General features: G+C 41.4%; 3 protein-coding genes and 1 long non-coding RNA gene across 14 annotated transcripts; all 4 read left to right on the top strand.

Annotated features, from left to right (window-relative positions):
* The first annotated feature begins 5,401 nt into the window (after window positions 1-5,401).
* LOC118941506 (uncharacterized) lies at window positions 5,402-7,289 on the top strand. The gene is made up of 3 exons (XR_005037808.2): window positions 5,402-5,578; window positions 5,709-5,789; window positions 5,883-7,289. It is a non-coding gene; the product is annotated as an uncharacterized LOC118941506 (long non-coding RNA).
* A 4,212-nt stretch (window positions 7,290-11,501) lies between these two features.
* Window positions 11,502-20,693, top strand: LOC110498223 (matrilin-3). 10 transcript variants are annotated; one of them, XM_021574859.3, is made up of 6 exons: window positions 11,502-11,995; window positions 14,901-15,470; window positions 16,722-16,847; window positions 17,264-17,350; window positions 19,759-19,872; window positions 20,083-20,693. In XM_021574859.3, the coding sequence occupies exons 1-6, from the start codon at window positions 11,812-11,814 to the stop codon at window positions 20,127-20,129; spliced, it is 1,128 nt and encodes a 375-aa protein (XP_021430534.3). In that variant the 5' UTR covers window positions 11,502-11,811; the 3' UTR covers window positions 20,130-20,693. The 10 variants fall into 10 exon arrangements, 6 of the variants coding, with proteins under 6 accessions (XP_021430534.3, XP_021430535.1, XP_021430532.3 ...); XM_021574857.3 differs by having other exon boundaries at window positions 11,519-12,070; XR_016489071.1 differs by having other exon boundaries at window positions 11,527-11,995; window positions 17,267-18,086; window positions 18,365-19,872.
* A 591-nt stretch (window positions 20,694-21,284) lies between these two features.
* Window positions 21,285-66,237, top strand: wdr35 (WD repeat domain 35). 2 transcript variants are annotated; one of them, XM_090211601.1, is made up of 28 exons: window positions 21,359-21,715; window positions 22,056-22,173; window positions 23,406-23,477; window positions 23,557-23,649; window positions 24,165-24,293; window positions 24,774-24,907; window positions 25,082-25,247; window positions 27,156-27,295; window positions 27,653-27,778; window positions 32,054-32,239; window positions 33,217-33,252; window positions 34,896-34,956; window positions 35,848-35,992; window positions 39,198-39,267; window positions 39,453-39,506; window positions 39,619-39,728; window positions 39,989-40,208; window positions 40,592-40,672; window positions 40,960-41,096; window positions 45,564-45,767; window positions 46,024-46,170; window positions 46,835-46,967; window positions 47,603-47,713; window positions 48,839-49,003; window positions 51,833-51,973; window positions 52,656-52,812; window positions 59,445-59,685; window positions 63,841-66,237. In XM_090211601.1, exons 1-28 carry the CDS (start codon window positions 21,692-21,694, stop codon window positions 63,989-63,991), a joined length of 3,552 nt encoding a protein of 1,183 aa, XP_090067727.1. In that variant the 5' UTR covers window positions 21,359-21,691; the 3' UTR covers window positions 63,992-66,237. The 2 variants fall into 2 exon arrangements, with proteins under 2 accessions (XP_021430515.3, XP_090067727.1); XM_021574840.3 differs by lacking the exon at window positions 33,217-33,252 and having other exon boundaries at window positions 21,285-21,715.
* A 6,070-nt stretch (window positions 66,238-72,307) lies between these two features.
* On the top strand, window positions 72,308-78,132 carry LOC110498220 (delayed-rectifier potassium channel regulatory subunit KCNS3). The gene has a single exon (XM_090209664.1). It carries the CDS (start codon window positions 74,165-74,167, stop codon window positions 75,662-75,664), a length of 1,500 nt encoding a protein of 499 aa, XP_090065790.1. The 5' UTR covers window positions 72,308-74,164; the 3' UTR covers window positions 75,665-78,132.
* The last annotated feature ends 29,292 nt before the right edge of the window (window positions 78,133-107,424 follow it).

Here is a 107,424-nt window from a genome sequence, read left to right as displayed (position 1 = left end):
ATGCTCTCAATGTTGTAGCTGTAGAACCTTTTGAGAATATCAGGACCCATGCCAATTAGTTTTAGTTTCCTGAGGGGGAATAGGATTTGTCGTGCCCTCTTCACGACTGTCTTGGTGTGTTTGGATCATTCTAGTTTGTTGGTGATGTGGACACCAAGGAATTTGACGCTCTCAACCTTCTCCACTACAGCCACGTCGATGAGAATGGGGGCTTACTCGGTCCTCCTTTTCCTGTAGTCCACAATCATCTCCTTAGTCTTGGTTACGTTGAGGGATAGGTTGTTATTCTGGAACCACCCGGCCAGGTCTCTGACCTCCTCCCTATAGGCTGTCTCATCGTTGTCGGTGATCAGGCCACTGTTGTGTCATCTGCAAACTAAGTCATGGTGTTGGAGTCGTGCCTGGCCATGAGGTCCTGGGTGAACAGGGAGTACAGGAGGGGACTGAGCACGCACCCCTGGGTTGCTCCAGTGTTGAGGATCAGTATGGCAGATGTGTTGCTACCTACCCTCCCCACCTGTGGGGCGGCCCGTCAGAAAGTCCAGGATACAGTTGCAGAGGGAGGTGTTTAGTCCCATGTTTCTTAGCTTAGTGATGAGCTTTGAGGGTACTATGGTGTTGACCGCTGAGCTGTAGTCAATGAATAGCATTCTCACATAAGTGTTCCTTTTGTCCAGGTGGGAAAGGGCAGTGTGGAGTGCAATAGAGATTGCATCATCTGTTGATCTGTTTGTGCGATATGAAAATTGTAGTGGGTCTAGGGTTTCTGGGATAATGGTGTTGATGTGAGTCATTACCAGCCTTTCAAAGCACTTCATGTCTACGGACGTGAGTGCTACGGGTCTGTAGTCATTTAGGCAGGTTGTCTTTGTGTTCTTGAGCACAGGGACTATGGTGGTCTGCTTGAAACATGTTGGTATTACAGACTCAATCAGGGACATGTTGAAAATGTCAGTGAAGACACCTGCCAGTTGGTCAGTACATTCCCAGAGCACACGGCCTGGTAATCCGTCTGGCCCCGCAGCCTTGTGTATGTTGACCTGTTTAAAGGTCTTACTCACGTCGGCTATGGAGAGCGTGATCACACAGTCGTCCGGAACAGCTGATGCTCTCATGATGCATGCCTCAGTGTTGCTTGCCTCGAAGCGAGCATAGAAGTGATTTAGCTCGTCTTGTAGGCTTGTGTCACTGGGCAGCTCGGCTGTGCTTCCCTTTGTAGTCTGTAATAGTTTGCAAGCACTGCCACATAAGACGAGCATCGGAGCCGGTGTAGTATGATTCAATCTTAGCCCTGTATTGACGCTTTGCCTGTTTGATGGTTCGTAGCAGGGCATATCAGGATTTTGTGTAAGCTTCCGGTTAGAGTCCCGCACCTTGACAGCGGCAGCTCTGCCCTTTAGCTCAGTGCGGATGTTGCCTGTAATCCATGGCTTCTGGTTGGGGTATGTAAGTAGAGTCACTGTGGGGACGACGTCCTCAATACACTTATTGATAAAGCCAGTGACTGATGTGGTGTACTCCTCAATCTCATCAGAAGAATCCCGGAACATGTTCCAGTCTGTGATAACAAAACAGTCCTGTCGTTTAGCATCTGCTTCATCTGACCACTTGTTTTTATAGACCGAGTCACTGGTGCTTCCTGCTTTAATTATTGCTTGTAAGCAAGAATCAGGAGGATAGAGTTGTGGTCGGATTTACTAAATGGATGGCGAGGGAGAGCTTTGTACGCGTCTCTGTGTGTGGAGTACAGGTGATCTAGAATTTTTTTTCTCTCTGGTTGCACATTTAACATGTTGATGGAAATTTGGTAGAAGTGATTTAAGTTTCCCTGCATTTAACCAAATTCCAGTGGCTTCAAGAGTTTGTTAATAACAGATTTGTACTAATAATATATACTGAACAAAAATATAAACGCAACATGCGACAATTTCAAAGATTTGACTGAGTTACAGTTTGCATAAGGAAATCAGTCAATTTACATAAGTATGCCCTAATCTATGGATTTCACATGACTGGGAATACAGATATGCAGCTGTTGGTCACAGGTACCTTAAAAAAAAGTAGTGGGGCGTGGAACAGAAGACCAGTCAGTATCTGGTGTGACCATCATTTGCTCCATGCAGCACACATTTGCTTGATATTGGCAGGAACTGGAACAGGTTGTCGTACACGTCAATCAAGAGCATCCCAAACATGTTCAATGGCTGACATGTCTTGTGAGTATGCAGGCAATGGAAGAACTGCCACATTTTCAGCTTTCAGGAATTGTTTACAAATCCTTGTGACATGGGGCCGTGCATTATCATCAGTGGCGACCTGTAATTCAGGGCAGGTGGGGCTCTGTTTTGAGCACCAGAGTTTTTGCAAAAATGTTTTTTTTTTATTGTTTTTGTTTTTTTGGGCTTGCCTGTTTTGCATGTTATTTTGTCATTAATACTTGTCACATATTAGTTTGCAAACAGGGTAAAAAAAAAAGATTTATATAATTGAGTTAATAAAGCTACATACAAACATGGTCTCTATTTTGTTTTCCTGAGAAAGGCAGCTCCAAAATGCAGATGTTTCAGCCTAGCTCAGTGCTTTCTGTGGTGGTGGAGCAAGCCAGCAGAAAATACAAAGCATTGCACCGTGATTGGCTCAGTGTTCTGTCACTTATGGGGACACCACGTCACCTCCAAGTCTAAGGATAGAGATAGAAAATTCTAGCCTCTGGGTGCTGCCATAGAGTTACAGTATAAGTGCCCATCCAAGAAGGCTCAAGGTCATTCGCCACAGATAAAATGATGTCAAATCATGTTTTATGTACAGTAGCTTTGATTGGACTGATCATGTCATCATCTTACTTTCAAAATCTAGCAGTCATCAATAATCCTTGTCATATGAAGAGAAAGAATGAAGAGAAAATATTGAAAAAACGATAAACATTACACAACAAGTTGGAAATCGCAAATTCAACAATGAGTTGTTTGGAAGGATCAGTGACAGTAGCTAACTGCAAGCATTGCAATGTAATCACTAGCCTGCTATTCAGTCGAGTGGCTGTGTGGTCCCAAATCTGGGATTAATAACCTCTTAAGGATCTAACCCTTTTTTTCAATTTTCGCCTAAAATGACATACCCAAACCTAACTGCCTGTAGCTCAGGACCTGAAGCAAGGATATGCATAATCTTGATACCATTTGAAAGGAAACACTTTGAATATAATTTTCTATATCATATTTGAAATGCAAGAGAAAGACCACACAGTATTCTTGCAGTTCAGGCGCAATGTAGATTCTGGCCACTAGATGGCAGCAGTGTATGTGCATCATTTTAGACTAATCCAATGAACCATTGCATCACTGTTCAAAATGTCTGCCCAAATGTGCCTAATTGGTTTATTGATACATTTTCAAGTACATAACTGTGCATGCTCCTCAAACAGTAGCATGGTCTTATTTCACTGTAATAGCAGGGGTGTAAAGTACTTAAGTACTTTTAAGTAAAAATACTTGAAAGTACTACTTAAGTCATTCCTAAAGAAAATGATGTACTTTTTACTCCATACACTTTCCCTGGCACCCAAAAGTACTTGTTATATTTTGAATGCTTAGCAGGACAGTAAAATGGACTGATTCAAACACTTATCAAGAGAACATCTCTGGTCATCCCTACTGCCTCTGATCTGGCGAACTCACTAAACAAATGCTGCATTTGTAAAGTATGTCTGAGTGTTGGCGAAAGCCCCTGGCAATGCTTAAAAAATATATATGAAAATGGTGCCATCTGCTTTATTTAATATAAGGAATCTGAAATTATTTATACTTCTACTTTTGACACTTACGTGTATTTAAAACCAAATACTTTTAGACTTTTATTCAAGTAGAATTTTACTGCGGGACTTTTACTTGAGTCATTTTCTATTAAGGTTTTTTACTTTTACTCAAGTATGACAATTGGGTACTTTTTCAACCACTGTGTAATAGCTACTGTAAATTGGACAGTGCAGTTAGTTTAACAAGAATCAGCTTTCGGCCCATATAAGACATGTCTATGTCCTGGGAAAGGTTCTTGTTACTTACAATGTCATGCTAATCATATATCTCCCATGGGAGAGGACATCGATCCCGTAGAGGTTTTAAGGGGTTATTTTCCAAGTTTTGAATAATAAACTTTCAACATTGGCCATGCTGTCAATGAAGCATGAGTTGTGCCGCACTCAAAATACTATTAACTCAGAACTACGAAAACGTGACTTCAGTGAGTTCAAGACAACTGTGAAGTCGGGATAAAAACGAGCTCCAACTGGAAAAATACATTCAACTCGGTCATTCAACAGTCATTCAACTCGGAATTCCAAGTTGGGAACTCGGGCCTCCTCCTAGAGCTCCAAACTGATGATCAATGACCTTATTATTCAACCATGTTTTTTTCCGAGTTCCCAGTTGTCTTGAAAGCACCATCAATCCAGAGAATGCCAGACTTTGATGACAAAGTTTGATGACAAAATTTCCCCACCTTCCTGTTCAAGTGAGCACAGCACAATAAGGTGAGTCCAAAAATGTCTTGGAGGCTGCTGCATAAATGATGTAATATGCCAGGGAGATATGTATACTGTTGCTAAGAAAGTAATACTAAGTGTATGCTGTGAAGTAAGCTGTTAGTAGCCCATGTGGCTCACCCTAATCATTGTGTCCCCTTTCCTCTCCTAACTTAGCCTACTGTTCTGACTTACTGGTGCATATGTAGCCTATAGCCTGTTTTAGAGAAATGTCATCATTGAATATTGTAAGAGCTTTTATGGTCTGCTTTTAAGCCCCCTTTATTTATCCTACAGTTCTGACTTGGTGTACAGTGTTGAACAAGATAAAGTAAAACTTGACTTTACTCCTCTGTTTGGTCTGAAAAACCAGGAGGTGTGAGTACATTTGTTTCAGAGTCTTGCCATCTCTCCACCCTCTGCTTCAACCAACAGTCTCTCTGGACCAGTGGCCGTAATCCAACTGAAGACTGGTATGTGGCACATGATGTAGAGTCTCCTTGATGACTTAATATGTGTGATGATTCTGCTGGACAGGTTCTCATCACTGATTCTATTCTTGAAGTACTCCTCTATCTGTGGGTCGTTGAAACATCGTACCTCTGTCACCTGGTCCAAATACTCAGAAGGGATCGGATTGGCTGCTGCAGGTCGGGAAGTTGTCCAGAGTGGAGCAGTTTCCCCTTGATGAGGTTTGTCAGCAACATGTCCACTGAGGTTGACTGTTTGACATCACAGCAGCTATCATTTTTCTTGAGGTCTAGGGGCAGTCAGCACTCATCCAGACCATCAAGGACAGGCATACCGTTGTACTTGTCAAAGTTGGAGATACCAGAATGCTTCACATACACAAAACAGTTTTCCACAACTTGAATCAAACAGTGTTTTTTTTCTCTATCATCATGTTCAGCTCCCGAACAGGAAGTGGAAATATGAAGTGGATATCCTGATTAGCTCTTCCTTCGGCCCAGTCCAGAATGAACTTCTGCGCAGAGACTGTTTTACCAATGCCAGCGACTCCCTTTGTCAGCACAGTTCTGATAGGCTTGTCTTGTCCAGGTAAAAGCTTGAAGGTGTCATTGCATTTGATTGGCGTCTCTTGCGTAGTTTGGTTTTTGCATGCCATCTCAATCTGTCTCACCTCATGTTCACGACTGACCCCTCCACTTCCACCCTCTGTGATGTACAGCTCTGTAAAGATCTTATTGCGAAGACTTGGGTTTCCTAGGACAGCTATTCCTTCAAACACACACCAAAACTTCTTCTTCAGGTTGGATTTGAGTTTATGTTGTCAAGAAGCACATCTAAAGACAAAACCGTTTATAAAACATTAATAAACAGACTTCTGTTTCATGTTCCTCAGGAAGTGAAGTGTGATCTTCAGAGCCCCCTCTCTGGCCCTGCTCTCCTGCTTCTCATCTTCAGCATCCTCTCTCTGACTCTCTAAGCATTCTGGGAGATCTGGACTCAGAATCCTCTTGAAACTCTTCAGTTCTTTCTTCACTAAAGTGATGACAGTCTATTCAAGTGACTGAGAAAGAGATGTTAAGATAAGTGTTTTATTTTTATTTTTTTTACATTTACGTGTAATTCATTCTGCACAAGCAACTGAAACCAACCAATACAAAAAAAAAGTTAATTAAAATTATATTTGGCCTTCTTTTCAGCAGTTTTTACATTTAGGTAAACCCATTGGGAATTCAGACAAAAAAATTAAGTTCAATTCTATTTTTATGTATGACATCTCACCATGAATGTTTTATTGTACCTTTATTTAACTAGGCAAGTCAGAACAAATTCTTATGTTCAATGATGACCTAGGAACAGTGGGTTAACTGCCTTGTTCAGGGGCTGAATGACAGATTTTTACCTTGTCAGCTCCAGGATTCGATCTTGCAACCTCTCAGTTACTAGTCCAACGCTCTAACCACTAGGCTGCCTGCCGCCCCATGAGGAATATCGAGTCCAGGTCTGTTGTATGACTTTGGGAAGACTGACCACTGGAAATATCTGCTTCCGATCTCTCCTGTTGATCTCTGTAAGAAAAAGAAGTTGACTACAACTGATCAACCAGCTTCACCCCAAAACAATGACACAATACTTCTTATCCCTGTTTAGTAGAGAAGTCTCCCTCTCTGAGGTTTACTGGTTTTCCCATAGACTGTTCACTCTTCATCAACAGACAGCTGGGTACAGGGGAGTCTGGGCTCTTGTGTCTGTGCATCAAAGCTGGGACCGAGTGACTGAAAAACAGCTTCTATCTCAAGGCGATCAGACTGTTAAAACAGCCATCACTAACATTGAGTGGCTGCTGCCAACATACTGACTCAAATCTCTAGCCACTTTAATAATACAAAAATTGATGTAATAAATGTATCACTAGTCACTTTAAACAATGCCACTTTATATAATGTTTACATACCCTACATTACTCACCTCACGTGTATATACTGTACTCTATAGCATCTACTGCATCTTGCCTATGCCGCTCATCCATATATTTATATATTCATATTCTTATTCATTCCTTTGTTATTGTGAAATTGTTAGATATTACTGCATGGTCGGAACTAGAAGCACACGCATTTCACTACACTCGCATTAACATCTGCTAACCATATGCATCCAATAAAATGTGATTTGATTTGTTCTTGTTGTTCTGTATATGTCATTCTGTATTATGTTTTGTGTTCTGTGTGGACCCCAGGTAGAGTATCTGCTGCTTGTGCAACAGCTACTGGGGATAATAAAATACCAAGTCGCTCTTTCAGTTTTAATTCTGAGTGTTGTTTTTCTTTGACAGTGATTTTTATTTTCAATAAGACCAAGTTCTTACCATGCAACATCAGTTACTATATATATATATTATTTAACTAGGCAAGTCAGAACAAATTCTTGTTTACAATGACAGCCTACTGGGGAACAGTGGGTTAACTGCCTTGTTGTCATGGTTTTCTTCCTGGGAAGGAGAGGTGGACCAAAACGCAACGTGGTTATAGTTCATGTTTTTTTAATATGAAAACTAAACATGAACAGAATACAAAATAATAAACCTGAAAACCGAAACAGTCCTAACTGGTGCATAAAACACAAAGACAGGAAACAACCACCCACAAAACCCAACACAAAACAGGCTACCTAAATATGGTTCCCAATCAGAGACAATGACTAACACCTGCCTCCGATTGAGAACCATATCAGGCCCAAACACAGAAACAGACAAACTAGACATCCAACATAGAATGCCCACTCAGATCACACCCTGACCAAACAAAACATTAGAAACATACAAAGCAAACTATGGTCAGGGTGTGACACTTGTTCACGGCCAGAACAAAATATTTTTAACTTGTCACCTCAGGGATTTGATCCAGCAACCTTTTGGTTACTGGCCCAAAGCTCTAACCACTAGGCTGCTGCTTGAAATTATACATGTCAATACCACAGGCGGTCTGCTGGTAACTTAATTGGGGAGGACGGGCTCGTAGCAACATTACTAGGAGCCGTCCATCCCTCAGCAGCCTTCTGTGGTTATTATTCATGTCAATACCAAAAGACCCGGACCCTTCAGGTCTTACCCTTGCTAGTAGAGGAGTCTCCAACACTGAAGTTTATTGGTTTCCCCAAAGACTGTTCACTCTTCATGGATTCACAGCTGGGTACAGGGGAGTCTGGTCTCTCCTGATGGATTTTTGCCAAAACACCTTCGATCACTGATTTGTTCCCGATTGAGAAAAATTGGCTGAGCACTTTAAGTGGATACATTTCAGCACAGGAAATTGCCTAATAATACAATAGAAATCTCTCACCCCACAGCTTCAATGTGTAGGTCGTTCTCATTTTAGAGGCAGTAGTCCCCTCCTCTCTCTCCCCAAAGACACTCATTTTAGAGGCAGTGGTCCCCTCCTCTCTCTCCCCAATGACACTCATTTTAGAGGCAGTTGTCCCCTCCTCTCTCTCCCCAAAGACACTCATTTTTTTTGCCAACCTTTCTAAAAATTAAGTTCTTAAAAAGGATAATCCGAGTTATTTTCAGGGAGTAGCCATTCCATAAGGGAAATATGCAAATACATGCTGAAACAGGCCAATAGAATCTGGCTTCCTTGTGCTTGGCTCTGCCCACCTTCTTCCTAGTTTGGCTCACTGTGTGAGAGTCGAGGTGCAGGAACCAGTTGGTCCACATTGTGTCACCACTGATACACTTCCTCCCTGTATGAACGAACACAAATCAGACCTGCAGCGCTCAAATGCGACCACTTGGGCAGCCCGGTCTCATAGAGTTGACGTAACATAGTAAATGTAAATATGGGACATTCAAATCAGTACGATATGTTATGTTTGGTTTGGTTACATAAGACAGATGGTTACTTAAGGCAAAAATGAAAGAAGAGTGGTTGGCTGGGGTGGATTGGTAGGTGTATAATGCTAATGTCTAGCAACTCAAAGACTGAGTTTGAATCTCATCACAGACAAGTTTAGCATTTGAGCTAATTAGCAACCCAAAAGTTGTGAGTTCGAATCTCATAATGGACAACTTTTGCATTTTAGCTAACTACTTAGCATGTTAGCTGAACTCGAACTCTTTTAGCTAACCCTAATCTTAACCTTTCTGATCTCCCCATCCCGGATCCGGGTTCGTGAATACAGACTCAAGCTCATTACCATAACGCAACGTTAACTATTCATGAAAATCGCAAATGAAATGAAATAAATATGCTAGCTCTCAAGCTTAGCCTTTTGTTAACAACACTGTCATCTCAGATTTTCAAAATATGCTTCTCAACCATTGCAAAACAAGCATTTGTGTAACAGTATTGATGGCTAACGTAGCATTTAGCATTAGCATTCAGCTGGCAACATTTACACAAAAAAACAGAAAAGCATTCAAAAAAATCATTTACCTTTGAAGAACTTCAGATGTTTTCAATGAGGAGACTCTCAGATAGCAAATGTTCAGTTTTTCCTGAAAGATTATTTGTTTAGGACAAATCGCTCCGTTTTCTGCGTCACGTTTAGCTATGAAAAAACCCCTGTATCCAGGATTGTGTAAATCTATCAGCAAGCTCATTAGCATAACACAACGTTAACTATTTATGAAAATCGCAAATGAAATGAAATAAATATGCCATCTCTCAAGCTTAGCCTTTTGTAAACAACACTGTCATCTCAGATTTTCAAAATATGCTTCTCAACCATAGGAAAACAATCATTTGTGTAAAAGTAGCTAGCTAGAGTTAGCATTTCGCGTTAGCATTTAGCGTTAGCATTAGCGTTAGCATCCAGCACGCAACATTAACAAAAACATAAAAGCCTTCAAATAAAATCATTTACCTTTGAAGAACTTCTGATGTTTTCAATGAGGATACTCTCAGTTAGATAGCAGATGCTCAGTTTTTCCAAAAAGATTCCTTGTGTATTAGAAATAGCTCCGTTTTATACATCACATTTGGCTACCAAAAAAAATCCATAAATTCAGTCCTCAAAACGCAAACTTTTTTCCAAATTAACTCCATAATATCGACTGAAAACATGGCAAACGTTGTTTAGAATCAATCCTCAAGGTGTTTTTCACATATCTCTTCATTGATACATCGTTCTTGGACACATGCTTTCTCTCCTGAATCCCAGGAGAAAATGACCGCACCTGAAGATTACGCACAAATTTAGACAAAGGACACCGGGCGGACCTCTGGAAAATGTAGTCTCTTATGGCCAATCTTCCAATGATATGCCTACAAATACGTCACAATGCTGCTAAGACCTTGGGCGAACGACAGAAAGTGTAGGCTCATTCCTTGCGCAATCACAGCCATATAAGGAGAGAATGGAAAACAGAGCTTCAGAAATTCTGCTAATTCCTGGGTGATGCATCATCTTGGTTTCGTCTGTAGAATGAGTTCTGGGGCACTTACAGACAAAATCTTTGCAGATTCTGAAACTTCAGAGTGTTTTCTTTCCAAAACTGTCAAGAATATGCATAGTCGAGCATCTTTTCGTGACAAAATATCGCGCTTAAAACGGGAACGTTTTTTATCCAAAAATGAAATAGCGCCCCTAGAGCTCTAAGAGGTTAACCCTAACCCTAACCTTAGCCAGCCAGCTAACATAAGCCACCTAGCTAGAATTCGGAACATATTGTACATTTTTCAAATTCTTAACATGTAAGATGAATCATAATTATTAACATAACATAAGAAATAGGTGATTGAAAACAACAAATGAATACATACCATATGAAACATAACATACAAAATAAATTAGCTCGCTCAGATTTACGTAAAGAATAATACGAAATTCTCAGACACCAGGTTGCAGCCAGCTAGTCAGCCAGCTGATGACGCTATGGCAGTGCAAGAAAGAAAGCGCAACACAATTCAATAATAAATCAAGAGCAGCCTTGTAACTTTGCCCTCCCTAAGATCCTCATCCCTGCCCACCTCTACCGTCTTGCTTTCTGCTAAAATAATACTATGCATTATGGGAAATATTATTTGAATTTGGTTCAGGATTTTCCATAAACAAAGTAAAATTATACAGTTGTTTTAATATGAGTACAAGCATTTCAGAGGTACAGTTTTGGCCAGAATACATTTGTTATGTTCAACTAATGATTTTAGTCTTTATTTTATTTAACCAATTTAACCAAATTCCAATGGCTTCTGTTTTTGTGAACAAGTTTGTTCATGATTTACACTATTCATATTCATTAACAATCGAACAATGTCAGCAAATACATTTATAGTGTTTTAAAAATAAAACGTTTTTATTTTTTTATTGTAACGGCAAAGTATTTCAGTTTTTAATTACAACTGTCGGTTTTAATAACCTGTAATAAAGCTGAAAGACCAATATACTAAAACGAATATTATTATACATCAATTGTAGCTATACTAGATGTGTTTTAGTTTTATTTGTTATAATAAAAATAATTTATGCATATCAAATTGAGAATAAAACTGATCTCACGAATACGCTTGTATTTGATTGTATGTGACGCTCGGGGTCGCAGTTTGCATGAACAATGGGAAACAAAATTGCATCCTCTCCAAACCCATCGCATCGTTTGCCTAGCCTAGTGTGCGTAAAGCAGGTCACACACCTGCCCCGAACCAACACCGAACTGCGATCCTTTCTTCCCACGTCTAATTTTCGATTGGACAACTTTCTCCCACGTGTGTTGGCCGGAGATGCTTAAATATGCCCCCAGAGAGCAAATTATTGTACTCGTGGTTTAGTATTATGAATTGCTTCTTGATACGGACCTATTAAAAGAACCAACTGCCTGCCACAGGATGACATCGTTAATCGGAGGACTCGTCTGTTGTATTTCCTTCCTTGCCCTGGAAGTCCAAGCAACATACCGACTTCATGGAGGATACCATCCTCGGCAGCATCAGGCAGACAGCCCTATCGTGCCACGGCAAACGTTTCAGCAGGGCTTCCAACAGCAACAACCATTTCAGAGTGTTCAGCAAGGTCAGCAACAACCATTTCAGAGTGTTCAGCAACCAGCTCAGTTGTCTCAGAATCAAAGAACTATTGATTTGGGAGGTTGGTTCATTTTCATGCATTGTCTATTATTCTGTAGAGAGGCTTATGCTTTCTGTCTATAGTGCGCAGACAGCGGGAGCCGATATTTGGAATAGTCAGCGCAGACTGCTGTTTATATTAAACTATATTTGAGATTATAGTATATTTAAATTAATAGTTTGCAATTGACGTCCATGTATGATGTGCATTAAAGTTTCGAATGTAGTCTAATCTCCCGTATTGGCCAGTCGTCTGGAATTACAGAATAAAGGATTCTCTAAATGATTTGATACTGTACATATACATTCTTACCTTGACAGACAATAACATACATGTAGAAATGCATTAGTAGGAACATGTTACCAAATAGCACATCAAAGGAAGGACTGTCAAAGGAAGGACTGTCAATGTGTAGGCTTGTCAATGTGTAGGCTAATTTACTCAGTCCTTTGAGCTAAATTAAACCTTCCGGCCATTATATTTCAAAGTTAAATGTTCAGAACCCATCAACGTTACATTGTGAGAAATGGAAAACAAGATACTGTATGATGTCGATTACTACTGTAGAAGTTGTATTTTTAATGTTTATTTTTCATCAGCTTTTTTGCATCTGTACTCAATTGCTTGCAGACAGGATCGATTCTTAAGGTTAGCAGCCAGCCTCTTACTGATGCTTAAGGCTATAAGCGTTGTTTTTGTACTTCACGTCATCACCATGTAAGCCATAGGCGCTGGACCAAAAACAATAACCATTGCTCTACTGCATCTTCCTCCCTCGTGGTGGCCCAAAGCACATGGCAATAATCACTAGTACTAGCAGCCACACAGGAAATGGCCACCAGTCATGTACCTCCAGCTCACTGCACCACCCCTTCGACCTGCACCCCCACCCCTCCCTTCTGTGGGTGCTTTTACACCATTATTTTCCCAATCTCTTATCTTGTTCAATGATTGAGCACGTGCTGTGGTAAAAGTCACTATTGTTTTTTTTATGTCCTCTGTAGGTGAATCTTGAGAGAAATAGGATAAACATGTGCTTACTATACTACATTTGATGAATTGACTTTCAAGTTCAAATGTAACCTTCATTTAGCTAGGTAAGTCAGTTAAGAACAAATTCTTATTTACAATGACAGCCTACCCGGGGAACAGTAGAACAACAGATTTGTGTTTTTTTACTTTGTCAGCTCAGGGATTCAAACCTGCAACCTTTCGGTTACTGGCCCAATGCTCTAACCGCTAGGCTATCTGCCGTCCCAAGTTACCATGTTTACTTCCCTGAGAAAAGGTCAGAAACAAAGCTTTGTTTCATCTCGTATCCATTCCTAATCCACTTTACTTCAGATTCAGATTCAGATTCCTTTATTACTTCAGATTCCTTTATTACATCAGATTCCTTTATTACATCAGATTCCTTTATTACTTCAGATTCCTTTGTTACTTCAGATTCCTTCATTACTTCAGATTCTCTCATTACTTCAGATTCCTTTATTACTTCAGATTCCTTTATTACATCAGATTCCTTTATTACATCAGATTCCTTTATTACATCAGATTCCTTTATTACTTCAGATTCCTTCGTTACTTCAGATTCCTTCATTACTTCAGATTCTCTCATTACTTCAGATTCCTTTATTACTTCAGATTCCTTTATTACATCAGATTCCTTTATTACATCAGATTCCTTTATTACTTCAGATTCCTTCGTTACTTCAGATTCCTTTATTACATCAGATTCCTTTATTACATCAGATTCCTTTATTACATCAGATTCCTTTATTACTTCAGATTCCTTCGTTACTTCAGATTCCTTCATTACTTCAGATTCTCTCATTACTTCAGATTCCTTTATTACTTCAGATTCCTTTATTACATCAGATTCCTTTATTACATCAGATTCCTTTATTACATCAGATTCCTTTATTACTTCAGATTCCTTCGTTACTTCAGATTCCTTCATTACTTCAGATTCTCTCATTACTTCAGATTCATTTATTACTTCAGATTCCTTTATTACATCAGATTCCTTTATTACATCAGATTCCTTCATTACTTCAGATTCCTTTAGACTTGTATTTCTACTGCTTTGTTTTGTAGCATATCGTTGCTGTGTGTAAAGAAGCGTGCACGATCGCCCGCTTAAAAACTAACGTTCCCGTCCAATCTTTTTTTTAAATAGTAACACATGTTAAGGTGACTTGCTAAAACCTTAAGCAACTCCAGGCCTGAATGTGAAACCTGAATGTGTTTGATATATACTGAATGTACAAAACATAGGGAACACCTGCTCTTTCCATATCATAGACTGACCAGGTGAATCCAGGTGAAAGCTATAAATCCTTATTGATGTCACTTGTTAAACCCACTTCAACCAGTGTAGATGAAGACTTGAGACAATTGAGACATGGATTGTGTATGTGTGCCATTCAGAGGGTGAATGGGCAAGACAAAATATTTAAGTGCCTTTGAACAGGGTATGGTAGTATGTGCCAGGTGCACCAGTTTGAGTGTGTCAAGAACTGCAACGCTGCTGGGTTTTTCCATGCTCAAAAGTTTCCAGTGTGTATCAAGAATGGTCCACCACCCAAAGGACATCCAGCAAACTTGACACAACTGTGTCAACATAGCATCCCTGTGGAACACTTTCAACACCTTGTAGAGTCCATACCCCGATGAATTGAGCCTGTTTTGAGGGTGGTGCAACTCGATATTAGGAAGTTGTGCCTAATGTTTTGTACACTCAGTGTATATGACAGAGGACCTCTGGCTAGCAGTTCCCAGTTAAAGTGTGTAGAGCAAACTATTTCACCCTCTGTGGTAAAAACCTATGTCACATTCTTTTCCCTCGCAGAAACCCACTGCAAAAGCCGCCCCCTAGATCTGGTGTTCATCATCGACAGCTCCCGTAGCGTACGCCCCCAAGAATTTGAGAAGGTCAAAATATTCTTGGCTGACATGGTCGACACCCTTGAGATTGGCGCAGACGCCACACGGGTGGCCGTTGTGAACTACGCTAGCACAGTGAAGATTGAGTTCCTGCTCAAGACGCACTTCGACAAGCCGGGCCTGAAAGCAGCGTTGGCGCGCATCGAATCCTTAGCGGCTGGCACCATGACTGGGCTAGCCATCAAGACGGCCATGGAGGAGACCTTCACCGAGGGATCGGGCGCCCGGCTAACCAACAAGAACATCGCCAAGGTGGCCATCATCGTGACGGACGGGCGGCCCCAGGACACGGTGGAGGAGGTTGCCGCGGCGGCAAGGGCGGCAGGCATCGAGATCTACGCAGTCGGGGTGGACAGGGCGGACATGAAGTCCCTGCGTCTCATGGCCAGTCTGCCATTGGACGAACACGTGTTCTACGTGGAGACCTACGGCGTTATCGAGAAGCTCACGTCCAAGTTCAGGGAAACGCTGTGTGGTAAGAGAATGAGGCTAGTGCTAAGGGTTAAGTGAGAGATAAGACATGTTTGCAAGTCCTCCTATAATAGTGGTGCACAATTGAATAAGAGCCTCAGTCCTTCTGGTTTCAGTTTCTTTCAGTCCTTGACACCTACTAATGTTACTGACCACTCAGGAAACATACCTGGTTTCCCAGTTCTAAACTAGTTGTTGGATTCCCAGGTCTAAACTAGTTGTTGGATTCCCAGGTCTAAGCTAGTTGTTGGATTCCCAGGTCTAAACTAGTTGTTGGATTCCCAGGTCTAAACTAGTTGTTGGATTCCCAGGTCTAAACTAGTTGTTGGATTCCCAGGTCTAAACTAGTTGTAGGATTCCCAGTTCTAAACTAGTTGTAGGATTCCCAGTTCTAAACTAGTTGTTGGATTCCCAGGTCTAAACTAGTTTTTGGATTCTCAGGTCTAAACTAGTTGTTGGATTCCCAGTTCTAAACTAGTTGTTGGATTCCCAGGTCTAAACTAGTTGTTGGATTCCCAGTTCTAAACTAGTTGTTGGATTCCCAGGTCTAAACTAGTTTTTGGATTCTCAGGTCTAAACTAGTTGTTGGATTCCCAGTTCTAAACTAGTTGTTGGATTCCCAGGTCTAAACTAGTTGTTGGATTCCCAGGTCTAAACTAGTTGTTGGATTCCCAGGTCTAAACTAGTTGTTGGATTCCCAGTTCTAAACTAGTTGTTGGATTCCCAGGTCTAAACTAGTTGTTGGATTCCCAGGTCTAAACTAGTTGTTGGATTCCCAGGTCTAAACTAGTTGTTGGATTCCCAGGTCTAAACTAGTTGTTGGATTCCCAGGTCTAAACTAGTTGTTGGATTCCCAGGTCTAAACTAGTTGTAGGATTCCCAGTTCTAAACTAGTTGTTGGATTCCCAGGTCTAAACTAGTTGTTGGATTCCCAGGTCTAAACTAGTTGTTGGATTCCCAGGTCTAAACTAGTTGTTGGATTCCCAGGTCTAAACTAGTTGTTGTTTAAAAATCAAGAATGGAAACCAGCAGATGCGGCTCTCGAGGACTGGTGTTGTGCACCTGTACCCAAAAAACATTGACTAATATTTAATGTGAAACAGTGATTAAAAAAAGATTCCATATGATAACCCTCAATTGACCAATTAGAAAGTAATTCATAATTTACCTGAATTTATTCTAACCTGATTAATCCTGTTCAAGGTGACGATGTTGTCAGACTAAACCAATCAGCTGTGAGGATGTTTGTTTACAGGTGTGGACGCCTGTGCCCTGGGACACGACTGCGACCACATATGTGTCAACAACAACAACAACAACTCGTACGCCTGCAAGTGTCGGGAAGGCTATACACTGAATGCAGACAAGAAAACATGCTCACGTAAGGACCACAAGCCTCTATCGGGAATGTGGATAGCACTTTGTTCGATAGGTACCTACATAAGGACTTCATAACACATTCATAACCCATGAATAACCCATATATAAGCAAGCATTTCCCAACAACCACAGGTTGATTTTTGTGATACTTATACTGCAGATTTCAACGATTGTTGACATAAGTATTTATGAAATGCTCATGTACTGCTTGTGAAGGTGCTATGTTATGTATGAGTTATGAATGTATTGTGAAGTCCTTATGTAGGTAGCCTTCAAAATAAAGTGTTACCGGAAAGTTTTTGTGTGTAGGGGACATATTTTACTGTATTTATTGTGTAATACAGAAATGGGAGGATAACAAAGGGGCAAAGGTCAATATTAATGTGAAAGATTTTGTCTTATGTTTACACTTGGCAGCAGGTTCTTTGCAAAACCAAAACCAAAACCAAAACCAGAACCAGAACCAAAACCAAAACCAAAACCAAAATGGATCAGGTTCCAACGGTTGGTGCACCTTTATTTCAGAATTCATAGGCTAAGTGCTGCTGTTATGGTATGCATGCCCAGTGCTTGAAGTGGACTGAAATAGATGCCACAGTCATTCTGGCTGCTGGTACTGTTATATTTATTATTCTACAAGAGGTGCAGAAACTCATGATGTGGAACATTTAAGGTGCCCCCCGGGAACTCAGTCCCTGTGTGTTCCTGCCAAAGTCAAGCACTGTGCATGCCACTATCCAATGCGTTTACGCCATCTTCGCTAGCTAACATTGCTTTGTCCCCTCTTCACCTTATACGGCCAATAGATGGTGAGTTTGTTGTGATGCGTCGGCTTGGCTTATTCAGCATTAAAACCCACAGAGCTGCAGAGTAGCCCATGGCTGCAGAGCTAAAGCTCTCGACCTGCCTTGGTTATCGACGGTTCCAAGAGCGTCCGCTTGGACAACTTTGAGCTGGTGAAGAGTCTGCGCTGGCACTGTCCAGGTTGGCCTGATCCGGGTACACCAGCTGAGTCCGGACCTAGTTCACCTTAAACCACCACCAAGGCTTTGAAGAAGGCAGTGAGAGGTGTTCAGTACATGGGTTCCATGACCGTGCTGGCCCTGCTCCACCTGCTGGAGCAGGAGCTTCACACAGGGAGAAGGCACCAGGCCAAAGTGCCCCGGGGTGGACATCGTGCTGATGGATGGACAGTTGCAAAAGGACATCTCGGAGCATGCCAGGAACCTTAAAGAGCAAGGTGAGAGACCTTTTTCTTAAACAGTATAATGTAACACCATTTTATTGAGTTGAACATATCTGAAGTGGTAAGATGACAACTCCAAACTCTAAAATGACTCACTTTTTTTTTTTTTTTCATCCAGTAAAAGTTCATTATATGAATGCATGTTTCCTCCTACCGTAGCTGTGTAATACTTAAACATCCAATCCCATGTATATCATGCACCCTATCGCAGTTTTGAGTTTGTCAAAAGAGTGACCTTTGCCCTGTCCTGTCTTCCTTCTCTCTTTCCTCAGGTGTGGAGATGTACGCGGTGGGTAAAACGGAGGAGAACGAGCTCCTGGAGATAGCCTCTGAGCCCCACAGACAGCATTACGTTCACTCGGCTGACTTTAGCACCGTGGAGCAAGTTCTGCCACTGTAAGGAAGAAGGAAATGTATGAGCGAAGGTGCAGCTGCTAGGGAAACAACAGCTAGATCCAGGAGAAGGACCCAAAGGAGCCTGGTCGACTGACTTGTGTTTGGCCTCATACGTTTGTTGGACTGATGCCTGGGTATTTCAAATTGCATGCAGTCACCTGTGGTTTGTTTCACATCTACGGGAGACCTTGAAAATCAAAGTATACATGATGGGTTTGTGTTATGATGAACAAGTCCTTGAGTGAAGGGCTTGTCTACTGCCTTGGTTAAAGCTTGAATGAATGGCTGGCCTACTGCCTTGGTTAAAGCTTGAATGAATGGCTGGCCTACTGCCTTGGTTAAAGCTTGAATGAATGGCTGGCCTACTGCCTTGGTTAAAGCTTGAATGAATGGCTGGCCTACTGCCTTGGTTAAAGCTTGAATGAATGGCTGGCCTACTGCCTTGGTTAAAGCTTGAATGAATGGCTGGCCTACTGCCTTGGTTAAAGCTTGAATGAATGGCTGGCCTACTGCCTTGGTTAAAGCTTGAATGAATGGCTGGCCTACTGCCTTGGTTAAAGCTTGAATGAATGGCTGGCCTACTGCCTTGGTTAAAGCTTGAATGAATGGCTGGCCTACTGCCTTGGTTGAAGCTTTGAAGTGATTGTTAACCTTTTGCAAAACCCAATTGATTTACCATTGACTTCCCCTCAATGATCTAAAAAAACTTCACCTGATCTTTGACTAACTACTTGACATCACTTGACTGTATGCATTGTCTGTATTGGAAGTTTTGACTTTACATGAAGTCCACTAGTTGTAACACTTTACATTAGGTTGCTCACAGTAGCAGGGAATTGTAATATTTGATTGCATTGTGCAATGTGTAACTACACAATTTGTTTCCTTGTATCCACAATGGAAGATGATTTTAATAGATCCCTAAGTGTGGAAGAAGTGACACTTTATGGGGGGCTGCTGAGGGGAGGACGGCTCATAATAATGGCTGGAATGGAGTGAATGGAATGGCATCAAACCCATGGAAACTATGTGTTTGCTGTATTTGATACAATTCCACCTATACCGCTCCGGCCATTACCACGAGCCCATCCTACTCAACCAACCTGTGCGTAATACTGAGTAGCCTATCCTATTTAGACGACCCAAATAATACAGGAAAAGCTAACAGATAAGTTGTTTATTGGTAACAGCAGTAACTTAACGTCTAGGTTTTTTTCATAAAAAAAATATATAGCATTTATTCATTATTGCCATTGATGTCTTTTTTCAGAGGACGCGAATGAGATGAGTGGGAATGAGCTGAGTGAAGACGCCTGTATGTGTGAGGCTCAGATTGCGTTCCAGATGAAGATGCAGTCCACCATAAAGCAGCTGACCAACAAACATATCCTTTTAAACTCACCAGTCCTTTTTATAATGGGTAAGGGTGGTATTTACATAGGGCTTTACACAAGATCTCAAAGCCACTACCACCAGCTAACAATGTTGTATGGCCATGTGTATACTGGTCTACTTTAAACTGTTACACTTTCCCTATTACACTTCAGTATATGCATTGAAGAAGACAAGTCATTTCCTTGACTGTTATTTCCACTTGATGACCTATCGAGGAAAGTGACCCGGTTTGGAGGCAGGCGTTGATTCTAAAGAAGAGGACGCTGCCAAGAGACCATTCAGAGCTCACCCAGTTAACCTCAATCTAAAGTGGCTGTATAGTTTCCCTCTTTTATCGACAACAGTCCATTTTGGAGTCATCGTACTGTATAACCTCCTTCAATATATGTGGGTTTTTTTTAGCTCTAAAACAATGTATTTAAACAATAATGTTCAATTTGCTCACAACAGATGTCCCCATTTCATTTTTAAAGTTAGGAACAAAGACCAAAGTTGACTTTTTTTTTTTGCACAATATTTGTCTCCCCATGGTGGCACCTTTCCAGTTTAACAACATACCATCTTCCACCACATCAGCTATAATAAAGAGGAAGCAATAGAGGCTCCGTCACTGACCAGTGATTTGTTTTCTTATTGTGGTGCAGGATAAATGTGGTGCAGGATAAATGTGGTGCAGGATAAATGAAAGACACACGAAATGTCATTTCTGTCAATATATGGTGTTCTATTGTTCTATTTTCTAGTGTTCTATTTTGGATATTTGTACAAATGTACACATTAAATACATATTTTGAACAAATCTCATATTAACATTGTTTCTGTCTGTATTTTTTTGTCATAAAGATAAAAGTGCTACATGCATGTGCTGTATATATACGTCAAGCACAATATAAAAAAAACATAAGAAATACATTTGCTGGCTGTCTCCAAGTCCACCAGCTACTAAACAATTTGTATGGAGAATAATTAACCCCCCTAAAAAAAGGAGAGACTGAAAAGTGATTGTCAAGTTTATATATGCCATTTCGCAGACACTTTTATCCAAAGCAACTTTAGGTCATGCTTGCATACTTACATCCAAAGTGAATACAGTTGTAACTACATTTTCATGTATGGGTGGTCGTGTGAGTCAAACCCTCAACCCTGGTGTCAAGCACCATGACCTACCAACTGAGAGCCATACATGACCAAGGAATTTTACAGACTAGCTGGATGATTAAAAAGGATGCACATAATGTTGCCAAACATTTCCCAGACTGAGCCATACTGTAGATATTCGAATACATGGCTCTGGCATTTCCCGTTTCAGAAGTGTTAACATACACAAATGGGAACAGTGCATGGAGATAATAAACTTGGAATAAAGAGACAAACATGCCGAAGGGAGTGCAACGAACAAGGACTACAACACAACACAGATATAAATAATGATGGACTACAATTACCACAATGTTGAGAGCGGAAGCCCCGATAAAGAGCTTTCCGGTGTGTGGTTACCAGGGATACCGATGAAAGCTACGTCGATGTTCTGCAACGAAAGCTGGCTTGTGAATTTAGTTTATGAAGGAAACCCATAGTTATGAGATGCAATATATTCTCACCTATGAATCTATTTTACGCTGAGTTTGCTAGCTATATTCTACAATAGTTTGTTTGTCAACGGTGACTGAATCTCCAGCTAGCTAACGTTACTTCCATAAGTTAGCTAGCAAGTTGCTATCGTTTGCGCTCTAACATTGCTAGCTGGCTAATGTTAGCTTTAGCAAGCATATTCTAGTGAACGTGTGTTGGGTCACTTGGCAGCAACGATGTTTATTTATCTCAGTAAGAAGGTAGGCATCCATTTCGGTGACTTTTAGCTGTCAGATAGTTTTGTTGATACGCGTGAAGCTTCCATACGTCTCTCACTTGTTGTTGCCTATCAAGATTAGAAACGCATCAACATGCCATTATGATTAATATTCTATTCATCACCATCATGCACATAGTCTCTTGCATGCTTGAGCCAGCCATTTACTGCTAGCTAGCTAGTTATGAGACCTGCAAACTAACGCTAGTCATAAAACTTATGCCTGTTGGCATAAGCAATACAATCAATGTCCCTTTGCCTACAACAGTAACAACCAGTTATAATCAATTTGATCTAAATGCACAATCCTCTTCCCCTCTCAGATTGCCATCCCCAACAACATACGGCTGAAGTGTGTGTCATGGAACAAAGACCAAGGCTTTATAGCCTGTGGAGGGGATGAGGGTCTTCTCAAAGTCCTGAAGCTGGAGACACAGACAGGTGAATTGGCTTTCCAACACAAGTTACCTCTCTATAAATTGAGATTGGCTGAGAGTACCATCTGAGCTATGTTATGCAATGTTTACAAACCCATTTGATTCAGATTCATTTGAGTTATTTAGCAGACACTTTTATCCAGAGTGACTTACAGGAGCAATTAGGTTTAGTGGCTCAATGCTCTCAACCGTGATGCTACCTGCCTCCCAGATTCCAAATGTTTGTGAAACAGAGCTAGAGTAGCTAATTGTGTGTGAAAAACAATTTAAAACCGAAATGAGCTTGGCAACAGTAGACATACTCTGCCAGCAGTATTATGTCAATTAGAAAGTAGGATGGTGAGTTTCTATCTGAGCTTCACCTGTGTTACCTAAAGGGCTCAGACTTTTCTGTTTCCATTGGCACGAATGTCTCATGGGACCATGGCCCCGGCGGACTTGCTCTGACTTGGGGCTAAGGCCTGGCCACCGGTACTTTTCAGCTGGCATTTACAGAACAATGGCTAACTGTGGACTTTTAACGCCTTGCAACTGTCTTTGTGATGCAGAGGTTGTTGATTCTACTCACCCCAAGTCTTTAGTGTCACACTCCCGATGGAAACACAATTACACTAGAGCCTACATTAACATAAAACACTGGTGTGGGGTAAGTCTTAGGTGGAAGTGCAGCATAATGGTGTTAGGAACTAATTTGCTCGGGCTTCTCTGTATTAGGCTACTTTAGAGCTAAGGTATGATTCAAGCAGCTTGTGATGTTGACAGGCTTATTGAACTCACTATAGGCTAGATAATCAAATCAAATGTTATTGGTCACATACACGTGTTTAGCAGATGTTATTGCGGGTGTAGCGAAATGCTTGTGCTTCTACTTCCGACAGTGCAGTAATATCTAACAATTTCACGACAGATACCTAATGCACACAAATCTAAGTAAAGGAATGGAATTAAGAATATATAAATATATGAATTGGATATGTAAATATATGGACGAGATTGGCTTGGTTTAGGCTTGAGCATTTCAAATCATGCAAAAATGTGCACCTTTTGTATCCAGAGAAGAAGAAACACTTAAGGAATAATTACTTAGTGTTAGGAATTACTGTACTAGTATCCTATAAAGGAATTAGGAGTGTCCTATATATGTAATTAGCCTAAACAATAGTGTTGTAATTGTACAAACACACACAAAAAAAAACATGACCTCTTGTTCTCATTGGTGCTGTGAACTTTCAACAGACGATGCCAAACTCAAAGGACTTGCAGCACCCAGCAATTTGTCAATGAATCAGACACTTGAAGGCCACAGTGGTAAGTAAAGCGCTATGTATGCCTCTTTCTGGGAGCCAGTGGGACCTCTGAACTCTGTTTGTTGTTTGGTATGACACAGGTGCAGTCCAGGTTGTGACGTGGAATGAGCAGTACCAGAAGCTCACCACGAGTGACCAGAATGGTCTCATTATTGTGTGGATGCTCTACAAAGGTAGGCTACACTGTATAGTCACATTTACTGATAATAATGCATGGGGGGGGGGTTGGTAAAACACAAGATCCATCAGGATGCCTGTGGTCAGAAAGACTGTAGGCGTGTTACACTTGAAGGATATGTCAAGTCAGAGAAACACTTCAGCCATCTTGAAGCCATCTCAGTGTTGTCCATTTCTGTTGACTATTATGACATAATGATATGGTGTGGGACTATGTGATGATTATAATGATTGTGGGACTATGTGATGATTATAATGATTGTGGGACTATGTGATGATTATAATGATATGGTGTGGGACTATGTGATGATTATAATGATTGTGTGACTATGTGATGATTATAATGATATGGTGTGTGACTATGTGATGATTATAATGATTGTGGGACTATGTGATGATTATAATGATTGTGGGACTATGTGATGATTATAATGATTGTGGGACTATGTGATGATTATAATGATATGGTGTGGGACTATGTGATGATTATAATGATATGGTGTGTGAATAGGCTGCTGGTACGAGGAGATGATTAACAACAGGAACAAGTCCGTGGTGAGGAGCATGAGTTGGAATGCAGACGGCCAGAAGATTTGTATTGTTTACGAGGACGGGGCAGTCATTGTTGGATCTGTAGATGGTAAGTGCTCCTCTCTTTAACACGTCTGTCTGGACAGTTTGGTTCGTTTTCCCAAACAGAGATTAAGCCTAGTCTTGGGCTAAGAAACACTTGACCTAAGAATTGTTTTTCTAATTCATGCACTGGGCCCATCGGGTTATTTCAGTTTTAACAGTCAGAACAAGTTGTCATTGGATTGCCGTTGCTTTCTCACACCCATTGTATTTTTTTTTTTTTTTTAATTTTACCTTTATTTAACTAGGCAAGTCAGTTAAGAACAAATTCTTATTTTCAATGACGGCCTAGTAACAGACGGCCTAACTGCCTGTTCAGGGGCAGAACGACAGATTTGTACCTTGTCAGCTTGGGGGTTTGAACTTGCAACCTTCCGGTTACTAGTCCAATGCTCTAACCACTAGGCCACCCTGCCGTATAATGGTAATGAGAAAAGCATCATGTGGCACGTGGTTGTTTTATAATGGATCTGTTTTGTCTTTTTAGGTAACCGAATCTGGGGGAAAGAGCTCAAGGGAATTCAGCTCGCTCACGTGGCCTGGTCGCCAGATAGCAAGATCCTCCTTTTTGGGATGGCCAATGGGGAAATCCACATCTACGACAATCAGGGAAACTTCATTGTAAGTCTGGTAGCCTTTGAAAAAGATAGCAACACCCCAAAAGTAACGATGGATAGTTTTGTACACTTAGTAAAGGTGCGCGTTTCAATTGTTCTAGAGTGTTTAATGCAACCCCACTTCTGAAGAGTGGATAACATAGTTCTAGGAGACTTAGAGATACTCATTATGTTGCAGATGAAGATGACGGTCAGCTGTCTGCACAATGTGACTGGAGCCATCAGTATCGCAGGGATCCACTGGTACGCAGGATCAGAGGGCTACGTGGAGCCAGACTGCCCCTGCCTGGCCATCTGCTTCGATAACGGACGGTGTCAGGTCATGCGATACGAGAGTGATGAAAGTGAGTGAATTGGTCAATAACTTTTGTGAAACAGCACAGTTAAAAATATATGGCAAATAGAAATCAAACTGGATGGACATCAGAAAAAGATGGGTGAGGTTGAGGGTAGAGGAAGGACAAAATAGAACTATTGTAAAATAGATTGTGTTCATAAAATGTATATAGTATGTATAAGCTGGAAGTAGAAACCTGTGTGTTGTTGTTCATTAGTTTGTTCCAATGGGTAGAAGGGTGGTTAAGGTAGTGGAAAATAATTAGGGAAAATATAATAAATAAGTTTTAAAAAATATATATGTATGTGTGTATGTACAGTTGAAGTCGGAAGTTTACATACACTTAGGTTGGAGTCATTAAAACTTGTTTTTCAACCACTCCACAAATTTCTTGTTAACAAACTATAGTGTTGGCAAGTCGGTTATGGCATCTACTTTGTGCATGACACAAGTCATTTTTCCAACAATTGTTTCAATTCTAATTCACTGTATCACAATTCCAGTGGCTCAGAAGTTTACATACACTAAGTTGACTGTGCCTTTAAACAGCTTATAAAATGATGTCATGGCTTTAGAAGCTTCTGATAGGCTAATTGACATCATTTGAGTCAATTGGAGGTGTACCTGTGGATGTATTTCAAGGCCTACCTTCAAACTCCGTGCCTCTTTGCTTGACATCATGGGGAAATCAGCCAAGACCTAAAAAAAAATTGTAGACCTCCACAAGTCTGGTTCATCACTGGGAGCGATTTCCAAACGCCTGAAGGTACCATGTTCATCTGTACAAACAATACTACACAAGTATAAACACCATGGGACCACACAGCCATCATACCGCTCAGGAAGGAGACGCGTTCTGTCTCCTAAAGATGAACGTACTTTGCTGCGACAATTGCAAATCAATCCCAGAACAACAGCAAACGACCCTGTGAAGATGCTGGAGAAAACAGGTTCAAAAGGATCTTGGTACAAAAGTATCTATATCCAAAAATATAACTATTTGGCCATAATGACCATCGTTATGTTTGGAGGACAAAGGGGGAGGCTTGCAAGCTGAAGAACACCATCCCAACCGTGAAGCACGGGGGTGGCAGCATCATGTTGTGGGGGTGCTTTGCTGCAGGAGGGACTGGTGCACTTCACAAAATAGATGGCACCATGAGAAAGGAAAAGTATGTGGCTATATTGAAGCAACATCTCAAGACTTCAGTCTTGACTTCAAGTTAAAACTTGGTCGCAAATGGGTCTTCCAAATGAACAATGACCCCAAGCATACTTCCAAAGTTGTGGCAAAATGGCGTAAGGACAAGTCAAGGTATTGGAGTGGCCATCACAAAGACCTGACCTCAATCCTATAGAAAATGTGTGGGCAGAACTGAAAATGTGGAGGGGGTGGAATGGGGAGTTAGAAAGGGAAATGGGGAGGGGGTGGAATGGGGAGTTAGAAAGGGGAATGGGGAGTTAGAAAGGTGTGAGGGGAATATTGAGGGGGTGGAATGGGGATGAGGGGGTGGAATGGGGAGTTTGAAAGGGGTGAGGGGAATATTGAGGGGGTGGAATGCGGAGTTAGAAAGGGGTGAGGGGAATGGGAAGGGGGTGGAATGGGGAGCGAGCGGAATGCGGCGGGAGAAAATTGAGCTTTGTAGAGATTGCAGAATCCTTGACAGTTAAATGTCGGCTGTAATGACATATTGTCAAATTATGCCAGAACCTCAAGGTCTAAACTGTAAAAGAGATATTTACATGTTTTCATTTTAACATCATTCCAATCAGTTTTGCCTGCTGGGTGGAAACCCCTGGCTAAGTTGGTTACATTTGAGTAAGTTTGGGGTAATATCGTGATAATGACAATGAAGGTCCTTGCTCCACCACCAATTCCCCTTCCTTGTAAACCCTTTCTCCTGACCATCTCCAGGCCCAGTGTTCATAGACACACTGATGAATGTGGCCAGTATCCAGTGGAACCAGTGTGGCAGCGTGCTGGCTGTGGCAGGCTCCCTGAGGGGCATGGAGAAGGAGGTCAACGTGGTGCAGTTCTACACCCCATTCGGAGAGGTGAGAGAGCCAGGACATCCCAGACGCCAACCTCTCTCATAGCATAGCTTTCAGATGTTCCCTGGCAATGTGGAAAGTTGCAGGCAAACATGACTTGTTTTTAGTTTAAGTCAACCGGCTTTCTGAGTTAGACTGAATGATACCAACCCGAAATAAATTAAGTTTGTGTAAATAAAAAGTTATTTAATAAGTTGTATGAATACAAAGTTGTGGCAGATCGGCATTGATGTCAAAAGGATTCTATGTGACTCCAGTTGCGTAGATCTCCAGTTAGGATTCGGCCCCTACAGAGTACACAATATTGTCATTAGGCTATATGGCATTTGACCAAAGCAATTTTTACTCCCTTTTGCATAGCATTTGCGAACATTGAAGGTACCTGGCAAGCAGATGACAGAGGTTGCTTGGGAAGGGGGAGGACTGAGGATTGGACTGGCTGTTGACTCCTACATTTACTTTGCCAACATAAGGCCCGATTACAAGGTAAAACAATCATCCGGGGAATAATCGGCTCTGCTTGAAGGGGTAACAGGGTTTCTTGTACTTTGGTTAAATTCTCTGTGTTTTAAAAACTGTTAACACAAGCCGTTAGTAAATGGAGATTAATATGAAATGAAAATGATTTTAGTGTGAGAGGTAGGCCCGTTTAGGGTCTCATAAAATCGGCGATGCGGAGAATGCAGACGGAATCACAGAATACAGACGTTAAAACAGAATTCAACAGTTTAAACAGTTTGATGCTTTGAACACATAGTGTGGCTGTTTTAAAACATTTATTAAACTTATTGCAACATTTTTATTTAAGTTTCTCATAATACATGAACAGAATGCATCAGTGATTTAGTATTTGATACCATTGAGGAAGCAACGTCATGCCATGAGAATGCTATCTAACGACAATGTCTTCTGGTAGATGGAAAGGCTTTCCTGAAAACCTTCTCAATTAAATGTTAACTACAACAACAACAAAAAAGCCTTCATGTCAGAATCATATCATGATTATATGCATCAATCCGGTAGGCATTTACAGGAACACCTCTAGCCAAACACAACAGTCGACAACACAGAATGATAGAGAAACGCCCTTACACCACACAGACGGAAATGGGAAATATTGTATTAGGTTTAGCTTTTTAAGCCAATAGTTGCTAACCAGGGGTGGGATAACGTCAATGTTGTGTTGATTAGATAGTAGCTGAGAGCTTGCGGAGTCTTGATACTTTTGAGATGTATTTATGACAGTTTGCGGTAGAACAAGTAAAAATTGCATGCACTTTCAGAATTGTTTGGGGGAGCGACTCATAGGTGGTCTGCGAGCTACTGGTAGCTATCGACCTGTTAGAGACCCCTGAGTTAAAGATACTAACAAAATGAACACTAGCAGAGATGACACAGCTCTGTTGTAACCAGTACTTACTGTACCTACTGTAGTATTCTTTAAAAAATGCTTTTATTCTGTCCAGTAGCAGTGCATGGGTACAATCACCAAGCCATATTGCAACCTGTGATGTGATAATTGTGTTGTTTGCTCTGTAACCCGTTCGTTAATACGCCACCGTGATATACAACAAGGCAGAATAAATTCAACCACACATTTGTTTCATCACAAAACCGGAGAGTCCGGTGAAGTCCACAAAGCAACTATAGCATTTAACGAATGGTTGCATGACCTGCAGCATGGGCAAGCAAGTTAATCCGTTAAACAACTGATTTACAACCCCGGAGAGTTATTGCAAGTCAGCACATAAACAACAGGAGCACTACCTCCAGCACCGTTTCAACTTCAAACATTATTACATTTTTTTAATCCTTTATTTAACTAGGCAAGTCAGTTAAGAACAAATTCTTATTTTCAATGACGGCCTACCGGGGAACAGTGGATTAACTGCCTTGTTCAGGGGCAGAACGACAGATTTTTACCTTGTCTGCTCAGTTACCTTTCGGTTACTGGCCCAATGCTATAACCACTAGGCTACCTGCTGCCCCAGGTTAAAGAGTGACTGCCTTTAAAAAGCAACAAATCACTTTGAAAATGGGCTATGTGGCATCGATATGAGTCAGGAAAAAGGTATTCTAGTTGACAAAATTGACTACAAAGTGTAAATCGGATAATTTAGGTCATAAAGTCAGTCTCGTCTAAACTCATCTGACTCTGTCGTAACAGTAGTACACGCTTTAACTTTTTGTTGTGATAGGATTCTAGATAAAATGCCTACTAGCCTAGCTTCCTCTCATGGGAAACAATGAACCAGCTAAGTTAGCTAGCTAGTTAACGTGGGTCTACTAGGCTACATATTGAACTTCAATCGTCTCAGGCCGGTTGCACAATATATTCATTTATAGTTAGATCAGAATCACCTTTATACTCATTGGCCTGTATGGAGAATTAAGTCCAAATCGCCATCTCCGTACATGGCTTGGGAAAGGGACGATTTAGCTAGCTAGCTACTGCAGGACATCAACACAAGCACACCAGAAGCAATTACGTTTTGCTTTTCATGTGATTTGGTTGGTGTAGTGGTTAAATTGTCCAATACAATTGTCCCAATACAATTTCCATTCTGATCCTTTAGCCACAATGGAGAGTGGTGAAATGTTCGTCTTGACGCAGACATATCCAATGTCCAGAGTTTGATTCAAGTTGAAAATAATAATACATCTATTTGTTGTTCTTCTGGATACAAAACATTTATAGAATTCTACCAAAACATATTCTGATCATTAAACTAAAGAAACAAACAGCATGGTAAACATGGTGTTGTATGGTCAAAAGACTGTGCTGCCATTCCAGTCACTCCCAGTAGGCCATGGAGCAGGTAACTGTATAGAGGGGGAACACAGACTTGACAGGGGATCAATGGCAAACACACAAACAACAGGAATGCATCATGAATTGGAAACATGCAAATATACAATATGATCTATTTGGCTCCTACAGTTGGTGTGACTCCAAATCCAAAATGGCCTCCCTCGGTGGTGTTTTGCAGCACCAGGACTAACCACAGTTGAGCTAATTGGCTAATTGTTTATTTATTTCAATGTTAAGGGAGGTCAAATGCTTTCTGGCATCAATCAAATGTGACGATGGCAACATGTCATGCTCTTTTTGTCCAGATAGCATCAGATTCATGGTCTACACATACTGAGACAGAGAGGTGCTGTTTTTCACTGTCCAGACAGCATCAGATACATGGTCTACACATACTGAGACAGAGAGGTCCTGTTTCACTGTCCAGACAGCATCAGATTCATGGTCTACACATACTGAGACAGAGAGGTGCTGTTTCACTGTCCAGACAGCATCAGATACATGGTCTACACATACTGAGACAGAGAGGTGCTGTTTCACTGTCCAGACAGCATCAGATACATGGTCTACACATACTGAGACAGAGAGGTGCTGTTTCACTGTCCAGACAGATACATGGTCTACACATACTGAGACAGAGGGGTACTGTTTCACTGTCCAGACAGCATCAGATACATGGTCTACACATACTGAGACAGAGAGGTGCTGTTTCTCTGTCCAGACAGCATCAGATTCATGGTCTACACATACTGAGACAGAGAGGTGCTGTTTCACCGTCCAGACAGCATCAGATACATGGTCTACACATACTGAGACAGAGGGGTGCTGTTTCACTGTCCAGACAGCATCAGATACATGGTCTACACATACAGAAGACAGAGAGGTGCTGTTTCACTGTCCCAGCATCAGATACATGGTCTACACGTACTGAGACAGAGAGGTGCTGTTTCACTGTCCAGACAGCATCAGATACATGGTCTACACATACTGAGACAGAGAGGTGCTGTTTCCCTGTCCAGACAGCATCAGATACATGGTCTACACATACTGAGACAGAGAGGTGCTGTTTCACTGTCCAGACAGCATCAGATACATGGTCTACACACACAGAAGACAGAGAGGTGCAGTTTCACTGTCCAGACAGCATCAGATACATGGTCTACACATACAGAAGACAGAGAGGTGCTGTTTCACTGTCCAGACAGCATCAGATACATGGACTACACATACTGAGACAGAGAGGTGCTGTTTCACTGTCCAGACATCATCAAATACATGGTCTACACGTACTGAGACAGAGAGGTGCTGTTTCACTGTCCAGTAAGCATCAGATACATGGTCTACACATACTGAGACAGAGAGGTGCTGTTTCACTGTCCAGACAGCATCAGATACATGGTCTACACACACAGAAGACAGAGAGGTGCAGTTTCACTGTCCAGACAGCATCAGATACATGGTCTACACATACAGAAGACAGAGAGGTGCTGTTTCACTGTCCAGACAGCATCAGATACATGGTCTACACATACTGAGACAGAGAGGTGCTGTTTCACTGTCCAGACAGCATCAGATACATGGTCTACACATACTGAGACAGAGAGGTGCTGTTTCACTGTCCAGACATCATCAAATACATGGTCTACACATACTGAGACAGAGAGGTGCTGTTTCACTGTCCAGACAGCATCAGATACATGGTCTACACATACTGAGACAGAGGGGTGCTTTTTCCCTCTCTTGTATGAATTCTATGGTGAGATACTGTAGATTCAGCAAAGTAATGAAAACACAGAAAGACGAAAGATCATTTAAAAAAAAATATATATATATTTTTTTATTGGTCAAGTTTTTGGGGAAAGCCTGGCTTCCATTGGCATTCATGAATACACACCACTGATTTACTCTCCATCTCATCTCTCTCTGTCTCTGTTTCTCTGTCTCAACAGTGGGGCTACTGCTCCAACACAGTGGTGTATGCCTATACCAAGCCTGACCGGCTGGAGTACTGTGTGGTGTTCTGGGACACCAAGAACAACGAGAAGTTTGTCAAGTACGTCAAGAGCCTCATGTCCATCACCACGTCCGGAGACTTCTGCATCCTGGCCACCAAGGCAGATGACACACACCCACAGGTACACCCACAGGTACACACACTGTCTGGTACACACACACTGATACAGGTACACACACTGGTACACACACCGTCTGGTACACACACACTGGTACAGGTACACACACAGAAGTACATACACTGGTACACACACTAGTACTGGTACACACGCACACACCCAGGTACACACACTTGAACACACACTGTCTGGTACACACACTAGTACTAGTACACACACACAACCAGGTACACCCACAGGTACACACACTGGAACACACACTGGTACTGGTACACACACACATCCACAGGTACACACACTGTCTGACACACACACACACACACACACACACAGGTACACACACACTGGTACATACACAGGTACACACTGGTACAGGGCTCCCGAGTGGCACAGTGGTCTAAGGCACTGCATCTCAGTGCCAGAGGTGTCACTACAGACACCCTGGTTCGAATCCAGGCTGTATCACAACCGGGCCGTGATTGGGAGTCCCATAAGGCGGCGCACAATTGGCCCAGCGTCGTCTGGGTTTGGCCGGAGTAGACCGTCATTGTAAATAAGATTTTTTTTTCTTAATTGACTTGCCTTGTTAAAATAAAAGTTACACATATACATCTACACACACCGACACAGGCAGAAGGACTGGCAGCCTCGCCGGGTCGCTAGGCACTAACTTACAACTATGTTGAATGGAATCAAGACGACATTTACAAAGGGATGAGTTGTTGATATAGGAGAGGCCTAATACTGGACTTGAATGACCCGTCATAATGAACTTGGCTTGATCACACATCCACATTATTATGTTCAAAGCATTCAACCGTTGAACAGTTCCAAGTAAAGTGTTACTCAAATCTGACAAGCAGTAAGAGAAAGTAGAACTTGGAAGTACTGTCAGAAACAACTTGTAGCTTGATCAGTCTCATGTCAGTATCTCTCTGCGTGTCATGCCTTCTCTTGTTTTCAAATTCATTGCCACAAAGGAGGATGCTGACGTAGAGTCGGGAAATAATGCCATGGTAATGTACACCCTCTAAATATGACCCTGTATGTCAATGTCCACCCTCTAAATATAACCCTGTGTGGTAATGTACACCCTCTAAATATGACCCTGTATGTCAATGTCCACCCTCTAAATATAACCCTGTGTGGTAATGTAAATCCCTCTAAATATAACCCTGTGTGGTAATGTAAATCCCTCTAAATATAACCCTGTGTGGTAATGTAAATCTCTCTAAATATAACCCTGTGTGGTAATGTAAATCCCTCTAAATATGACCCTGTGTGGTAATGTAAATCCCTCTAAATATGACCCTGTGTGGTAATGTAAATCCCTCTAAATATGACCCTGTGTGGTAATGTAAATCCCTCTAAATATGACCCGGCGTGGTAATGTAAAACCCTCTAAATATGACCCTGTATGGTAAAATACACCCTCTAAATATAACCCTGTGTGGTAATGTAAATCCCTCTAAATATGACCCGGTGTGGTAATGTAAATCCCTCTAAATATAACCCTGTGTGGTAATGTACACCCTCTAAATATAACCCTGGATCGTAATGTAAATCCCTCTAAATATAACCCTGGATGGTAATGTAAATCCCTCTAAATATAACCATGGATGGTAATGTAAATCCCTCTAAATATAACCCTGGTAATGTACACCCTCTAAATATTACCCTGTGTGGTAATGTAAATCCCTCTAAATATGACCCTGTGTGGTAATGTAAATCCCTCTAAATATGACCCTGTGTGGTAATGTAAATCCCTCTAAATATAACCCTGGATGGTAATGTAAATCCCTCTAAATATAACCCTGGTAATGTACACCCTCTAAATATGACCCTGTGTGGTAATGTAAATCCATCTAAATATAACCCTGTGTGGTAATGTAAATCCCTCTAAATATAACCCTGTGTGGTAATGTAAATCCTTCTAAATATAACCCTGTGTGGTAATGTAAATCCCTCTAAATATAACCCTGTGTGGTAATGTAAATCCCTCTAAATATAACCCTGTGTGGTAATGTAAATCCTTCTAAATATAACCCTGTGTGGTAATGTAAATCCCTCTAAATATAACCCTGTGTGGTAATGTAAATCCTTCTAAATATAACCCTGTGTGGTAATGTAAATCCTTCTAAATATAACCCTGTGTGGTAATGTAAATCCCTCTAAATATAACCCTGTGTGGTAATGTAAATCCTTCTAAATATAACCCTGTGTGGTAATGTAAATCCCTCTAAATATAACCCTGTGTGGTAATGTAAATCCTTCTAAATATAACCCTGTGTGGTAATGTAAATCCCTCTAAATATAACCCTGTGTGGTAATGTAAATCCTTCTAAATATAACCCTGTGTGGTAATGTAAATCCCTCTAAATATAACCCTGTGTGGTAATGTAAATCCCTGTAAATATAACCCTGTGTGGTAATGTAAATCCCTCTAAATATGACCCTGTGTGGTAATGTAAATCCCTCTAAATATGACCCTGTGTGGTAATGTAAATCCCTCTAAATATGACCCTGTGTGGTAATGTAAATCCCTCTAAATATGACCCTGTATGGTAAAATACACCCTCTGAATTTGACCATATATGATGAAGGTGATTGAGTTTTGTATGACTGTTGAAGAAATGAATGACTTTGTCTTGTTTTCCAGTATGTGCTGGTTCTCTGTAACTCCATTGGGACCCCACTGGATTCAAAATACATTGACATTGGTGAGTGATTTTTTTTTTAGAAAGATAAGAGAATATTATGTTTAAAGCAGGTTTTAATAAACTGGAACAGTGTGTTGCTTCACAATGTATCAACGATAGTTTAGTTCAATTTCCCTGATAACACTTCAAAAGTGTAGATGTCAAGAAGTGCACGTCAGTGGAGAGACACCTTGCCGTTTTGGACAATGTGAATACTTTAAACACTTTGGCAGGTTTTGTACCAGATTCCTCTGGAATGAGAAAGCCCGGCACTTCCTACCGCTGATCTGTCACCCAGTTTCAAAGAGCTGCCGTCTCGTCTGGGGTTCTACCCGCCAACAATCCTTCCCTTTCATGGGCTTGTTCATGACATACACTCTGAAGATTCCCCCCCATCTATAGGTCTCCTACACATTCTGTAATATTCCTTCTGCCCACGTTGCAAGCCAAGTCTGTGCTACTGGCCAAACGTTTACCCAAGACCATAGCGGAGGCAGTTCAAAGTCTGTCACCTGAGAGGGCTGGGAGAGCCTCAAAGATATCCAAGTGTCAGAGCATGCTGAATCAACAGTAAAGAATGTATACTTCCTCTTTGTGGTTAATCTTCCTCACTGTGACCCGAGGAGACCTCTTCGTGGGCCTGGAGCATTGCATTGAAAGAATGTGCCTGTCACTATTTTTGTTTCTGGAAATTATAATGTTTATTTATATAAATTGTTTATTTAGTCAGAATATTATTTTAGCTGTGAAGTTTTTCACTGATTTTATGAATGATATAATTACATTTTTGATTTCTGTTGCTACGTTTAGCTCCGGTGTGTCCCACTGAACACGACCCTTGGTTACAGATTTTGATTGAATTTAGGATCCTTAGTTTACTGAAATAACCTTGGACCATGTCACCTCGGACAGATCCTCTGTTCGTGACCATGACTAAGACCCATGTGATCGCTGCGTCCAAGGAGGCTTTCTACACCTGGCAGTACCGTGTGGCCAAGAAGCTAACTGCCATGGAGATCAACCAGGTGTCCAGGACCAGGAAGGAAGGTAGGGAGAGGTGAGTGCTGCCGGTACCGGGCCTGTTCAGAGGATAGAATAGGGAATCATGTCAACTCTATTCATTCCGTTTCTATCCATAAAGTTCAGGTGGCAAGGTTCAGACACCTTGCACAAGAGAAACAAACCAGATTAAGATCTTCTGTCATTTATGAGAAAATATCCAGAATGAAACCAAATAAACTGAACGGAACCACCCCTCGACATGACGTTATTCTGAACTGTTGATTTGGTCTGTGGCACTAATATCATGAAACAAGTGAGTTTTGCAGATTTTTAAGGGGGTCAGAAGATGTTTAAGATTAAAACCAATCAATAAAATGTATTTATAAAGCCCTTCTTACATCAGCTGATTTCACAAAATGCTATTACAGAAACCCAGCCTAAAACCCCAAACAGCATGCAATGCAGGTGTAGAAAACCAAAATTGGACTTCTGCTTAATCCCAACCCCTCTAAAAAAGACACATACAGTGACTTGTGAACATATTCACCCCCCTTGGCATTTTTCCTATTTTGTTGCTTTACAACCTGGAATTAAAATAGATTTTTTTAGGGGTTTGTATCATTTGATTTACACAACATGATTTACACAATAAGCTTGGCACATCTAGCCACTGGGATTTTTGCGCATTCTTCAAGGCAAAACTGCTCCAGCTCCTTCAAGTTGAATGGGTTCCGCTGGTGTACAACAATCTTTATGTTATACCACAGATTCTCAACTGGATTGAGGTCTGGGCTTTGACTAGGCCGATCAAAACATTTAAATGTTTCCCCTTAAACAACTCGAATGATGCTTTAGTAGTGTGCTAGGGGCATTGTCCTGCTGGAAGGTGAACCGTCCCAGTCTCAAATCTCTGAAAGACTGAAACAGGTTTCCCTCAAGATTTTCCATGTATTTAGTGCCATCCATCATTCCTTCAATCCTGACCAGGCTTTTTTTTTGAATTTATTTAAACAAGTAATTTTTTCCATTTCACTTCATCACTTTGGACTATTTTGTGGATGTCCATTGCATGAAATCCAAATAAAAATCTATTTAAATTACAGGTTGTAATGCAACAAAATAGGAAAAACACAAAAGGGGGATGAAGTTGGAGTGGAGGACTGCGCACTCATGAAGAACTTGTTGTGGAGGTTAACTGCCTTTGCATGGCAGGCAATGGCATCTTGGATTGCAAGCTCACTTCCCGACAGATTTTTCTGGTCAGACCCGGGATTTGAACTGGTAACCCTCCGGTTGCTGGCTGGCCTCTAACCGCTAGGCTACCTGCCACCCTAGTCTCTGGCTTGTTTGATCCTGTGCAAGGTGTTGACATTGAAATGAAAAATGTCCATTCATCTGCCTGAACCAGTAGACAGACAGTAGACGGCGGGTTGACCAGTGAGTCAGTGATACTGACCTCAGACAGACAGGCAAGAGTAGGGCCTACTGTCCTGCCAGGGATGTTCCTGTCTGCATGCCAACACATCAGCTTGAAGGAAAGTCTAATATGCTCTCGCTCTCGCTCTCGCTCTGTCTGTCTGTCTGTCTGTCTGTCTGTCTGTCTCTGTCTGTCTCTGTCTGTCTCTGTCTGTCTGTCTGTCTGTCTGTCTGTCTGTCTGTCTGTCTGTCTGTCTGTCTGTCTGTCTCTGTCTGTCTGTCTCTGTCTGTCTCTGTCTGTCTCTGTCTGTCTGTCTCTGTCTGTCTCTGTCTGTCTCTGTCTGTCTCTGTCTGTCTCTGTCTGTCTGTCTGTCTGTCTGTCTGTCTGTCTGTCTGTCTGTCTGTCTGTCTGTCTGTCTGTCTGTCTGATTGATTGATTCAAGGGGCTTTATTGGCATGGGAAACATATGTTAACATTGCCAAAGCAAGTGAAGTAGATAATATGCAAAAGTGAAATAAACAATAAAAATGAACGGTGAACATTACACTCACAGAAGTTACAAAATAATAAAGACATTTCAAATGTCATATTATATATATATATATACAGTGTTGTAACAATGTACAAATGGTTAAAGCACAAAAGGGACAATAAATAAACATATTTGTTGTATTTACAATGGTGTGTGTTCTTCACTGGTTGCACCTTTTCTTGTGGCAACAGGTCACAAATCTTGCTGCTGTGATGGCACACTGTGGTATTTCACCCAGTAGATATGGGAGTTTATCAAAATTGGGTTAGTTTTCAAGTTCTTTGTGGATCTGTGTAATTTGAAGTAAACATGCGTCTCTGATATAGTCATACATTTGGCAGGAGGTTAGGAAGTGCAGCTCAGTTTCCACCTCAGGTCTGCCTACGGCGGCCTTTCTCAATAGCAAGGCTATGCTCTCTGAGTCTGTACATAGTCAAAACTTTCCTTAAGTTTGGGTCAGTCACAGTGGTCGGGTATTCTGCCACTGTGTACTCTCTGTTTAGGGCCAAATAGGATTCTAGTTTGCTCTGTTTTTTTTGTTAATTACTTGACACATTGGAAATAATTATCTTTTTGTTTTCTCATGATTTGGTTTGGTCTAATTGTGTTGCTGTCCTGGGGCTCTGTGGGGTCTTTTTGTGTTTGTGAACAGAGCCCCAGGACCAGCTTGCTTAGGTGACTCTTCTCCAGGTTCATCTCTGTAGGTGATGGCTTTGTTATGGAAGGTTTGGGAAACGCTTCTTTTTAGGTGGTTGTGGAATTTGGCTGACTTTTTTCTGGATTTTGATAATTAGCGGGTATCGGCCTAATTCTGCTCTACATGCATTATTTGGGGTTTTACGTTGTACACAGAGGATATTTTTGCATGCAGAGTCTCAATTTGGTGTTTGTCCCATTTTGTGAATTCTTGGTTGGTGAGCGCACCCCAGACCTTACAACCATAAAGGGCAATGGGTTCTATAACTGATTCAAGTATTTTTAGCCAGATCATAATTGGCATGTTCAATTTTATGTTACTTTTGATGGCATCAAAGGCCCTTCTTGCCTCTCAGATTGTTCACAGCTATGTGGACCATCATGCCAAATTGAGTCGAAGGCTTTTTTGAAATCAACCAAGCATGAGAAGACTTTGCCTTTGTTTTGGTTTGTTTGTTTGTTAATTAGGGTGTGCAGGGTGAATACGTGGTCTGTCGTACGATAATTTGTTAAAAAGCCAATTTGACATTTGTTCAGTACATTGTTTTCACTGAGGAAATGTATTTGTCTGCTGTTAATGTTAATACAGGGTATTTTCTCGGTCTCTCTCTGTAGGGTTTATCATATTGATGATAGTCCATCTGGGACCACTGAGGGCCCCCTGGACTTTGCCAAGGCCTTCACTGTGAGTTGCATTTTTAGAAGCACACAAACACCCACTTTGTTAACACAAGCTGAATATATCACCCTCGGTTACAATGCCTGTTAAAACTCCCAAGATAGAGCTATCAAAAAATACATTCAATAAAGTTGCATGGAAATTGTTAATTCTTAACCTATTGCCTCATATATTTTCCTTTTCTGTTTTAGGCAACACGAGACCCCATTTGTTGCATCACAGCAACAGACAAGACACTGATTGTGGTAGGTATTTCTCTCAGGATTTTAATTGAGTATTAAGTTCTATCAATGATCAGAAAAGTTCAGTTTGGAAATGTTTTTTTTTTTTACCGTGTTTGTCTGTTTGTGATCAAAGGGCCGTGAGTCTGGTACCATCCACAAATACAGCCTCCCTAACGTTGCTCTGGTGCAGAAATACTCCTTGAACTACCGGGCCTACCAGCTCTCACTCAACTGTACCTCCAGGTCAGGACTGTTGGCTGGTTACTGTAATATGACACCATACGTGGTGTTTCAGTAGTAGATCTTGATAAGAGATTATAACAATGAAGCTTATTGCTTGCAGTACAGAAGTACAACCGACATAGCATTGCTATGAACCATCTGAACAATTATTGCCTGGTTCAAAAGCTGTTTGGTGAACTTCATGCAAGAAACAAAGTGACGTTATTTGTTAAAAATTATTGTAAAATCTTGTATTGATAAAAACCCATGTTTTTCTTTAGCCGCCTGGCGATTATTGATATTTCGGGAGTGCTGACGTTTTTGGACCTGGAGGTGCGTTCGTCTTCGGATGATGGCTCTGGAAGCCAGGCGGGGACAGGCGACCCCTCCAAGTTTGAGCGTAAGGACGTTTGGGACATGCTGTGGGCCAATGACAACCCTGATCTGTTTGCCATGATGGAAAAGACCAGGATGTACGTGTTCAGGAACCTGGACCCAGAGGTGTGTCCCTCTGACATACAGTACCAGACAAAAGTTTGGACACACCTACTCATTCCAGGGTTTTTCTTTATTGTTGCTATTTTCTACATTTGTAGAAGACATCAAAACTATGAAATAACTCATATGGAATCATGTAGTAACCAAAAAAGTGTTAAACAAATCAAAATATATTTTACATTTGATATTCGTCAAAATAGCCACCCTTGAAAGCTTTGCACACTCTTGGCATTCTCTCAACCTGCTTCACCTGGAATGCTTTTCCAACAGTCTTGAAGGAGTTCCCACATAGGCTGAGCACTTGTTGGCTGCTTTTCCTTCACTCTGCTGTGTTTTGTTTTGTTGACATACAATTTCTCATGATTTTAATATTCCATATTAATCAGGAACCCATTCAAACGTCTGGATACATTTGCAACTTTGAAGACCTGGAAATCAAATCGGTCCTGCTAGATGAAATCATGAAGGTAACCTTCTTTTCTTCATATGCAAAAGTCACACTTTCCGTAATACCGGTAATATGACAGCAAATAAAGTTAGGCAGTTAGCTGTACGGGAACAGATGTTTACTATTGCTATTGGAATACATACAGGCTCCCAGCAGAACACAAATGAATGTGCACAACAACAGCAAAGACGTGTCTATTTCTGTTAGTTATGTAAAGTATACTTTGCTAAATGAAGTCGGATGCCAAAAGGTCCGGAATATCCATGATGCAATGGGAATGTGGAGTGATCTTAGATTTCCTCTTAGGATCCGGAGAGGCCGAACAAGGATTACCTCATCAACTTTGAGATCCGTTCCCTCCGCGACAGCCGCGCGCTGATCGAGAAAGTGGGCATAGAGGACGCCTCCCAGTTCATCGAAGACAACCCTCACCCCAGACTCTGGTAAATACATGGACAGTCATCTTGTTCCCGGCCCCCTTTGGGGAAAAAGCATGCGGATGAGGTTACATAGACAGTAACCCTGCATGTCATGGAGTCACTTAAAGGGACAGTTCATTCCAAAATGATAGTTTCAGAACACCTCATAAGTTGTCTTCGGTTGAGATATGTCCAGGTCCCTGGCCATCTGATGTGTGCATCCAGCTATATGCTGACCTTGCCATCTGATGTGTAGATCCAGCTATATGCTGGCCTTGCCATCTGATGTGTAGATCCAGCTATATGCCTCAAAAATAAACACAATATCCAGTTTTTGTTTGTGTTTAATTTGGTTTTGAGGCATGCAGCTGGATCTACACGATTGATGGCTTGTGATTCTTCTTGACATTAGACTACTTTTAAAGTCTGAACATGACTTATCATTTGATATTGGAGTGAACAGTCTCTTTAAGGCCTTTCAATAATCTATTCTGTCAGTCAGTCCTCCATTCTTACCCAGTTTGAATGGACTCTTGTATTGACATCAATGTCTACCCTGAGCCTTTGCAGCCTTTCCAGTAGGCGCTCACACCCAGCAAGCATCAGTTTGCTCAGAAAACGTGCCACACAGACGTTTGGGTCGGGGGTCAAAATATATTTGTAGGACCTATGTGACGTCAGAAAGTGGGAACTCAATGCTTTTTACAAGTGTATGGTCTGTTTAATGATGTTCTCCTCAAAGAACAAACAGAGGAGAAACTGTGGCATGTGTAACATGTGGAATGTCTTGCAACACAGAGATTTACAGAAGGAGATTTGGCCTATTCTTAAAATATCAGTCCTAGTCACATTTTCAGTTTAGTTGTATGCTCGTATTTGAAGAACATAATTTAAGGTGAGCCTGGGCTTTCCATCCCTGATACAGGTTGAAAGCATCACTGTCCTTTTTTTTTATTTATCAAAGGCTAATATTCATCTGGTTATGTGGGAGAATCCCCACGCTGGCGCGACGGAGTATGGTTGATTTATCTCGCTGTTTTGGTAGCACTCGGCTAAAGGATTCTGGTTGAACGAGGACTTCGGCTCCCCATGTCATTTTTCACACCGACTCGAGGAATTTTGGAACTTTTGGGGAAGAAATGTCCCTTTCCTCCCCTTGGTGCTGAAACCAACCTGTCAGGGGTGAGAAGTCCATTCGATTGACTGAAAAAGGTGTAGTGGTAGAGACCTGATGTGCCACAGATATTTTGACATGCCTGTATTGCCCGCAAATGTTCCATTTCTAAAGTGCTCCGTGTACAAGATGCATGCCAACGGTAACGAGTCATTTTCAGGATCAGGAGTTCAGGTGGAGCAAAAGTTGTAAGAACAACCTTCGTCACTCACTCACTCACGCGCACACACACACACACACACCATCCCATCACCCCCAGTCTGATTCAGGATACTCCATCCCAACACTCCAGTCTGATTCAGGATACTCCATCCCAACACTCCAGTTTGATTCAGGATACTCCATCCCAACACTCCAGTTTGATTCAGGATACTCCATCCCAACACTCCAGTCTGATTCAGGATACTCCATCCCAACACTCCAGTTTGATTCAGGATACTCCATCCCAACACTCCAGTTTGATTCAGGATACTCCATCCCAACACTCCAGTTTGATTCAGGATACTCCATCCCAACACTCCAGTTTGATTCAGGATACTCCATCCCAACACTCCAGTTTGATTCAGGATACTCCATCCCAACACTCCAGTCTGATTCAGGATACTCCATCCCAACACTCCAGTTTGATTCAGAGCACTCCACCCCAACACTCCAGTCTGATTCAGGATACTCCATCCCAACACTCCAGTTTGATTCAGGATACTCCATCCCAACACTCCAGTTTGATTCAGAGCACTCCACCCCAACACTCCAGTCTGATTCAAAACACTCCACCTCAACACCCCCAGTCTGATTCAGAACACTCCACCCCAACACCCCCAGTCGGATTCAGACCACTCCACCCCAACTCTCCCCAGTCTGATTCAGGATACTACATCCCAACACTCCAGTTTGATTCAGAGCACTCCATCCTCTGCCATCTCCTAATTGGTTATACCCACGTGGGTGATTGAAAGACTAAATGTTTTGCCGGTTGTCGTGGTACAAGTGTAGATGCCAATCACCATATAAGTTCAAAGATGAAGAAGCCTGGAAGGAGGAGAGATGACTATAAACGATTCGGTTGGCCGTTTTATGTGTGGATTAATTGTTGGAGTAGAAGACCTTGAGCATTTCAGGTAAAATAACAACTCTATGTTTATATCCCAGTACAAATTAGCTAGCAACAGCAGCTAGCTAAATAGGACAAATTAGCTAGCAAGTGCAAGCTAACTAGCTAAATTGCCATACATGTTGAATGATTTTCGACCTGTCCCCAAATTAATGTCATTGGTTCAGAGTTTGTTTTGATATTTTAACCTGCGTGTCGTGACCGCGTTTGGTGTAGGGGACAAAATCAATGTATGCACGATGGCGCACACGCGTAGCCGGTTTGTGTTCCGACAGCTGCGCCACTCTGGAGTCTTATTTGGACATACAACTGAAGTCGGAAGTTTACATACACTTAGGATGGAGTCATTAAAACTAGTTTTTCAACCACTCCACACATTTCTTGTAACAAACTAGTTTTGGCAAGTCAGTTAGGACATCTACTTTGTGCATGACACAAGTCATTTTTCCAACACTTGTTTACAAACAGATTATTTCACTTATAATTCACTATATCACATTTCCAGTGGGTCAGAATTTTACATACACTAAGTTGACTGTGCCTTTAAACAGTTTGGAAAATTCCAGAAAATTATGTCATGGCTTTAGAAGCTTCTGATAGGCTAATTGACATCATTTGAGTCAATTGAAGGTGTACCTGTGGATCTATTTCAAGGCCAACCTTCAAACGCTGTGCCTCTTTGCTTGACATCATGAGAAAATCAAAAGAAATCAGCCAAGACCTCAGAAAAATTGTAGACCTCCACAAGTCTGGTTCATCCTTGGGAGCAATTTCCAAACGCCTGAAGGTACCACGTTCATCTGTACAAACAATAGTACGCAAGTACCATGGGACCATGCAGCCGTCATACCGCTCAGGAAGGAGACGCGTTCTGTCTCCTAGAGATGAACGTACTGTGGTGCGAAAAGTGCAAATCAATCCCAGAACAACAGCAAAGGACCATGTGAAGATGCAGGTACACACGTATCTATATCCACAGTAAAACAAGTCCTATATCAACATAACCTGAAAGGCCGCTCGGCAAGGAAGAAGCCACTGCTCCAAAATGCCATAAAAAAGCCAGACTACGGGTTTGCAACTGCACATGGGGACAAATATTGTACTTTTTGGAGAAATGTCCTCTGGTCTGTTGAAACAAAAATATAACTGTTTGGCCATAATTACCATTGTTATGTTTGGAGGAAAAAGTGGGAGGCCATCCCAACCGTGAAGCACGGGGGTGGCAGCATCATGTTGTGGGTGTGATTTGCTGCAGGAGGGACAGGTGCACTTCACAAAATAGAGGGCATCATGAGAAAGGAAAAGTACATGGATATATTGAAGCAACATCTCAAGACATCAGTCAGGAAGTTAATGCTTGGTCGCAAATGGATTTTCCCATACTTCCAAAGTTGTGGCAAAATGGCTTAAGGACAACAAAGTCAAGGTATTGGAGTGGCCATCACAAAGCCCTGACCTCCATCCTATAGAACATTTGTGGGCAGAACTGAAAAAGCGTGTGCGAGCAAGGAGGCCTACAAACCTGACTCAGTTACACCAGCTCTGTCAGGAGGAATTGGCCAAAATTCACCCAACCTATTGTGGAAAGCTTGTGGAAGGCTACCCAAAACGTTTGACCCAAGTTAAACAATATAAAGGCAACGCTACCAAATACTAATTGAGTTTGTGTACACTTCTGACCCACTGGGAATGTGATGAAATAAATAAAAGCTTAAATTAAATTATTCTCTCTACTATTATTCTGACATTTTACATTCTAAAAATAAAGTAGTGATCCTAACTGACCTAAGACAGGGAATATTTACTAGGATTAAATGTCAGGAAATGTGAAAAACAGAGTTTAAATGTATTTGGCTAAGGTGTATGTAAACTTCCGACTTCAACTGTGTGACAACACTAAAGTGTGGACCTTTTTCAAATGTTTGTTTTTTCAGGAGGGGTTTTGTTGGTATACCACAGGTTATGATTGTATTGCATTTGCATGTAGGGTTGCAAAATTACAGTAATCGTGGTTGGAAGATTCCCAGAATCAGGAGCGAATTCGGATTCCTTCAACCACGATTTCTGGTAAACCTGGGGATTTTGGGTAAGTTACTGAATTTTACAACCCTAATCACATATAGTGAGCCTGTGTAAATGTTCTGAACCTTCTCAAGAGACATTTCACAACATTATAGTCTTCGCCATGCTATTGATCTGCTCCCAGGCGCCTATTGGCCGAGGCGGCCCTCCAGAAGCTGGACCTGAAGACGGCTGAGCAGGCTTTTGTCCGCTGTAAGGACTACCAGGGCATCGAGTTCGTCAAGAGCCTGGGCAACCTGCAGAGCGAAGCCATGAAACAGGCCGAGGTGGCGGCCTACTTCGGCAGGTTCGAGGAGGCCGAGAGAATGTACCTGGACATGGATCGCAGGTAAGGTGTTGGATGTCATGTAGGATGTTGTGCTTTACCTGTATGGCTTATGCTAAGTATTGAAGATAACAAAAAACAAGGGTATCCTTTATTGTTTAGTATGTTTTAGAATGTTAAAGCAATGTTCACTTGTTGATTAAAGTTGGTAAAATGGTGTTGAAGTTTTTCACTGTTGACTTAACTTCCATGATGTGATGCTGTCCTAATATGGATGCTGTACCTTACAGCTAACGACAGATAACATCTCTCTCTTTAGGGACCTGGCTATCAGCCTGAGGAATAAGCTGGGGGACTGGTTCCGCGTCCTTCAGCTCCTAAAGACTGGATCAGGTGACTGTGATGATGCCCTGCTGGAGCAGGCGTACAATGCCATCGGGGACTACTTTGCAGACCGACAGAAGTGGTACGGGCCTTTCACTATTTATATTTCAAGATGGTGAATGGTATTTTACCCCTTTTTCTCCCCCAATTTCATGATATCCAATTGCGATCTTGTCTCATCGCTGCAATTCCCCAACGGGCTTGGGAGACACGAAGGTTGGGTCATGCATCCTCCGAAACATGACCCGCCAAATTGTGTTTCTTAACACCCGCTCGCTTAACCTGGAAGCCATCTGTTGGGTGAAATACTGTTCAACTGATGACCTAAGTCAGCCTGCAGGCGCCCGACCCCGCCACAAGCATTCACTAGAACACGATGAGCCAAGTAAAGCCCCCCCGTCAAACCCTCCCCTATCCCGGATGTCGCTGAGCCAATTGTGCGCCGCCCTATGGGACTCCCGGGTCACGGCCGGTTGTGACACAGCCTGGGATCCAACCCGGGTCTGTAGTGACGCTTCAAGCACTGCGCTGCAGTGCCTCAGAACGCTGCGCCACTCGGGAGGCCATCCTTGCACGTGTAATTCTAGACAACAGAACAGAGTCCAGTGGTCTGCCAGGATCCTTTCCCTCAGCATTTTGTTTCTTATGTTGACATTTAAAATTTTGACACTTGTGGTTTCATAATATCGTGTGAGTGTACTAGTATTGTAGTCTGCAAATGCTTTGTTGCCAATGTTCCTCTCCAGGGTTAATGCGGTCCAATACTACCTTCAGGGGCGCAACCAGGAGAGGCTGGCAGAGTGTTACTACATGCTGGAGGATTACGATGGACTGGAACGACTGGCTAGTTCTCTACCGGAGAACCACAAACTGCTACCGGTGAGGGCTGTAGAAAAGAGAGGACATGAGATAAGTGTCCAGTAGTGCTTTTATACCTACGTTACAGTTAAAAAGCGAGTGCAGGGGCCACTTCTTGTCCTCAGTATTCAATGAGGTCTGGAGGGCCGCACTGAAAATTGGTGCTATTTCGTCGCCATCAAAATGTGCAAAAACATAGTCCTCTATCCATTGGTTAATTGTTTTGGGAATGTTTGAAGTTTCTCTGATTTGTTAATGAGCTGGATAGAGTGAAGAGACTGTAAATGTCTGTCTGCCACCCCTCAGCTAGTGTTTTGTGTTGGTTCTCCACTTTCTCTGACTCACCTCTCGGGTCTGTCTGGCTTCCATCAGCATGTCAATAAATACAGTGTGTTTAGTAGGTTTCTACCACGGTTGGGTTCAATTTGGTTTTCGTTTTTAACCCAATCAATTCAGGAAGTGATACCTGAAATTCAAGAACAATGGGCAATTTTCAATTGATGAGTAGAATTTCACTTCCTGACTAAATGGACTCAAATCCATAAATATCTCCTTAACTTTAAAGGCTTCAATTGTAATTTCCCCCATTCTGCCATTTCCACGTGGACAAAGAAAACCTTTTCCCCTCATCTGTCTTTTATGTTTGCACGTCGTAGGACATCGGCCAGATGTTTGTCACCGTAGGCATGTGTGAGCAGACGGTGAACGCCTACCTGAAGTGCAACCAGCCCAAGGCTGCTGTCGACGCCTGCGTTCATCTAAATCAGGTGAGAGACGGACAAACGAGACGGTCAGAGACCTCAAGAGGGGTTGTGGTTCTGAGCTTAGGACAGTTTATCTATTCAGTGCTGATTCCAAATTGGAAAGTGTAAACTGGCAGTCCCCGCTGTCCTCCACCAACTAGGTTTTGACATCACTACACCAGATGATATCACTGCACCAGTGGCAGACCACAGTAGGACTTTCTGTTCTGAGGATTGCACTGTCAATTCTGTTGTCATTGCACTGTGAATGGTTTTTACTACTGAAGTGTGTTTTTTCAGATGTCTTCGGCATGAGCACGACAGACATGAGCAACACTATTTTCTTTAATGTGCCACGTTTCTTTTGAGTCATCGTACTACTTTGCTGATTTTGAGTGTAACTGAAGCTTGGCATCATAACAGAATTGCTTGATGTAAATGTGACCAGGAGAGAAGTGTTAGGATATGTGATAGATCATTTAGCTCAAGGGCAGTTTATTAAAAGCATGTTATTTTGGACACAGTTTTCCTGATACACATGCTTTAATCATGATGCTTTTCTCCCCATTTCCTGTTGTGTTGAAAACCACGTATGGCCAGGACCTCCAGCATTAGGCTCACACCAATAGCTTTTAAATTATCTTTCAACTGGTTCTTTTTTCCAAAGCCCAAACATATTGTTTTTTCAATCTAATTTCTACATATTAGAAAATATACAGTACCAGTCAAAAGTTTGGACACACCTACTCATTCCAGGGTTTGTCTTTATTTTTAGTATTTTCTACATTTGTAGAATAATAGTGAAGACATCAAAACTATGAAATAACACATATGGAATCATGTACTAACCAAAACATGTGTTAAACAAATCAAAATATATTTTATATTTGAGATTCTTCAAAGTAGCCACCCTTTGCCTTGATGACAGCTTTGTACACTCTTGGCAGGCGTGTCCAAACTTTTGACTGGTATTGTATATTAAACAATTATTTATTCACAAAACATACCAACCTATCACAATCACCCAACAACAAAACACTACTTTCCACACCACATGTAAACACAAAGACACAACATTGTTCTGACTCACACTTATACATTCATATCAGGTGCATTTATTAGTTCATAACTGTTTCTGCTTTTTCACAGTGGAACAAAGCTGTGGAACTGGCCAAAAACCACAACATGAAAGAGATCAACTCTCTTCTGGCCAAGTATGCCTCTCACCTGCTGGAGAAGAACAAGCCTTTGGAGGCCGTGGAGTTGTACCGTAAAGCCCATCATTTCCTAGAAGCAGCTAAACTCATGTTCAAGGTACTGCCAACGATTATGCCTTAACACCATGCAAAGTCACATTCTTGTTTTGAAGTGGCTTCTGGCGTTAAGAAGGCAAATGTTGGAATGTAATTGGTAGGGCACACATGAAGGGACATGATCAACCAATAGAAAATCTGCAACACTTCCAATGATGAATACCATACTTCACCACTACAGTAAATACCATACTTCACCACTACAGTAAATACCATACTTCACCACTACAGTAAATACCACACTTCCCCACTACAGTAAATACCATACTTCCCCACTACAGTAAATACCACACTTCCCCACTACAGTAAATACCACACTTCCCTACTACAGTAAACACCCTACTTCACCACTTCAGTAAATACCACACTTCCCAGCTACAGTAAATACCACACTTCACCACTTCAGTAAATACCACACTTCCCCACTACAGTAAATACCACACTTCACCACTTCAGTAAATACCACACTTCCCCACTACAGTAAATACCACACTTCACCACTTCAGTAAATACCACACTTCCCCACTACAGTAAATACCACACTTCACCACTTCAGTAAATACCACACTTCCCCACTACAGTAAATACCATACTTCCCCACTTCAGTAAATACCACACTTCACCACTTCAGTAAATACCACACTTCCCCGCTACAGTAAATACCACACTTCCCCACTACAGTAAATACCACACTTCACCACTACAGTAAATACCACACTTCACCACTTCAGTAAATACCACACTTCACCACTTCAGTAAATACCACACTTCCACTACAGTAAATACCACACTTCCCCACTACAGTAAATACCACAGTTCCCCACTACAGTAAATACCCACACTTCCCCACTACAGTAAATACCATACTTCACCACTACAGTAAATACCACACTTCCCCACTACAGTAAATACCCACACTTCCCCACTACAGTAAATACCATACTTCACCACTACAGTAAATACCACACTTCCCCACTACAGTAAATACCACACTTCCCCACTACAGTAATTACCACACTTCCCCACTACAGTAGATACCACACTTCCCCACTACAGTAAATACCACACTTCCCCACTACAGTAAATACCACACTTCCCCACTAGAGTAAATACCCACACTTCCCCACTACAGTAAATACCACACTTCACCACTTCAGTAAATACCACACTTCACCACTTCAGTAAATACCACACTTCCCCACTACAGTAAATACCACACTTCCCCACTTCAGTAAATACCACACTTCACCACTTCAGTAAATACCACACTTCCCCGCTACAGTAAATACCACACTTCCCCGCTACAGTAAATACCACACTTCACCACTTCAGTAAATACCACACTTCCACTACAGTAAATACCACACTTCCCCACTTCAGTAAATACCACACTTCCCCACTACAGTAAATACCACACTTCCCCACTAGAGTAAATACCCACACTTCCCCACTACAGTAAATACCACACTTCCCCACTACAGTAAATACCACACTTCCCCACTAGAGTAAATACCCACACTTCCCCACGACAGTAAATACCACACTTCACCACTTCAGTAAATACCACACTTCACCACTTCAGTAAATACCACACTTCACCACTTCAGTAAATACCACACTTCCACTACAGTAAATACCACACTTCCCCACTTCAGTAAATACCACACTTCCCCACTACAGTAAATACCACACTTCCCCACTAGAGTAAATACCCACACTTCCCCACTACAGTAAATACCACACTTCCCCACTACAGTAAATACCACACTTCCCCACTAGAGTAAATACCCACACTTCCCCACGACAGTAAATACCACACTTCACCACTTCAGTAAATACCACACTTCACCACTTCAGTAAATACCACACTTCCCCACTACAGTAAATACCACACTTCCCCACTTCAGTAAATACCACACTTCACCACTTCAGTAAATACCACACTTCCCCGCTACAGTAAATACCACACTTCCCCGCTACAGTAAATACCACACTTCACCACTAAAGTAAATACCACACTTCACCACTTCAGTAAATACCACACTTCACCACTTCAGTAAATACCACACTTCCACTACAGTAAATACCACACTTCCCCACTACAGTAAATACCACACTTCCCCACTACAGTAAATACCACACTTCCCCACTACAGTAAATACCATACTTCACCACTACAGTAAATACCACACTTCCCCACTACAGTAAATACCACACTTCCCCACTACAGTTAATACCACACTTCCCCACTTCAGTAAATACCACACTTCCCCACTACAGTAAATACCACACTTCCCCACTACAGTAAATACCACACTTCCCCACTAGAGTAAATACCCACACTTCCCCACTACAGTAAATACCACACTTCCCCACTACAGTAAATACCACACTTCCCCACTACAGTAAATACCACACTTCCCCACTACAGTAAATACCCCACTTCCCCACTTCAGTAAATACCACACTTCCCCAATACAGTAAATACCACACTTCACCGCTTCAGTAAATACCCACACTTCCCCACTACAGTAAATACCACTCTTCCCCAGTACAGTAAATACCACACTTCACCGCTTCAGTAAATACCCACACTTCACCACTACAGTAAATACCACACTTCCCCAGTACAGTAAATACCACACTTCCCCACTACAGTAAAATCTAATACTTATCTTCCAATTCAGTCCTTAGCTAATAACCTTCAGAGGTATTTAACTATGTTGTGCTTCGGAACAGATTAGACAAAGACCCCTGGCTGAGCTCTTATTATTCTCCTGTACACTGGTGTCAAGAGACCCATCTGTCATCTGCTGTGTTAACTTGTCAGATAGCGGATGAGGAGGCTAAGAGGAGGACCCGGCCATTGAGGGTGAAGAAGCTGTATGTGCTGGCAGCCCTGCTAGTGGAGAACTACCACAGCCAAGTGAAGACCTCCCAGCAGAACAAGGCCAAAGGGAAGACGTCAGAGGTACACAACCCACACAGTCATTAAGACATACAATCCTTTAGGTCCTATGTGTCATTGTGGTTTGTTGGCTGCTATCAAATCAAATGTTATTTGTCACGCGCTTTGTAAATAACAGGTGTAGACTAACAGTGAAAGGCTTTCTTACGGTTGCTTTTCCAATAATGCAAAGTAAAAAATAAAATAAAAATGCTATTTAATGCTAACAGTAATGTCATTTACAATTTGTTGGAGTTGTTGGCTACAAGGGTCTGATTTATATAGTGTTTACACCAGTGCAAAGGGAGCTCTTGTTATTTTCCAAAAGTGAATACAGATTAAGCATATCAATAGTTTGGTGTTTAATTCCCCTCTGATAACAGATGTACAGATACTATAGCTTGGTCTTTAATTCCCCTCTGATAACAGATGTACTGATACTATAGCCTGGTGTTTAATTCCCCTCTGATAACAGATGTACTGATACTATAGCTTGGTCTTTAATTCCCCTCTGATAACAGATGTACAGATACTATGGCTTGGTCTTTAATTCCCCTCTGATAACAGATGTACTGATACTATAGCCTGGTGTTTAATTCCCCTCTGATAACAGATGTACTGATACTATAGCTTGGTCTTTAATTCCCCTCTGATAACAGATGTACAACAGTGTTCATTCATCAGTCACTCCCTTCTCTTCCGTCAGGCTACATCTGCTCTAGCTGGCCTGCTGGAGGAGGACGCCACCTCCTCAGACAACCGCATGGTGGACAGCGCCTGGCGTGGGGCCGAGGCCTACCACTTCTTCCTGCTGGCTCAGAGGCAGCTGTACGAAGGCTACATGGTGAAAGCCATGAAGACAGGTACCCCTCTCTCTATGTGTTACATTTTATATCCTTCTTTCTTCTCTCTGCTGTTCCTGACAACCTTCTCGCTTCACCAGGTATGAATAGACACGGGAAAAATAACAAAGACAGCCCTCTCTTTTAACAAGTGTCTATTAAAGGGTATGTAGGCCTATGCCTTCTCCGAGGTATGACTGTGCCTTTTAACCCTTTCTCATTCATCCTTGAGGGGGTGTTTTTTTTTTACTAGCCCTCTCTTCATACATTCAAACTGTTAAATCACTCTGTAGCTCAGTTGGTAGAGCGTGGTGCTTGCAACGCCAGGATAAGTGGGTTCGATTCCCGCGACCACCCGGACGTAAAATGCTCTGGATAAAAAGCGTCTGTTAAATGGCACATCATATTTCTTATTAGATTGTTTATCTCCCCTCTTTCTGAAGGCACACAAAATTAGCAAACTAAATCTCAATGGAGACCATGACAAAAGCCTATACCGGAGTAAACGTCTGTTTTTATTAAGACCACCTTGATATGCTTCTTTTTTTTAGGAGCTTGGTTTAACTGAACAGGTTCCTGTATTCCCTACCAATAGGTGCACTTCTTTGCAAGGCTTTGGAAAACCTCCCTGGTCTTTATTTAATTTAATTAGGCAAGTACGTAACAGTTCTTAACTGCCATCTCTTGGAGGAGGGAACGCAACTGTTATATCTCAACTCACCGTGGAGTGAAAAAGTATGTGATCGTAGGTGCGGGGAAGGACGACAGAGGCAGAGAAAAATACAGTTTACAGGGAATTTATTATTCTTTCACACGGTAAAGTGGGGAAAAGGGTCTGGATGGAACCAAAGAAAGTTAAAGAGTCCCCTCTCCTACCTTACCTGCCTTCCTACTTCTAACCTAACCTTTAGCACCACCTGGTGCACTAACCAAAATACAGGGGGTGGTCCGCCCAGGTCTTACCTAGTGTGCATAGACAGATTAAATACTACTGGTTATGTATGCCCGTAGGCCTCTCGCCTAAACACTCCCAAGGTGCATTCCCCCCCCCCCCCCTGGGAACAAATTACCAATAATTTACGTGAACAATTTAAATGAACCAAAAACACTAAATCCTATTGGCATACACATACCTCGGAAGGAGCGGCTACAAAATAATAGCCACAAAACTTTTACTGACCGCCACGGGGAAGGAATGCTGGCTTTTATCCAGCTGAAGAAGGAGTTGGTTATTGCAAAGACCGCTGTATCCCCTGACGAGAGGGAGGGTTCAGAGCTCCAATCAGCAATGGGGCTGACCAATCAGGTACTTCAGGAATCCAGGAAACCATTTCCTGAAATACACACACATACAACGTAACAACTTATCAAGAACACACACATAGAACGTAACAAGAACAAATTCTTATTTACAATGACGGCCTAACAAAAGGCCTCCTGCGGGGACGCGGGCTGTGATTAAAAATACAGTGCCTTGCGAAAGTATTCGGCCCCCTTGAACTTTGCGACCTTTTGCCACATTTCAGAATTCAAACATAAAGATATAAAACTGTATTTTTTTGTGAAGAATCAACAACAAGTGGGACACAATCATGAAGTGGAATGACATATATTGGATATTTCAAACTTTTTTAACAAATCAAAAACTGAAAAATTGGGCGTGCAAAATTATTCAGCCCCTTTACTTTCAGTGCAGCAAACTCTCTCCAGAAGTTCAGTGAGGATCTCTGAATGATCCAATGTTGACCTAAATGACTAATGATGATAATTACACACAGGTGGATTGTATTTAAGTCTCCGTATAAATGCACTTGCACTGTGATAGTCTCAGAGGTCCGTTAAAAGCGCAGAGAGCATCATGAAGAACAAGGAACACACCAGGCAGGTCCGAGATACTGTTGTGAAGAAGTTTAAAGCCGGATTTGGATACAAAAAGATTTCCCAAGCTTTAAACATCCCAAGGAGCACTGTGCAAGCGATAATATTGAAATGGAAGGAGTATCAGACCACTGCAAATCGACCAAGACCTGGCCGTCCTTCTAAACTTTCAGCTCATACAAGGAGAAGACTGATCAGAAATGCAGCCAAGAGGCCCATGATCACTCTGGATGAACTGCAGAGATTTACAGCTGAGGTGGGAGACTCTGTCCATAGGACAACAATCAGTCGTATATTGCACAAATCTGGCCTTTATGGAAGAGTGGCAAGAAGAAAGCCATTTCTTAAAGATATCCATAAAAAGTGTTGTTTAAAGTTTGCCACAAGCCACCTGGGAGACACACCAAACATGTGGAAGAAGGTGCTCTGGTCAGATGAAACCAAAATTGAACTTTTTGGCAACAATTCAAAATGTTATGTTTGGCGTAAAAGCAACACCCTGAACACACCATCCCCACTGTCAAACATGGTGGTGGCAGCATCATGGTTTGGGCCTGCTTTTCTTCAGCAGGGACAGGGAAGATGGTTAAAATTGATGGGAAGATGGATGGAGCCAAATACAGGACCATTCTGGAAGAAAACCTGATGGAGTCTGCAAAAGACCTGAGACTGGGACGGAGATTTGTCTTCCAACAAGACAATGATCCAAAACATAAAGCAAAATCTACAATGGAATGGTTCAAAAATAAACATATCCAGGTGTTAGAATGGCCAAGTCAAAGTCCAGACCTGAATCCAATCGAGAATCTGTGGAAAGAACTGAAAACTGCTGTTCACAAATGCTCTCCATCCAACCACACTGAGCTCGAGCTGTTTTGCAAGGAGGAATGGGAAAAAATGTCAGTCTCTCGATGTGCAAAACTGATAGAGACATACCCCAAGCGACTTACAGCTGAAATCGCAGCAAAAGGTGGCGCTACAAAGTATTAACTTAAGGGGGCTGAATAATTTTGCACGCCCAATTTTTCAGTTTTTGATTTGTTAAAAAAGTTTGAAATATCCAATAAATGTCGTTCCACTTCATGATTGTGTCCCACTTGTTGTTGATTCTTCACAAAAAAATACAGTTTTATATCAATCAAATTTCAATCAATCAAATGTATTTATATAGCCCTTCGTACATCAGCTGATATCTCAAAGTGCTGTACAGAAACCCAGCCTAAAACCCCAAACAGCAAGCAATGCAGGTGTAGAAGCACGGTGGCTAGGAAAAACTCCCTAGAAAGGCCAAAACCTAGGAAGAAACCTAGAGAGGAACCAGGCTATGTGGGGTGGCCAGTCCTCTTCTGGCTGTGCCGGGTGGAGATTATAACAAAACATGGTCAAGATGTTCAAATGTTCATAAATGACCAGCATGGTCGAATAATAATAAGGCAGAATAGTTGAAACTGGAGCAGCAGCACAGTCAGGTGGACTGGGGACAGCAAGGAGTCATCATGTCAGGTATTCCTGGGGCATGGTCCTAGGGCTCAGGTCCTCCGAGAGAGAGAAAGAAAGAGAGAATTAGAGAGAGCATATGTGGGATGGCCAGTCCTCTTCTGGCTGTGCCGGGTGGAGATTATAACAGAACATGGCCAAGATGTTCAAATGTTCATAAATGATCAGCATGGTCGAATAATAATAAGGCAGAACAGTTGAAACTGGAGCAGCAGCTCCAGTCTTTATGTTTGAAGCCTGAAATGTGGCAAAAGGTCGCAAAGTTCAAGGGGGCCGAATACTTTCGCAAGGCACTGTATATAAGTATAGGACAAAACACACATCACGACAAGAGAGACAACACTACTTAAAGAGAGACCTAAGACAACAACATAGCAAGGCAGCAACACATGACAACACAACATGGTAGCAACACAACATGGCAGCAGCACAAAACATGGTACAAACATTATTGGGCACAGACAACAGCACAAAGGGCAAGAAGGTAGAGACAACAATACATCACGCAAAGCAGCCACAACTGTCAGGAAGAGTGTGCATGATTGGAGTCTTTGAATGAAGAGATTGAGATTAAATCTGTGTTTGAAATTCACCGCTCGTCTGAGGGACCTTACAGGTAATTAATTGTATGTGAGGTTACAGAGATGAGGTAGTCATTCAAAAATCATATGCAACTCATTATGTGACTTAAGCACATTTTTACTCCTGAATGTATTTAGGCTTGCCATAACAAAAGGGGTTGAAAACTTATTGACTCAAGACAGTTCAGATTTTTATTTGTAATTAATTAGTAAAAACTTTTTTTTTTAATTGTTCCACTTTGACATGACAGTGACACAAAATCTAAATTTAATTAATTTTAAATTCAGGCTGTAACACATGAACATTTGGATAAAGTCAAAGGATGTGAATACTTTCTGAAGGAAATGTATTCAGGTTGTGATTAGCTTGGTTTAGCTGAACAGCTATCTGTATTCAGGTTGTGATTAGCTTGGTTTAGCTAAACAGCTATCTGTATTCAGGTTGTGATTAACTTGGTTTAGCTAAACAGCTATCTGTATTCAGGTTGTGATTAGCTTGGTTTAGCTAAACAGCTATCTGTATTCAGGGTGTGATTAGCTTGGTTTAGCTAAACAGCTATCTGTATTCAGGGTGTGATTAGCTTGGTTTAGCTGAACAGCTATCTATATTCAGGGTGTGATTAGCTTGGTTTAGCTGAACAGCTATCTGTATTCGGGGTGTGATTAGCTTGGTTTAGCTGAACAGGTATCTGTATTCGGGGTGTGATTAGCTTGGTGTAGCTGAACAGCTATCTGTATTCGGGGTGTGATTAGCTTGGTTTAGCTGAACAGCTATCTGTATTCGGGGTGTGATTAGCTTGGTTTAGCTGAACAGGTATATGTATTCAGGGTGTGATTAGCTTGGTGTAGCTGAACAGCTATCTGTATTCGGGGTGTGATTAGCTTGGTTTAGCTGAACAGCTATCTGTATTCAGGGTGTGATTAGCTTGGTTTAGCTGAACAGCTATCTGTATTCTAAAGGTGTTTGCGGAATGTGGTTTCTTGGAAAATAGTTGTGTAGGTTACCTATTCATGTATAAATTACTTGTACAATGTTTTACCAGCACTGACCTTAACCCTTGTGTTGTCTTAAGGGTCAAACATGACCCGCCACTATGTTTAACAGCAGAGAAATCCCCCTAAATTATATTTTTTCAACAAAAAATTGTTGTCTTTTCCTAGAGTGACCCCAACATTAGAAAAAGTGAAACATCGCCTTGTTCATATTTCCATGAAAGCTGTACACCACCAGGGTACAAAGATTATTTTTTGACCCGGTAGTTATAAAGAAATGGACTGAGGTGGCACAATGTCACGCGTGACAATTTCTTCGCCTCTTTTGAACTCAGCCAGCAGCTCCTGAAGAGGAAGATCGCCATGGTTGGCACAGTTCGAAAGAACAAGCCTGAGCTCCCCCCTGCACTCCTCGCAACAAGGGGGAGTGAAGCCTTCTCATCAAAGTTTGCCTTCACCCCCACCACTACTCTAGTTTCTTACCTCCCAAAGAGGAACAAGAATGTGGTCCTCCTGAGCACACTGCACAAAACGTCTGAGATCGTTGATTGTGAGGACAGGAAGCCAGCCATCATCCTGGACTACAACCACAAGAAAGAAGGCGTGGATAACCTGGACAAGGTGATTGGAACTTACAGCTGCAGGAGGATGACTGCCCGCTGGCCCCTGGTCATCTTCCATAACATCATTGATGTGTCCTCATACAATGCCTTCATGATATGGAACAAGATCAACCCTACCTGGATGCCTGATAAGCAGAACAAGAGGAGGGTGTTCCTGGAACAGCTGGGAAAGGCACTTGTAACACATTCAATGAAGGGAGCGCCTCCCCTGTACAGCAGCCTCTGCAGCGCTTGTGAAAGCTGTTCGGGGGGCTGAATCTTGTCCTGATCCACCTGAGGCTGCAGCTGGGGCAGGCAAGAGGAGGAGATGCCAATTATTCCCCCCAAAGGACTGTAAAACCAATACTATGTGCTGCACATGTGACAAATGTATCTGCAAAGTCCAGGCACACACACTTGCATATTGTTCTACATGTGCTAATTAGAGTGGATTGATTTATGTTCTTCACGTTTTTGTTTTGTATCTATATATCTTATTTTATTCTTATTTATTGTTGTTGTTTATACACCTTGTGGGTGAGGGCAATGGGGTTTTTTTTAAATGGGAGAAGACTAGTATTTTGTAGTTGACTTCCTCATTGTGCAGTACATAAGAATATATCACTATGTTGCCAAAAAAGTAAGACTGTTATTGTTTCCCTTCAATAAAATTAATTAAAAACTACTTTCTGCACATTTCTGCTACTTTCTTAAGCTATACAAGTGCTATATCTTAGTTTAAAATATGTTTACACCTATGCAGTACCTTTAGCAGTAATAATAATAATAATAATAATAAACCTCTACTTTAGTAAAGAAAACAATTATTTCAGGTGTGTTGTAATAAAAACAACTAGTGTCCACTGATTAAATGCAGTTTTTCTGCATTGTGAAGAGGGGAACCCTCAGATATTCACACAGTTTTGTGATGAATGACAGGTTGTTTCTTCATGCAAAATAGATTAGCGGTTTAAAATTCAATTAAGCTGCTTTATTTTAGGGGTTTAGTGAAGGCGGGTAAAAAATGTTTACCCTTAGGACAAGGGGAGTATACACAAGGTGTTAAAATGAACTGTAAATACTCAACTAATCTCCCCTCCAGCTCTCCACCTACGGGACTACGAGGACATCATCCCAGTGGTTGAGATCTACTCCCTGCTGGCCATCTGCTCGTCAGCCAACCGGGCTTTCAGTACGTGTTCCAGAGCTTTCATCAAGCTGGAGTCCCTGGAGAGCCTGAGCCCTGAGCAGAGACAGCTCTACGAAGACCTGGCTCTGGAGATCTTCACCAAACACAGCCCCAAGAACAACCACATGTCTGGACTGGACAACGCTCCTGAGGGGTGAGGGCCATGACCACTGCATTACAGGCCTGGGTTCAAATAGGATATATATTTAACTTCTTATGGATCAAATCCCTTTAGCGGGATCGATTTGACAACATGAAATCACATGAAATCACACATGCAATACACCAAATTAAAGCTACACTTGTTGTTATTCCAGCCACAGTGTCAGATTTCTAAAAGGCTTTACGGCGAAAAACCCTGCTATTATCTGAGGACAGCACCCCATCAAACAAACACAGACAATCATAATTAAACCCGCCAGCCGCGACACAAAACTCAGAAATAAAGATATAATTCACGCCTTACCTTTGACGAGCTTCTTCTGTTGGCACTCCAATATGTCCCATAAACATAACAAATGGTCCTTTTGTTTGATTAATTCCATCGTTATATATCCGTGCTTCTACACCTGCATTGCTTGCTGTTTGGGGTTTTAGGCTGGGTTTCTGTACAGCACTTTGAGATATCAGCTGATGTACGAAGGGCTATATAAATACATTTGATTTGATTTGATATCCAAAATGTCAATTTATTTGGCGCGTTTGATCCAGAAAAACACTGGTTCCAACTCACACTACATGACTACAAAATATCTCATAAGTTACCTGTAATCCTTGTCCAAACATTCCAAACAACTTTTGTAATACAACTTTAGGTATTTTGTAACGTAAATAATCAATACAATTTAAGATGGGATAAACAGCGTTCCATACCGGACGAAAACAAAGAGGTCGTGCGCACCAAATCATTAGAGTGCACCTGGGGTGACACAGGAAAATAACAGGGCTACTTCTTCATTTCTCTAAAGAAAAATAGCGCCCCCAAGCCATAATTAATGAATATTTTAGCTGTGCTTGATTGAGCTTGCCTGCCGGCTTGCTTAATGGGTGAGAGCTAAACCCTGTCCATCTTGAACCCTGGTCTGGACTGCTAAACCCTGTCCTTCTTGAACCCAGGTCTGGACTGCTAAACCCTGTCCATCTTGTACCCTGGTCTGGACTGCTAAACCCTGTCCATTTTGAACCCCGGTCTGGACTGCTAAACCCTGTCCATCTTGAACCCTGGTCTGGACTGCTAAACCCTGTCCATCTTGAACATAGATCTGGACTGCTAAACCCTGTCCATCTTGTACCCTGGTCTGGACTGCTAAACCCTGTCCTTCTTGTACCCTGGTCTGGACTGCTGAACCCTGGCCTGGACTGCTAAACCCTGTCCTTCTTGTACCCTGGTCTGGATTGCTAAACCTTGTCCTTGAACCCAGGTCTGGACTGCTAAACCCTGTCCATCTTGTACCCTGGTCTGGACTGCTAAACCCTGTCCGTCTTGTACCCTGGTCTGGACTGCGAAACCTTGTCCGTCTTGTACCCTGGTCTGGATTGCTAAACCTTGTCCATCCTGTACCCTGGCCTGGACTGCTAAACCCTGTCCTTCTTGTACCCTGGTCTGGATTGCTAAACCTTGTCCATCTTGTACCCTGGTCTGGACTGCTAAACCCTGTCCATCTTGTACCCTGGTCTGGACTGCTAAACCCTGTCCATCTTGAACATAGATCTGGACTGCTAAACCCTGTCCATCTTGTACCCTGGTCTGGACTGCTAAACCCTGTCCTTCTTGTACCCTGGTCTGGACTGCTGAACCCTGGCCTGGACTGCTAAACCCTGTCCTTCTTGTACCCTGGTCTGGATTGCTAAACCTTGTCCTTGAACCCAGGTCTGGACTGCTAAACCCTGTCCATCTTGTACCCTGGTCTGGACTGCTAAACCCTGTCCGTCTTGTACCCTGGTCTGGACTGCGAAACCTTGTCCGTCTTGTACCCTGGTCTGGATTGCTAAACCTTGTCCATCCTGTACCCTGGCCTGGACTGCTAAACCCTGTCCTTCTTGTACCCTGGTCTGGATTGCTAAACCTTGTCCATCTTGTACCCTGGTCTGGACTGCTAAACCCTGTCCATCTTGTACCCTGGTCTGGACTGCTAAACCCTGTCCATCTTGAACATAGATCTGGACTGCTAAACCCTGTCCATCTTGTACCCTGGTCTGGACTGCTAAACCCTGTCCTTCTTGTACCCTGGTCTGGACTGCTGAACCCTGGCCTGGACTGCTAAACCCTGTCCTTCTTGTACCCTGGTCTGGATTGCTAAACCTTGTCCTTGAACCCAGGTCTGGACTGCTAAACCCTGTCCATCTTGTACCCTGGTCTGGACTGCTAAACCCTGTCCGTCTTGTACCCTGGTCTGGACTGCGAAACCTTGTCCGTCTTGTACCCTGGTCTGGATTGCTAAACCTTGTCCATCCTGTACCCTGGCCTGGACTGCTAAACCCTGTCCTTCTTGTACCCTGGTCTGGATTGCTAAACCTTGTCCATCTTGTACCCTGGTCTGGACTGCTAAACCCTGTCCATCTTGTACCCTGGTCTGGACTGCTAAACCCTGTCCGTCTTGTACCCTGGTCTGGGCTGCGAAACCCTGTCCATCTTGTACCCTGGTCTGGACTGTGGTACCCTGGTCTGGACTGCTAAACCCTGTCCATCTTGTACCCTGGTCTGGACTGCTGAACCCTAGTCTGGACTGCTAAACCCTGTCCATTTTGTACCCTGGTCTGAACTGCTAAACTCTGTCCATCTTGTACCCTGGTCTGGACTGCTGAACCCTAGTCTGGACTGCTAAACCCTGTCCATCTTGTACCCTGGTCTGGACTGCTAAACTCTGTCCATCTTGTACCCTGGTCTGGACTGCTGTACCCTGTCCATTTTGTACCGTGGTCTGGACTGCTAAACCCTGTCCATCTTGTACCCTGGTCTGGACTGCTAAAACCTGTCCATTTTGTACCCTCGTCTGGACTGCTAAACCCTGTCCATTTTGTACCCTGGTCTGGACTGCTAAACTCTGTCCATCTTGTACCCTGGTCTGGACTGCTAAACTCTGTCCATCTTGTACCCTGGTCTGGACTGCTGAACCCTAGTCTGGACTGCTAAACCCTGTCCATTTTGTACCCTGGTCTGGACTGCTAAACTCTGTCCATCTTGTACCCTGGTCTGGACTGCTGTACCCTGTCCATTTTGTACCCTGGTCTGGACTGCTAAACCCTGTCCATCTTGTACCCTGGTCTGGACTGCTAAACTCTGTCCATCTTGTACCCTGGTCTGGACTGCTAAACTCTGTCCATCTTGTACCCTGGTCTGGACTGCTGAACCCTAGTCTGGACTGCTAAACCCTGTCCATTTTGTACCCTGGTCTGGACTGCTAAACTCTGTCCATCTTGTACCCTGGTCTGGACTGCTGTACCCTGTCCATTTTGTACCCTGGTCTGGACTGCTAAACCCTGTCCATCTTGTACCCTGGTCTGGACTGCTAAACTCTGTCCATCTTGTACCCTGGTCTGGACTGCTGTACCCTGGTCTGGACTGCTGTACCCTGTCCATCTTGTACCCTGGTCTGGACTGCTAAACTCTGTCCATCTTGTACCCTGGTCTGGACTGCTGTACCCTGGTCTGGACTGCTGTACCCTGTCCATCTTGTACCCTGGTCTGGACTGCTAAACTCTATCCATCTTGTACCCTGGTCTGGACTGCTAAACCCTCCTCCTTGAACATAGAGCTGGACTGTTGTACCTCTGATAGCTACAGTTACACTCTCTTTTTCTCTCTCTCTCTCTTTCCTTTTCTCTCTTTCTCTCTTTTGCTTTCTCTCCTTTCTCTCTCTCTCTCTCTCTGCTGATCATCGGGGATTACTAATATACATTGTGGTCATTTCCCCTTCTTGGAGAAAGCCCTGCGCGGGTTCCAACCGTGTCTTGTGTAATTGCTCTGTCCAAGTAATATAACAGGCTGTCTCATTGTAGTACTTACTTAGTTAAATGGTAATTACCTGATCATTCTACACTTGGGTTTATTTTGAGCTTCAGTGACACAAGCATCCCTGGGTAACAATTGGTACTATGTAGATACTGATTGAGTTGAATCCTTTCAGGTAAGTACCAGATAGTATTTATTGTTGCCACATAGTGTCTTAGTTAGTACTATATACATACCAGGAAGGTACCAGCTTTAACCGGTCAAACAGGGTATTAGCAAAATGTACACTGTTCCACATGACAGGCCTGTAGTTAGTAAAGCTTAATCTTCTCCAACCATCATTCTGCTCTCTTCCAGGGCTGAGGGGAAGCTGCCCACCTGCATCGTGACCGGCTGGACCATCTCAGAGTACCAGTTCTGGATGTGCAGCGTGTGTAAGCACTGTGCACTGGAAAACGAGATTGGCAGCCACAACTTCTGCCCTCTGTGCCACAGCTCGTTGGCATAAAGTCCAAGATCTTTAAGTCAATCAGTACTGCAAACTTTTACGTTTCCAAGGATAAGCCCCAAGAACAGGGCAGCTACGGCGCATACATTGGCTCACACTACACTCAGGCTAAATAAATACGGTGCCTTCAGAATTAATTTATAGCCCTTGATTTATTCCACATTTTGTTGTTACAGCCTGAATTCAAAATGGATTTAAAAAAATTCTCACCCATCTACACACAATACCCCATAATGACGAAGTGAAAACTGTTTTTTTAGAAATGTTTGCTAATTTATTGAAAATGAAAAACAGAAATATCTAATTTTACATAAGTATTTACACCCCTGAGTCAATACTTTGTAGAAGCACCTTTGGCAGTGATTACAGCTGTGAGTCTTTCTTGGTACGTCTCTAACAGCTTTCCACATCGGTACTGTGCAACATCTGGCCATTTTTAAAATGTTTATTCTTCAAGCTCTGTCAAATTGGTTGTTGATCATTGCTAGACAACCATTTTCAGGTCTTGCCGTAGATTTTCAAGTAGATTTGAAGTCAAAACTGTACCCCGGCCACTCAGGAGCATTCAGTGTCTTCTTGGTGAGCAACTCTCGTGTAAATTTGGCCTTGTGTTTTAGGTTATCGTCCTGCTGAAAGATTCATTAATTTCCCAGTGTCTGGTGGAAAGCAGACTGAACCAGGTTTTCATCTAGGATTTTGCCTGTGCTTAGCTCCATTTCTTTTTTTTATCCTGAAAAACTCCCCAGTCCTTATCGATGACAAGCATACCCATAACATGATGCAGCCAGCACTATGCTTGAAAATATGGAGAGTGGAACTCAGTAATGTGTTGTATTGGATTTGTCCCGAACATAACACTTTGTATTCAGTACAAAAAGTTAATTGCTTTGACACATTTTTTGCAGTATTACTGTAGTGCCTTGTTGCAAACAGGATGCATGTTTTGGAATATTTGAATTTCTTCTTTTCACTCGATCAATTAGGTTAGTATTGTGGAGTAACTACAATGTTTTTGATCCATCCTTTTCTCCTATCACAGTCAATAAACTAACTGTTTTAAAGTCTCCATTGAACTTATGGTGAAATCCTTGAGCAGTTTCCTAGCTGTCCGTCAACTGTGTCTTTGTAGTGACTGGGTGTATTGATACACCATCCAAAGTGTAATTATTAACTTCACCATGGTGAAAGGGATATTCAATGTCTGCTTTTTGATTTTAAACCATCTACCAATAGGTGCCCTTCTTTGCGAGGCATTGGAAAACATCCCTTGGTCTCTAGTCTTTGTGGTTTGAAATTCCCTGCTCGACTGAGGGATCTTACAAATAATTGTATGCGTGGGGTACAGAGATGAGGTAGTCATTCAAAAGTCATGTTAAACACTATTATTGCACCCAGAGTAAGTCCATGCATCTTATTATGTGAATTTTAAGCAAAGTTTTCCTCCTGAAATGATTTAGGCTTGCCATAACAAGGGGGTGAATACGTATTGACTCGAGACAGCTGTTCATTTTTTTTATTGATTTGTAAAAATGTCGAAAACATAATTCTGCTTTGACATGATGGGGTATTTTGTGTAGGCCAGTTACCAAAAAAATCTTAGTTTAATCCATTTAAAATTCAATCTGTTACACAACTAAACGTGGGAAAGTCAAGGGGTGTGAATACTTCCTGAAGGCACTGTAATTCCGTCCTTATTGCAGTGTATTGGAGATCTGTGAATCTGACAGATCCATGTCAGCCAGTCCAGTAGTCAGTACTTCATTTGTTTTGCATAACAAATGTATTGATTATGGATTGGCATGGGGTGTCAACATGATGGAGCTCTGTCTATTAGATGAAATACTTCAAATAGTAGCCTGATACAGAACTCAAAATGTTATTATATTCATCCATTTATTTAAACTTGTTTTCCATTTATCTAGCACTAAGGTTTCCAGGGTGTTTTTTATGTTCATGTGGTTTGCTACATTTGTTTGTTGACAGTACATATCACACATCTATTTTTTTTATTACTCTTATTAAGCAGTGATGTTCTCTTCATTTTAAAGATTTTAAAGACTAAAATGTTTTTGTGACATGTCGACGCATACACATTTTGTGCAACTGGTTTCATAAAACTGTTACTCTTAATTTTTACTGAACAAAATATTGAAAAGGGACCAATTTTAGTATATTGTCTTTACATAATTACATGGAATGTCATTTTTATATTGATAAAAATGTATATTAAATGAAATAACATATGAGTCTCTTTGTTGCATGTTTTATTTGTTCCACTTTTATTTGTTAATTGGAAAGAGGTTTATACTGGACTTACCAGGAGACTTTGAAATCCACCTTTACCTGCTGGTAGAGCACTTATGCTAATCAGAGAGATTGTCTTAATGTCAATGATATTAACCACCAATGTTGAAGGAATTTCATCTCCCGGAATGAGCTTGGTCTCAGTTTGCCAAACTTTCTTATAAACTCTGTCTAGGGTGGCAGGTAGCCTAGTGGTTACAGCATTGGACCAGTAACCAAAAGGTTGCTGGATCGAATCCCCGAGCTGACAAGGTAAAAAAATCTGTTGTTCTTCCCATGAACAAAGCAGTGAACAAAGCAGTTGTCATTGTAAATAAGAATTTGTTCTTAACTGACTTAAATAGACATTTGGTCATGTAATTAATGTCAACAAGCACGCAATGGAAAATGATTGTTTCATACAGGTACTCCCTCCCTGTTTTCTTTTGTTTGTTGCCTTGGAAACACAGCCAACTTCAAATCGGGTTGATCAAGGTCAGGCTGGCAACAGGAGTGGGATGTTTTGCTTGTGTACAGTCTATTTCTGCCATCTATGATCCACAATTGGTATCGCACAGAGAGCAATAGATAACATCATTTTTTAAGCAGGAGAAAGGGGGATATCTAGTCAGTTGTCCAACTGAATGTAATTCAACTGAAATGTGTCTTCTGCATTTAACCCAACCCCTCTGAATCAGAGAGGTGCGGGGGGCTGCCTTAATCGACATCCACGTCTTCGGTGCTCGGGGAACAGCCTATATTTGAAGTGCATATCCACTAATGTAGAAGACTAGGTCAAATCATTTTAATTGTTGAGTCTATTTTCCTCCAGGTCTCAAAAAGCAGAAATCAGTCACGAGAGTATTTCTGGAGAGATATGTGCTTTTTCTTTATCCTACTGGGTGAGGAAAACATGAAATGCATAAAATATGGTTGATTGGTATTTGATTGTGTGGGTAAATTTGATTTATTATTTACATGGGTAAAAATATGACCAGGGTTATTCAATTCCACAGAACAGAGACCACACAAAAAGCTAGAATCAAAAATGATTGCCCCATGCAGCACAAGAAGATCTGGAATATCAAGGAAGTTAAACATAACATTATGACACAGACAATAATACTTTTAAAAGTGAAAAACATACATTTATACATACAGTACCAGTCATTGCGGATCAGATCGGCACAACGGTCAGGAGGAATTTTGGATCATTCCTCTTTACAAACTGTTTCAGTTCAGCAATATTCTTGTGATGTCTGGTGTGAACCGCTTTCTTGAGGTCAAGCCACAGCATCTCAATTGCGTTGAGGTCAGGACTCTGACTGGGCCACTCCAGAAGGCGTATTTTCTTCTGTTGAAGCTATTCTGTTGTTGATTTACTTCGGTGTTATGGGTCGTTGTCCTGATGCATCACCCAACTTCTGTTGAGCTTCAATTGGCGGACAGATAGTCTTAAATTCCCCTGCAAAATGTCTTGATAAACTTGGGAATTCATTTGTCCAGCTCCAAACTACGATGTTCCCTCCACCATATTTTACAGTTGGGATGAGGTTTTGATGTTGGTGTGCTGTGCCTTTTTTTCTCCACATGCAGAGTTGTGTGTTCCTTCCAAACAACTCAACTTTAGTTTCATCTGTTCACGGAATATTTTGCCAGTAGCGCTGTGGAACATCCAGATGCTCTTTTGCGAACTTCAGAAGTGCAGCAATGTTATTTTTTTGGACAGCAGTGGCTTCTTCCGTGGTCTCCTCCCATGAACACCATTCATGTTTAGTGCTTTACGTATCGTAGACTCATCAACAGAGATGTTAGCATGTTCCAGAGATTTCTGTAAGTCTTTAGCTGACACTAGGATTCTTAACCTCATTGAGCATTCTGCGCTGTGCTCTTGCAGTCATATTGCAGGACGGCCACTCCTAGGGAGAGTAGCAACAGTGCTGAAGTTTCTCCATTTATAGACAATTTGTCTTACCGTGGACTGATGAACATCAAGGCTTTTAGAGATACTTTTGTAACCCTTTCCAGCTTTATACAAGTCAACAATTCTTAATCTTAGGTCTTCTGAGATCTTTTTTGGTCGGGGCATGGTTCACATCAGGCAATGCTTCTTGTGAATAGCAAACTCAAATTTTGTGAGTTTTTTTTATAGGGCATGGCAGCTCTAACCAACATCTCCAATCGCATCTCAATGATTGTACTCTAGGTTAGAAGTCATTAGCTTAGGGTTTCACATACTTTTTCCAACCTACACTGTGAATGTTTAAATGATGTATTCAATATAGACAAGAAAAATACAATAATTTGTGTGTTATTAGTTTAAGCACACTGTGTTTGTCTGTTGTTGTGACTTAGATGTAGATCAGATCTAACTTTATGACCAATTTATGCAGAAATCCAGATAATTCCAAAGGATTCACATACTTTTTCTTGCCACTGTTAATAGGATTCAAGTCAGCACAGCATCCCCACACTGTCACCTCCTCCTCCAAGCTTCACGGTGGGAACCACACATGCGGAGATCATCCGTCCACCTACTCTGCGTCTCACAAAGACACAGTAGTTGGAAACAAAAATCTCAAATTTGGACTCATTAGACCAAAAGGACAGATTTCCACCGAAGTAATGATGGCCTGTCATTTCTCTCTGCTTATATGAGCTGTTCTTGTCAGAGTATGGACTTGGTCTTTTACCAAATAGTGCTATCTTCTGAATACCAACCATACCTTGTCACAACACAACTGATTGGCTCAATCGCATTAAGGAAAAAAAAATCCACAAATTAACTTTTAACAAGGCAAACCTGTTAATTGAAATGCATTCCAGGTGACTACCTCATGAAGCTGGTTGAGAGAATGCTGTCATCAGGGCAAAGGGTGGCTACTTTGAAGAAACTCAAATCTAAAATATAATTTGATTTGTTTAACACTTTTTGGTTACTACATGATTCCTTGCGTGTTATTTCATAGTTGTAATGTCTTCACTATTATTCTACAATGTAGAAAATAGTACAAATAAAGAAAAACCCTTGATTCAGTAGGTGTGTCCAAACTTTTGGTGCTGTACGTTAGGCTGACCTGCTTAAGTTTCAAATTTATTTTTGGAGGTATGTTTTCACAATAGAATTTATTTTCTGTAGTTTTTCAACAGTATTTGGATGAATTGTTTTCATTAACCTCTTGCTCAGCCTTAAAATAAAATGTCCAGTGTTTTTCTTTATGAAATATGACCTGTAATAATTACAATAAGTTAAATAGTTTTGTAATTAAGTATTTTAAAAAGCTGCTTTTCTGTGTTTGAATGGTGTGGGCGTATATCAGCCAATTAATGTATTCAACTAAATAGCTGATTGTCCAGCTCAGCCAATGATACAACGTTATGTCAAATGATATGAGGACATACTGTAGCTAGCATTTTTTTTAAAGTCTGAGATACAAATTTGAAGTGTGTTTTGTCTTCAATTTATGCTTTGGCAATAAATACGAGTATAGGATGTCAACATCATTATTTGGGTGGGAATCAACAGAATATGAACTTTTAAACGTGAGATCTTCACTGGACAATTACTTTAAATGCTTCTTTTGCATGCTGAGAAAATGGACACCGTCTCTCCTTATAAACAATCCTGTTATTGTGTGGTATGGTTGTAGTGTTGTGGTATTATTATTACAGTCGATGGGGAGATGATGCACCTGTTAAAACAACCATCGCTTGTGGATAACAGAGTCTTTTTGTTGACTGTAGAAGGCTCTGGTAGATACCATTGCATGTCCCATGTTAAACCTATAGATGGCGATAGAGGCTAATTTTATGGAAGCTGCCTTCTCTAGAGGACAATACACTAACCGCTCTTGCACTGCCCTCCACTCCTACTCTCTGTATTATCAAGGACCAAGGTCATAAAATGTTTTCAACAGACCAGATGATGATGTTAGCAAATAGGAAAATAACAAACCTGCTGCCTGCCACATGCTTTGGTAAACAGCTGAGGGACAGCGCAAGAAAAAATGTAACCGCTCAAATTTATAGACATAGTTTTGAAAGCAAAGGCTGGCCATCCATGAGATCAAACCTATAGTTTCAACCATGTTTTGAAGCTATACAGTGTTTGTTTACACCCCAACCGTTGTCATGGTTTTTGTTGCAGAGCTGTGGAGCATCTCGCAGCATGATAAAAACGCGTCGTGCAGCAGCACATATCTGTCGAACATGCGATGATGTCCCTGGGGAGAAATTGTTCATTTGTTTGCAGTAATTTATTTGCTATTGTAATATCATCAAATGGATGTGGCTGTTTCACCATTAAGAACTCTAGCTTTAATTAACCTCTACAGGATCGGTGCCCCCCTCCCCCCCACCGGGACGGTTGAGCTAATGTAGGCTAATGTGATTAGCATGAGGTTGTAAGAAACAAAAAGAAAATCCCTGGACAGAAAGCTTAAATTCTTGTTAATCTAACTGCACTGTCCAATTTACATTAGCTATTACAGTGAAAGGTTACCATGCTATTTTTTTGGAGGCGAGTGCACAATTATGAACTTGAAAATGTATGAATAAACCAATTAGGCACATTCGGGCAGTCTTGATAGAACATTTGAACAGATATGCAAATGGTTCATTGGATCAGTCAAACTTTGCACATATACAGCTGCCATCTAGTGGCCAAAGCCTAAATTGAGCCAGGGCTGGAATAATACATTATGGCCTTTCTCTTGCATTTCAAAGATGGTACAAAAAAATAATACAAAATGTTTTTCCTTTTATTATCTCTTTATCAGATCTGATGTGTTATTTTCTCCTACATTTTCTCCTTTTGTGGGGAAAAATGCGTTCTGATTGGCTGGGCCTGACTTCCCTGTGGGTGAGCCTATGTCCTCCAAGGCCCACCCATGTATGAGCCCCTGAAAATTCACATTTTCACAAACTTCAATGTGTTTCCTTTCAAATTGTATCAAGAGTATACATATCCTTTTTTTTAATATATATATATATCTTTTTTGATTGTTTTTATTTCACCATTATTTAACCAGGTAGGCCAGTTGAGAACAAGTTCTCATTTACAACTGCGACCTGGCCAAGATAAAGCCAAGCAGTGCGACACAAACAACAACATAGTTACACATGGAATAAACAAACATACAGTCAATAATACAATAGAAAAAAAGAAAGTCTATATACAGTGTGTGCAAATGGCGTGAGGTGGTAAGGCAATAAATAGGCCATAGTAGCGAAATAATTACAATTAAATGAGCAGATGATGATGTGCAAGTAGAGATACTGGTGTGCAAAAGAGCTTCAGGCTTCAGGTCCTGAGCTACAGGCAGTTAGATTTGGGTATGTTGTTTTAGGCACATTTTTTTTTTTTATGGATGGATCCATAAGAGGTTATAAGGCCCATGAGATAGTTTCTACCCACAGGCAGTGTGGATACTAGCTGACTGAAAGTCTGATGATGCATAGGCCTGCTTCACTTTGATACTTTATTGATCAGCTTGTCCAATCTGTTCTTTACACATGACACACGAACTGGAAACTTGATTCAACCAAAGATACAATTTCTATTGGTTTACTTTTCCCAGTTGACAGTTATCCCCAGTCTTGCCACGGTTAGTGCTGGCTTTGCTGTCAGTAGATTGTGGAACGCCCCCAGATGAGTCTATAATAGGCGATTCACTCATAAACAGAATATATTTATATCTTAATGTTATGATAGAAACATAGGTAGGCTCATGTCATGAGAAATATGTGGAAAATAGGAGGGACTAGTAAGGGAATAGCATTTAATATTATACAGCATAATATTGTCCTACACTATGGTATTGGTCATGTTTTTGGGGTGAATAAGTAGTCGAACATATAAGTAGCCTAAACATGAAAGATTTGTCAATGTCAACTAATAATAAGCCCTCGTGCAAAACGCTTTGTTTATCTTGTTTTTGGAGTTGTAAATTCAGCATTTCTTGCACGTTACGAGTTTCAAATTGAATTTAAACTGAATATCCTTGAAATGTGAGATCTCACTTCGATTTCTACACAGTTTATTTGCCGCGTGCGTCGGCTCATGGGACGCAGCGCGCACGCCACTAGAAAATGGACCAGTGAGTGACGCATTGATCCTGCCCTTGGCCACTGAATCACTTAGCTTCTCTTCTAAACGCCCGGAGCATCCCGGCTGAAACAGTGTGATGAGACATGAAAGGAACAGGAGCGCGAGTTGAAGTGCCTTTCAGCAAAATAAGTTTGCCAAAATGTATATATTGCCTCTGGAATAATGCCATTTAATATAAAGACAGGTAGGCTATGTGACTCTTGAGTTTTTGTTGTTTGTGGGGAGTCTATCATTAACTTTCTTAGATAGTGAACTGTGCTCTTGGTTTTATTATAGTTTGTATTGTGTCGTATTAACTTCAGATGCAATTCTTCTGAATATTTCGATTTAGGTACGTTCTTGGTCTGAACTGCTTGTTATACTTTTCTCTCTGCAAGGTAATATGGGTCTGTTATATATTTTTTAAAGATAAAATTAATAAATGAAGAAACTGAAAGAATGTATCTCTTATACTTTTTAAATCTGATTTTTTTTAAAATGTTGGATAACGTGCGTTTATGAAGCACATTGCTTGTAGCATGAATATGGGATATTTGTTTTAAATTATTTTGTTGTTGCACGACATCTCAATTTGGGTTTAAATTAACCCAACACTGTGGAACGTATATCAAGGTATCATTATCATATAAAGAAAACACTGTAATGTATGCACAATGATAAGGCACAGTACTATACTGAACAAAAGTATAAACGCAACATACAACAATTTCAATGGTTTTACTGAGTTACAGTTCATATAAGGAAATAAGTCACTTTAATTAAATTCATTAAGCCCTAATATATGGATTTCATGACTGGGCAGGGGCGCATACGTGGGTGGGCCTTGGAGGACATAGGCTCACCCACAGGGGTGTCAGGCCCAGCCAATCAGAATACACTTTCCCCCACAGAGAGAAATACTCCTCAGTTTTATCAGCTTTGGTCTCAGATGATCCCGCAGGTGAAGAAGCTGGATATGGGGGTCCTGGGATGGCATGGTTACACGTGGTCTGCGATTGTGAGGCCAGTTGGACGTACTGCCAAATTTTTTAAAACAACTTTGGAGGTGGCTTATGGTAGAGAAATTAACATTAAATTCTCTGGCAACAGCTCTGGTGGACATGTTTTTTGTCAGCATGCCAATTGCATGATCCCTCAAATCTTGAGACATCTGTGGCATTGTGTTGTGTGACAAAACTGCACATTTTAGAGTGGCCTTTTATTGTCCCTAGCACAAGGTGCACCTGTGTAATGATCATGCTGTTTAATCAGTTTCTTGATATGCCACACCTGTCAGGTGGATGAGTTCTATTGGCATAGGAGAAAGGCTCACTAACAGGGATGTAAATACATTTGTACACAACATTTGAGAGAAAAATTCTGAGATCATTAATTTCAGCTCATGAAACATGGGACCAACACTTTACATCATGTGTTTATATTTTTGTTCAGTGTATAATTTTTTATAAGACACTATTATTTATGATACAGTACATCAATAGTGTACTATTTGTTTGGTGAGTTTCAGAACCAAACTCTATTGTGTAACAAGAATTAATTCACACAATGTATGAAATGACGGGGCCTTCTTCTAAAAGTGTGCAAATAATGTTTTCTTCTTGATCTCACGGTTTGAAACAGAGATAGTATAGTAATGCTGTGATTCGTGTCGGTTAGTGACGTCTACATCCTGTTTCCTTGTGTAGGTGATGGATCCTCAGCTGGGAAGTGACCTGAGCCAGCATTGAGCAGTGACCTCCTCTCCCTTCTTGTAAAGGCACCACCCATGCCACAGTTCCACCATGCAGTACGGCCAGATCCTTCACAGGTGTGGCCCGGACGATAGCTTCCTCAACCTGAACGTGGGTGGTTTTAAGCAGCGCGTGGAGCGCAGCATCCTGCAGCGCTTCCCCAGGACCCGCCTGGGACGCCTGCTGTACTGCGTCTCTGAGGAGGCCATCCTGGAGCTCTGCGACGACTTCAGCCCCACCGACAGGGAATACTACTTTGACCGCAACCCGTGCTTCTTCCGCAATGTCCTCAACTTCTACCACACGGGCAAGATCCACCTGATGGAGGAGCTGTGCGTCTTCTCCTTCAGCCAGGAGATTGAGTACTGGGGCATCAAGGAGCTCCACCTGGACTCCTGCTGCAGCAACAAGTTTCAGGAGCAGAGACAGTTTGCAGAGGACAAGGACTGGGACCGGAGGAGCGGTGAGCAGCAGCAGTTTGGGAGCATTGATTCGTCCATGGAGGAGCTCTCAACTATGGACAAGGACCTGGAGAAGTTCGAGGGTACCTGGTGCTCGGAGGTCCGCAAGAACATCTGGCTGCATCTGGAGGACCCAGGCTACTCATGTTTGGCCAAGGGGATCGCCGTGGCTTCGCTGGCTGTGGTGCTAACCTCCATCGTGGCCATGTGCGTCCACAGCATGCCCGAGTTCCACCAGGTAGACCTCAACGACAAGGAGATTGAAGACCCGGTGCTGGCCATTTTCGAGGCTGTGTGCGTCATCTGCTTCTCTGTGGAGTTCCTGGTGCGGCTGGCAGTGGCGCCGTGCGCCCGTAATTTCATGAGCAACGCTCTCAACATCATTGACTTTGTTTCCATCGTTCCCTTCTACGCCACGCTGGCCTTTGAGACAGTGGACGAGGAGAACGAGGAACTGGAGAACGTGGGCAAGGTGGTTCAGATCCTGCGACTGATGCGAATCTTCCGCATCCTCAAGCTGGCGCGTCACTCGGTGGGACTACGCTCACTGGGTGCCACGCTAAGGCACAGCTACCACGAGGTGGGCCTCCTGATTCTCTTTCTCTCTGTGGGTATCTCCATTTTCTCGGCGCTCATCTACTTTGTGGAGAAGGAGTCAGAAGAGTCGGACATAACGACCATCCCTGTAGGCTGGTGGTGGGCCACTATTAGCATGACGACAGTGGGCTACGGCGACACCTGCCCGGTGACGGTTGTAGGGAAGCTGGTGGCCACCATATGCATCGTCTGTGGGATACTAGTGGTGGCACTGCCCATCACCATTATCTTCAACAAATTCTCCATGTACTACCAGAGGCAAAAGGCCATGGATGCCAATCAGAGCAATAACGAGACCGACCAATGCAATAATAACGATATTAAAATCCCCGACCCCAGTCTAACATACTTTAACGTCGGCAACCAGTACACCTTAAAGATGAACTCATTCATCACCAATATCTCTGTCAGGAGCAGCGTCGGCAGTGATGAGGACACGGACGCATCGAGCATCCAGGGTGGAGAGACGACTTGTATCCTGAGGGACACCTGAGAGCTTAATTTACTTGACTTAAACCTTTTTTACTCATTGAGGAGCATACTGTAGGTCATCCATAAATGATCTTATTATTTTTTTGTTCATTCCATGAGTAGTTCCATCTCTGCATTACAGATCTTCTCCAGGTGTTCCTTAGTCTCCCACGATTTCCTTTGCCTTGTGGGTTCCATGTCGGGGACTGGAACAGTGGATGCTGTCTTTCTTACAGTGTGGCCACAGTTGAGAGCAGAGAGGTGAAATAGGGCCACCCTGTTTTCACCCGAGGCTTCTTAAAATACGCTGGACATGGCAATAAGCACTTTATGGTTCTCAGGGTGAAAGTGAGCTGTATCTCTCCACGCTCTCCTCCTTAGAGACTATGATCCATTAGGCCTAAGAATTGTCCTGTTTTTCATCCATGACTTGAGAACATATTTTGAAGTTGAGCCGTTTCTGTTAACATGTTTTTTTTAATCAATGTTTTTTTTTTCTCCGTCCAATCATATGGAACGAAACAGACATTGTTTGAAACAACCCACTGGGCACACCACGTCATTTCAACATGGATAATTAGGTCATATTTGGTTGAGACGTTGATCAATGAGATTACAAGCTATATTCACCCACTCAAAAAGACAGACAAAAAATGTGTTGCATTTCCAATGTGTGTTAGCACTATGCTTTTAACCATCTAAATTCACAACCAATGTCTGGTTTTTCATTTATTTTTCACCCAAATGTTTTATCTCTGCGCTTTCAACCATTTAAAAGCACAGCAAAGTTAAAATGAGAAGACAATGTCAGATATTTTGTTTATTTCTACATCAGATTAATGTGTTATCACTGTGCTTCGTCTAATAGCAGAACCAAACAACCTGGATTGCAGTTGAGATTACAATAAAAGTACATAGTGCAAGTGATCAATGGCATTTGAGATTCTGACAGATTATTACAGCAATGTGAAGATCTCCACTGACCTGCGACGACCTTTGCATGCTGTCTTGAACATGCACACTTTATATGATTACATAAGAAGACGTTTATAGTTACAGTAACCTCAAAATGTGGCCATGGATGTGTTACTCATTTTAAAGATGAATGTTACATTAGTTTGTAAAAAAAGCCTTAATTTGAGGCTATTTGCTGTTTTACAAAAGTAATATTAAATTGTGTTTGGTTGAGAACGCAAACAAATATCAACATTTGAAGGACATGTATCTCAAATCAAATCCAATGTTATTTGTCACATGCGCCAAATACAACAGGTGAAATGCCTTTCACCTTCTAGTGAAATGCTTACTTACAAGTCCTTAACCAACAATGCAATTTTAAGAAAAATAAGTGTTAAGTAAAAAATAATCCACTGCTGATGGCTCTATTTGAGCTACTGGTTTAGTCTGGCTTTAATTCCAGGTTGTTAGTCTGGCTTTAATTCCAGTTTGTTAGTCTGGCTTTAATTCCAGGTTGTTAGTCTGGCTTTAATTCCAGTTTGTTAGTCTGGCTATCATTCCAGTTTGTTAGTCTGGCTTTCATTCCAGTTTGTTAGTCTGGCTTTCATTCCAGTTTGTTAGTCTGGCTTTAATTCCAGTTTGTTAGTCTGGCTTTCATTGCAGTTTGTTAGTCTGGCTTTCATTCCAGTTTGTTAGTCTGGCTTTCATTCCAGTTTGTTAGTCTGGCTTTCATTCCAGTTTGTTAGTCTGGCTTTCATTCCAGTTTGTTAGTCTGGCTTTCATTCCAGTTTGTTAGTCTGGCTTTCATTCCAGTTTGTTAGTCTGGCTTTCATTCCAGTTTGTTAGTCTGGCTTTAATTCCAGTTTGTTAGTCTGACTTTAATTCCAGTTTGTTAGTCTGGCTTTCATTACAGTTTGTTAGTCTGGCTTTCATTCCAGTTTGTTAGTCTGGCTTTCATTACAGTTTGTTAGTCTGGCTTTCATTCCAGTTTGTTAGTCTGGCTTTCATTCCAGTTTGTTAGTCTGGGTTTAATTCCAGTTTGTCTACAAATGAATAATGGATATGTTGGATTCTTGTCTCCATCTCAACCAAAAATCCGAGTTAAAGAATAGGACTAAATCAAATCAAACTTTAAATGCAACTTTGATTTGATTTAATCCTATTCTTTAACTTAGAGTTTTGGTTGAGATGGAGAAGTGAATGCGACATATCAATTATTAAATTTGAGAAAAACTAGAATTAAAGCCAGACTAAGTCAGTGGTACAGATGGAACCATCCAAGCAGAAGATAAATATCCTTGACAACCAAACACAATCCAATATCACTAAATATCATTACACTTGAAATCAACCAGAGCTTGAAACTCTAAACCTATTGTATTGTCTATTTTTTAGTTACATTTTCTGTTGAATTGAAACAATTGCTGTTGATGATTTTGCAAATGCTATACAGTATAGGCCTAACTAGCGTAATTTATGATATGAGTATGCTCAGATTAAATTAAATTTACCCCTTGGAATGACTTTAAAAAATGACTTTTTAAGTAGAGATCTCTCAACAATCATTCTCATGATAGCACATTGGTAATAATCAGTGACAAATATCATGGCTGGGCTCAGTTTAATACCCTGGATGGGAGACCAAAGGCTAGCTGTAGATACAGTAGATCTCCAGTAGGAGGTGCTGCACAACCTGATAGTTGATATAACGTTGAAGATCTTGTATATTTTTAGGTTTGAGGTTTGACTATGTTGAAATTTGAATACCTTCAAAACAAAAGTTAATGACAAAAATATAAATGCAACATACAACAATTTCCAAGATTTTGCTCAATTAAAAGGTCATAAAAGGAAAACAGTCAATTGAAATAAAACACTAGGCCATAATCTATGGATTTCACATGACTGGGCAGGGGCGCAGCCATGGGTGGGCCTTGGAGGGCGTAGGCCCACCCACTTGGGAGCAAGGCCCACCCACTGGGGAGCCAGGCCCAGCCAATCAGAATGAGTTTTTCCCCACAAAAGGGCCTCATTACAGACAGAAATACTCCGAAGCTTTTTGTGCATATGGAACATTTCTGGTATCTTTTATTTCAGCTCATGAAACATGGGACCAACACATTACATGTTTATATTTTTGTTCAGTGTATTTTCCACGTAGATTCCACGTCACAATACATTGACAAATTATGTTGAAACAACGCTGATTCAACCAGGAAGAAAGTGACTGAAACAAAAGTAAAAATGTTGAAAAATCTGGCTAAATGTACTTCATGGCATGCTACTGCATTTCTGTTCTATGCTAATATTTGAAAGAGACGATTGTACGTGTGCTTTAAGGATAAAGTCAGCATAGGGAGATTGCTGTAATAAAGTATGAGCTATAATCAAGTAATATAAAGTATGACCTTTGAAATTGTACAGCTGTGGCTCGTCTTTAAGACACCATTGCATCAATCCAGAGTCCTCTACTGTGGCATGCTACATACAGAGCATTCGGAAAGTATTCAGACCCCTTGACTTTTTCCCAAATTTTCTTACATTACAGCCTTATTCTAAAATGGATTAAATAATTTTTTCCCCCTCATCAATCTACACACAATACCCCATAATGACAAAGCAAATACAATAAAAAAACAACCGAAATATCACATTTACATAAGTATTCAGACCTTTTACTCAATACTTTGTTGAAACACTTTTGGCAGCAATTACAGCATTGAGTCTTCTTGGCTATGATGCTACAAGCTTGGCACACCTGTATTTGTGGAGTTTCTCCCATTCTTCTCTGCAGATCTTCTCAAGCTCTGTCAGGTTGGATGGGGAGCGTGGCTGCACAGCTATTTTCAGGTCTCTCCAGAGATGTTCAGTCGGGTTCAAGTCCGGGTTCTGGCTGGGCCACTCAAGGACGCTTCAGAGACTTGTCCCAAACCCACTCCTGCGTTGTCTTGGCTGTGTGCTTAGGATCATTGTCCTTTTGGAAGGTGAACCTTAGCCCCAGTCTGAGGCCCTGTCATCAAGGAACTCTCTGTACTTTGCTCCGTTCATCTTTCCCTGGATCCTGACTTGATGCTGCCACCACCATGCTTCACCGTAGGGATGGTGCCAGGTTTCCTCCAGACGTGACGCTTGCCATTCAGGCCAAAGAGTTCAATATTGGTTTCATCAGACCAGAGAATCTTATTTCTCATGGTCTGTAGAGTCTTTAGGGGCCGTTTGGCAAATTCCAAGTGGGCTGTCATGTACCTTTTACTGAGAAGTGGTTTCTAACTGGCTACTCTACCATAAAGGCCTGATTGGTGGAGTGCTGCAGAGATGGTTGTCTTTCTCCCCCGATTGCTCAGTTTGGCTGGGCGGCCAGGTCTGGGAAGAGTCTTTGTGGTTCCAAACTTCTTCCATTTAAGAATAATGGAGGCCTCTATGTTCTTGGGAACCTTCAATGCGTCATACATTTTTTGATGCCCTTCCCCAGATCCGTGCCTCAACACAATCCAGTCTCGTGGCTTTAGGGACAATTCCTTGGACCTCATGGCTTGGTTTTTGCTCTGACATGCACTATCACATGTTGGCTATGATATAGACAGGTGTTTGCCTTTCCAAATCTTGTCCAATCAATTGAATTTACCACAGGTGGACTCCAATCAAGTTGTGGAAACATGTCAATTTTGAGTCCCATAGCAAAGGAGTACTTATGTAAATAAGGTATTTTTGTTTTTTATTCGTCATAAATGTGCAAAAATGTTGAAAAACCTGCTTTGTCATTGTTGGGTATTGTGTGTAGAATGATTAGGACAACATGTATTTAATCTATGTTAGAATGAGGCTGTAAGCTAACAGAATGTGGGAAAGTGAAAGGGTCTGAATACTTTCCGAACGCACTGTAACAATCAGTTTACCTATTTACCTATTATAGGTCCTAAAATATTTCCCATATCAGTTAGCCATGCCAGAAAAGGCACTGCTCAGCAAATATGACAGGCAGACATACAGTCATCCAGAAAATGTGTTACACATGACTGATTTCTACCACCTCTGTGAAGCTTAAGAGTTTTGAACACATTTTTCATCTATCGCAATTTCAACAACTTGATATTTGTTTGTCAGGTGCATAAAAATGTGCTTTGCCTGTCTATTTCTCTCTCACTCTTTCACTTCTCCTCATCCCACCCATCTGATCTCCCAGAATGCACTCAGAGGGACGTCTCTCTCTTTTCTCAGATTAAGATGTGTATATCAGATCGATCAGAGAGAGAAAGGCCAAACATTGGGGCGGTCATCCAAGAATTACAGTGTAATGACCCAGACAAAAGTGCTTTCCCAAGTGCCACTGTTAATCCAATTGATTTGATCTTATTTTGGAGGCGATCATTGATCAAAGTGTCTCTGTTCAAATCAAATGAAAAGTGTCAACTCAATTTCAAATCGCACCTGTCGCAGCAGGTAACTCTCTACAAGTATAAAAGTCATCTGTATTTACTAGTGTCGTCTGTCAATTATGTTTTTCTCTACGCGAACGTGGCAGAAGCGGAACCACTTAAAATATTGTAATTGAGATTGGTTTGGTATAGGTACATCCAAAATCTGTATTTCTTAGATTTTTGACAATGCTTATCACCTAGAATAGCACATTATTAGTCCATCTGAGACTTTGTCTTCAGGTCTGCTTCCCAAAACACACAAACACAACTGTTGTAATGCCTGAAAGCTCTGGTCATCAGAGTAGCTGGGCTGTATTACTCATTATTACACACAGATTATTTGTCTTTAAAATGGAATCTGGAAGTATTCCATGAATGAAACAAAGTTGGGACTTTGAAAGAAAAAGCATTAAAATGGTCACTGTTTAGTAGGCACACACTGTTTAGTAGGCACACACTGTTTAGTAGGCACACACTGTTTAGTAGGCACACACTGTTTAGTAGGCACACACTGTTTAGTAGGCACACACATTCACATATAGAATGTCTATGTTTTTTTGTTAGCAGATGTTTTCATATTTGTTATCAAATCAAATCAAATTTTATTTGTCACATACACATGGTTAGCAGATGTTAATGCGAGTGTAGCGAAATGCTTGTGCTTCTAGTTCCGACAGTGCAGTAATAACCAACAAGTAATCTAGCTAACAATTTCAAAACTACTACCTTATAGACAGACACAAGTGTAAGGGGATAAAGAATATGTACATAAAGATATATGAATGAGTGATGGTACAGAGCGGCATAGGCAAGATACAGTAGATGGTATCGAGTACAGTATATACATATGAGATGACTATGTAAACAAAGTGGCATAGTTAAAGTGGCTAGTGATACATGTATTACATAAAGATGCAGTAGATGGTATTGAGTACAGTATATACATATGAAATGAGTATGTAAACAAAGTGGCATCCACCACAGCAAACAGTGAATACAGACCACGAGAAGCATCTACTGAAATAAGGACAAGCTAAGTCAAGCACAAACTGTTCTACGGATGTGAAAGTATATTGAAAGGACATTGGCTTTTTTTTTGGCAGCAAACTGCAGCTGTCAGAGACGGCTAAGTAGCCTGGTGGTGAAACTGACATTCAAACAAACGTTTACATCAGCACTGCAGAGTGTGTGTCATTCCCCTTTCGAGATATCCATGACGTATACCTTTTATTGTAGGCCCAGAAGTTGGTCGATGATTATCACAGTTACTACAGCTGTAGTAAACTGTTATTGTCGTCCACAATATTATAGGCCTAATGTATTTACCAATATATGTATGTAGCAGATATAATCGACAATGTCCTCATACCAGCAACACTATGTCTACTGTGACTTGTTACAGTTTTACTCCTGAACTTATTTAGGTTTGCCATAACGAAGGGCTTGAATACTTATTGACTCAAGAAATTTTAGATTTAAATGTTTTAATTCATTTGTGAACATTTCTTAAAAACAGAATTCCACTTTGACATTATTGGGTATTGGGTGTATGTAAGTGACAATTCTCAATTTAATCCATTTAAAATTCAGTTTGTAACACAACAAAATGTGGAAAGAAAACCATCGGGTATGAATAGTTTCTGAAGGCTGGTAGACTTTCACATTAGACCTATACCTTAGTAGACCATATAGCAGAGGTGGGACCAAGTCATTGTTTTACAAGTAAGTATAAAGTCTTAACACTCAAGTCCCAAGTTAAGATAGGCAAGTCCGAGTCAAGTCTCAAGTCAAGTATCAAGTCAAGACCGTCAAGTATCAAGTCAAGTCTCAAGTCCTAAATTTGAGTTTTGAGTCCTAAACAAGTCACAATGTGCCCTTCACCAAATGTATTACCATTTCATATTTTTAACATGTAATAGTATATTACATATACACAAATCATGAATGCTTTTAAAAATATCTTTATATTTATTACTTTCCAAATAAATGTTACATTTCCATGGAAATACATGGGTAGCCATGAGAAATACACCCCCCCCCCCCCCCCCCCCCCCCCCCAATAGTGATTGACTATCGAGGATCACTATGGGGCGCAGTCGGGCGATGTAGGCTTGTACACAATCGCCCAACCTTAACACACACACACACACACACAACACACACACACTGTGGGGTTACAGTAGGCTAACATATGTCAATGGTTTCAGGAACAGCAGTAACATCTGACAGGATTTAGGCTACCAACTGCCTAGCCAGTTGTAGCTCAATCGTGGGTGCAATGATCACCTTTCCACACTAACTGACTGTGTGGAGGCTCATTGATTTAACGTTAGCCTACATTATACACTAGTAAAGTAATAAATATATAGCTGTGGGCTCTATTAGTCACGACTTACCGTTCTTTGTGCAGCTTCAAATGTCAAACAAATTTTGAAATTGTTGCGCCTCCTAATTTTCTTCCCGCATGTTTTGTAAGTTGCAATATGTTTTTTGTTGATACAGTGTAGTCTTTATATCCGAAAATAATAATTTTGGGTATCATCTTTCCAAGGGCTCCATCTGAATTCACCCGCCTACGTTCCTCTGCACTGCCACGCACAACTTTTTCCTCAGCTGGCACAATTTGATTGGTTGCTGTCCGATTCAAACTGTAATCCGTTAAATGAAGAGTTGATGCGCTGCACACTTTTTTTTAATAGCATCATTTTTTATATTTGGGCTTGGGGAGGGTTGGAGAGGGTTGAGGAGGGTTGGAGAGGGTTGAGGAGGGTTGGGGAGGGTTGAGGAGGGTTGGAGAGGGTTGAAGAGGATTGGGGAGGGTATCAAGTCAGGTCGAGTCATAAGGCTCACATCCAAGTAAAGTCAAGGGTCATTGGTGTTAAAGTCAAAGTCAAGTTGCAAGTCATCATATTTGTGACTCGAGTCCAAGTCACGTGACTCAAGTCCACACCTCTGCCATACAGCCCATCTATCCTATTTAAAAAGGACTGAAGAATTTGCTTCCATTTCAACACATTTATTAGTGAAACCAAAGTGTTGTAACATAAATTATATCAAAAATAAACACTAAAACTTTTCAAATGTTCAAATCAAAAGGCTATTGCACAGAAAAACGTGGAAACACTGGACAGCATGTGGTTAATACATAATAAACTAAAGCACTGATCATTGGGAACAAGATCAGAATGATTGTTAATGCTCGACCCATAAATTCAGTAAGTAGCCTAGCCTACAAAACTAAAACAATCAGTTCAAATCAAAACGGCCTGATCAACATGACATCAGCGATGCAGCCACATGCTCAGTCTCCGGAACCGACATATTCAGAAGTCAACAGATGGTTTATTATTTAGTTTTAAAAGCTCCGGACGAAGGCCCCCCCCAAAAAAATCAATAAACACTTTTCAGTGAGAAAATAGAAATCCACTTTGGGTATAACATTTAAACATTTTCAAAGATGTAGCCTACGATGCGATACTCGTTATCATTTTAAGGAGAACCAAAACTACTTAACCTACATTTGAACATCAGCGCAGACGTTTCGGGCGTCTTCCCAATTAGGTAACCTAGTTTTGTTGTTGGCTGCTTGAAGAGAACTAGGGCCAACCACTCGCAGCCAATGCATTGTGGGAAAGTGTGCATCGAATCCTACTAGATGGACAGCTCACACGAGTTTAACATCCTGGGTTTTAAACCATACTCAGTTTTCTAAACGTTACAATTGCGCTTTATTTTTTGGTCATACGTGATTGCGTTGTTTCTCGCTATTCGTTGACTTCGGTAACACGTCCCAATATCTAATTGATCAGCTGTTGTCAAAGCCAAAAATGAGTATGACATCCGGGCATTTAAAGAATACTCTATTTTTGAAATGTTGCATATTATTATCTTTCCACACTCTCAAAACGGCCTACGATTAGGATGCAAGTATGTGTATTCGGACACACCCACTGTGTGATACACTTTAGATTAGATGTTTTGTAGTTGTAAATACAGCATTTTAACTGCATATACTCCCTTATCTAATACTGGCTGATGAGTTTGTTCTTCTGCTAGTTAGCCATTATTTAAAGCCATGAAACTGTAGAAATGATGCATCATCATACAAATTATTTGTTCATTTCTAATGCAGAATCATCTTTATACTCATTGAGATATATATATATATGTATATATATATATACATAGATTTGGAATCACTAGTCACTTTAATAATGTTTAAATAATGTTTGCATTCTGCTTTACTCATCTCATACGTATATACTATATTTCTACTTTACCATATTTTAGTCAATGCTCCTCCGACATTGCTCAATATTTATATATTTCTAAATGCCATTCTTTTAACTTTTAGATTACTGTGTATTGTTGTGAACTGTTAGATACTATTGCACTGTTGGAACTAGGATCACAAGCATTTCGCTACACCAGCAATAACATCTGCTAAATATGTGTATGTGACCAAAACCATTTGATTTGATTTGATTGCACTGCAGCCAGGCTCAAATGACAAAATGTCAATAAACGACTAGCAATGTCTTGAAAGAAAAACCCATGAGAGGTCATTTTTGGCACACGAGCAACCAGAGCCCTTTTCAGCTGACTCATACCACTGCGTCTTAAGTGTTCTATCAGTCAGTCAGTCTGTCTTTCTCAAACTTCCATTATCCTAGAATGACTGCTTTAGATTGCCCAGTTATCTCCATTCTAAATGTTTTAGCAAATCCATGAAATTGGGCCCTGCTGCAAATAGGTATAACACATGCAAGTAATAAGGAACTATGTGTATCTATACTGTAACTATCTGTCTAATGTAGCCAACCATGCAAATACACAGTTTTTACAAATACCACTTGGTGTACTGTGGGACCACAAATACACCTGGAAGAAGAACAACCAGATTCTATAAGCATCTTAAAAAGGACGCCAAGTGACATGTTCACAGAGACAAATGTCTACGTTAGTGCCTCCGAGGCGTTCCCTCGAGCTAAAGAGATATTGATTTTGTGTCCACTGTTAATGTCGGGCGATTCTGACGCCCCACAGCATTGGAAACATCTGTGCGATTTGCTTGCAGTGGAGACGAGCGTGAGCAGCAGGCTTTGGACTAACGAAGAAGTGTGTTTGAGATGCACTAATAGTTCAGACACCTTTCACTGAGGATGGAGGGGTGGGGTGGGGGGGGGGGGGGGGGGGACATTATGAAATTGCAATTTTGTCCCCCCCAGTTTTATAATTGGACTGTGATACAAAACGAGGCAACAGTGTGTTTTACGACCATACAGATGACTCAGTCAGTTAGGCTGTTTGGAGTGTTTATCTATATATATTCACCCCCCCCCCCCCCCTTCTAAAAACAAAAGTTGCGCCCCTGAGTTCAGATGTCAAGTTGACAGCCATTCAAAGATGCTTCCATGTGTAGCAGAAATAAATCAAGTTCAGATAAAGTTTGACAATCAAAATTCATCATACTACTGACTCCCTTATACTTCCTCCTGAAATTCACATGTTTAGTGAAGATACTCTATGGCAACATGCTCTTCTGTGTGGTATAGTTGGAATAACTTCTAGATCAGGCTGTTCAATTGCGGTCCTGGAGGGCCTGAACACTTCTGTTTTTTGTTTCTACCCAGCCTGGTCTCATAGACTAGACGTAACACAGATGACGGAACATAGATAGACGTAACATAAATGTAAATCTGAGGACATTCAAATTAGTATGATATGTTACGTTTGGTATGTTTACATAACATAGATAGTTATTTAAAGGAAACCTTCACCCACAAGTTATCTTTTGGTATTTGTTTCATTAGTCCATTGTTGACATAGTCCCAAAATGTTTTGCTTGTCAACACTCAAGATATGTAATTTACATAATACAGAAATCATCCCAGGTATGATGCAAAACGCAGCATCGTACGATGCAAAATGCAGCATCGTACGATACAAAAACGCGGCATCTCATGATACAAAGCTCATCATACAGGGATCATTTCTGTATTTTTAATGTTACACAACTTGAAAACAGGGAATTGTATTGATTTATTGCCATCTCACTCGCTGACATCCCTTTTTATCATATGTCAGGTATTTCCCCACTTTTACAAGCGGCATGCTTGAGATATCCCCCGAATGCAATAGATTAGACATCTGGAGGGATGGCTCATGGTTAAAGGTTGCGTGGTTTTATGGTTATTGGTTATCGGTTATGTCACTCAATCCAGAGGCAGTAAAGAGATTCCTAAGTGTGTTAGCTAAGACCCAAGCAGCAAATACGTCAAATGACATTGAACGGCATCAATCACTTTGTCTATTACGATTGTTTGAATTGCTGAAGAATCTTAAGGCACTATTCCTGCAGATGTCTTACTGATCAAGGAAAATTTTTGTTTAATCATCAAATTGAATCTGGAATCTAATGCTGATTACACATGCAGATGTACAGTGATGTGTGACTGTCCTCATATGGATACCACACGGCTGCACACAATTCATGTCTGTGTGTCTACCGTTACCAGAGATCTGTATATAATGATGAGTTGCTCATGTCTCCTCCCTAACAATGGGAGTCATTGTCCCAAAGGCAGGAAGACAGGTTGATAAGCTTAGGTTTAAAATAAGCCCATAGAAGCACATTGGACACATTTTTTGAAAGATTTTTGGCAAAAGTGAAAACTCTCGCTTCACATCTTCCTCTCTGCCTTTACTCTTGCTGTACAGACGTAGGATCTTCATTTGATCACCTTGTTGTTGTAGGAAATGTCCTGCACAGCAGAAAATGCAAACTTGAATATACTACAAGGTTTAAAAAGGCTTCTAAAGTTTGTAATTTCCCCTTTAACATAGACTTGATTTGCTCCAATGAAAAATGTATCAACCCCAACAATTATAATCCACACAACAATTCAAATGTCTTATTGCTGCAGGATTATTTTTATTTCTGTGAGAAACTGGTCAAATTCAGATCCTATATCTGTAGGTTCATTTGCAGTTGTCGAAAGACAACAGCCACAGAGATTTCTTCAACAATTCCAGACCTTCAAGGTCACGAGAACAATACGGACACCTCTGATTTATCCCTTGGTGGATAAAGATATCTGTCAACAAACCTTGTGAGTGGAAATAGGCCATCGTGGGCTGAGAATATGATTTTGGATTTCATACGACACACGAAATTCACACCATAAATGGAAAGTTAGCTCCAACGAGGGATCATAGCCTGGGTGTCATGCTGTGAGCTAGATCTCCTGTATCTATTTTCTAGAATCGCAAACAAAAAGCAATGTGAAAATCATCTTCTTATCTCTGCACCTAATATAACACATTTTAGTGGATCAGAACAAAATGGATGGGAATGCCTCTGACTTGATCATGTGAAAAAAATGTATTACTTTTGACAGGTCCGTCTGAAACAGAGCAGTGATCTGGTTGCCCTTGAATGGTAACTCTGTGATGAAAGTGCCCTAAAATAGGCCTGCGTGAGTTCAGTGGAAGTGTTCTTTCGATTGGCAAAACACTGTCATTTAAGTCTATAAATATTGATTGAAATTGAGCAGAAGAGGTACATCCCTTTAGTGAGTGCTGTACAAAAAAAAAGAACCTCAAATTCTTTTCACGTTTGACAATTAACATATGAGAAAATTGGTTAAAGTCCAAAACTCTGAATTAATGTAGGGAGACCAGGCCAGCTGCTGCTCCCCTACCACCCAACCCCATTGAGGGATCACCATCACTGTCTGGCATTCATCTCTATTTACATGGGCGTCACATCCCCCCGATTCAACTCAAACCAACATACAGAGGTAGCGTGGAGAGAAATGTTGTTATAGAATGAAAAAAAAAAGAGTTGTTTTTTCTATTGAAAGAAAGTTCAATAGAAATGATGAAGTCATCTGTGGAAATCCAGACACGCTTAAATAATTATAGGATTATATAAAAAAGACTGGCAGTCCATCTGTGTAATGGCATGGTTTAATTCTACACGCCCTGACAGATATTGGATATGTAACAAAATTATAAATATATTATTACACAGTTTTATACAAAGAGCATGTTGTCCACTGTTGTTACATGCTCAAGTGAGGGAAAGGGTGTAGAACTGACCACTATCTGGGATAACAACAGACAAAGAGTTAAACTGCTCAACCATTATATGGCACAAACATGTAACTACACCCACAGATGGGCTATCCAAAGTCGGTTGCACACCAGCCCGGCTGAATCTAATTGCCGAAAGATGTTGGCTAGCTTACTAGCTAGTCTCTGCTAATTCCAGACTCAAGACCTGGTTAGACTGTTTCAAGTTATCAAGAATGGTGAGTGACTAACTGTGTACTGTTCCCTTTCAGTCGGTCATTCAGTATAACAGTCAACGACCAATCATATTCACCTGAAAACTGAAATCTCACCCAATGGGACAATGGATGCTGAGCCCGCCCTCAGAAGCACTGCCTTCCTCGCTATAATACCAGGGCCTGTATTCATTTTCTAAATTATTTGATCTTCTGCTGGCCTGAAGTAAGAACGTGTCACGTAATTTACAAACTTTTCAAGCACACGAAGACTATGACAGTCGACTCTGACTTAGGCGTCAGTTAGTGGGGAGAGAATACTAGTCCCCTTAGATGTTGCAGTTTTTGGTCTTGGTTTTTGTGTCTGCTAAAAGCTAACTACATTCTGCTCTGCTTGAGTGGTAGCTAATGCTTCTTTGCTTGGGTAGGATTAAGAATAAGTGTCCAGTGGTAAGAGTAAGTTCAAAAAGGCTAACCAGCCAAGTTTGAACCTCCAAATGTGCCCTAGGATGCCAAGATTGTGCAAAGCTGTCATCAAGGCAAAGGGTGGCTAGTTTAAAGAACCTCAAATATAAAATCTATTTTGATTTGTTTAACACTTTTTATGGTTACTACCATATGTGGTATTTCAGAGTTTATGTTTTCACTATTATCCTACAATGTAGAAAATAGTAAAAATAAAGAAAAACCTAGAAACTTTTCACTATTACTGTACGTGGATATCCACGTTTATGATCAGCTTTTGTTTCGCTAATCCAGCTCGGGGAAGGGCGCTTTCTGAGCAGTGTCTTACTCATTTCTCCCTGGCGTATGACAGCAAAGGACAAGGGTTTCCAACAAGTCAATTCGTCAAATTTCTTCCCTGCTAGAGCTGCCCCGGTCAACTTTAAGTGCTGTTATTGTGAAGTGGAAATGTCTAGGAGCAACAACGGCTCAGCCATGAAGTGGTAGGCCACACAAGCTCACAGAACGGTACCGCAGAGTGCTGAAGCAAGTAAAAATCCTCAGTCTTGGTTGCAACACTCACTACCGAGATTCAAACTGCCTCTGGAAGCAACGTCAGCACAAGTTTCACGAAATGGGTTTCTATGGCTGAGCAGCTGCACACAAGCCTAAAATGACCATGTGCAATGCCAAGTGTCGGCTGGAGTGGTGTATGACAATGCCACAACCTCAAACAGTCACACTCCAAACTCCACTATGGCCAAGACCAAAGAGCTGTCAAAGGACACCAGAAACAAAATTATAGACCTGTACCAGGCTGGGAAGACTGAATCTGCAATAGGTAAGCAGCTTGGTTTGAAGAAATCAACTGTGGGAGCAATTATTAGGAAATGGAAGACATTATCACAAGAACGGTGAGCAAAAATCCCAGAAACACATGGGGGGACCTAGTGAATGACCTGCAGAAAGCTGGGACCAAAGTAACAAAGCCTACCATCAGTAACACACTACGCCGTCAGGGGCTCAAATCCTGCAGTGTCAGACGTGTCCCCCTGCTTAAGCCAGTACATGTCCAGGCCCGTCTGAAGTTTACTAGAGAGCATTTGGATAATCCAGAAGAAGATTGGGAGAATGTCATATGGTCAGATGAAACCAAAATATAACTTTTTGGTAAAAACTCAACTCGTCGTGTTTGGAGGACAATGAATGCTGAGTTGCATCCAAAGAACACCATACCTACTATGAAGCATGGGGGTGGAAACATCATGCTTTGGGGCTATTTTTCTGCAAAGGGACCAGGACGACTGATCCGTGTAAAGGAAAGAATGAATGGGGCCATGTATCAGCAAGGGCATTGAAGATGAAACGTGGCTGGGTCTTTCAGCATGACAATGATCCCAAACACACCGCCCTGGCAACGAAGGAGTGGCTTCATAAGAAGCATTTCAAGGTCCTGGAGTGTCCTAGCCAGTCTCCAGATCTCAACCCCATAGAACATCTTTGGAGGGAGTTGAAAGTCCGTGTTGCCCAGCACCAGACCCAAAACATCACTGCTCTAGAAGAGATCTGCATGGAGGAATGGGCCAAAATACCAGCAACAGTGTGTGAAAACCTTGTGAAGACTTACAGAAAACGTTTGACCTCTGTTATATACACCCTTTGTTGGCAATGACAAAGTACTGAGATAAACTTTTGTTATTGACCAAATACTTATTTTCCACCATAATTTGCAAATAAATTCATAAAAAATGAAAGAATGTGATTTTCTGGATTTTTTTTCTCATTTTGTCTGTCATAGTTGAAGTGTACCTATGATGAAAATTGCAGGCCTCTCTCATCTTTTTAAGTGGGAGAACTTGCACAATTGGTGGCTGACTAACTACTTTTTTGCCCCACTATGTCCCTCATAGTATGTTATACAGAGTGAAATGGAACGTACATTTATTAATATAACTACTGTTCCCTGAAGAAGGGAATGAGGTATTACATGTTTTGGCTCCGCCTAGTCAGAATTAAGGAAATTAATGTGAGCCCTGGTATTATAGACAGGAAGGCGGGGCAGGAAGGCGGGGCTTCGCCATCCATTGGACCGCTGGGCGTGATTTTAAGTTTTCAGGTGAATACGATTGGTCGTTGACTCCCCATAGTGTCACGAACCGGCTCAAAGCCCGTAACAAAAGGGAGACAACGTGGAGCTAAAGAGTAACAAAACATATATTTATTAAATAAAGTAAACTAAGTACAATATACAGTGGTGTGTGTAATCAGTAATCAGTAGTGTAAGTGAGTGTTTTGCATGCATGAATGTGATAATGCAGGGTGTTGAAAGGTGCCAAAGCAGACAACCAAAAGGCCACCAAGATACACAACAACATCTGTAGAGGTGTCTGCATGGAGAGAGTCTCCTCCATGAATGGGGAAGTAGTGTATTTATCCTGGGAGACACCGGGCCCAGGTGTTTCCCATGTAGCTGACGACCCTCCTAACTCCGCCCACCGGTATCCTTATAAGGAAACAAGAACAAAGAGAGAATAGTAGTTATTTCATAGCTGTACGTTTTACCAGAGTGAAAGTACAAACGCTTCTCACGTTCAAACATACACACACACACACACACACACACACACACGAGACACCCACATCAAAGCACGCCTCCAAAACACACATCTCGTTCTAGGTCGCATTTCCTGAAGAGGATCATTGAAACCGTTCAGCCCTCCTTTAATTACAGACTGTGCACCAATATTACATTTTAAATTCCTGTTTTATTAAATTAAGTGCTCTTTAATATGTACCACATGGAGAATTCAATAAATCAAATTTTTTTCAACGAGTTAAGTTGTCAAAATGCTGAAATTTGGCACTTTTGCATGTCCCTCCGTGCACTCTGACTTTTAGGAAGATTTTAACCCACCTAACCACCAACATTTCTCAAAGTTTTCACCATCATAGTCATTTTGTTGCTTTGACAAAGTAATTTTTAAGGTCAACCCTATTACGTGAATTGAAAAATGTAACATCTAATAGTCAAATCACAGTGTAAAAGCCGGTGAGCTGCTTCTACTCTCATATGCCATTTTCTGTTGTTTTGAGCGGGTGGAGAATAACAAGTCAACCCTGTTACTCATAGACAGACAGGCTAGAAATTGATTTTGTGAAGCATCAATTGCCCCTCCCTGTTGCATACAACAAGCTTCCATTTCCCCCGTCATGTAGGGATTTATGGCTGATTTAAGATGAAAACATCAACCCTGTTTACGGTCAAACCTGTTACGGTCAAACCTGTTACTTTATTTGGCACTTAAAACCTGTTGCGACAAGCAATCCCGGATCCGGGAGCGTAATTATAGCCTCAAGCTCATTACCATAACGCAACGTTAACTATTCATGAAAATCGCAAATGAAATGAAATAAATATATTGGCTCATAAGCTTAGCCTTTTGTTAATTAACAACACTGTCATCTCAGATTTTCAAAAAATGCTTTTCAACCATAGCTACACAAGCATTATGTATTGATAGCTAGCATAGCATTAAGCCTAGCATTCAGCAGGCAACATTTTCACAAAAACAAGAAAAGCATTCAAATAAAATAATTTACCTTTGAAGAACTTCTGATGTTTTAAATGGAGACTCTCAGTTAGAAGACAAATGTTCAGTTTTTCCAAAAATATTATTTGTGTAGGAAAAATCGCTCCGTTTTGTTCATCACATTTGGCTAAGAAAAAAACCTGAAAATTCAGTCATTACAAACTTTTTTCCAAATTAACTCCATAATATCGACAGAAACATGGCAAACGTTGTTTAGAATCAATCCTCAAGGTGTTTTTCACATATCTATTCGATGATAAATCACTCGTGGCAGTTTGGTTTCTCCTCTGAACAAAATGGAAAAATGCACGCACCTGGAGATTACGCAATAGTTTCGACGGAGGACACCGAGCGGACACCTGGTAAATGTAGTCTCTTATGGTAAATTTTCCAATGATATGCCTACAAATACGTCACAATGCTGCAGACACCTTGGGGAAACAACAGAAAGTGTAGGCTCATTCCTTGCGCATTCACAGCCATATAAGGAGACATTGGAACACCGCGCATTCAAAATCTGGCTCACTTCCTGTATGAAATGTCATCTTGGTTTTGCCTGTAGCATTAGTTCTGTGGCACTCACAGACAATATCTTTGCAGTTTTGGAAACGTCAGAGTGTTTTCTTTCCAAAGCTGTCAATTATATGCATAGTCGAGCATCTTTTCGTGACAAAATATCTGGTTTAAAACGGGAACGTTTTTCATCCCAAAAATGAAATACTGCCCCCAGAGGTTTAGGGATTTACTATAGGCACTTTTTATTTAACCTTGAGATTGGAAAATTTGTTTTTAATTGAGTTGGAAATGTCCTAAATGTCATATCCTAATGTCCTAATGCCCAATTATTTTTATTTCTCCTTTGCACATTCTTCCATTGCAAATCTGCCATTCCAGTGTTTTACTTGCTATATTGTATTTACTTTGCCACCATGGCCTTTTTTTTGCCTTTACCTCCCTTATCTCACCTCATTTGCTCACATTGTATATAGACTTGTTTATACTGTATTATTGACTGTATGTTTGTTTTACTCCATGTGTAACTCTGTGTTGTTGTATGTGTCGAACTGCTTTGCTTTATCTTGGCCAGGTCGCAATTGTAAATGAGAACTTGTTCTCAACTTGCCTACCTGGTTAAATAAAAGGTGAAATAAATAAATAAAATACATTTATGATGTAAAAAGTATGTGAAATCATGCATTTTTTTTTTACCAAGTTACATTTCTCAAAGGACACCGAATTTGTGGAATGACCCAAATACTAATAACATTTTTCCCAGTTACAACAGATGGAAAACGTCATTGCCTTCTGAACATACGGAACGCATATCGTGGCTATTGTTCTCCATGCTGTGTTTGCTGTAAAAGCATTGCAAGTAGGACGTTCATCCATGCAACACCAAAATCAATTCCTCTCGAATTACCTTCCAATATCGACAACCTTTCTGTGCGCTGAGCAGATGCAGCAATGGCAATTTGTATATGTGTTTTTTTTTAGCACTCCACAAGATTGAGTGAGGACTTGGAAAGATACGTGTTCAAATTAGGACAGGACGCCTGTCCTGATATGGACCCCGTACAGAGAGAGGCACAGTTTATGGCTTGATGAGTAGCAAGGTCAGAGTATTCTCATAGCCACTCTTCTTTGTCTAATGCTGGTATAAACACTTTGAGTCAGCACTGACAGTTGACATAATCTCTATTACTAAACATGATTTATTGTTAAAAAAAATAATAACTGAAAACCTATTGGGTCTTCCGTTCTACCACTTTTGTTGTTTTGCCCTCGTGGCGTTTTATCATTATGCATTTTTGATTCTTTCCACTTAGGCAGCGTAATGCATCTCCCTAGCACTTTAAGGTTTATAAAATACTATAAATGTCTTGGCTAATGTGTTTCTCTGGGTTTGCGGTTCTCTGGTATAATGTCTCAAAGGGCAGAGGATATTGTCTGGACAGAGATGAAAGCGCCATAGAATGTGAGGCTTTCAGCAAGAGAACATACCACATGGCTCTAAAAGCATTGTCAGAGGCTCGTGCCCTCCTAGAATCAATATTTGAAATGTAAGGTTATCCACTATTCAGGAAATTAGTGCTGCTCAATTTCTGGGATCCTTGTAAGCTGTAGTCAATGTCGAGAAAGTTTTGTAATTGAATAGTGACATATAAATTACAGCTTGGCTTTCGAAGATTTAATGTCAATTTGAGAATTGAGACAAGGACCAAATCCATCACTCGTTCACAGCAGATTCATGTGTATATTGAGCATATGAAGACTTTGACTCATATTATATCCATCTGTTATTTTACCAGGTAAGTTGACTGAGAACACGTTCTCATTTGCAGCAACAACCTGGGGAATAGTTACAGGGGAGAGGAGGGGGACGAATGAGCCAATTGTAAACTAGGGATTATAAGGTGACTGTGATGGTTTGAGGGCCAGATTGGGAATTTAGCCACCCCTGCACTTACGATAAGTGACATGGGATCTTTAATGACCTCAGAGAGTCAGGACACCCGTTTAACGTCCCATCCGAAAGACTGCCCTGGGGCATTGGGATATTTTTGGGATATTTTTTTTAGACCGGAGGAAAGAGTGCCTCCTACTGGCCCTCCAACACCACTTCCAGCAGCATCTGGTCTCCCATCCAGGAACTGACCAGGACCAACCCTGCATAGCTTTAGAAGACTACATTACTTAACATTTCCTTGTAGCGTGTTGTTATAACATTCTATTTACAACTGGATCGGTGTGTCTTGATGGATTCAGACTTTAGCAGGTAATAAAATAATATATACTTTTAAAAAAAATAATCTAAACATGCATGGATTGATTTTGGAATGTAGACCAAAGTAAACTGTGTTGTCATTTTAATTACTACTGACAGTTGAGATACAGCATCTCTCAGTTTCAAAGAGGAATTGTGAAAGACATTGATTATTATCAACAACATCCATGTTCATAATACATGTTGCACAAACTTTGGCTTTTACAGAGAAATTCCTATCTTATACAAATCTCCAATGAATCAATTAAATGAGTTTGGACCTATTGTCGCCAGCTACGCTATTTAATTGTGTAATTCGTCTTTATAGAAAATGTCACATTACAGCTACATTCAGTTACTGCTGATCTTAAGAGAGCCTCTCGTGAATGCATAAATGATATGTCGTAAAACGATAGACAAACCTTCAATATAAAGTCTGTAGAACAGGAGGTGGTCTAATCCATTCATATTTCACTGCTGGTAAATCTGCAGGGCTCATTGGTATTTCCCTTGTCATATTCTTGAGGAAATTAGTATGATTGGTTACTGAACGAAAGCAGGGGTGTTGGCGATATTGTCACCAAGTGATCCAGGAACAGCTGATTTATAACCCACTACTAGGGCCGTGTTTAGCGGGGTACAACCATTGAGATACAATATATTACATAACCTGATCTAACTTTATATATGTGTTCCAAATCATGACATTTGCTTGTCAAAATTATTACTTCAAGGACGCAAGAAACTCGAAGGGTTAAGGTTAGGCATTAAAACCTATGTGGTTAAGGTCAGGGTATTGGTTAAGGTTAGGCATTAGCTCCTATGTGGTTAAGGTCAGGGTATTGGTTAGGGTTAGGCATTCAATCCCTATGTGGTTAAGGTCAGGGCATTGGTTAGGGCTAGTTTGTCGGTCGAGTGAGAAGGTGAGAGAAGCAATGGAGAGCAAACCAAAATGTGACTGTGGGCCTTGTCCTAAGCAGAACGTTGGGCGAACAGACCCAGAATGTTGGGCGAATAGACCATCATTTTAAACTTGCCCACCAACTTGTACTATCAAATAGAAACACGCTATGCTTGCGAGGTGGCTCTCGGCCCGAGAGACGACAGCAGAAGATACAGGCCAAACCGTAAGTCAACAGACAGTGGTGGTGGTACCCAGCCGAATCCGATGGAGAGTGGTGGGGGTACCCAGCCGAATCCGATGGAGAGTGGTGGTGGTACCCAGCCGAATCCAACAGACAGTGGTGGTGGTACCCAGCCGAATCCGATGGAGAGTGGTGGTGGTACCCAGCCGAATCCGACAGAGTGGTGGGGGTACCCAGCCGAATCCAACAGACAGTGGTGAGGGTACCCAGCCGAATCCGACAGAGAGTGGTGGTGGTACCCAGCCAAAGAGCAGTGGGATGCTGGCATGCGAGTGTCAGCAATTGGAGATGCTGTGAGTTCTCATCAAATCAAATGTATTTATATAGCCCTTCGTACATCAGCTGATATCTCAAAGTGCTGTACAGAAACCCAGCCTAAAACCCCAAACAGCAAGCAATGCAGGTGTAGAAGCACGGTGGCTAGGAAAAACTCCCTAGAAAGGCCAACACCTAGGAAGAAACCAGGCTATGTGGGGTGGCCAGTCCTCTTTTGGCTGTGCCGGGTGGAGAATTATAACAGAACATGGCCAAGATGTGCAAATGTTCATAAATGACAAGCATAGTCAAATAATAATAATCCCAGGCAGAACAGTTGAAACTGGAGCAGCAGCACGGCCGGGTGGACTGGGGACAGCAAGGAGTCATCATGTCAGGAAGTCCTGAGGCATGGTCCTAGGGCTCAGGTCCTCCAAGAGAGAGAGAAAGAAAACTCACACGAGAGTGCTCTGAAATCAGAATAAATAGCCAGAATGAATTTGCGAATGCAAGAGATATGCTAACTGGATAACTGTCATTCAAGTTCTTGCTAGCTAACCAAATGACACCTGAATCCCTAGCTGTGTATAGCTACCGGAAAACGATATGAGGGGAACAAGTCATTCACTCAACCACTCCTCAAATGACATGACATCCTCCTAGCAGCTAGCTAGCTAATGTTAGGCCTCGTGTTTTTAGGTTGCTACATAAATAGATACGCTAGCCTATTAGCCTCATGATGACTGACTTGTGATGATTGCTTTTGCTAGTTTGACTGTATTGACATTCCCAGCCTGAGTTACATTTCTCAGTTTTTGTCCAGAATAGTATGTAAAAGAAACTGAAAGAGTGCCTCCTGAATGGAAGCAGAAAACAATGTACCAGGCCAGCTGTGATTTACAACCTGATAGCAACATTTGTTGGATTACCAATAAATGTATTGGTGAATTATATTAATCATGCATTGAACTGCATCCATCTATTCTGCCCAAAATGCCTTATGTACATCATGGAACTCTCAAATAGAACCTATTTTTAAAACCTCTTACACAGTCGGTTTTATAGTTTAAACTGCAAATGTAATATTTTTTACTGATATTATGGTTGTCTGTTTCAAATCTGCAAAGTAGTTAAAATGCTGTCAGTTCCACTTTAAACTTTAGGTCACTTTGTGTGCTAAATGTGAAATGTTTTTTTGCAATTGGAAGTAATAGATGTACATTTCGATTGGGAAATGCTTAATAGTTGTGTTTTTGTATTTTTTATGATTGGGTCCTACTGGCTTATTACTACTGTATGTCCGAGTTCATGGACTGCTTATCCTTTACCATCATGTTGTGTGTGACTGCTGTCTTTCCATCGGCCCTATGCAGCGGTGTAGTGGTGCCTGGAGAACTGGGTATACTCTAATTCTGCCTGAAAGTTCCCAAACGGCCCGCCTAGCGAAGGAAATATCCTATGTTTTCCTATGTTTTGTGTTTAAAAAATATTTTTTTTATTAAAAAATATATAAAAATGTCCACAACAAAGCTTAAACCACATCAATCTAATTGGGTGGGCCTGTCAGGGCCTGGCTCCCCAGTGGGTGGGCCTCTGTTGGGCGATTAGGCCTGGCTCATAGTTGAAGTTCCAATTTAACGCAAAGGTTTTCGATGAAGTTGAGGTCAGGGCTCTGTGCAGGCCAGTCAAGTTCTTCCAGAACAATCTCGACAAACCATTTCTGTATGGACATTGCTTTGTGCACGGGGGCATTATTATGCTAAAACAGGAAGTGCCTTCCCCAAACTGTTGCCACAAAGCTGGAAACACAGAATCGTTTAGAATGTTATTGTATCCCGTAGCGTGTAGATTTCCCTTCACTGGAACTATTAAGTTCTCCAGAGAACATGGTTTCACTGCTCCAGAGTCCAATGGCGGCGAGCTTTACACCAATTCAGCCGACACTTGTTATTGCGCATGGTGATCTTAGGCTTGTGTGCGGCTGCTCAGCCATGGAATTCCATTTCATGAAGTTCCCTACGACCAGTTCTTGTGCCGACGTTGCTTCCAGAGACAGTTTGGAAATCTGTAGTGAGTGTTGCAACCGAGGACAGACGATTTTTACGCGCTTCAGCACTCGGCGGTCCCATTCTGTGAGCTTGTGTGGCCTACCATTTCACGGCTGAGCCGTTGTTGCTCCTAGACATTTCCACTTCAGAACAACAGCACTTAGAATTGACCTGGGGTGGCTCTAGCAGGGCAGAAATTTTAAGAACTGACTTGTTGGAAAGGTGGCATCCTATGACGGTGCTATGTTGTAAGTCACTGAGCTCTTCAGTACGGGCCGTTCTACTGCCAATGTTTGTCTATGGAGATTGCATGGCTTTGTGTTTTTTTTTTTTTTTTAAACCTTTCAGCAAATTGAAGGCGTGTCCACATACTTAAGCCATGTAGTGTACTAGCCACTGCTTTTAACTCAGAAACAAGTGTGGAATAATGCAGAAGGCAATCACATTGTGTAGCTACATCACATAACTTTTCCCCACCCTCTGGTGGACATAGGAAAAAGAGATGTGGTATAATAAATGTCACTCTAGGTATGGTGAACAATACATTACGTTTTGGTAACCTCTCTGCACTTTCCAAAACGGGACGCAAGGTCTGAGCGATAAATAATCCTCGTCCACCTGGCTGTAGTCTCTCCAGTAAGGCCGTAGTTCAGTCCCCCTCCTGCCAGGTGGTTGCCTTGTCAGCATTCCTCCAGGGTCATCATGGTCACATGCTGACACATTGAGGAGCAATCTCCCTGATTAAGAGGCATGCTATATGACAGTAACAATGGGGAAATTCATCAGACAACCTCAGATTTTTTTCCTCAGTCAAACTCCATGCAAAGTTTTTCCCAATAGGCATGTACACTGAGTGTACAAAACATTAAGAACACCTGCTCTTTCCATGACATAGACTGACCAGGTGAAAGCTATGATCCTTATTGATTGCACTTGTTAAACTCACTTCAAATCAGTGTAGATGAAGGGGAGGAGACAGGTTAACAAGGATTTTTAAGCATTGAGACAAAGATTGTGTATGTTTGCCATTCAGAGGGTGAATGGACAAGACAAAATATTTAAGTGCCTTTGAACAGGGTATGGTAGTAGGTGCAAGGCGCACCAATGTCAACAACTGCAACACTGCTGGGTTTTTCGACTCTCAACAGTTTCCCGTGTGTATCAAGAATGGTCCATCATCCAATGGACATCCAGCCAACTTGACACAACTGTGGGAAGCATTGCAGTCAAAATGGGCCAGCATCCCTATTGAATGCTTTCGACACCTTGTAGAGTCCATGGCACCGATCAATTGAGGCTGTTCTGAGGGTAAAAGGGGGTGTACAACTCAATATTAATCTACAGTAAATTCTTAACAGACTGTAAGCAAATAGTGCATTTGTCTTTTATACTGATAACAAGTTCAAACAGGTGCCGTTAATACAGGTAACGAGTGGAGGACAGAGGAGCGAGTGGAGGACAAAGAAGAAGTTACAGGTCTGTGAGAGCCAGAAATCTTGCTTGTTTGTAGGTGACCAAATACTTATTTTCCACCATAATTTGCAAATAAATTCATAAAAAATCCTACAATGTGATTTTCTGGAATTTTTTTTCTCATTGTGTCTGTCATAGTTGAAGTGTACCTATGATGAAAATTACAGGCCTCTTTCATCTTTTTAAGTGGGAGAACTTGCACAATTGGTGGCTGACTAAATACTTTTTTGCCCCACTGTATATCATTATACTTCCATTCATTTGTATGGGTGACCTTCAGACGAGTCCTGTGACACTTGTGGGAGTCGTAAAGCAAAACAGAAAAAAACATTGTGTTCGTAAGTGTTTGCCTCTTTCCACAGTGAGTCATATTAGTTTGTAGCCCAAACGGTTCAGACTCTACAAACAGAAGTTGGCACATCAGTCTTACTGACATCAGATGAGTCCTGTGGGGCTTGTGGGGGGGAGCAAAAGGAGAGCAAAAGGAGAACACCATCGTGTTTGTGAGAGTCTCATCTTTCCATAGTTTGTAGGCAAAACCATCCGGATGCAACAGAGGTCTTCTTGAGAAGACCGACTTTCGGGATGATTTATTTCACCTTTATTTAACCAGGTAGGCTAGTTGAGAACAAGTTCCATTTACAACTGCGACCTGGCTGTCTCACGTTCAGACAAACATGTAGCTCGGCCACCTTCCACCGCAGATGCAGAGGGCCGACATCGGCGGATGGGTGGATTGAGACAGCCCATACAAAAATGTATAATTTATCAATATTGCATAGAAACTATTATAAAATACTACTTGTGAACGGAATGTAAAATGTTTGTACACATTGATAAATCACTCTTTTTCTAACAATCCCACGATCGTCATACACACACCAGTAGGAGATAACCATTGTTCTCAGCCTCAGTGCTCCTGCATGACCTTGGCTATTAGCATTTCAAAACATATATGGTCAAAATCATCTCTTTAAACCCTGTGGGGGTTATACAACAGGGTACTATGATATACAATGGTGCAACCGGGGAAAAAAGGAAACGTATCCAAGACTGAAATAGAGGTGATAGTGACAGAGGTTGAGTGCAACTAAAAAGTTTTACTTGGCTCAGTTGTGGCTTGTAAAAAAATAAAACCATAGTATGGGGGGGGGGGGGGGTGAATGCTGTGAATGCTGCCTCCTCCGAATGCCAGTTAGTGGCGGAAATGAAGAAAAATTGGTCTGATCTCAAGTTAATGGCATTTAGTAGCTCACAGGCGAGACATTGGGGCAACAGGATGGGGGCAGAGTGAGACCAGCCTCTCTCCTCTAGTACTAAGAATTGCCGGCATCATTGGTGATACGTTACTGTCAGGGATATTACGGGGCGTGGGGGGGGTGGGGGGTGACAGTGACCCCAGCCCCGTGTCTGACTCAAGGCCATCGCAAGTTCAGGTTGAAGGTAAGGATACAGCTCATCAATTTCATCAAATTAATATTTATTTATCATGATATTCGAAAACAAATTGTTTCACATAAGTAAGAAATAAGTAACTGTAGGCTAATAACGAATCAAATAACTTGACAAGGCATTGAGACAAGTTAAAAATGTCTGTTGCAGAGTGACTAGCAGAGATCCAGTGCCAGTGCCACCCAGGGGGAGTCAACTCATGCCAGTGCCACCCAGGTGGAGTCAACTCATGCCAGTGCCACCCAGGGGGTGTCAACTCATGCCAGTGCCACCCAGGGGGTGTCAACTCATGCCAGTGCCACCCAGGGGGAGTCAACTCATGCCAGTGCCACCCAGGGGGAGTCAACTCATGCCAGTGCCACCCAGGTGGAGTCAACTCATGCCAGTGCCACCCAGGGGGTGTCAACGCATGCCAGTGCCACATCAAGTAGGGAGCCAAGGGAGCTGACTGACACGGTCTTGAAAAAAAACAAGATGACATCAATAACTCCATCCTCGAAAGAAACAATAAATTGAATGTGATTTGCATTCTATTAAATAACACAAAGGATTCGCTAAAGAAACTGGTCACATGTGAAAATCAAATGTTCTCTTGGACGAATAAATTAAACTACGATCAAGTGTGCACTTTTTAATTAATTCCTTACTCTACAGAATTAAATTATATGCTAAATGGACTTGCGGCCAATGCATTGGGAGGTGGGAGAGGTCGTAGGGTCGTCAGGTCTGTCCTACTGTAGCGGGACGCCCTGTTTTGGAGCACACTGCAAGTCATTACGATATGGCAAGCCTTTTTCAGGTCGATATTGCAATGCGCCACCATCAGAAGACAAGCACATTCACAGATGGATTTGTCACGGTAGTCATCAGTCAGGGTTTTAGCGGATAACATCTGTCTTCTACAAAATAAAACAATTGTGACAATTCAAGTTGCTTTAGCAAAGGCAAATACATTTCAAATGTGTAGGCAACACTCACCAATAAGCCATGGCCAAGAGCTCCAACCTGCAGGCGAAGGCCAACATTGCTGTTCGGCAGAATGAACAAGTTGTGTGTTCCACCTGGCCACCACATTCAGCAGCATCACATTTCTCCTGCATGTTAAGTGATTGGAAGCCTAGTTGAACTCATTTTGGGATCGTGATTTTATGGCGATGTGGTAGACGTCTATTGCTCTGATCGTATTTGGGAACCCATTGATGGCAAAGAAACCCATCTCGACTTCCACTTGTTGTGCGATGGAGAAAATGGATGCAACTATTGATTTGGCTGGTGATTGCATCCAAACAGTATCAATCGGCTCATCAAGGGTTATGCTACAAATACAAGGAAACAATTTAAATGATTCATTTCACAATTTAACACATTTTCAACATATATTTTTCCCCATTCTACCTTATTCCACCACTTGGCACTGTGCGTAGGCCTATGGTTATGGCTGTGCTGTAAAATGTACATTTACCGCACACTCATATTTTATAAATCTCACATTTTGCATGGAAATGAACCAACGCATGGTTTACGCACAGATTTCTGCCTTTCTGATAAATGAGGCCCCAGATATGTCTAGCTTAAACTGACTGATTTTAAAATGGGGATTTGTTTTTATTTTGTCACTTAGATTGACGCGCAGGTTGCGTCAATAGACCCTTCAGCCTTAATATGAACTCATGCAGAATTATGCATTTCTTGTAGTAAAAGGCTACACCAAATGTAGGCTAGATTTTGAGTTCTCATCATCTTGAGAGAATTGTGAATGAGCAGTTCAAAACTATCTGTAGAGGTGCCATCTTTATCAGCATCATACAAGCTGATAGTAGCCTAGGCTATTTGACCATAACATATGTATCCAAGCCAAACTGTTTTCACAGCTTTCTATTTCCTTATAACTGGTCCAACTGAATGTTTGGAAATTTTGCAAAATGTTTTACCTTTTTAGGTCTTTGCTCTATGAAAGAAGCAAAGAGGACAGGGAAAACGTTGCGATGTCAGCTAGATTGAAGCAATCATTCTATTGATTTATGACATTATTCTGCTGTGCAAGGGTGTATTTAGTCTTTTAGGGCAACATATAGGCCTTTATGAAGCTGCATGTATCTAATTATAGACATGTTGACAAAAAAGTAGTCTACTGAAATGTCAGAAATTATAAACAGAAACGTGTCTAAATCAGGCAAAAAAAAACAAAAACTGCTCCCCTTCAAATCCTTCCCGCAGTCTGACTAGCATACAGTGCATTTTCTATATATATAAATATATATATATATATTTTTTTACCTTTATTTAACTAGGCAAGTCAGTTAAGAACAAATTCTTATTTTCAATGACGGCCTAGGAACAGTGGGTTAACTGCCTGTTCAGGGGCAGAACGACAGATTTGTACCTTGTCAGCTCAGGGGTTTGAACTTGCAACCTTCTAGTTACTAGTCCAACGATCTAACCACTAGGCTACCCTGCCTAGCGGGTTAGTCGGGTGCAGACCTCAGATTTTCACTTAATCATGTATAGTTACGGGCGGTTACGGGTGGGTTATTAGCAATTGCATGCAGGCACCAGTTAACAAACATCTGACCTGAGCACCACTAGTGGTTACTAAAATCTGATTTTAAACCTACACCTAACCACACTGCTAACCCTAATTGGTATTGCCAATTTTTACTTTGCAGCCAGCCTATTATTTCCTGGGATTGGTATTTAAAACATGCTACCCAGGATTTATTTTAAAGCAAGCTTGTCCCTTTTCAGTGCAAATCTGTTTGTCCTCTCTCTGAAGAAGCAGTGTATTAATCTGACTACAAAAGGAACATGGAGTTATCATTTGTTGATGCAGGAAGATGAATTATTGGCTCATTTTCTAACTAGGTGGGGGGTCGTCCTCCAGCCACAGTAAGGTCGTCCTCCAGCTACAGTAAGGTTGTCCTCCAGCCACAGTAAGGTCGTCCTCCAGCCACAGTAAGGTCGTCCTCCAGCCACAGTAAGGTCGTCCTCCAGCCACAGTAAGGTCGTCCTCCAGCCACAGTAAGGTCGTCCTCCAGCCACAGTAAGGTCGTCCTCCAGCCACAGTAAGGTCGTCCTCCAGCCACAGTCAAAGTGAAAAACATTCCAGGGAGGCAGTAATGATTAATTTAGCTACCTGACACCTGACTTCATGGAGCAGCGCTTGGTTAGCGATTTGTTTGTAATTGAGATGAGTTACGAGCAGTGTGAATGCCAGGAGCTACTACCCACTAATGACACCGTGAGAGATGTGGATCTAGTTTTTCTTCATAATTATTGTTGGTAAAGTATGCAGTGTGACAAATGCATTAATCCTATAGTTAGAGAGTAACCACACTGCGTCTACCTGTCTCCAGTCTCCTCCTGAATGTACCACATCAACACTATGCAAGCCGGTTGATGTCTAGAAATCCTTCCCTGTTCCTTCATTTTGTTTTTTTAAGATATCTTTTTTTAGGGGTTTTCGCAATTATTGAGACACATGAGAGAGAGAGCAGGGCGGACTGCCGAAGCCGTGTTCTTTCATTATTATGGGACATAAAACAGTGATGCAATCTGAAGTGGACTGCCGAGTTGCACACTAATTCTGTGAAATAAATGTCCATTAGTGTCTTTACATGATCTGTAGCTATATTGAATCAAATGAAACGTCTTGCATTTTAAAATAGGTTTAGCTAAGAAAAATGGAAGACACTGAAAAAAAAAAAAATGGTCCAGGTGGTCTATCATGGTCTATCATTAAAAGTAGTTACATGTACCTGTGTGGTAACCTAGTGGTAACCTAGTAACCCTGTAAATTACTCCATTAACAAATTAACACAGCAGTCATATTCTTCCTGTGTGTCTACCTGGTTAATGCATATCCAACAGTAACAGCTCCCATTGCTGACCATTGAAGAAACACTGGTTGTATGCATTTTCCTCCAATCCGAACCACTTATTTCCACAGTCTGTTTAAGTTAATGGAACTTTATAACCTATAACCTACCCGTTAGTCTTGAAGTTGCAATTGGTCAGTTGCACTGACATTGAACAGTTCTCTCTGTGTCATAACAAAATGTATTCCATGTAAAAAGCTGACCATTGTTGCATATGACATCACATGTGTCTCGTTTCAGGAAACTAGGCGTATGTCGTACGTCATTACTTTACAGGAGAGGCATTTGAATACAATTCAATTTTTAAAATCAAAATATGTTTGTTTTTTTGTTGCAGAAATGCCTTCTGGAACGTGTGAATTTTCATGTGTTTTAATATCAAACTTGTATTCCATCAGTAAATACGAATAAAATTGTTAAAATTACAAGCCTAGTTGGTTTAGCCACGGAAAAAGTCAGGAACCTTCCCGCTAGTCATGATTGGCTGATAATGTATGGGCTGGACATGCCGGGAGATTAATTTTGATTGGTCTCCCATGTAGCATGCTTCTGTCTATAACGTGAGCTGCTGAGTACGTGTTGAATGTCCTTTCTACCATGCCGTGTTTGAAAGATTTAACGTTAGCCGTCGAGAACTACAAAAGTTTTGCTACTTTTCTCAACAACATTGATGCCCGAAATCTAGCAGGCGCTATCGACATATCAAATGGGAAATGTGATGGGCTACTTTCTGCACACGCCACGGTCGGTGTGAACCCAGAGTGACTTGACAACGCTGGCCAAACAAGATGTAGCTGCTAATAAAACCGAGGTAAACGGTTTCAGTCAGATGGGAAGCATTCATCCATGTAAGAGTCTAGCTACATTTCCAGATATTATACATTTCTAATTTAGTCAGAAAGTCATTTTCATTGTAAGTTAAAAGTGTACTGTTCCGCTAGGTAGCGAACGTTAACTTGCTGGCTCGCTATCTAACGTTACGTGTATGAGCTGTGCAGTAATATTATTCTAATCAGAAATCCACTTGCATTACCAGTTATAGCCTAATGTTAGCTAGCGAACATTGAACC

Source organism: Oncorhynchus mykiss, chromosome 19, assembly GCF_057628025.1.
Source record: "Oncorhynchus mykiss isolate SJ-2025 chromosome 19, ASM5762802v1, whole genome shotgun sequence".
NCBI lineage: Eukaryota > Metazoa > Chordata > Actinopteri > Salmoniformes > Salmonidae > Oncorhynchus > Oncorhynchus mykiss.
The sequence above is the reverse complement of the archived record's forward strand: the minus strand, read 5'-3'. Positions and strand labels throughout refer to the sequence as shown.

Bases quoted from the DNA above. Each gene is read 5' to 3' on its own strand.
- wdr35 (XM_090211601.1), top strand. From the start codon at position 21,692: ATGTTTATTTATCTCAGTAAGAAG. The intron at 21,716-22,055 runs GTAGGCATCCAT...TTCCCCTCTCAG, and splicing joins TTATTTATCTCAGTAAGAAG to ATTGCCATCCCCAACAACAT. The intron at 51,974-52,655 runs GTACACAACCCA...CTCTTCCGTCAG, and splicing joins CCAAAGGGAAGACGTCAGAG to GCTACATCTGCTCTAGCTGG.
- LOC110498223 (XM_021574857.3), top strand. From the start codon at position 11,812: ATGACATCGTTAATCGGAGGACTCGTCTGTTGTATTTCCTTCCTTGCC. The intron at 12,071-14,900 runs GTTGGTTCATTT...TTTCCCTCGCAG, and splicing joins AAGAACTATTGATTTGGGAG to AAACCCACTGCAAAAGCCGC. The intron at 17,351-19,758 runs GTTGGTGCACCT...GTCTTTTTTCAG, and splicing joins AAATGGATCAGGTTCCAACG to AGGACGCGAATGAGATGAGT.
- LOC110498220 (XM_090209664.1), top strand. From the start codon at position 74,165: ATGCAGTACGGCCAGATCCTTCACAGGTGTGGCCCGGACGATAGCTTC.